General features: G+C 42.3%; 1 protein-coding gene across 3 annotated transcripts; it reads left to right on the top strand.

Annotated features, from left to right (window-relative positions):
• Positions 1-56499: 56499 nt before the first annotated feature.
• On the top strand, positions 56500-115926 carry LOC308291392 (neural cell adhesion molecule L1-like protein). 3 transcript variants are annotated; one of them, XM_080733397.1, is made up of 25 exons: positions 56500-56673; positions 59560-59668; positions 59927-60114; positions 61475-61597; positions 64214-64384; positions 65175-65286; positions 65401-65582; positions 65944-66078; positions 67856-67996; positions 75655-75766; positions 79740-79894; positions 82935-83100; positions 83977-84101; positions 84332-84433; positions 85719-85916; positions 86348-86418; positions 86511-86733; positions 88249-88364; positions 89063-89267; positions 91682-91804; positions 98007-98192; positions 102336-102515; positions 105583-105655; positions 105910-105970; positions 115316-115441. In XM_080733397.1, the coding sequence occupies exons 1-24, from the start codon at positions 56598-56600 to the stop codon at positions 105968-105970; spliced, it is 3333 nt and encodes a 1110-aa protein (XP_080589523.1). In that variant the 5' UTR covers positions 56500-56597; the 3' UTR covers positions 115316-115441. The 3 variants fall into 3 exon arrangements, with proteins under 3 accessions (XP_080589523.1, XP_080589522.1, XP_080589521.1); XM_080733396.1 differs by lacking the exon at positions 105910-105970 and having other exon boundaries at positions 102336-102467; positions 115316-115926; XM_080733395.1 differs by lacking the exon at positions 105910-105970 and having other exon boundaries at positions 115316-115926.
• The last annotated feature ends 5940 nt before the right edge of the window (positions 115927-121866 follow it).

Genomic DNA, 121866 nt, shown 5'->3' with positions numbered 1-121866 from the left:
TCATTGGCTGAAGGCCACTGAGGCCGGAAACAGACGTCAGATACAGACGGCACAGAACGCAGTACTTGCATGCTCTGCTGGCGCATGTAATGATGACCTCTATTGGTTTTTGCTTAGAGGAAGTCATGACAATGACCTTTCGATAGGAATATTCCGCCAGGGAGAAGGGGTGGGGGGATCTGTCTGTCTGCATATTGTATCTGGGCTTATCTCGCATACTTCTGATCCAGCAAGAAGTTCCAAACGTATTATTATTATTTGCCTTCATATTGATTCCCTAATTTTGCTGAATCGTTTTTATTTGTAGGATTACCATTCTTCTTCATTTTATTTCTTGTTACTTAGGGGATGCCATGAGGTGGCTGTCATTACCATTTACCAAGTGCAATTGCAAAGTAGGATATCCTATGCTTTTCTGTAGAATTTACTATACAGGTATATTACGCATTTCCACATGACTTCCTACCCTTTGGCCTTATAGGCCTAATAGAAACCCCCTAATCCCACCCTCCCCACAAACCCAATTGTGATGAAATATATTTACGTAATAAATAAATAAATAAAATATTTATAAATGTACGGACAGTTTGTTCTGCATGTCACTATGCTGGAAAGCGTCGCCAGCCTCACAAAAACCCTATCCAATCACCTACAGCCCACAGCTTTGGAGTTGGCATCTGCCAATGGTCTGGTCTGTTCAGTTAACCATACCCTAAAGCGAGAGAATCTTGTTTGTTTCAAATTCATTAGCCCCTACTGACTCTAAGAAAAACAGCACTTGTACCATTCACCCACCATAGCCCCCCCTAGTCAGTCTCTGGAGCTGTCCCTGGGCCTGGTGGTGTAGAACAGTGGTTCTCAACCTTTTCAGGCCGCTACCCCCAAAATAATCATGTTTTAACTGGGGACCCCCCCACCCTGACGAGCACTAAGAGTTGAGGCATTACATGTTGTATAACAAAACGCCTCGCGTTGCGAGGCATTGTGAGCATGTAGATCGTCACAATCTCTGCCCCTAATATTTGACAGTTTGGTCAATGTTTAATTCGTCATTTTAGAAGTATTAAAAAGTCCTTAAATTGTCACTTTAGAAATGAGCATATACTCTCTGCTCTGTACACTTAAACTTTATGTTGGTTTGTTTACTGTTTATTGTACTGAAAACAATGTTGCACGTTAAGTTAATCATCTGGGGACTCCCCAAAATAATTGGGGTCCCGACCCACAGATTGAGAAACACTGGTGTAGAAGACAGCTACAAAATCCTCATTTAAACATAGTGAGTGAAACAGTTGCTATGTACCTTGGTGCTGGGAAGTCCCTCCCCTGTCCAAAGTGCCCCACAGGACACCCCACTGTATACACTCAGGGGCTTGCTTTCCCCAACAACCCATGCACCCAACACAATGTCCCTGAGCCGGTGCTATAGGCCAGGGCATATGCCTCCTTCTCCTATCCTAGCTTGAGGGCTCTGGTGTCCCAGGATGAAGAACATCCAATTTGAACTTCCAATCTGTCCTCTTCCACTCGGCTGAGAAGGCCAGTAAGGTGCACTGGTGCAGTCACTCACGATGGAGAACCGTCTTGCGCCCCCCTTCCACCTGCAGTCCTGCACCCATGGTAGACCACATCAGACAGCTTCCCAGTACAGCACATAAAATGTTATACTGTATGTAGGCAGTATTCTATATACCTCTGTCTGATTGTAATTGAGTGTTTTGTTATATATATATATATATATATATATATATATATATATATATATATATATATATATATATTTACCTGTATGTACATTAAAGGTCGTTGCCGAATATATAGGAGCGAATTTTGGAGCACGTAAATAAAGACCTCACGTAAATAAAAACCTCACGTTATGTCAACCACGTCTGCACACTGCCACCTGTTTCGTATTTATTTTCGGACCACTGGGTCCCTTGCTCTCTCTATCTCTCTCTCTCTCTCTCCTTGCCCCGAAGAATGCATTTCGCAACGAAAAAACAGCTTTAAAGCGTATGCAATACATAAATCATGTAGTGTTCATTAATGTGCTCTGTCCCGTCCAAATAAATGAAGTAAAGTAAACTCTTTTCCATGATGACTGTAGACTTCTGTAAGCAACTGCCAAGGACACCCCATCACAACGATCAACAGGTAGAGCGTGAGCAGTTTCAAGTCTCAGAAAGCACATACCGGTAACTGAGGACTTTTCATGGACATTTCCTATGACACTGTGGTAAGGAAGGCTAGGCAGCCCGTTTACCTCCTCAGACACTTGAGAAAATTCAAAGTCTCACAAAACGTCCTGAAATCCTTCTACTCAGCTACCACTCAGCATCCTGACAGGGGCCATCACCGTCTGGTACAGGAATAGCTCCTCACAGGACCAGCGAGCCCTGCAAAGGGTGGTGTGTTGGCTGAACAGACCCCTCCCCTCCGTGTAGGTCGCATGCACTGTCTGAGGAACAAACACCACTCCAATGGACTGCTTGTGCCACTATGGTCAGGCAAGCACCCAGAGCCAGCAAAGAACAGTGCTACAAAGTTGAAAGAAGTTAAACCTTTCCACTGCCACTGTGCGGTGAGACAAAGCGCCAGGCAACCAGAAGGGCAATGCGGTCTGAACAGAAGGGCAATGCGGTCTGAATTAAGCATGGCCTTATACATTATACACACAAATCTGACGTGGCTGTTTCAGACGTTTTGTACACAGACTACACACCCATTTAGCGAAAACGGTTTGAGTAAAATTGCTTCGGCTGCTAGTGGGAATTCGGCGTGAGCGTTGTTCCCTCAGGCTATCAGGGCCATGAACAAGGACCTACGGTAGCTGCCAGGGAAAATGTTCAACCTTCATCTCTTGCTCACAATTAAGAGCACAAACAGCTTTTTTCTCTGTCTTTTTGGGGTCAAACCTGCACATACATTACTGGACTTTGCACATTATACATAATAACATTGCAATACAGAATGTTATTTATATAACATGTTGTTATGTTACACCAGCCTGTCACTCTCAGGATGTGGGGATGGTGGGGCAGGAGATACTCTCTGTGGGTCACAGTGTTGAGCTGCAGAATGATATATTATTGTTGTACCAATTCTACTTTACTGTATGGCATAAAGTGAAATGCGGGATAGGCAGGCCAAAACGGAGGTGACCATAGGTGACCACCCCCAATTTGGCCTCATCAGGGAGCGATTTATTTATTTTTATATAGAGGAACTAACTATGGAAGTGACTTGAAGAGACATGGTGGTTCATTACAGAGTGAGTACTGGGAAGGGTTTTTTATAAGCTCCCTCACAGCTCTGGTTCATATAGTGAAAAGACAACTAGGACAGGACATTCCCAAGACAACACTATGCAGCCCATGGCTGTAGGCTTGTCTCTCTCTCTCTGTCTCTATGCATAGACTCTATGCTGGTGCAAATCCCCATAGTGACATTGCCCTCAGTACATCAACCCCTCTCCCCCCACCCCACACACACACAACTATCCACCCAGTCATACACATACTCTGACACACAGGTCAATATCTATGTGGTATCCAGGTAAAACCCAGGTCTACCATCGGTGCTGTAGTCCTTCAGTCTACCCAGCACCCTATTAATCCCACATTGATCATCCTCACTTCAGGCCCAGGATCCTCTAACATGGCTGGAGCGTCGTTAATAATGCTCCATACAGAAGCCATTTGACATTTCCTTTAATTATGCCCTTCATTTATTCATGCACTTGATCCCAGGAGCTTGTTGTGAAAAGCTGCCTTCAGGAATATTTTATTCCACCCCTTGGGGCCTACGGATTAACCATCTTAATAGCAAGCCCCGGAAGGTATTACATCCTCTGGTGTGTGTGTGTGTGTGTGTGTGTGTGTGTGTGTGTGTGTGTGTGTGTGTGTGTGTGTGTGTGTGTGTGTGTGTGTGTGTGTGTGTGTGTGTGTGTGTGTGTGTGTGTGTGTGTGTGTGTGTGCATATGGCGTGTGCATGAGAGTGACTGCATTGGCATTGTGCCGTGTCTATGTATGTGTTAAGCTGTAGAAGCCATTAGGTCTTATTTCTCAAGCATCCGCAGGACTATAGTGTATTATGAATTCTCCTGTATGACTGGCTTGTCTCATTGGAGGGATGCACAAAGAAAAGTGCAAATGGTTGCAAGATCTGCGCTTATCGCACAAAGCAGCGACCCCCATATTTAACCCAGTTTTTACAGAGGAAAACATCCCTGCTTAATTTGCTCACTCTGCATGTCGTTTCCAAGCCAGACAGCAAAACAGCACTTTTTACACAACATATAAGAAATAACATCTGTGCACACTTGAAAAGGGATTTGAGATCTTAATTATGATGATGGTTGATCATGGGATACAACTCAAAATCCTGGCTTCCCATCTCAAAGAATTTCTACAGGTTATGTGAAGAAAGATGCATCAATTCAAAGATTGGGATCAGGAAGCTTAGGTAAAAACTGGGACAGACAGACACACACACACTCACGCAGGCACACACGCACAAACGCACGCACAAACGCACGCACACACACACACACACACACACACACACACACACACACACACACACACACACACACACACACACACACACACACACACACACACACACACACACACACACAGAGGTAGGTATGGGGGCAAGGTAATTCATCATTTGTATAAATGGAAAGTCATTTGTCAATTTGTCAATTTGACAGAACTGGAGGAAGCAATATAGTCTACCATATTATTTCATAAAAAATTAAACATGAATTGCAGTGCACATGTAAAGCCACAACATTTTCCTTCATTATAATCACATTCAACAAACACAATAAATCCCTGGCAAATGTTCCATAACCTTTTGCCCTGTTATATAATACAGTGAAGCGCACCAACATGGTTTTTAATCTAAAAAGCTCCTGGTGTTGTTTGCAGTTTGCTCATTTAAGAATAATACAGAGACTATACTCTTGGGGGTATGCAGGCTCACCCTCTCCTCTTCCTCTCTCTCTCTCTCTCTTTCTTCTGTTGTTTCTTAAGCTGACTTTATACTTGGTTGCATGTGGGTGTCACGCACTGACAATAACAGATCTACAAGCTCGCAACGCATCACACTGCAACAGACTGTGAGCTTGTAGATCTGCTATTTTAGGTGCAACGACACCCGTGTGCAAGCAAATATAACTCAGGCTTCAGTAGCTTTAGTTCATTAGCCAGACTGCTTTCAACATCTTGCATGGAAGACTAATGGGCCAGCATACCTTTTATTGCACACTGCAGCTCCATGGCTGTGGAGCTCCATTTGGAGAATGTAGAATTTACTCTCTTGCTGATAGCAAGTCCATGGTAGGGGCTAATGAATGTAGAGATCCAGTTTGAGATAAATCCTCCTGTAGGTCAATAAAAATTCACTTGGCGAAAAAAAAGGGAAGACCTGCAATTAGAAACCTGCTTGTGAGGGCTGGCCTGGGGCGAGTCCAGTAAATTCTGTCGAGAGATGTATTCAATCAAGCCTGGCAGCCCATGTGTCCTGGGACTGTCAGTCGAGAATTGATAACGTCCATTAACAGCGGTCTGTTGGTGCTGATAAATGTGTGATATCTATATACTGTATGTAAGAGAGGTAAATGCATGTGACAATAATGGTCTTTTAGGCAATCTCGCATAAGCTTACAGATTCATTATGGTTGATAATATCTGCCTTCTTAACAATTTCATAATTTAATTCAAATGAGCTCGGTAAGCATGTGTGATATCAGATAATCTCATGCTGTGCCTTGCACAGGTTTAATTGTTTAAAGCATTAAGGTTACTTTCTTTTTTTATGTTCCACAAAATGGATTTTTCTGCATATGCCCCTTAGATACACACATGCATTTAAGTCTGCACAATATTTCTGCAGACGTCAGAGCATCCCTGGAGCAATTTTGTGTTTAGTGCCTTTTTTGACTTCAGCTCAATCTCACAGGTGGAACACTCTGATATGTCTTTGCCAGCGATTGAACCCAGGAACTTAAAGCTAGTCTCCCTAGGGTAGAGGTGTGAGAAACCTTAAAATTGATATTCATTTTCTCCATTTCATCCACTTCCTATCCTGTTAGAAAAGGTTCCTCACTACTAAACCAAATGAGATTGTCTGTACCTTCTGCTCTTGAGCAGAGAACAGGTGGCCACGAGCACCACTGCCCACGTCCTCATGCCAATCAGAACTGACATTTTCAGCACTATTCTTTTGGATGCTATAAATTCTGCTAATGGAGTTGCATAAAGCAATAATTAAATAAGAAACGTGTCTCCATTTCAGCTATAAGGAGACAAAGGAAGGATGTCAATATTGTTGGGTAGAGGATATTGATAAATGTTATGTGGAACAACCCAATGTGGGTCAAGGCTTTTGAGACAAACATTTTAATATTTAAACAACATTGGTGATAGGAAATTGCACTTTCAAATAAAATGTCAGTGTGATATGATGTGGGACATTATTTGTCAGAACACACTAAAATGTTAATTTAACAGTCATGATTTTCCAGTGTATCAATCTATCAGACGTAGAGAAAAACAATAATCACAAGTGCAGAATGATGAGTCTGGAAGCAGACCTGAGACCATCTCTGACCTGAATGAGTGAGGAATATTGTTGCACCCATACAAACCTCCATCATCTTTTCAGTCCAGTTAGATTCTCTACAAAGATATAAGACACCTGACGTAAACCCCATGCAGGGTTCGCACCCACGACCTTCCACATGAATCTAACCGCTACAATAGGCCAGCCCTATTTCTTCCTACATTCTCAGCTAACAACCAATTATGTTCCTAAGACAAGTGCAATTGAAACTGCAATTTATATTGCCTCGGGAGGCGACTATGTTCTGATGTCTTATTGTAAAGTTCACGTTACCCAACCAGACATCCCTGGTGGTTAAGGTGCGATGCTTTTTCCATATATTTAAGCTGTGATAAATATTTAAACTGCAAAAGTGTTGCGGAAGATGATACAAAAGCACCGTCTACTGAATATGCATCACTTATAAATATTTTAACTCTCATTTCGCCAGTAGCCTTCTATTGGCTTGCCAAGTGTGTGTGTGTGTGTGTGTGTGTGTGTGTGTGTGTGTGTGTGTGTGTGTGTGTGTGTGTGTGTGTGTGTGTGTGTGTGTGTGTGTGTGTGTGTGTGTTTGCTTGCCCCTGATGTTCAATTTTACTGCCCAGTATTAGGTACTCAGACATCTGCGATCAATAAAGCCAGTGAACAGCGAAGGTCAGCCTATACTTTATGTGGGATAGAGCACTTTTGCTCTGGTTCTAAAAAGCAGAATGAAAGTGTAGTACATGATCTTATATTGGTTATAGGACCATGTTATTTTCACATTTATCATTTCAGACTCCAGCACTTAAGAGAATTCTTCAATATCTGCCCATGACACCGCTAATACCTCTCATGATCAAATGAAATTGGAAATATCTGAGCCACCTTCTTTGGTGTTTGGATTGTATTTGTTTTCCTCAACAGCTGACAGAAATAAACCATAATCCTAACTTTATGACCAAATTTCAATAGAAATGCATTCATGACTGCAATCGATGGGACAATAAAATTGAATCTGAATCTGGTTGAATAGACTCCATTAACTAATTTGGTAGAAAAGGCATATTAAAAGCATAGAACCTCTGTAAGTACCCCAACAATTTTATTCACCAGGTTTAACTGAATAAGTCTTGGTCTTTTAGTATCCATCTTTAAATTAAATGTTTACCTCCTCCTCCATGAGAAAACGATGCAGCATGGGTTTGTGTTTACTTTCATTTTGAGAGCATTAGAGTTCTATTCTTGAGGGCACTCGTGGCATTATGGAACAAACAATGATGATATCATCCAAGTTGGTTCTCTGCCATATTTTTCTTCTCCAAAGAAACACATTCTGCAAAAAACACATAAGTTATATGTTTGATATAGGGGTTTTAACACATTCTTCTCAAAAGGCTCAGTGAAAAAGATCTATCCCTCTATCTAGCTTGATAGTGTTTATGTGCAAAGTGCAGACCATTGTATAGATTATCAATAGGCTTGTCCTAATGATTGTTTTCACTTTCCAGTTGTCAATGAGATCCCATTGCTCTTTGCATATATTAAAAGCTGCGGTCAACTTATGTTCAGCACCGAGTGGTTTGCAAGCAGATGTTGGCTGGGTGAATCTATAAGAATACTGGTTCAAATTAGCCAACAATAACAACAAGCAGTAGGCCTGAGTAGCAACATAAACCCGCTCAGCAGCATACATTGCTAAATGCAATCATGCGAGGCTCGTCCTCAGCAGATGATTTGCACAGTTCTTTGTGGACAAATGATGCAGGAATAATGTTGAAAAAAGCAGGCTTTTCTCATTAAGGTCACCAAGGTCTGTGGCAGACCTCCGATTCCATGAATGATGATCAGCTAGTTAAGGGCTTACACATCTGTTTCCAAACGCCTCTGTGACTAGCCTAGCATTTGTGGTGTGGAAATCATGAATTATTCACTGTTTTTAATTAACATAAAGTGTGCCGTATTGGTCGACTCGACATGGTGACTTTTGATTGCACATGAAACAGAAAATACATACAGAAGATACAACTTTGCTGGTACACTGCAGAGAAGCTTTAATGGACGCTGGGATGTTATAGTTTCCATGCAAGTACAAAGTAGTTATTGTAAAACTCATTCTCATTTTCATAAGAGAATACATTTAGAGCATTAACCATACTAATGCACATTATAGGATACCGGTATATAGTACTCTAGTTCAGCCTTCACTTGAACCTAATGTTCGTAAGATATTTTGCAAAGCTGGATGATGAGATTTCAAACCAACAATTCCAGCTGTCTGCTATGGGAATATCTTGTAATTAAAAGTGAATGAAAGCTTTACAATTTTAACATAACTCTTAACTGGAATGAGAACGTGAAAGCAATTCCAGCTGATGTAGACACACCTTCACTGCCTGAGTGTCACATTGGTCAGCTATCACGTTCAATTTGCTTCTCCAGCACAAAGATTTCCATTTGCTTTTGGTTTTCTGTTAACACTGTGGAGCAAGAGCTGTCGAGACTCACACAAACTCATGCATATGCAGGCAGAAAGTAAATGTGGACTCAGATTCTGTGTGCATGCAGATATGCACGGGCGCGCGCACACATGCACAGGCACACACACACACACACACACACACACACACACACACACACACACACACACACACACACACACACACACACACACACACACACACACACACACACACACACACACACATGCATGCATATGTACAAACACATGCTGCAAGAGTCAGACAGAACACACATGTATTCTGAAACTGGTTGTGTATTAAGGACATTTAACATTTTGAACTTTGTAATCTTTCCCATGGGCACTGCAAGTCTTGTGAGACGCTTGTAATACCGTTAAGTGGTGATGATGTAACCATCTGTACTACACTGCAACAGTGATATTACACACACATGCACTCACACATTCACACCCCATAGGTCTTGAGAGACGAAATCAAGACCACTAGCTTTGATTGCTCTCATCGGTCAAGGTTTACTCCCAATCCATCTCCATTTACTGCCAATAGAAATGTTGACATCTCTCTTGGGCAGCAGATATGAGATAATCAATAGATCCTGGCCATAGATGCTTTGCATGGGGGGTTTCATAGTCAAAGAGTAATATTTATGTGATCGGCCTACCCTCCCATCATTGAAAAAACAACCTACACATAGATCTACCTGTCCTCCTTGCATGAGGTAGTGATACTGTATTCTCAAAGGATTTCATCTGCGGGAAGGGGTGTACATTGGACAGGATTGACTCCTTTCGTCCCTCCTCCTTTTCCCATTCCAGCGTTCTTTTATGGCTCTGGCACTTAAAGGTAGACCTGGACAAATCAAACATTGCAAGGCAACACCTGGGTACTTCAATTATTCTGCCTGGAAGGGAGATATTGGAGATTTGACAAAGGGAATGGATGCAGGGAAAGAGCTCCGACAGGATCAGGTCAATGTGTCAACACCCTCGGCTTCAATACAAAGAAACTCATAATTGGATGAACCCGTACAAGCAAGGAATGGCTCATTGTAGAGCTAGGATTAATATTAACAGTCCCCAAAATAGCCCCTGTACTGACGAGTACACAATGTGTGGCACTGCTGTCAAAACTCAAAACAAGGCATTGATGTCTCCCAATTAATATTGCTTGTTTGGCTTTATTAAAGATCCGGCGATATCTTTATAATCTATATTTATAATCTATATTAGGCTGTAATATTCTGTGGAAACTACGTTTTGCTTTTCAGCGATAACATCTAGTGTTATTATCCCCCTTATTATCCCCCTTTCAAATTCCTGTAATGTTTCCTGAAGAAGGTTGAAATTTATACAGACAATTATTTTAATAATGTGGAAGACCAGTATACAGTATTTTGGCCTTGAAGGTTGCAAATAATAAGTCAGCTGAAAGACACCAACTAAAAATGTCAAATGGGATGGTACAGTAGGTACTGAATCTACAGTATATTGTGTACAGTATAGTGAAATGATATAATCCTTCAGGATACCTTAACACATGTTGCTCTCTGTTGCTTTAGAGAAAATGTATTGAGGTCTGTAACACATCCAGACCTTATTAAAAACATAAAACATGAATTGTGATGATTTATGTCCATGAGTTAAGGCATGGACTAAAGGAATTTTCTTTGCACATTCAAACTGATGTTAGGAGATATCTTCAGGGACATTTAAGTATGAGTAGGGCACAGAATAATTTGCAGTGAAACGATATTAGGCAGGGAAGCACCATCTAGTGGTAATATTTCAAATGAGTTGTTCTCAAATTAGACCACAACACATATTACATAATGGAAACAAAAACATATTTACATAGCTCATCACCTTGAAAAAACTAAATACACATCCTAATTAAAAAAGTCAAATGGAAGTAGATTTCCGTGTAGTGATTTTTATAGTAGAATTAAAAGACATGCTCGTAGGAGAAATTAGTCAGTCTATATATTAATAAAGTGAATGAATCCAAAATGAAAACTGAAAATCAGCTAGTAGAGAATCAACTAGACAAGATAGGCCTGGATTCTCTGAGGGGTCGCTAAGGATCCAGAGGCACACATTTCTCAAGATCTCCTCCTGTAGGCCTACTGACAAAATCAAACCTGTCAAATGTCCAAGCCTTTCTGAGAACATCTCAAAACATGACTCAAATGACTTATTTCAAACTATCACAGACTCAGTCAAAATCAGGGTTCGGTGTGCTGTGATTTAAGCAGGGATTTAGAGTAATAATTGTAAGATTATATATATAATTTTGTAAGGAATCAGATGGTACGCTGTTTACTTGCAAACCTTGCAATGAAATAGTAAATCACAAATAACTTTTTTTCTGAAACCTTGAGCATATGCAAGAGCAGGCAGTTTATGTACTGTAGACTGTAGTTTTGTAGGTTTATACAGAGCACTAGTCTTCAAGGGATGTCACTAGGGGGCATAGTTATACCACTAGAGAACTGGCCTCTGCAGGAAAAGGTAATAATGCATGCATGTTTCCATTACCATGGCAACCCTATATTCTATACTTTCTCTTGTGCCAATAGGAAATACTTCATTATATATAGGATAGGTCAGAGGTCAAATTAAAATATGACTTGCACTGTTCATGTGACAGAAGAAATTGCAAGAAAGTATTTGGCTCAACACTTCAATTGAGTTTTCCATTTGGATTAAAAATACATTTTCTATACCACCATCTTCTTCTATCAACAAGGAATGTGTTACCTGACCCCATCTATTGCTTGTAACCCTGAAGTGTTTCATTCCACAAAGAAAAGCATAACCCAAGGTCAAGATTACAGGTCACTGCAGAGCTATGCCTTGTAAAGGTATGACAATGAGCTTTCTCCTATTAGAGTTCCAGCCTGTCTCAGATTGAATGGTTTTTGGTCCAGTGTTCACAGCTGGTTCTTGAGATGCTGCTTACCATGTGTATCCATTCTACTAAAAAACTTGCCAATTATTTTTCTTAGAATCTAATGTGAATCCTGTGAACAAGGAAGGCAATTTGAGTGTGAAAAGCATTGCATTTATAATACTGAGTAACATTACTTGCACACAGCCATGTGTCCTTGGTATGTTAAATAGTATATGAAATACAAAACAAGTAATAATAATAATAGTAACTAGAAATGCACTCTGTCGAGGTGCCAACTTGCCAAAGCAGAAGGAGGCCATGTGTATGGCCTGCTTGTGCGCAAGCAGAGCACGCCATGAGGTGCGTTCACCACTGGCATCGCCGCTTCCAAAGAAAAAATGTTAATGATGCCGTTGCCAGAGATCAATCAATGAAAAACAAACAACTCTAGTCGAGATTGTATTATTCACCCAAATTACCTTATGAAAGACACAATGCGGTATAAACTGGTCAGGATAGATATTGTATCAGGTCTAACCCAAAATATATAAATTATGATGAAACAAGAACAGTGGGGACTCCTAGATAAAATACATTTGAGACTGATGACAATCGCTGTGTATTACTCCACTTGATCAGGCAGGCGACCATATACCGTACAGCTGCATGTCAAATTAAATGACCGTGGCTCATGTCAAGTTGTTAAGCCAATGGTACTGAGCACTGTCCAGCTTAGGAGCACTGTCATCACCATTGCGATCTTGCACAACATTGTAGGCCAACCAGTCCAGGGGAAAGAGGGAAAGAGCAGAGCCAGCCAGCGTCCTTATTCTGTGTTCTTGAAACACTCTGATTGATGGCATCTCTGATGGCATCAGTTCTTGGTACTTATTTTAGAGTTGGTAGATTCATATAATTCAATTTCTCTTATCAGCTAGACAAAGTTTCATAGCTTCAAGCTTTATCAAACGGGGTAGTTTTAGTGACATGACCCCAGCAACCAGGAGGGGCTCCTACAGTGAAGAGGATGTCTGCTGGATTTTGCACAAACTGAGTGGCCATGACATAAATGGTGCATTTATATATTGCCTTTATCCATGGCGCTTTACAAGTGATTGTGCATTGCATTCACCCATTCACACTCACATTCATATACCAATGGCGGAGGAAACCATGCAAGTCACCAACCTGCTCGTCTGGAACAATTAGGGGTTCAGTGTCTTGCTCAAGGACACTATTACTGTGGGGGAGCCACTGATCAAGCTCTACCTCCTGCCGGCATGAGTCCTGTGGCAACCTGTGGAGATCACAAGATCAACATGATCACCCCAACTGTGTAGTCCAAATACTGTTGGACCCTTCCATACTCATTTAGATTCTTAACCAGCTCTGCTTATGATACTAATTACAATATATAAATACATTTTGTTTTAGTGCTATTTTTTTAATTTATAGTTGCGGTGCTAGCTGCTCCTATATGTGGCTTTTGGGAAGGAAATACATTTGTTTACTCCACTGCACCCTCTACAGGTCTCTTCAATATAAATTAGAGGGAGTAAATCAAACTATTTCCATCTTGCTCTGTAAGCCAACACTTATAGGCAGGACAAAACGTGTAAAAACGTGTAAAAGCCTATTAGGCATTGCCACATAGGCATGGATGCCTGGCGGTGTCACCGGTGTCGCTCCCCATCTCTCCCCCATTTTCTGTCAGTCTACTGTCCTATCAAATAAAGGCATAAAAGCCCAAAAACAAATCTTAAAAAAGAGTACATCTTCATGATGTCACTGATCACATGAGCCCACATCATCCAGTTCTAGGCAACACAGAAGGGGGGGGACTTTTCTTTTCTTTCTCTAGGACCGCAATCACATATTAAGAGCATTTGCAATTTGCATGATCTGTGCTCTTTCAAAGTTGGATCAAAGTCTCTTCCAAAAAAGAATCCATTTCCCACAATGCTTTGTGGGAAGTGGGCAGTTCCACTAGAGAGGAAGTGGATGTGGATTTTGGCCATGTAGTTCTTTTGGAGTTGTCATCAGGTGAAGGCAGAGTAGTGCTGCTTTTTGGTGACACATAAAATGGATCTACAAGCTCACAGCATGCCGCCATGCAACACTTTGTGAGCTTGTAGATCTGCTATTTTAAAAATTACTTTAGGTACTTGAAGTACATTCTGATGCCAACACAATACTTTTACTCAAGTACATTTTGAATTCCAGGCTTTTACTTATAACAAAGTATTTCTATGTTGCAGTATTGATACTTTTACTTAAGCAACAAATGTGAGTATTTTTTTATTATTTTTTTCCACCACTGTACACTGTACACTTACTTAAAATAATTTTCATTCTGAAATGGAGGTTTCATGTCACTGCAGACTGGCTCTGCTGCTGTAGAGTACAGAGTGACTAACCTCGCCTACCAGGCTACAAGTGACTACAAGTGAACACAGCTGTGTGGGATCACATCACAGCCTTTCTGTCCTATTGGTTGGCAGTTGAACCCTGCCCTCCTGTCTCATCAAGGCTCCCCGTTGCAGCTTGGGTGCTCTGCCTACAACTTGCTCTGTGCTTGCACTATGCAAGTCCTTTGGTGCTCGAAGCATGCTCTGTGCAACCAAGAAGCAAGCTTGCTTCTTCAAACCATGTGACTTCCATCGGGAATGAATAGAGGGTATGCACATCCACTGGGACCCGCCCCCCTAATCTAGACTGAGTGGCAAAACATTGAGCAGCATGCAGCATTGGAGCATTGTGCCCTGCATACCACCTGTTTCTAAATTGCACATAATGCGGGAGGCAGCAGGATGTTGTGTTGTAGAAAAAAAGTGCTTCCAAACTCTGACACTTGGAAAAATAAAAACCTGCACAGAATGTCTTGACAGAAAGTAGCTCATAACATGCCTATGGTGGATTTTTATGAAACAAAAACTTTGCAGATAGAAAGAGGATAATTCAAGCTTTCAGTACAGCCGCAATGTTGGTGAGTTAACTTTGTTTAATACAATCAGATAGGACTTTTCTGTTTTAGCCGGGCAGATAACAGAAATAATCGTTCACTTGCGGATACAAGCACCAAAATTGGCACACATACTCCTTAGGGATTGCTCTTTTCATAAAACCATCTGGCCAAATCAAATTTCAAGATGGCGGCCATTTTTCAAGATGGCCGCCATAAAATACCATAGACCTGTCCTATTTGAATGATCTTGGTGTCAAATCATACATTTTTCACTATGTAGAATCCAAATTTGGACCCATGGACTTACTCACTGGCTTCCTTGTACCATATATCAGTCCCGGAATCCTAATATTCTGCTAAATTAGAGGTTTGTGTTATGTCTGACTCGGATAAAATGGGTGGTAGTGTATATCTTAGTATTGTTAGAGGTTTATAGTGTGTATGTGTGTGTGTGTGTGTGTGTGTGTGTGTGTGTGTGTGTGTGTGTGTGTGTGGGGGGGGGGGGGGGGGGGGGGGTAATGTAGTAATGTAGTAACTCAACAGAGCGGATTTCAATGCACAGCGGCTGACGCGGCTAAAATGCATGGTAGATATAATAGCGCCGTGGGATCACTCTTTGTCTAGTCTCTATTCTTCGACCTTTTCGACTTGGGTAACCCTGCCAGGAGTACAGGAGTACAAGACTCCTGCCGACATAGCTCTGGGGGTCATGGAGACACGCAAACTGCCTCACCACGATAAGGTGATGATCCCGTCGAGGCAGGAGGTAGTTTTTTTTTTTTTTTTTTCTAGGGCCTAGGCAGTATAGTACAATAGTATAGTAGGCCTATACTACAACGCTTCTAAACCTCGCACCTGCAGCTGCACAGTCATCACAAACATTCCAGGTTTGCCACGCAGACTTCTTCCCCTTTACGCGGAATGCTGAAACAACATCGCAGCCAGTGAAGGCATGGAAGAAGAGCATCCCTTTGCTCTTTTCTGCAAGAGTGCAACACAGGTCATGAACAGAATCCACTTTAAGTTCTGTCTTTGGCCAAAGGCAACCCACTGCCCAGCCCTGAGGCTCATAGGGCAGGAGTCTATGTCCTGTTTCTGTGAGGCTGCTTGATGTACATTAAGTACCCCTAGTGGACATGATAATAGTTTGTCACAGGGACATACCCCAATCCAGCCTTTGATGCTGAGGTCATAGATTCAAGATGTATGACAAGGTCCATATATGGAGTTCCCTGATGTCTTCAATATTAAGCCCATATCTAACAGGACTTCATATGGGAATGCCCATATATGGAGGACACATTGGCCACATACCACACTAACAGAATCCATATATGGCCAAGACAGATGGCCAAGACAGCCCATATCTGTGTGACTGGTTCTACAGACAGGGATCTCCATGTATGGGCATAAAAGGGTATGTTGTCAGTTGTCATGGACATCATAGTACTTTCACATAACAAATAACTGAGTAAGCATGTTTGGGCTCTCACAGCATATCTCCATATACAGTACATGGACCTCCATATATGGGTACCAGGGGGTCTCCATATATGGGTAAACAGCCGTTTGGATGGCCCCCTGTAGTAACGCTGAGGACACCTGGGGGTCCCGGACCCTGTGGAAGACCCCTGGTATTAGCTACAGAGCCCAGGTACAGGTACAAAAGCTTTTATGCTTCAAGTATGATCTAATTGTTCTGGAGCAGGAGCAGAGCAAGGACTGTACTGAGATAGGCTCAGGGGTCATTCCGGGGGTCCCAGGTGAGGAGAGACCCCCACCAAAAGTCATAAAGGTTATTCTGGCTGCTTCAAAAGTGCAATATATGAACTTAGAATGTTTTAAAACCTTCAAAACAACTCTAATATTATGAGAATTGGACATTAACTGGCTGACATACTGTTCTGCAAGGTCCTAACATAGATGACCCCCCAGAAAGGGGGCTGGGGTCAGGAAAATCTGACACCCATCATTTTCTGACAGTTTGGTCCCTATAAATGCCAAAGCAGTAAAAAAATACATTTTAGCAAAGAAATCCTTAGAAGTACACTTCTTATCACACTAGGTAGTAACTCCGAGGACCCCCAGGGGTCCCGAAGCCCCTGTGGAAGACCCCTGGTATTTGTTACTACTTTTTTTTTGTTTTCAGAAAAAAAGTTTATGCTTCAATTATGATCTAATATGACATTGTTCTGGAGCAGGAGCAGAGCGAGTACTGAGATAGGCTCAGGGGTCCATCTGGGGGGGTCCCAGGTGAGGAAAGACCCCAACCAAAAGTCAGAAAGCTTATTCTGGCTGCTTCAAAAGTGTAATAAATGAACTCAGAATGTTTTAAAACCTACAAAACAACCCTAATATTAAGAAAATTGGACATTAACTGGCTGGCGTACTGTTCTGGCATGCAGGTCCCAAACTAGATGACCCCCAGAAAGGGGGTGGGGGTCCGGAAAAGTTGACACCCATCATTTTCTCATAGTTTGGACTCTATAGAACCAGGATCTGCAAAAAGATCAATTTTAGCACAAAAATCCTACGGGAGCTGTTTTTTGGACGCATCGCACCACACTATTAGCAGAATATTAAGATTCCGGGACTGATATATGGTACAAGGAAGCCATTGAGTAAGTCCATGGGTCCAAATTTGGATTCTACATAGTGATAAATGTATGATTTGACACCAAAATTATTCAAATAGGACAAGTCTATGGGATTTTATTGCGGAATGGAAGATTACTGTATATTCAATGGCGGCCATCATGAAAATTGGCCGCCATCTTGATTTTTTTTTTGGCCAGATGGTTTTCTGAAAAGAGCAATGCCTAAGGAGTATGTGTGCCAATTTTGGTGCTTGTATCCGCAAGTGAACGATTCACCTGTAATATGCACTTTATCTGCCTCGCTATTTGGATGTATGGGCTGTCAATGGCAGAAATTAGTGTTTTGCCACTCAGTAGGCGTGTTCCCACATAACTTCCAGCAACAGTGATGTCACGCGCATACCCTCTATTGTGCTCTGCTCTGCCCCCCGCCTCCCCCAGAACTCTGAAAGAACAAATGTTCTTAATGTGTGTGGACAGCCTAAGGTATATTAAAGTTATACCATGTAACTTTTTTTATAAAACAAATCTTAAAATTGTCCTAACTGTTAAATCGCTAAAGTTTTAGAACCCCCACTCCGTTAATTTCAGCTTCTAAAGCCTTCTCTTTATATGTTTTCTATGAGCCGTGAGGGGGGGAGAATTTCGCGGCAAAATGACGTCATCTGCATCATGTGTATACGTTGGCCAATCATATCGCCGATCATAAACACATGGTACACTACCGGCCAATCATGGTCAGGTTCCGTACGGAACCCTTGTTTTCTAAGAGATGGAAGAAAATCTCCCACTTGGGTAATGTCGCCCCCTGGCGATCATTCAGAGAAATTACATCAGCTCCCGTACTAGCGATAGGTAGGAAGGGCTGTCAATCAAGTCCTGGAGGGACCCGCCCCACGGCTATAAAACCCCCGTGGGCGGAAACCATGTCCTCTACACCTCTCTGCCACATTCAGTGAAACAGAGGGGCATAGAAGTGGGAGATTTTCTTCCATCTCTAAGAAAACAAGGGTTCCGTACGGAACCTGACCGTTTTCTGTCAAGATTCCAGAAAATCTCCCACTTGGGACTCTTAAACTCCCCGATAAGCCACAAACCATACCACAAACCTTCACACACCCTCCAAAGAGAGGATCACGGCCCGAACGGGCGTGACCCATCTCCCACAGAGAGCCCCAGGCCCACCGGACCTGGGTGTAAAGGATTGAGAAATAGAGAGAGACCCTGACAGACCGAAGTCCGCCTCATTCAGCTAAATGAACGGACAAGTCCGCCTTATAAGTAAGACACTCATTATAAGGAAAAAACCAGGGTCCCCCCCAAAGCACCCCAGGTGGCTACATGCCCACCCATGGGAAGGGGAGAGCCACCCTTCTAAGACCTAGAAGAAGCAGCCGCACCCAGAACCGAATGCGCCAGCGAGGAGGATTCGATATCAAGGTGATAATAGGCAGCAAAGGTAGAAGGCGAAGACCAATTCGCCGCCACACAAATCTCCTGAATGGAGACACCCTTTGCAAGTGCCCAAGAAGTAGCCACACCCCTAGTACTATGGGCTTTTAGTGCCACCGGCACTTCAATGCCCGAACTAGAGTAGGCCAGCCTAATAGCGTCCACAATCCACCTCGACAGAGTGGGCCTGGACACCGGCTTCCGGACAAGAACATTGCCCATCTCCACAAAGAGCTGAGAAGAAGCTCTAGAACTAGCAGTCCTGTCACAATAAGCCTTCAAGGCCCTGACAGGGCACAGGCAATTCAACCGCCACAGGCCCTGCGCCGTACGCCCTTCGTGTGTGGCTCCCCAACCGCTGAGACTGGCGTCGGTGGTGATCACCTTGTGAGATATTATCATTATGAGATATTATTATTATTGTCCAGGCATTCCCGAAACTTGTCCACCCTCTCCTGCGAGAGGCGGGCCGACATGTCGGAGGAGTCCAACAAGACCCCTATAAAGGGAAGACGACGCATCGGTGTCAGCATGCTCTTGCCGTGGTTGACATTGAAACCCAAGGCTTTCAGGTGGTCCAAAACCACTTGTGTGTGCCGCGCCACTTGGTGGGCGGAGCCTGCTGAAATCAACCAATCGTCGATGTAGTTCGCCAACCTCACGCCCTGTTGCCTCAGCGGCGCGATGGCGGCTTCGGTCACTTTCACAAAAACCCTGGGGCTCAGTGACAGACCGAAGGGGAGCACTGTATATTCGTACAGGCGACCCTCGAAGGCGAACCGCAGGAACTTCCTGTGTGGGGGATAAATCTGAACGTGCTGATAAGCGTCCTTCAGATCCACTGAGCAGTGGAAATCCCCCTGTCTGACAGATCACAACAGCGTTGGTACTGTCAGCATTCTGAAATTGAACTTTTTTCGGTGTTTGTTCAAACCCTTTAAATCCCTTTTTTCTGTACCAGAAAATAACGGCTCCAAAACCCCATGCGAGACTGGCTCTCGTCCAACTCCACTATAGCCCCCTTGGCTAATAAGGAGCTGATCTCCTCTCTCAATAAGTCTGCTTTCATCCCGCGAGCGTGGGTGTAAATAACCCTGCTTGACAACGGGGGTTTGTTTGCAAACTGCAATCTGTAGCCGCGTGTTATCGTACGAAACACCCAATGGCTCGGATTGCACGTTTTCCACTGGTCCGCGCAGCGGGCTAGTGTATTTTGAGAGAGAGAAACCACACGGCTGTGCCGCCGTGCCGGCGGAGCCTTTAGGCGATGGGACCGGATGCGGGGGACCAACGTTTCCGTATCCGGCTCGGCCGGATGCGGGGAGCGAGGTCTCATAGTGCCGCTCGGCGAGGGAGAGGGAAACACCCTTCGCTTGTACCGCTTGGCCGGCGGAGCGGAAAGGTGGTGGGACCGGAAGTGGGGAGCTATCGTTTCCGTATCCGGTGCCGCCGGATGCGGCGAGCGTAGCGTCATGGCACCATTTAAAGAAAGAACAGGAGGAACACAGCGGGCCGTCTGATAAGCAGAAACGACCGCACCTAACGCATTCTCCCTGGACAGAGGAGGAATATTTACGTTTAACACCTTTCTTAAGGCCTTTATAACTGTCTCTTGACAAGGGACAATAGGCCGATAACCCCTGCGACTCACCGTTGTTGGCTCCAACACTAAACCCTGACTCAAACCCGGCATGACACTGCCGTTCATTGTGGGAGGAGGAGAAACCAAAATATCGTTGCACGCTAAAATTACGGTTGCTGAGTAACCCTGTGATTGACTAGAGAATCCTGACGGGACCTCGTTAGATTTACAGGATGCATGCAATATGGAGTCGTCTGGGTTAATGCAAGAGAGTCGGACAGAAACAGACTTTGTTTGTTCAACACACTCTTTATATGAGACACTGGGGGTGGTAACACAGACATTATCATTCTCTTTTCCCCAACGTGGGGTACAGATATCAAACGTCCGCATTTGGGGGGAGGGGGACCGGGTGACGCCTCGGACCCCCGCCCCTGAGGAAACCCCCTCTTCAAAGTGTCATTTACGCTGTCCCCTGCCACGGCCCCTGTGGTAGGAGGACGGCTGTCTAGCGTCCTTGGACTGGCGGCGCGCTTGGGGGCGCTCGGGAACAACTATCTTGCTGCGGGGCTTGTCAGGCGCCCTAGCAGAGGAGGCACCCCGAGATGCAGAAGGATGCTTTTTGTGGGAAGCAGAACGGCCCCTCTCCCTGACACGGGAGGAGCGAGGTTCCTTCCTGGCAGACTGCTGTTCCTCTTGGGGAACTGTAGTGGACTCCACTATCTCCTTGGCCGTTTTAATGAACGCCACCCTGCCCTGCAGCAGCTCCAAGCCCCCGCCCATGAGGGTGGTGGGGCTGCTCTCCAGATCTATAAGGGTCTTGTAAGTCTCCGCCTTAGGACCCTGGGACTTGGAGCTCGGATCCTCGCCATCCAGAGCGACATAGTCCAGCCAGCGAGCCCGCTCCGCCTGCAGGCAGTAATCCATGGCTCTGCCCATCCATTTCACAGCATGACAGTTGACTTTCAGCATGATGTCGAAAAGAGAGTTTAGCTCCGCGGTGTGCTCTCCAGTGGGCAGACCCTTAACCAGGTCCTTAGTGGAGGCGATTAGGAGTTGGTTCAAATTAATGTCCTTTGCAGCCAGAGCAGCAGACCGGTAGGCGTTCCGGGTCCTGTCTGACTGCAGCCTGTCCTCGGTGACGCTGAACCCCGGAGGATTCCTGCCCACGGCACCGACGAAAGGGCCATTCTTGCCCGTGCCCACATCTCTGTACTGGGGTCTGACAGAGCCCATGAAAGATTGAGCCAGAAGATTGTCCATGTTAGGACACGTGGACATACCCGCTTCCGCTCCACCGACAACGTCAAGCAGCGAGTAGTTCAGCTTCTTGGGGTCTTTGTGATGTTTCCAGGAGGAATGAAGTGCCTTAGTAAATCCTTTCACCAGCGGCAGCCTGGTGAGGACATACGGGGCAGGACTAGAGGGCTCCTGCCCGGGCATCTCATCGTCCTCCTCAGCTTCCTCAGAGGGGAGAGGAGGTGGCAGCTCCTCGCCCACTCTGGCAATGGCACGTTGGTAAACCGTGAGGTAATCCAGCATTTCAACAGCAGCAGGATCACCATCCGCCGCCACCGCTCCAGCCGCCTGCTTGGCGGGAGGAGGGGGGGGGGGTTCGGGGGGAAGTAACGGTGGTCCCCGCAGAGCCCAGTTGACGTTCTGGACTCGCGGGGGCTTTACCTCTTATAACAGCTGGATCTTGGGAAGGATCCTCATCGTAGGATTCTTCCTCCATATCCTCGTCACCGTCCTCCCTCTCGGAGTCCTCATACGAGCTCTCGCTGGGACTGTAGTTGGGGTCCGATTCGTACCGGAAGGACCGGACCGTCTTGTTGATGTTTACGTCGAGGGGGACGTCCCCAACCGTGGCATCACAACGTTTCTTAGAAGGCACCGAGCCCGTAGGTGAAATAGTTACCGGAGGGACAGGTGAAGACTTCTTTGTCTGCTTCCTTCCAGTAGTAGTGCCAGACCCGCTCGCTCCAGTGACAGTGGAGCTAGCTGCGGTCGGCTGGGCAGCAGGGGTTGCCTCTGGGCGCTTGGCGCCACCGTGACGTTCGGTGGCGCGCGCCTGAGTGTGCGGCGCCTCGCTGTGCGACGCGGCACCGTGACGTTCGGTGTCGCGCGCTTGGGAGGGAACCGTCTTAACAGGTGGTGCACATGCTCCAAGTGCAGCCCTGGCCAGGTGGAAACGGTGCTCCAACTCGCTGGGGCTGTAGCCGGCGCAGTCCTCGCAGAATACCCCGGCCCTTCCCGGGGGACTGATGGCTCCAACCGCGTGGCCGACTCCCATGCAGCCAACACAGAAGCGGTGGCGGTCCTGGCCGTCCACCAGTCCCAGGCACCCGGGATACTCACACTGCCTCGGCAGAAGAGCACGTAGATCCATAGCGATGAAGGCAGCTAACGTTAGCAAAGCGAAGCAAACGAGCTAGCGAGCTAACGGCTAACGCTACCAAACACTCGAGCCGGGCAGCAGGCCTAACCGAGTGAGACGAAAAGTTTTCAAAGTTCTAAAACGGGTAAACCGTCAAACTGAGATGAAAAACAACAAACTGAATCGCTTAAGTACGGATAATAATCTAAACTCACCGGTGGGCGACTTCCGAAGCCGCCGCCTTAGGCTAAAGAGTAAAGATTACATATAAATTGGCTGAGTTTCACTGAATGCGATACGCAGAGAGGTGAAAAGAGAGGACATGGTTTCCGCCCACGGGGGTTTTATAGCCGTGGGGCGGGTCCCTCCGGGACTTGATTGACAGCCCTTCCTACCTATCGCTAGTACGGGAGCTGATGTAATTTCTCTGAATGATCGCCAGGGGGCGACATTACCCAAGTGGGAGATTTTCTGGAATCTTGACAGAAAACAGGCGCATCTTGCTGACTTCTCAGGAAGTAGCTTGCCTCAACATAACAACAACATACTCGGGTGAAGGAGACCGTTTCTCCGGAATGCCTGAACGCACAGGAACCAGGGACCCCTTTAAAGATAGATCTCGGCGAGCTGCAGGCAGACGCGGTGGCGAGAGGCCCGGTCCGCGGCGAAAAACGGACGAAAGACACGGACGCGACCGCGGTTTGCTATACAGCTGTGACCACTAGTTGAGCAACTTACACAGTATAGCTTTAATATAGTTGACATAGTTCAATGTTGAAAATGAGTGGTATTCCCCTTTAAGCAAACAAACACACAGCTATACTAGCCAGCAAGGTCTATCAAATAGAAACGTATATGTGGGGAAAAAATATCAAGTACTAGAATTTGTCCACGAATGACGGTACCGATAATATTACATTTTGGGTCTTGGCCCAAGGACTTACTCCTTTTTCCTTATTGTTTCATATTGTGTTTATTTGGTGCTACATGTCTGAGGAACCAGGCTATGCAACATGAACAAGAAACCTGCGAGAATAACCCCTCTGGCTCTGTATAAAAGAAAGAATTGCAGGTTGAAATAGCCTTCAGCACTGAGCTCAGCAATATTTGCACTTGGCTTTCCGATAACAACTGTCAATACACCATTCTTTTTGGGTCCAATTAACCTCAGTAGGTCACTGAGCTGAGCTGGTGAAAATTGGCATCAAAAGTGATCACTAAAGTCAATCAAAGAAAGAAAGATTTTTAGGCAGGAGCTTCTCGTTTATCAACAGGAGTGTACAAGGACCCTAAATTGTGAAATTCATTAACACCCCCTAGTCACTACAAACAAAACTACATACCTACTCAAAACAAACTGCTAGTAAGACTATACACAACTTCCACCCCAGGACCCACCTATAACCCCATCTCTCAAAATATATTTGGACTTAGATAAATTGATCCCCTGCTATTAGAGATACAAACAACAACATACTCCCTCACCAAGGGATGTATTGCTTTTAGTGATGTAGACTAGCCGGAAACCTAAGAACACTGGACACCATCCAGTTGATTATTAGATTGAAGCTCACAAGCCTACACTGGGCTACGCTGTAGCCTAGTATGCACGCTCATATGCACACACACACAAATGTGAAGGGAAGTAAAGATGGGGATTTTACGCACCGAAGTATTGTATTGTCTGTAGCCTATAAAGGACTACCACATGTGCAATGTCCCAGAATTTAATACATTCACAGTAGCCTATACGAGTATACGTAGGCCTACTTTCCTTTCCTTTGAAACAGGCCATGGATCACCGCTGCAATGTAGCTGTGAGCACTAGCGGGCACAATCTCTAGATGTGAGCAGCCCAAAGGGCTGCAAACTTATACTACAATTTTATTTTATTTTATTTATTTACATTTTTCAACAATTAGACTCTACAACAGACTCAGACTAAGACAAAATTCATACAGGGAATCATACATAGTACATACACATGACATAACTAGTCCTTGTGCCCGGGGGTGTGCACAGTATTTGAGGGATTGAATGTAGGAGTCTCAGAAGTAATGTTGGAGTGCTTGTTGGGCAGATCTTTATGCCCAAATATGGTGTTCCATGTTGGAGCGCCGTTGGGCAGATCTTTATGCCCATATATGGTGTTCTGTGATCTCCAAATGTGGGCATTGTTTCAGCATGTGGCTGTTATCATGGCAGAGACGCATGCACAGTACAGGCGCATCAGTGAGGTGAGTTATCTCCAAATTTGGGCACTGTTTATTTTGGCATTGTTTCAGCATGCGGCTGTATGTAACCATGGCGGCGACACTATTTAGTATCTGTGATGTCAGGATGCTCATCTCCAAATTTGGGCATTGTTTCAGCATGCGGCTGTTACTCATCTCCAAATTTGGGCATGCGGCTGTTAGGTGGCGACACTGTTTAGTATTAGTGATGTCAGCATGCAGACAGACATTCTGTAAATTAATAGTTAGATAATATAACTGTAAAACAAACAAAAAGAGTAACAAAAAAAGTATAATCAAGTGGTAAAAGCTTCAGCAAAGGGGGAGGGGGGGGGACTCCGCTAAATCCATAGCCAAATGTACTTTCAATCCTTCAATCCCCCCTAGATTAAATGATGAATCTGTAGTTGAATGAACATGGTCCCACTTAGAATCGTATTCAAGTTCAAAGTCGTTGCACTTTGTTTGACCTGTTGACAGCTTCTAAATACAGGGACGAACCCTCTCGAGACAATTGACTTGCCACAGTTGTTGACGTGCAGACGGTGCAGAATTGCTGTCAGTCAAAATTGTTTCAGGAATTTCTGTAGAGGCGCCGAGACAGAGACACATGCCAGACACATGAGTATCCTACGTATAGGCTACACCTTCATCAAGATGCCATAGGGCCCATGCTCAATTTAAATGACGCATCATAATTCACAAATCAATAGTTTACTTTGTGCAATAACTTTAATTTAATTTAATTTCCACACGGCGAACATCATGTGAGAAAAGACAACTTGCATTTTGAGGAGACCTTTTACGCCAACGGCTCTACTACATCTGATGGGTAAGATTTTTTTTTAAACATACATAAAATTTAAATTGTTGGCTAGCTATAAGCAGACAACTACAGAAGAAAAAAACGATACCATAGTCCATGAGATGTTGGGACCTCATAGAAACTTGGATAAATACTGCGCAGTCGGGAGGCTATTTATAGTAGGCTAGCCAAGGTGTTTTTCATCTCAAGATTAGGGCAATTAAGCTAAAAGTCGACAGTGCATGCGTTTAGGCTTTTTTTTTTCAAGCTTTCTTTTTTTCCCACTAGCGATTTTAGTTACAATGTTGACTAAATTTGTAGATATCTGATTCTTATTCTGACTGGTGACTCCTAAAGAGGTTGCTGTTTTCAACACCCACTCATCTATATTTAAGAGTAGGCCTGGCTACACCACGTCAATAAAACATTTACTCAAATCAGTGATTTAATCTTGAACATTTTTTAATAGGCCTATTAAATTAATTAATAATACGTCGATTTATATTAGGTGTAGGCCTAGGCCTATTTCAGAGTGTATTTCTAATATGATGTTTGAGTGTATCATAGTCCATCATTTCCTTAATTTTTTAATAGGCTACTTTATGACGTTTGGTTTCTTCAGACAGTAATGGGCTAATGGCTACAAATAGGCATAGGCTACCTTTTCACATTTCTGCTATGATATATTGCTTGCAGCCTATTATTCCCCATGTAGCCTTGCTTGTATCATGCAATTATTCTGTCTTTGATCTTTGAAATGATGAGATCCATTGTGCCATGTAAATAAAACAAATTCCTTATTCTCCCCCACATCTAAATCCCATAATCAATGATGCCGTATGTCAAATTAATTTACTTAAACTTAAAAAGCAAATTTAATGAGCCTTTGAAAGGTCCACTAAAGCGAACAAGGCTAGCTGGACAATGAATCTGCATTGTGCAAAACCTTTGGCAATTTCCTAGAGGGAATGTTTTTAGTGTTTGTGGTTAGTGTTAATATGAATTCCTGATGGAAATATTAATCTTCATTTATAGTAATATTTGTTGTTAAAATGCAGTCTGCTACTAAGGGAGCAACACACATGACATGATCAAGCTATGTTTGAATAGTTGCCTGGATGAAATACTGTGATAGGCTATTAGTCCATTGTCAGGCCAACTGGCCAACCAGTGATGTTACTTCACCATGAGAGAGTGAAACTCAAAAGACGTTTCTTTGGAGACTAGTACCAGTACATTGCTGGATAAGAAATATACATACTGTAGGCCTACAATGCCAGCATATCGGCAGTGGACTGTCATACCCTCATTGCACTCTGTTCCCACAAAAGATGAATGAAACGGTTACTGTACTCAATGCTCATGCAAGAGGTGTCTAAGCATTTGGGAGTGATAAAATATGTATTTGGGACGAACAGATTAACTATCCGCAGGCTGACGTACCGGCTAATTTAACTCTGACACTTGTCATTCACACTCATGAGGCGAGAGGACATTGCAGGTCATTTGACATGGTAAGGAGATGTGAAATTGATGGTATAAATATACCTGCCTTTTAAATCGCCACCTATTTCCACAGGATGCAAAATGGAAAATATGTGCGAGTGGGAAAGGGGTTTCAGTCATGCAGTCAAGTCTGTCAGTCAATAATCAAGAAAGTTTTATTTGTCACTAGACAAGTACAATGAGCGAAATGTTGTGGGGTCAGTCAAAAACATGCTCTTCTGCCTGCTGATTTATCTAGCATGCTCTCTCTCTCTCTCTCTCTCTCTCTCTCTCTCTCTCTCTCTCTCTCTCTCTCTCTCTCTCTCTCTCTCTCTCTCTGTTTCTCTGTCTTCCCCTCTCTCCCTTGGTATACCCACCCCCCCTTCTTTATCCCTGGCCACTCAGAGTGGGAGGGAATGGGGTGTTGCTGGTTGAGTAGCCCAGAGCAATTGGCTACGGTTGGTTCTTTATTCTAGCCTCTACAGTGTTATAACAGGGAAAGGGGTCGAACCTCTACAACTCAGCTTGACTGAGATGTAGTAACTGGTGGATCCAGGGATACTCACTCCCCGTTGTGATGTTTCAGCCAAATACTCATTAAGCATTCATTGACAGCACGCAACTTACATGGAATAGAACAGGTTTGTCTTTGCTCCCTTCTGAAATAAATTAGGGATAAAATCAAAATCATTTGGAATGTGAGCATGCAACAGCAAGCCGTGATAAGCCGGGACCAGGTCTTGATTTAATTTTAGACTTGAAAATGTTGGACCCGCAGACCGACTGAGTGGCTTATGGGGCTTTTAAGCTGTGACATCATTTTGTAGGCAGAGGAGAACTCTGCCCCCAGAGCATTTTCTGTCCCTCGCTATTTCAACAGATCCGAGACAAAAATAACGACTAAAGTATAATTCTAACACTTTCCTTTCAACAACAAAGAGAAGAAAAATGTGAAAATAGTAAAAAGATTCACGGAAACTGGGGGCAGAAATTCTCCTCTGCCTACAAAATGATGTCATACTTAACAGCCCCATACTATAGCTCTGTGTTCATAGCTAAAATGGACTGTCACTTTTATTCAAATTAGCACTCCAGATTTTACTGTGTATGAATGAATGCATTAACTTGTGCTTTTGCACCATTTACCCATTTCATCTCACCGATGATTGGTGCATCTGTGCCAGCACGAGCACACGACTCCACCCCCAAATACTAACAACACATCCACATGAGCACACACATTAACGGTAACACACAACACACTTCTCTTTTTTCCCCTCCCTCCAAAATATTGTGCCGCTCATTTAGATGAGAGCACTCTCTTCACATGCGAATTTAACTTTTCACACCCACTGCTGCTCGCTGGCATTTGAGTTTATTACAGGTTTATTACAGATAAACACTGAATGCCAGATGGTGAGTGGTTTGTCTGAGTATACAGCTCTTATGAAAAGAGCCTGAATACAACCCATTAGTGGGTTTCGCCATTGAAATGTCATAATGCCATTGCTTTGACACCGGCGGCATGAGATGCACTTTTCAAGGAAAATGACTCCAGATGAGAGACTATCCCCAATCCGCACCTCTTTTGTCAAAGTAGTGCAATAAACATGCCATCATCCATGCATGGGGCAGGTATTACCAGATTTGTAGTTACAACATGCCAAGTATTCTGTCTCCACCCATCGCTCATCTGGAGCGTTGTCCCTGTAATTGTCTAATTAGAGCTTGGTGTAAGGGTTTTGGTGCCCTCACCCTTAAATGCTTGGCAAACCATAATCAGGTGTATGTGTTACATTTAGGACCCCTAAAGTATATTTATATTACAGTACGTATACGTTCCAACACAATTTAAATTTTGGTGAATATGAGCGCAACTAAAACATTTCAAACAAATGACTGCACTGTACTAAGGTGATACCAGTATACCAGCAATACATCTAAAAACAGATCCAGGAGAAATTCCGACTAGTACACCATTGACAGGCCCAAAAATGTATTAGTGCGAATTTTACCAGTAGATGCTTAAATAACAACCTAACTTTTATAGAGTGTGTGTGACTGTTGATACAGAGACTAGTGATTGGTGAAATTAATTTGGTAATTTAAAATACATAAAGATGTGTAGACTGTTTGCCAGTAAACTGTAATGCTACTGCTGCTGCTATATGTCATTGTGTATGTGTATAGGGCACGGGCTGCCCCGTGATAATCACAATGGAAATAATCCTTAGGGCTTTATTGTGTTTTTATCCTTGGTGTTGTGATGTCACACTAACGGAATCCCTTTATGCCCATATATGGAGTTCCCTGATGTCATCAATATTAACGATGCCCTGTTAGAGAGATCCCTGTGATGCCAGGGGGAACAATCACTTTTATGCCCATACTGTATATGGATATATGGAGATCCCTGTGATGCCAGGGGGAACAAATCCCTTTTATGCCCATATATGGAGATATGGAGATCCCTGTGATGCCAGGGGAGTGTGACATGCGTGGAGGTTCATGCTATATTCCCCAGTTCCCCTCCCTGCCGAACAGGCGCTCTGACCAACCAGGAGTTGTTGCTGGTACAGCGATAAGGATACTTTGGGACATACTGACTGTACAGTAGTTATCTTTTTCTTTCACTGTTGAGGAAAGCTCAAGGTGCAAGCATTTAATTACCAGCAATGACTTCTACTCTCTGTATTGTTGTGCTTTTGATAGGCTTAGCAGCCCCACAAAAGGGCCTCTCTTTATCGGTCAGACAGAAACTACCTTGGCATACAGACTAGCCTATATTTCACTGATCTGGACCTTTGTCGGCCTGACATTCAGACAATTCAGTTAGACATCTTAAAATCTGTAAGTACACACTGTATACACTAGGGTGACCATATTTCCAGCCACTCAAACCGGGACGCAAAACACTGTTGCCTAAAACTGGGACCCTAAAAGCAATGCGCACGTTACCACGCACGCGCCTTCCCATTCTGTAACGTTCGTGCACGCGCACACACGCACCGCAGGGTTGCAAACAGGCAGTGAGTGATAAAGTGATTGACAAACAGCCTCAGCGTTGAATTCAGACACGCAATGAATTTGTTCCTTTTTTCTGATTGGTTAGGTGAGCATGTTTTCATGAAAAGAACATGATAAATGTCTATGCAACCACTGAAAACAGCTACTATTATTTTAATTCTGGCGAAAACCGGGACAATTTTGCAGTGAATGTTGAAAACCGGGACATATTAGTGTTTTAGAGATATTTGTCGGGACACTGGGACACGCAGCTTGAAAACGGGACGTCCCGGGTAAAACGGGACGTCTGGTCACCCAAGTATACACACATCCCTTACACAAATGATTAACCGATTAAATGTGTTCCACAACTTGGAATTCAAGGCCATAAATAATGTCCATGCAATACATAACTAATCAATCATTGAGATAATTTGAAATTGTGCCAAACGTGTAGTGACACAGAGTTAGTGAATGCATTTTGCTGCTGTCAGCACCTGAAACGTTCTACTGTTAACCACCAGGAACAGCCAGTACTGTACCTTATAATAGCCTGTTGTTTGGGGGTTGACTATGAATCAACCTGGGGATAACTGTTGTGTGGGGATATGATGGGCTAAGGTTTTATTTTCAGAAACAGAGTCATGTAATGTTCTGGGTCCAACCTTTCCCTGTATTTGTCAGGTATGCCAGTGTGGGAAAAAAACACTTTCACAGTGATAGGCCTACGCACTTGCAAAATGTGCAAAAAACGTCATTGCCTTTACTGTAAACTCTGGGCATTCTGCCTGACAACTGATCCAGAACTTCACAATGGGATGTCATTCATACATGAGCCTATCTTCACAGAGTCTGTGGATCTTAATGAGCTCATCCTTTTCTGTGTTAGTTGAACCTTTGGAATTGAAGCATTGAAGCACAAGGTACCACCAAGTAAATTACTTGGGGAAACCACGCAAATCAGGAATAATGCCAGTAGGGACAGTTGGGAATGCACCCACTTGCTGAGTGCCCGTTGTTATACCCAGTGCAGTACCCATTACCGCCTTACTTACAATCAACACTGAAACAGTTTCGGTGTCTGGGAGTTTTTAAGTGCTAAACTCATTATCAGCCATGTTTATTTTCAGCTGCTTCTGGCATCAAATATCCAAATGCATCGGGTGCATTCGAGAAAACATTAGAGAAACCACAATTTCTGAGAATTCCTCTTGTAAAGTAATTCATTTATATTTCTAAAAAAGAAGCTCACCCAAAATGTATTTTCTTTCCCAGAGTAGTCCAACAATCACAGGTTTTACATATCAATAGATTTAATAGTCTCAGAGAAAGCATTGAAGCATATCAGCTATTCAGAAGTACTGTTTAAGCAGATAATCTACAGATAATGCATAAATGCATAAATTAGGCAATCTCCATGGTGAGCATTGATGAATTTGCTCTTGAAGGCCCATGTTAGAGCTGGACAAAATGAGAAATAATGGGCAGGGGCAGTCTAGAGTTGTCAATTTTAAACATCAATGTGTTCTCAAGTTCTAATGCAAACTTACATTGGCCTAAGAGCTACTCTTTACATATTGACATCACTCCAGTGTGGCACAATAAGTTCCATTCATTGCACCCTTGCCCAGCATAAACAAACACACATCAAGGAGACCAATTTTACAGTTCATTAATTGAAATTGTTCTACTAAGCTGTTTCAACACCCTGCTGTGTGTGTGTGTGTGTGTGTGTGTGTGTGTGTGTGTGTGTGTGTGTGTGTGTGTGTGTGTGTGTGTGCGTGCGTGCGTGCGTGCGTGCGTGCGTGCGTGCGTGTGTGTGTAGTTCAAGTTCAAGCAATGCTTTTGGGTTTTTCCTGTTTGGAAAATGCATAGAAGAGTGAATCTGAACTGGTTATGTCTGTGTGTGTGTGTGTGTGTGTGTGTGTGTGTGTGTGTGTGTGTGTGTGTGTGTGTGTGTGTGTGTGTGTGTGTGTGTGTGTGTGTGTGTTTGTGTGTGTGTGTGTGTGTGTGTGTGTGTGTGCGTGCTGGCGTGTGTGCGTGTGTGTGAGAGAGAGAGAGCGTGCACAGTGCACACGCATGCATGTGTGTGTGCGAGCATGGAGCGGTAGCTAGTTGTTGTTGACGGTTGCTGGGCTTTTCTTGGAAGGCCCCTTTTCCTCTTGTGAAATTCTTAAATTCTATCTCCGTCATAATCCGACAGAGAAGGATCATTGTCAGAATTCCACTGACCGTGTGGCATATTTGCTGATGTGAAGCATCATGAATAATAAAACGGCATGTCGACAGTAGAGTAAACCATCCTGTAGTGTCCACCAAACTTTCACCTGCCATTACGTACATCAGGAAGGAGGAGGCTTCAATATTGCTAAAAATGTCTCCATAGGCATCCTTGGTCTAACCTCTTGCACAGGCACCAGTATTCCAGTTGCCATGGATTCGGGCTCTCTGCCTCTGAACCCTGCCAGCTCCTAGAAAACAAAGAGCAAAGGTCGTGACTGCTCCAGCCGACAACTGTTTGGTGAAATCACCCCTTCACACAGGGCGCACAAATAACTTCGCAACCCCTCTGAATAGGGGCAACCATATTCTCTCCCACGACCACCTAGAGTGAATCAGGAACTGTGGTAATCTGGGAGTAAGGACACACACACACACACACACATACTGTCCTCAAACTCCTTACTGCCACTTTCCTTGAAAGCCCCATGCTGCACGTCCAGGGGTGTTAACACAAGCTTGATGGACAAAAGGGTGCATTCCTATATGCGCGCAAGGAGCATGGTTTGCTGGCACTTGAAATCCTCTTCACTCCTTTCAGACTGGACTCTTTGCTTTTGAACAGTGCCCTCTCTGTTAGGAGCCACTCTTTTGGAGACAACTCCCATTTTGAGACAGAAATACTCTGTGGCATACATACACAACCCTGTTGACAACAAAGGACAATGTGTCATATAGTCGTCAGACTAGGAAGTACAGTAAACATGCCCTCTACTTGTGGCCCACTCCAGCACATTTATTAATGAGTCATCATCGTCGGAAAATCTCTCACAGTTTGGTCCCAGAGAGCCTGAATAGATGGTTACAAACCCCAGACTGACTGTCTAGAAATAAGGCTGGGCGATATGGACAAAATCAGATATTACAAATACCTCAATATCAATCGATTGTGAGGGGATGACTATTGGGGCTTTTTTTTCACACGGACATACAAAATAAGTGGTCAATAATAATAATAATAATAATAATATTTACTTACTTACTAAAACCAGAAAAAGACAACACTTATACCATATTACAATATTATGATCCCAGACAATACCTAGTATCATATCACGATATAGATATATTGCCCAGCCCTTGTTAGAAATTACAGCATTCACACTTTTTTATACTGTGTCTATTATGTTTTTTCACTTGTCTTGTCATGTAGTCTATATTTTATCTGCTGAGTGTTGCTGTTTTCACTGACGATACACATGTAAATGAAAAACTTTAATAAACAGATGTTTAAAACATTTAAAATACTACTGCATACTACACAATCCAAAGCACAATTTAACAACAACACATCAAACAAATATCAGACTGAGATGATGCCACACTCCTTTCTTTGGTGGTTGCATGGACTTTGACGAATTATAACAGGTCCTCACCACTGCTCAGAAATGTCACTTGTTGTGGCATGTAATTCTCATGCTGTCGATCAGCTTATTTTACATGACTTGAGTATCTCTTCATGCTCCATATGAGACATTATGCCAGGCTTAGTTTGTGAATGCTCGAGTTGCGGAGGATTAAAAGATTTGAGGTCACAGAGTAGTATTAAAGTATTGGCAGGTAAAGTGTTATTATTTTTACATAGCCATTGCTAGAACAGCCATCAGACAACGTCATTTACATAGTCATTGCTTCGTAACAGTCATCAGACAACGTGAGCCCATTGTAGCGGTTATTTTGAATTCATGCGTTCCGCTATTGTTTGATCCATATTTCCCTCCGTGGGCCTGTGAAATCACTTTTGGAACACACCATGGGAGGATTAACTTTGACCCCTGCACACAGCTCAATGATTTTGCTCATCTACCACTGGCATTCGTAACAACAGGCCCTGCAGTGAATGTCTGTCTTTTTCCTGCTGCTGGAATCTGATTCAAATGTTAATGAGCTCCATTCCCATGGTTCTCTCTCCTGTGCTGTAGATATCACCCCCCCCCCCCATAACTCATCCTTCCCCCTAACGTTGTCTAGAAACCTTGTATCTCCAAGTTTCAGATTTGTATGTTTTTTCGTAAAGTAAAGCCCTGCTTCATCATACAAGACTGTCGCACAAAACTAGTGAAAAAGCAGATCTACAAGCACACAACGCCTCACATGCGAGGTGTCGTGTGCTTGTAGATCAGCTATTTTCACTATTTTAAATCATTTTTCAAATGATAAATACAAAATGAACGGTTTTGGACGGTTTCCACCCGACAACAACGATAAAATAAATGCACAGTTGCGCACCCAAATACATAAGCGTGCAACCACTGCAACACATCAGGCACACACACACACGCACGCACGACACGCACGCACGACACGCACGCACGCACGCACGCACGCACGCACACACACACACACACACACACACACACACACACACACACACACACACACACACACACACACGTGTGCAGCACACGTGCATACATACACAAGTAGCCATACACTCTAAAACAAACATGCATATGTATGTACGTATATTTGTATGTACTGTGTGTGCCTTATGTATGTGCAAAAATAAACTCATTTATACACACACAACACACGCTGCTCAGGGGAATCTTTCACAAGATTCACAGCCACATTCTTTGAGGCCGTGTTTGTGGTTATGGATGGTATCCTTTGCACAGATGAAATCTGTCTAAGTACCTTTGGGAGCACCTTTTCTTTAAAGGTCTTCCTCAACGATATGGGAATAAAACCAATGAGGGTGCACGTACAATATGATGTAATCTACTTTACCATGAACACCTCATTCCCATGAAGAGATTGATTTCAGGCAGATAGAAAATGCCCTCAGCTAAATGTACCTTGTGTTTTGCCAGGGTTTTAACTGTCATGTTTGTTCACCTCAATACTTAGCAAAAAACAAACAAACTCTGGGCTTGTTCAGACTTGGCAGTACAATCTGCTAAGGTGCAGCGCCAATAATTTGTTGTTGTTGTTGTAGATACTGTTTGGGTAGCTCAGCTCTGGTCCATAGCATTAGGAGTTCTCCTTAACGTTATGTCAGTAACCATCCGCTGCGCCTGCAGAAAGCCTGTGCACCCTCTTGTCTGGTCCAAAAATAACAAATACAGTTTAGCTACTCACCAAAACAAAGAAGGCTTTTGGGAGTTGAAAGCCTACTTTCCTTAGTGGAAGCACTCGGAGACCCCCACCTCACATCTAAAATATCCTTTTTTGGACAGAAAAGAAAATATTTCACCGGAAGGGGAAAATCTGGTCAATGGACATTTCTATTGACAAGATTTGTAGGGCGCTGTGGAGTAGCTAAAAAGATCCGGTGAAATATTTTATTTTTCGACCAAAACGTATTTTAGACATGAGGTGGGGGGCCCAGAGTGCGTCCACTAAGGAAAGTAGGCTTTCAACTCCCAAAAGCCGTCTTTGTTTTGGTGAGTAGCTACTGTTAGGGTATTTGTCAAGTGCATTTGCACATACCGGTAACTGGGATTTTATTTGCATTCTGCATTTAACCCATCGTAACTGTAGGAGAATTCAATGTGACTTTATTATATTATTTTTCATTTTCTGTCTGGTGGTTATGTGGTTATTGCTCTATAATTTACACGTCTGTAAACTTAAAGGATGACTTCACCCATTTTCAACCTATCTTCATATAATTGGTCCTCACTTACAGTATGCTCATTATGATAGCATCATTTTTGTCTACCCCGTCTGTGTCTCAGAGGAGGGCTGTGGACAGTTCAGAAACCAGTGACATCATTGATGTGGAATCCAAGCTAATAAAAACTGCACTACTGCAGGCTTTCTATTCCTGGAAAGTTAGCATGCTATAATGGATGCCATTATTATTACTTTAATAACATTTTAAATAAACCAATTTAAATCATGTTAGACGGGGGAAAAAAGCCTAAAGATGATGTCACTGGTAAGTGGGTTTCTGAAGTATCCACAGCCGATGAGACACAGACCAAGTAGAATGTTTTTCTTTTTTACAATTTTATCATGGGCATTAGTGAGGACCAATTAGCCAGTAGCTATGCCCCTCCCAAAAAGCTTTTGTCCAATGTTAGCTTAGAATAACTTCCTGCTTGCCAAGGTTTGCCTTTCAACAGCCTTGGCAAGCTGCCGGTTGCTAAGCTAGCATTGGACAAAAGCTTTTAGGGGAGGGGCATAGCTACTGGCTAATTATATGAAGATAGGTTGAAAATGGGCGTATTCGTTAATGTGCTGTATAGTCTCACCAAGGCCCATTCTGTCTATATGAGGATAGGGACATCGGGAACACATTTGTCCCTACAGTGCATCCAACAGTTTATCGCCGTTCCAAATCTGGTGCTGCAGCTGACCATACATTTGTAATATTACATAAATATGTGCATGTGAACTGTACATGCACTGCCTGCCAATTATGGGATTGCACAATAGTGCACTTTTCAAACACTTCTATTAATGATGATGGATTTACAACAGGTGTTGATGGTCTAGTGGGTAAGGCACATACCACATAGGCTGTTTGATTCCCGAGCCGGATGGCCTTTTCTGTGTGTCACTCCCTATCTCTCTCTCCCTGTTTCCTGTCACACTGCTTTGTAGGGCTGTCTTCGACACAGGATTTATGAAGTCGATTCGAGTCGCGGGGGTTAATCCGACGCGTCGACGAATCGTTTTATAGTCTACTTTGTGTAAAAAAAAAAAAAAAAAGTGTTGCTTTAAACCACGTCAACATAATAGAATATTAAGAGATGAATTGAATACACAGTGTTTTCGGTGATATCGGTGCGCGAGCACAAATGTTATCTGCATAGCAGTGTACAACCATAGAGTTATAACACACCATTAAAACAAATAAAACATCTCCGCTGTTTCAACTCTGCCCCGTCTCTCTGCAGCGTGCAGTAGAGATGAGACATTCGCGAACGATTCCGCTCTCTTGAACGGCTCTTTTAAATGAACGATGGGATCCAGTCCGCAGTCGCGGGACACAGAGCACTGACAGAGTAATGAGTCGGTGTCGAGAACGGATTCATTTCAGAAACGGATCATAAAAAGGTGGAGGCACAGCTCCCAGCTAGAGCCCTCAGTGTGGACATGTCATGGACGCAAACACAGCGAAACACAATCATTCATCATGGATTACAACACTGGAACAATTCAGAAGCACTTTAATTAGAAAATGTAACTTGTAGCCTACACTTGTGTATGTTAATTTGACTTTAGAAGATTGTTTACTACTTCGTGGACGCGCGTTTGTGCTGTGGCAGGTTATTTAATATGGGATTTTGACAGCGTGCTTCCTCCTCTTAACGGAACACTGTCCCGGCTCTGAATGTTTTAACGAAGCGGCGGTCTGAACCGTTCTGGCCGTTCCGTCTCACTTTCAAGTTGTACTATCTAATAATGGCAGAGAAGCCCCCAAAATACATTTTAATAAAAGGTCGCGTCTCAACAACAATGCTGGCATGACATTTAGTTCAAAGATGTGGTTAATATATGAAGATCCACCAGAGGTGAAATGGTACACAAATCCAACAAATGGTCTCCTAAAGCCTCTTTTCGACTGCAGCTTTAGCACCACACCACACCACACTACACCACACCACACCACACCGCACCACATAAAGATATCTACATTTTCCATTACAAAAAAGTACCCCTATCGGTAAGAAACAAATTGACCCTTTTAACTGTGATTATAATACAATATAATTTTGTATTACAACTATCCTAAATTATAATAGGGCCTACACTATAATGGATTATAACTGTGATTATAATACGCTATATAAAGTATTAATGTATTAGAGATTATAATAGTGGTTATAACACAATAGAATCTATTATCATTCAACTATATCCTGGTGGTCTAAATGAAAAGTCAGTGACTGATCAGTCATTATGAAGTGTTTGGCCCAGCTTAGCCTAGCTCAGACCTACTCTAGATTGGATACTTTTTAGTACCACGTTTAGTACCACTTTCACACCACTCTACCCAGGTCCTTGTAGTGGAAAACCTGGCACAAGTGGGCGGTGTGGAGTGGAGTGGTGTGGTGTGGTGTTGGGCCTGTAGAAAAGGGGCTTAAGTGGGCAAATCTTGCAAACGTCCTATGTTTACTGGTGCTAGATCTGGCAAGAGTTTGTTGGAAGAGACTCCAACCTGCTTCCGGTCTCGTGTTTTGCACCTTGTCTGTCCGTGCCAGAGCAGAACTTCTGTTCCCAATTTTTCGGCCTGTTATAGCGCCACCAGCAGGCAGATCTTTCTTCTTCTTTTTTTTTTTTTTTTGCTTTTCTGCCTTTATTGATATCTGATTTTTGCTTAACAATGTTTTTGATATTACTCCTACAAATACAGATCACGGCAGATCTGTTCGAGTTTTCATATTCCATTTGGAAATGGCTAAGATTGGCTAAGATTGTCATCTAAACTTTGCAGGAGTGGTTTGCTTTGAACAAAATGCCTTAAATCATGGAGGCAGCGATTCCACTCACCTTCTATAATAATTCCGAACAGTGCTGGCCCACAATTAACTACCTGGCCTGGTGGAGACCTGTGCTCTGAGGAGCACTTGTTCTAGTTACAGTACCGTATATCCTGTTTTGTTTTCATTATACAGTAATTGTTAGCCCAATAAGTGAAGCATGGCACACCAGCATTTCACTGCACATACTTGTGGTACAAATAAACCTTCTTGAATGTCACAGCAGTTGAAACCGCAACCCGCAATTTAGCATAGTAGCAACTTGAATGTACCGGTAGGTGTGTCTGTTGATTTACAGAATTATCTTTATGAATGCCTCATGGCCTTCTGTTGGCAGCCTTCTATTTATTGCACAAACATGGGAAGTCTCTCCATTCATAACCTCGCCTCACCAGGCTTTCCCCTGAGAGAAAGCCTGGTCTTCGTTTACTAAACGGGCCGTTTGATCCGGTCGGGAGCGGAAGAGCTCTTACGTTTTTCTGTAGTCCAAAACGGACTACACTTGGCCGGAAACAACGACCGGAAACAGTTTCAACCCAGTTTAGCGCATGCGCAAGTAGTTAGCGCATGCGCAAGTACGGGTTAAAACTGTTTCCGGTCGTTGTTTCCGGCCAAAGTGTAGTCCGTTTTGGACTACAGAAAAACGTAGGAGCTCTTCCGCTCCCGACCGGATCAAAAGCCCGAAATTGGAAGCCAGCCCAGGCTACTCCATTCACAATAACATGCTTTGTGTTAATATAATTCTTATAAAGTGTAAGAATTGACCCAAATGAACGTACCAGACTTAACACTGAGGATTTCACTGTTCTTAGTAAGACCAGTTCTTAGTAATGACAGCAATTACTTTTTTTCCCCCAACATGTTGTCACTTGAACAGATAAGCTTGTAACTATTCCTATGTACCCCATAATTACTATAATATGCCTAGTACCCACCCATACGAATGTCCTTAGGGTAGTGGTTCTCAACCTGTGCAATCTGGGAACCCATCGTCAAAGAAGAAAGGGCGACACCTATCGGTCGGCCTCTCTTCCTTTGACTCTGGGACCAACATAGAAAGGGGCGGGGATACATGGAATTCCCCGGTTGAGAACGAATTTTAAAACTAGTTCCGCTTTGAAGCCTGGTCCGCCCCTTGGTTTGGTTCCCTCCCGAAACTACTATAGCGGAACTGCTACTCTACACACGGAACACAAGTTACACAACAGACAACCACAACAACGACGACGCAACATAGATGCTACTGTGGACGAGGAACTGTTTTCTAGCGTGCTTACAAGTGTTTCTCAGTTACACAATATTGAACAATTAAAACCTCTTCAGCCCATTTGTTTTAAGTAGGCTACTTGATAGATCGGCGACGACGGCGAGATGTTTGGCCGCCTGGATCCTGTTATCCTGCTTTCCCAGAGAGAAGGAACAAGGACCCCATCGTTTTTACCCCATATGCTGCGCTGAATGAAGCTGGATGATCTGCTGATGATCTGCTGCAGACCAGTGACCAAGACACAACGAATTTACCCACAATAAGCAAACGTTTATATAGCCTCGGATGTCATGGTGTGTTGCAATACAGTGGATTGATGTTTTAAATCAATATGGGATGTTATGATAATGTATAACTGCTTTAACCTCGCCTACCAGGCTTTCTCCCGGCTGGCTAACTGCAGTAAGCTAGCGTGTTAGCATACGGCCGTCATGTTTTCAGCTCGTCTTTTTAAACATTTACAGTTGCCTTATATTACTCTATAAATCTATCTGTGATGTGTGCTTTTACTAATACTGGCGTGCTTAGGCAATGTAGTGGGAAAAGTACTCGCATTCTTTACTTAAGTATCATGCAATACGGGCACAAGTCTTGTATTCAAAATGTAGCCCTTGAGTAAAAAAGTATAAAAGCATTGGTATCAAAATGTACCAAAAGCAGAAAGTAGTACTCAAAGTACCCATTGTGCAGAATGTAACCAAGGTGTTTAAATAAGTGTAGATTGTATGCTATTTCAATATCTTGTCCTGTCTCACAAAAGATGATGTTATGCTATGAAACAGTTCGTTTTTATTTATAGAATAATCTCTCAATAACAGACTATTTTTTCCCTTTTATTTGATGATTGTTAGCCGTATTGTTTATAGAATAAACCCTAAAGTTATGTTGCATTTATGTAGGCCTACTGTATACTACGTTTACAATGTGTATGATTATCTGTATAATAAACATTTGGTTTGATTAACAAATGTATCGTTCTATGCACAGATAATGTTGCTTAATGTGTATGCCTATGGTACTGTTAATATTTAATGTTAATGTTAGTATGAAGCTAATTATAAAGCTTACATGAATGATGATGGACTGAAAAGCTAATGAGAAGTTGTGACTCTATTAGCATACAAGCAATCTGCATTTAAATAAGCTGTGTTGGAATGTGTCAAACTGTCAACAATGGCTTGTGAAATCAAAGAATGCCACTTTCAATATGAAACCCATTTAGATTGAAATGGTTCACTTATTTATATGAATGATGGATCTGCTGCAGACCAGTGACCAAGACACAACGAATTTACCCACAATAAGCAAACGTTTATATAGCCTCGGATGTCATGGTGTGTTGCAATACAGTGGATTGATGTTTTAAATCAATATGGGATGTTATGATAATGTATAACTGCTTTAACCTCGCCTACCAGGCTTTCTCCCGGCTGGCTAACTGCAGTAAGCTAGCGTGTTAGCATACGGCCGTCAGGTTTTCACTTTTCAGGTCGTCTTTTTAAACATTTACAGTTGCCTTATATTACTCTATAAATCTATCTGTGATGTGTGCTTTTACTAATACTGGCGTGCTTAGGCAATGTAGTGGGAAAAGTACTCGCATTCTTTACTTAAGTATCATGCACAAGTCTTGTATTAAAAATGTAGCCCTTGAGTAAAAGTATAAAAGTATTGCAAAAGCAGAAAGTAGTACTCAATGTAACCACAATGCGACGTTGTTGTGAGCTTGTAGATCAGCTATTTTTAAATAGCCTGTCTAGGAATAAAATAGGGCTAGTTGATTAATGTATGTTTTATAATATAATAATTTAATACATGAGTCTTTTAGACTAGAAGTTGCAACGTTTACATTTACTCTATACTAATAATAATACACTAAAATCTAAATTCATATAGGCATATTGCTGCACTTTACTGTGTAGACTAACAAATGTAGTTCGTTATTGTAATGTAGGCCATTCTTCCTTCCATTTAATTCTATTGTTATGCACAACGATTTCCAAAAGCATTCTTTGATTGTGCAAATAGTGGCAATGTGAAACCCATACATTGTGTGGAAAACCGTGTGGGTCAATGAATATTTAAATGGAGCAATTCGCTTGTCTATATAGACTACAGAGGGATTTATTTAGCTGCACAAAGAATATGTACAGTTGAAAGATGGTTTGTTTCCACCCGTGAGGGGGAATGCATAGTCAACGCACACATTAGATACCGCCCACTATGTTTGATTGGTCAAAAGCGCTGCCTGTCACCAGACTTGGGTACCGCCCAAAATCCCTTCCGTGAGTTTGGTGTGTGACAGACTCAGTAGCGTAGCGTTCTCTGAGGCTGTTCTTGAGAGACTACAACCTGTGGGTCAGGACCCCCAGGGGTGATTTGCTCAATGTGCAACATTGTTTTCTCACTTAAACAGTAAACACACCAACATATCTGCACATTCCTAAAGTTACGATTTAAGGACCTTTAAGACTTTTTTTTTTTTTAGATTTGTTTTTTGGGCTTTTTATGCCTTTATTCGATAGGACAGTAGACTGACAGGAAATGGGGAGAGAGATGGGGAATGACACACGGCAAAGGCCGTCCGGACCGGGAACCGAACCGGCAACGCCAGCAGGCATCATAGCCTAGTATATGGTATTGACCACAAGGCCAGCGGGCGCCCCGACCTTTAAGACTTTTGATAATACTGCATTTATTGCCTCAACTCCTACAATTCCAAGTGCTTGTCAGGTTGGGGGCTCCCCAGTTCAAATATGATTATTTTGAGGGATTGCAGCTTGAAAAGGTTGAGAACCACTGCTTTAGGGTAGTGGAAGTTTGGTAGCATCTTGAAAGGCCATTGTTACATTTTAAAAGTAATAGTGCAAAAACAATCTTCACAACTGGTGGTCTTCAGGAAAGAGTAAACAAGGTGTTTGAGTGATAATTGGCAGTCAGCAAAGTCGCCATAGGCGATGTATTAATCTCACCGAGGGTAAACAGGCTGGGAGTTAATACTTGGCTCTGAATACGGAACCAGCCTATGGCAGTTTAAACACAACCTGCCACGTTGTTTCATGTCTCTGTTATAACATTCATTAACCCCTGTTTTACCTTGTCACATTTAATTTGATGCACCTGCTCGCAGGTTGAAAAGCACAGAGTAGGGTGACGGCTGTATATCAGAGTGATGATATGGGACGGAGGCGTTCTTTACAACCACTTTCTTTGCAGTGTCACTGCCTCACCCATCAACTCCCCCAAACTTCCGACTCCACACTATAGTACCCGTAAAACACTCCTTAATGGACTCTTTGAACTGGGCACGCAGAACAAACACGTTCATTCATGGTGTTCCAAAAATGCTAATGCAGCAAGCCTCTGACACTTTTTAAAGGGGAACTCTTGTCATGGGTGTAAGACACCAGGGAGGCCATAATTTGTAAAGGACACACAAATAATTGTCCCAAGATCTAGAGGCCCTCCACGCCCTTAGGTGCCGTCTCCTCAATTGTTATTGGCACCGACCTGCTCCATCGCATTAATGTTAATGCAGTATGTGATAAGGGCACACCGGGTTAAGGTGACCTGATAAGTGAAAGGAAAATATAGTCAATTTATAAGACTGGAGGAAAAAACTGACCTGATAAAGTGCCAAGCTGCCTTTAGCAATGCCACGTCATACCTCATTCACCATCAGTCACCTTGTTTCAGGAGGAAGGCAATTTTCTAAGGAATATCAATTGTTGACTTTTTTATGATAGCCTATTGTGATAGACTGACTCACCAAAGTGACTGTTACGCCTTGCGTGTCAAGAGTTGCTTGATTGTGTTGCATATCACAGTCACGAAGGCCAGCGGAGGCCGTGTTTGTTTTAGTGCAAGTTTGTCGGGCAGCCCTTGTCACAGCTTGCATGAGATGTAATGATATTTGAGGAATGTGTGTGAGGTACACTCTAAAGTGGGGATGATGACTCATAAGCTCAGGTTGTTACAGCAGATGGTTTGAAACTCAGCGCCTCTCAGCTTCTTATGGGGAGGGGAAGGTGTCATCCATTTCTGATGAATTCCAAATGAGTTATAGGACCGGTGGGCAATTTGTAACAATTTTACAGGGGGACCATGGCTGCCAGGTAACTTGTTTTCCCTCACTTTCTTTCCGCCTAAAATCTCTATTAATGTTGGAGTACCATTGGGAGGAGAGTATAATGTTGACCATTTATTTGTATTGTGTGTAAAACACTCGGTACAGTATTATCCCCTTGGGATAATAAAGGTATCTAAAGGTATCTATCTAAGATCTTTCATTGCTGTCCCATATGTCAACCATTTAACCACTTAAGATATACTTTGTCAAGTGACAAATAGTGAAAATAGACCGTCTATCAAGCTATTTAGTACCATAACATGTAGTGAGCTTGTAGAGGAAAGTGGTTATTGCGATTACAAATTATGTATGATAGTGCTTTATGTCAAAAACATTTATGGGATTATGGCTTTTGGCTGAGGCTATTTTCAGGGAACAATAATTGTTAAAGTTGCAAGAATACTCTTTGCGAAGTATAATTTATGTCATGTTTGAGAAGAAAGCAAGGCACCAGGTGTGTCGCTTTTGAAAAAGGTAACCAGCGTGTCTTTTCAGAATGACAGGAAGATCCCTCCATTCTTTTCCCTTTTTTCTTTAAGTCTGCCTTAACTTTGATGAATGTCAACTCCAGAGCAAGACACTGCCGTGTAAACAGAGGGGTGGAGCGAACACGTGGAGGGGTTAGAGTGAAAGCACAGTGTTTGTGTATGCCACAAGACTGGACAAGTCTCACGCCGGGCTTGTCTTTTAAAATGCCTAATTTATGTTATGTTGTGCAACAAGTGTCACGCACAGAAAATAGCCGATCTACCACAAGCTAAGTAACGCCAGGTCGCTTCCATGAGCCTTTAGTGATTAATTTGAATCCACACGATAAGGGTAGGTAGATGCTGATTCTATACCTGATGTGGTCTGCCACAACTTGTCACAAATATGCATGGACTTCTCTGGAACATTGCAGTGGATATCTCTTATCATCTCTTTCTTTCCCACCCACACAAGCTAGATGAGAGCAGATGAAAGCAGGTGTGTCAACAGGTGTATTCATGTTCATACATTCATGTATTCATATTCGTCTCGCAGTGCCGGCATTTAGGTGTTTGGAAATTTGCTGGTGTGTGTAGTTTGTTTGGTTTACATTAGAGTGGTAGGCTCACAGAAAGAAAACTACAAGTAAAAGCCAGACAAGTAGGGTCAACTTTACGCACTTCTTTCCTATTGGTTGTTGCCCGGTCAAAGTTCTCTAATGTTGAACTCCAGGTGATGAACGTGACGCATCAATGCACTGCAACCGGACACGCTCATACGATAGAAGCGAATGGGACACATCGGTTTCAGACGCGTACCGGTATGTTTGATCATGCCCTATCGCTGTCTCACAGTGACAAAGCATCAGGCCACAAGTCATTTTCTATGGAAAGCTGTTGCCTGTCACTTGTCACGCTGCGTGAGTTGAGCTGACTTCACCTTTTTTAGCTCAACAATGACGCAGTGAAGCAGAAAGAAATCATGTTTTTGACTCACCATTTCCACTCAACTTGCCTCTCCCCACAAATCATGTTCCATGTAAATGGAAGAAAAACTAATTATTGCCGTTAACCAGTTCCCTGTACTATTTAACCCTACCCTTTTCAATTACGCAGTGTGGCTTGAGCAACATGTTAACAGCGACTTGGCATCAATGTAGTTGGTCAAACTTTGTAGTGTGAATGACGCCTGTCTGCCACTTGTTGCAGCGTCACAGGTGTTACATGCTACAAAAATACATAGTGCTTCAATGACGCAGTGATGCGTCAATCAATCAGATGTTTTTGTTTCACCATTTCCACTCCCTTCTCTTTTTCCACAATCCCTGCTCCGTTCTGGAGCAGGAATGAGAAAAACTCAGTCCGTGTTTAGTAACCCTATACCCATTTCATTTAGTGTGGCTTGAGCAAGACTTCAATGGCCACTCAGCACTGCTGGCCACGCTTGGTTGTTTTATAGCTTTGGTCGACACTAAAATAGGCCTATCAGATAAGAATCAAACCTAGCATCTGTCTAAACTAAACATGCTATCTAAAAATATAAAAGCAACTAAACTAACTAAATAATATATATATAAAAAAAAAAGAAAATGAACAAGGAACCAACACAGTGGTATAGGCTCTCAAAATTAGAGCTCATTTAGGCCAATTAACTTATTAGTCAAAAATAACTAAATTAATATATAAAGTAAATAGATAAATAAATATGACATCACATTAAACCATAATCACAAATGTATCTGACAAGAACTTTGGTTGACTAAACTGTGACATTTTATTAAAGACATTACTAAGCTAATACCACTTTAGATATTCAAGCTCATCCCATAATATAATTAATTACTGCAGTATCGCTGCTGAATGTCACAGACACAGTGACAACCGTATCTGTCTCTTTCTGCAACACCAACGATGAAGTATGTGTCAGGGTCAACCAAGGCGTGAAGACTAGGCCGGTCTGGTGGCCTCCACACTTGATGAGAGGAAGCTGGGAGTTGTCTGTCTCCCTCCATGATGTCCCTTTGCTAAGCTGTGCCACACTGATTTAGCTGCTGAATGCCAGTCATTGTCCCTCGTAAGACAAAAGGTCTTCGTCAGGCCTGACGAAGACCTTTTGTGGTCGAAACGTTGCAATAAAGTTTATGCCTTTGGGAGCTATAGACGGTGTGCGAGCCTCCTTCTTTTCTACTCTGTATGTTTTTTAGCTCTGCACCCGGAAAGTTTTTATAAGATGTGCGTGCTTTTTTGACTTCTCATACTGAAGTCAGTGCCACGTTTCTTTGAAAAGGAAACATATATTGAGAGGTTAATGAGCGCTTGGTGATGGATATTCCCTTTGCCCAGGAAATACTGTACCTAATCCTCAGGGACTGTGTTTTAGTATAGTAGGGAATTTGAGGTAGTAAAATGTAATGGCGTGCCAACTGTTTTGCGTGCCAGACTTGCTCTTATTTAGAGGCCTGTTTCTTCACGGGTCCTCATACAGCGTGTGTGCCAAGGCTCTAACCACTTAACCCTTGACTGAGCAAGCTTGCCTGCACTCTAATGAATGACACTCCACTGCAAAATAGATTCTGCGTACGCGCTGTCGACAACAATAACATTTATGTCGAGGGTCAGATTAAAATTCAGCCAATTCCCACTATGGCATTAGTTTTCAGCATAGTATATAGGGAATCGGGTGAACAGTCACAGGGTTTTGATCTTTCACGCTGTGGTGCATTCTGATCGAGTTGCCAAAACCAATCAGCTGTGAGGAATGGCCATATGCACCAACTTCAAGCGAATCAATACTTTCAGCAACCGCAGGTCATGTCAACCCCTGGAGCCTGGCCAAATGCATGGGGAAATGAATAGTTTGAATATCTTTAGCCATGACTTCCCTTGCAACTACTTTGCAATGCTTTTGCTGGAGCCCTTCAATGGTCTTTGAAAAATGCTTCGTTCTTCGAACTTGCAGCCAAGTCACCTACGTCTTTTTTTTTTACATAATACTGGAAGTACAGGTTTGAAGGGTGATGCCTTCAACGTGTGGGCTGGCTGTTTGTGTGGATTCCTGCCTCAGATGATTACTAGGTTCTGAAGGGTGCTCACTGCTCAAGCAGCCTCATACACAACAACAAGTGACATGTTACAGCTGTGACTGACGAGCCATGAAACACTGTCCTGAAGGTAAGCAGCGGAAGCTTGTTTTATGACCTTACCTTTATGACCTGGGCTTGATTCTGAAACTGCAGGGAGTCAGCACAACTGCTGGACATTAAGGATGCTTGGGCTTCTGCCATTTCCTCACTTTCTGATAACTAATACATTAAATATAGGGATTGAACTACCGCACAACTTGGCATGCTACTTGTTAAGGTGAAGGAGGTGTTCCCACCCAGGAATTCAAAAAAAGGAAAAAAAGAAAAAAAGAAAAAAATCTATTTAGTATTTGAATAGGGATTTTGTAATATAATAAAGGCCACAGGAATTTGGCATGCTAAACTACAAAATATAGGGATGGAATTTGCAGTTCAAAAGGCAATCAGTTAACATATCTACATTGCATACAGTCAGATCAGTCATGATACTGATCTTTTTCCTTAAACATTAATTTATGTTTACTTTGAGATACTCATCTACATTTACAGGCAACAAAAACGTGTATGCAGACAGACATTCATGCACATACAGACACATACACATACTCACACCTAACTGTATTCATGAGAAACATGGGTGCTGTCCTTGCTTATTTTAAATCGCTCTGGATTGAGAGCGTCTGCTAAATTGTAAGTTGTTATGGGGTGCAACACTTAATTGAACTATTTGATTTAATGTAGTATATGGTAAATGATTTGATCATCATATTTCTAATATATATATATTTTTTAAATGTACTCTATTATAACAAATACATTGTGTGTGTGTGTGTGTGTGTGTGTGTGTGTGTGTGTGTGTGTGTGTGTGTGTGTGTGTGTGTGTGTGTGTGTGTATATATATATATATAGTTTAAATAAAAATAATCTTGATTATTTGATTATCTAAAAATAAATCAATAGTATTCAATCAGTCATAGAGACAGAGTCATGCAATATTATATATTTTACATTGTGAAATCAAAATACCGGTATTCATTTAACTACAGTAGTACTGTCTGCTGGCCATGTATGCATATGGCCTACATTTTTACCAGTTATGGGGGGGTCACTGACTAAATATAGACACGCGCACGTTGCATCACACACACACACACACACACACACACACACACACACACACACACACACACACACACACACACACACACACACACACACACACTCACACACACACACACACACACACACACACACGAGAGAGAGAGAGCAAGACACACAATAGAAGGAGCACTACTCATCCTCGACTGGTTTTGATGAGCTCTTCTTCACCTGACTCAGTCGACCAAACTAAAACCCTTTGAAATTCATGGCGGTCGGATTAGGAACTAGTTGTGAAAACCTGCCCAACATATCTCAGCAGGATGGAACTAATGCTTAAGAGCTTTTCTAGAACCAAGAATTGGCTTAATTATACATTCCTCCTCATTACATGTTCCTTTAAGTTTACAGAATGATTTAAGTAGTTGAACTTATTTGACACGGTGACATGGCTTGTGTACTTCTTACAAAGAAACCTAGGAAGGAGAAAGTGTTTGAGAAGATCCAGTGATAGTGATGTTTGTTCAAGATTGGATTGTGTTTGTTGGCTGTCTTCATCTCTGTCTGCAGTGACATGTTGGAGGAACTATGAAACCTCATCCTCCCATCATTGTTGCATTAACTATGTTGACAATGTACTATTTTCCCCTCTGAAAACATTTAGTAAATCATCCCTGTCATAGCTCTACAAATAGTTGACAATAGCCATCATAGATGTACCGTAAGTTGCCTTGGTGTCGCTCTTGCCTTTCTTTTGTTACATTTATTGTCTACAATGAGGTGCTTTTTAATCTCTGTGATTGTACGTTGTTGTATACCAAGTTTGTTAACAGGTTTGATCTGATGGATGAATGCATTTTGTAATTGTGTAGTGCATGACCTGTGCTCAAAGTCAAAGGTAACAGCCTAGTAATTACCAGAAAATGCCAAAGGCAACAACTGTGGTTATGGAGGAAATGCATCATAGCAAAGGCATAGGGAAGGGACGAGGGTTGTTATTTAGTTATTACAGCGTGTAAAGATGTTGATGAGGCATCAAACAGGAATTCCTGATGAACGGCCCTGGCTCCGGAGACAAGGATCATGTCCCGGCCGGGTCATGAGCTCTCTGAATTCATTTTGTGAGTTTCTTGCTGGCATAATGATGCATGGTAAACAGTTATCATAAGTATAGAATAGAATTGCAATTACAATTTACAAGGCATTATCCAGAGTGGCTTGCAGGTGTGAGATCCAAGTAAATGTTATTAACCCTAGTCAACAAACAGGGTAAAAGGTAGCGTGGGAACCAGACGAATCTGCCGTTGCGAAAGAAAATAATTGCCTGTGGTGATATTTGTTTGGCCATGCCAGGGTAAAAGGGTCACATAAGTGCAAAAAAAACAATTTAGCACTTCAAAGAAACTAGCTTACCCAGGTAAACATCAAATCTAACATCTATCTGAACAACATGATATTTAAAAAAAAGATTTTAACATTTGTGGTCAAGCAAGAAAATAACTAAACAGAACTTACAGGAGTGTAAACATAATCCCTCGCCTCTGGCCGTTCCGGCCTCCAGGCAGGGATAAACATAATTATGTGAACAGGTAACCTAATCATCTGCATAGTATAACAAGAACGGTATACAAGGACAGTGTTGAGGTGGAGTCTGAAGAGGTGAGTTTTCAGACTGTGATGGAAATGGTGATGGAGTCAGGGGGTTATTCCATAGCTTGGAAGCCAGGGATACCAGCTCAGTGGCCTTGCGGTTAGAGTGTCCGCCCTGAGTCTGTGAGGTCAAGGCTCAATCCCTGGCCTTGTCATACCAAAGACTCTGAAAAATGCTTCCTAATGCCTCGCTGCTTGGCTCTCACCATAAAGGGTTCGGTTGGGGGTAAGTCCCTGCGACACACAAGCGTCATGTCCAGCACGTGTACTTGTACATCAAGCTGCCTCATGCTAAAGAAGATAGGCTCCTGAACTATTGGTCACAAGGCCTTGGGAATCGTTGGTTCACAAGGCTGATTTATTGACAGTGCTTACTGCTTACTTGGAAGCCAGGAGGGAGAAGAGCCAAAATGCTGTGGTAAAGGTGTGTGGGGTTGGTTGATTGATTGATTGTATACTTTATTAGCAGTTCGCATAGGAAAAGCACAGGACAGTATAGTTCAGAAACAAGGTCTACTAATAGGATTTAAACTCAAGAAAGCACTATGGCTTGTTCACATTGGGGTCATTTGTACTCAATTCATTGAGACATTAAATGACAGAAAATATAAAACAATACTATGCAAAGCATCATGTCGGATCATGTCCTGAAGGGGATGTCTTGCCTTTGACTGCTTTGCAGGCCATCCACAGTGTTTTGTACTTGGTGTGACAGGAAATGGAAGCTAGTGAAGGGAATGCAAAGGAGGGGAGAAATGTGAAAATTCTGAGAGCTTGAAGACCAGGTGTGTTGCAGCATGCATGTCAGCAACTTCTCTTAAAGATTATGACGTATTCTGTTCTATTACTGTTTCATTTCTTTATTTCAGTTAAACAAAAAACAAACACGCACGCACGCACGCACGCATTGTCTGAGAGTCTATACTCTTTACATACTGTATGCAATGCACCATATACTGTATACTGTACTGTATTGTGAGTGGCTAAAAAGATATTGGCTAAAAAGACTTTCATATCCAATTACAAATCATTTACCTAATTTGTAATTGGAACTTAGCAATGGCTTCTATTGGTAACAAATTAGCATGTGTTGCCTTTGCTTTCTAAACATTAATAATGAAACTGTGATATTAGAAACATTATACTTGGGCAATAATATACTATACATAAATGACTTCGCTTTTCCCAACACCCACAACAATACATGCATAGGTGACATCATGTATGTATTTACTCTAGACTAGACAACGTATGTTATACAATACTGATTCAGAACACTGTTGATTAAAAATGACTACGGTTATAAAGCACTGAAATAATGCACTGTAATACCAAAAAAACATTTCTGAACTTCTGCTGTGAACCATCTAGACATCACAGGTTATATTGGGACGGGTCTGCTTTCTGTCCTCAGGCTCAAAACTAAACATGGAGAAGCAGTCTTCAGTTTTTATGCACCACACATCTGGGTCAAAATCCCATCAAATTGCAGGTGTGCTACAACACTTTTAAATCAAGGCTGTCGGATTTTCTGTTTTCCGTTGTCTTTATTAAATCATATTTGAGACTTTTATTCTCATATTCATACTCGATTTTATATTATATTATATTTCAATTATATTTAAATGTTCTTATAATGTGTTTACTTTGTCTTGATGCTTCTAAATGGTTTTCTTTGTAAAGCACTATGAATGATCTTGTTGTTGAAATGTGGCTTACAGCTGTCATCCTTTTGTGTTTACTTTTAGTTTTGTGTACATATGGTCTACACAGCCTGTCGTGTGAATATATAAGTGCTCATTTGCTTAGGCGTGTGTGTGTAGACTTCACCTTTGAGCCTCTTTGCGTGGGTTTTTGAATGTGACACTTCCTTAGCCATGGACACGATCCATTTGGAGTGATGACAGATGCCCTCTCTTAAATAGACGCCCTAATTAAGTTTAGTCTTCTAGGATGACAGTGCTGCTTAGGCCTGAAGGCAAACACTGAAATGTTTCCAAACACATCTCAGTGTTTGGAACAAAATAGCAGAAAAATAAATAATATGTGACCTAAGTATTATTCACTTACGGAGATCATGGCTATTTTCAGGCATCTGCTTCTCCATTCTTACACTGCACAGTGAAATCCAGGGTGTTAACTTAACCCTCAACATTTATCAGTACCCTCAAGCACCGTACATTATGGTGGGGGAGAGGGTGGGCAGTGACATTGTACCACCATGGTCTTGTGAAAGAGTGATGACTCCCTTCCGTTTTCAATGGGGCCAACAGACATTGCATTGAAGTCATTCAGATGGAACAGGGCGTAAATGGGTGTGCATATATTTAGTGGAGGAGGGGAAGGATGGAGGGATGGTGGAAAAAGTGGGAGATAGAGTGGAAAAAAAAGTAAGAGGGAGAAAGGCAAGCCTGTACTTCCTCCCTTTTTCTAATGTTCCGTGAATAGCCCCACGGCGTGGTGAAGGCTTTGTCCCTGGACATTGTCACAAGCTTAGAGGACCCTCCTCTTCCAGGGGAGAATCTATGCCGACATATGTCACTTCAGTGAATCTCCCGTCGCTCCGTTAGCCACTTGAGTGGAGGGGCGGTCGGAGAGGCGTTTCCATGTACCAGAGGAGAGGCGCAATGTGAGCTCTCTGGGGGTTGAAAGACAGTCCCAAGAAGTCAGGGATGTCGGTCAGAGATAGTTTGTTGGAATGTTGCCCAGCCACTTCTGTCCTGTGTGTATTATCTTTTATGGATTTACAGTGTGGCTGCTTGCTTGTGCTAGAGGTGGACTAAAGATTTAGAATGACTCAGATGCCAGTAAGTATAATTCATAGATAAGTGTTCTTGTTTGCCCCAAGGGAGCTGTGTGTGTGTGTGTGTGTGTGTGTGTGTGTGTGTGTGTGTGTGTGTGTGTGTGTGTGTGTGTGTGTGTGTGTGCGTGTGCGTGTGCGTGTGTGTGTGTGTGTGTGTGTGTGTGTGTGTGTGTGTACAAGTGACTGTGTGTGCATGTACTATCAGCATGACTTGCGTGCCAAACACACGCAGATGTCACACCGTACACGTGTGGGACATTTGGGTGTATTTCAGTGCATTTCATCTGCACTCGTGCAGTCACACATGGCTGTGGGAGGCGAGCTGTAATGTATACAGTGCGTCCTGGCAAGGATTAGTGGTGTAGTTAGTAGACAGACATGGCCTGGCCAACTATCGGCTCAGCAGACACAATCCCTTGGGATTTATGGCTATGCCCTACAGTACCATGTGTTCAGGTAATACATCCTTTGGTCTCCCCAAACAAGTGTTTTCTGTTTACACTGGCAATACACCCAGTTTTACACTCAAAGGACTTTACTTTCCAGGTATAATCTGAATGATTTATGTTTTGTCAACTGTGATTGTTTGAAGTAACATAAAAGCCACAGGTTGCATGTCTTGTCAACACACACGTGTAAGGCAATAAGTTGCCTAATCCACAAGGTTCTTTGGGGGCGTGCACCCATCCGATTTTTGTAGGTTTCAATCCGGCCATATGTTGTTTCCCACTTGTCAGGATCAACTCAGATCTGGATAATAGGCCCAGCTTCTGTCAGCAGTCGAGTACACTCCCTCCTGCTTGATTTTGTTGGCTTTTCTGGGTTAAAGTGGTTTTCTGCATTCAGAGAATGTTGATTTAAATCATGGCACTTTTCTATCATTAGCCCTCTTTTGTTACATGGTAGAATTATTGTCCAAAGTGCTCTGTAGTGTCTCTTTCTGTGTGTGTGTGTGTGTGTGTGTGTGTGTGTGTGTGTGTGTGTGTGTGTGTGTGTGTGTGTGTGTGTGTGTGTGTGTGTGTGTGTGTGTGTGTGTGTGTGTGTGTGTATGTGTGTGCATGTGTGTGCGCGCGCGTGTGTGTGTGTGTGTGTGTGTGTGTGTGTGTGTGTGTGTGTGTGTGTGTGTGTGTGTGTACACGTGTGTGCGTGCGTGTGTCACCAACCATATTTTGAGTAGTTGAGATTACACAGTGCCACTTTGTATTTGTTTGTGGCCACTTTGTATTTGTTTGTGTGTTTGTCTGTGTGTGTGTGTGTGTGTGTGTGTGTGTGTGTGTGTGTGTGTGTGTGTGTGTGTGTGTGTGTGTGTGTGTGTGTGTGCGTGTGTGTGTGTGTGTCAGTGTGTGTGTGTGTGTGTGTGTGTGTGTGTGTGTGTGTGTGTGTGTGTGTGTGTGTGTGTGTGTGTGTGTGTGTGTGTGTGTGTGTGTGTGTGTGTGTGTGTGTGAAATCGTGCTACAGTATGACTTAAATATATAGACCATCACAGCAGTGATTAGAGTTAAAGCAGCTCTGTGATTCATGAATACAATGTGTAATCTATAAACATACTTCTGTTTGGACTCAGTCCGCTATCTAACCAGCTTGGCTGGAGATTCAGACCACCAAAAGATAATCACATAAATCCTCATTGAGAAGAAAAAAAAGAAAAGAAAAGAAAAAAACTCTCCTGAATTTGTTTTCATTGACTCTGATTTCGAGTAGCTTAATCCTAAATCTAGTGTAAGACAATGACCATATTAACCTCTATTACTATGGTGGGACAACACAGTGCCTTATTACGTCCTCAGAGGAACCCTGTATAGTAGCATGTCATTGTGATGGTGGCATGTGATTGGTTTAGCAGCACCCCCATTCTCTTGGTAGCAGGATTAGAATGGAGGGGCAAGCCCATTTGGCACTGCTGGCCCTCTACTGCCTCAGTATGGGCAAGCTTGGAGAACTAAGCTGTGGAATACCAACGTGGCTTACCACCGCAGACCAACCATCACAGCGCTAGAAATCACCACCGCCAGCAGCTTAGCTGCTGTGCCAACGAGGGTTTATACTGCAAGCATGCCATTTGATGGCAGCAACGGCCAACCTATACTGTTCACAAGGAAATCCCCAGACAGGGTCTCTGCTGTGTTGTAATACAAGCCCAGAACAATGAGTGGACAGCCACCGCCAGAGGATGGATTGGCTTGTCTGAATGAGGGCTTTTCTACCGTCTAAGGACACAGTCTCCATACAAAGGGGAAAAAAGGGACTAAACAAAAGCCAAAAAGCTATTACATTCAAAGTTGACATCGTAAACCAAGCTCAAATGAAAAGGCACAAAGGCCCATACACGCGTAAACATTATGACAGACTTCAAGGGTTCAAGGATTCGGCAATTCTCGTCCTTTCAGACATGTAGGTACATGACTGGGACGACATTTGGTACTCGGCTCCTGGTGCATGAAATCAGATCTAAAAAAGCAAGAGAGAAAACACCAAATCTGTCTATTCTCTATAGTGTGTTTTCTTTTCTTTTTTCTTTTAGATCAGATATAGTTGTAATAGAGGTGTAAGATTTCGGCAAAGATACTATATCTGTAAGCTGACAACACATGCCGTGTTGTGAGCGAGCTTGTAGAATGGCTATTTTCAGCAAAATTATTTGGTGTGTAGACTGAGGGAAGAAAGGAGGGGGCCAAGTACAGACCCCTGGGGGATGATGTACGTATATATACTGTATATGGGGTATTAACTGGTTAAAATGTGATAAAAATCAATTTTGCTTTTCTGTTTCAAGATGAATGACTCTTGTATTTGTCTTTCTCAGATGCTCTGTGCCTTGAAAGGCCTACGTGACACAAGCTGATCAGAAGCACCTATAAGCCCCAAGCCCACCAGGACAGTATTATTATCTCTACTGTCTCCGTCCACCAGAGGGAGGGTCATCATGATGTCATTGTGGACACTAGGCCTCGCCCTCATGTTGACATCAGGAGCCTCAACCCTGGACATTCCCTTGGAAGGTATGACCAAGTTTATCATAAAATGAAGAGATACCACGGATGTGTCCGTGATGTCAAATTTCACAATTGTCCAAAATAGCACATACAAACTCACATGTTGTGAGCTTGTATCTGCTATTTTGGACAATTGTGAAATATTGAATTTGAAAAAGGGTGTTTTGAAAATGCAAGCCCTTTTCCCTATTCATGGTACAAAAGTGTACAGTAGTATAGTATAGGACTGAAGTGATAAAGTCACATTTATACTTAGCTGTATGACCATTTAGCTTTGCTCTAGGGCCATTTTCCACTGAAAAAGTTGTCAGTGTGAGTCACCTTGGCAGTGGCACCACTGTTGAAAATGCACAAGTGACATACAGTATGATGAACAACTAGAAAAATATTGTTCCTTCGAAACAATTGTGGGCTCGCTTCAAGCCGGAAAACAATGGCTATAAAAGTACAAAATGTCAAGATCGCAGGCAGTGCTCTCTTTGACGTTACTGACGTCAAAGATTGGTCCATTTTGTTCGAAAAATGTGTTGTGCAAAAGTTGACCCGCTGGTGGCGCTATAACAGGCCAATGTAAGAAGGGTGGTATCTGTTCCTTGACCTATTGGGAATGTGCTTGCAAGATTTCACACCCATTGCAGGCTGTGTTCATGATTTGAGGTGTTTTTGGCTTTGGCCACTTTATCGCTGCTTGCAGCTATATTCATTATTATTTTTTATTTTTTTGTGTGTGTGCACTTCATAGGCATATTAGATAAAGGTCCTTAGATTGTGTGTAGAATGTTTCATGCAAATTGCAAAAAAAAAAATCCTAATGGGTTTAAGCGTTTCACAAACTGCTCAAAATGATATAGCGCCCCCCTTTGGCCAATTGGGGTAAGATTGGTTTTAGTGATATTTGGACTAACACTCTACATCTTTGCCAAATGCCATGAACATGTTACTTTGCATGTATGATTTAGAGGCAGAAGAATAATTTGCATAAAACTGCAATATTCATTGAATTTATTTAAAAAAGCATGTTTCAATTTTAAAGAAATCCGATCTGACAGATCTTTAGATATCGGTCCAAAGTTCACGTAAAAAAGAGTTTTGTGCACGTGGAGCGAAAATTCCAGAATAAAAGCGGGTTTACGCGTTTTACAAACTGCTCAAAATGGCGGAAAATCGAAGGGCGGAGCTTACTTAACAACGACACAGATGTCTTCCGCTCGAGTCAAAGCACGCGTATAACAAGTTGCATGTCTTCAAACGAAACGAGTCATGACTTATGCCCGTTTGAAGTTTGAATTTTCAAACGCTTCGTATAGCGCCCCCCTTTGGCCGATTGGAATAAAATTGGTTTCAGTGATACTTTGACTAACCCTCCACATCTTTGCCAAATGCCATGAACGTGTACCTTTGCATGTATGATTTAGAGGCCGAAGAATAATTTGCATAAAACCGCAATATTGATTAAATTATAAAAAAATTATATTTCACTTTAAAAAAAATCTGGTTGATCAATCTGACCGTATTGGTCCAAAGTTCATGTGAAAAAAGTTTTGTGCACTTGACGCGAAAATCCCAGGAGGAGATAGATTTTTACTGTTTTTCATATAATTCCGAATTGTGGGAGACCTAAAGGTCAGAGGTCAAAAGTTAGAGGGAAAAAGTTGTTCGGCATGAGGAGACGCATAAGTGTATACAGGTTTCATGGCTGTATGTATAACACAGCATGAGCTATACCTGTTCAAAGATCGCACTTTCGAAGGCTTCCTACAGCGCCACCATTTGGCCGATTGCTATAAAAAATAATAGCACACTTCGCCACTGTAAACTGAACACATTGATGTTTTTATTTTCATTTTCTCACTAAGTATGTAGGAGTAGAAAGGAACCGAAGATCCCGTCTACTGATTGCCTGATAGATAAATAAATAATGACAATATCTAAAGTGTGCTCGCCTTATAGGCGAGCCCACAATAAATGAAGGCCCTGTGAAAATACAGGTTCCGACTGTTTGTGACATCACTGTCCTATCCTTGGTATCTTAATTCTAGAATGAGTAGTGTGAACTAAGTCCACTTCCATTTATCCACTTTGTATTCTCCACGCAGTGGCAGCTATGTGCTATGTTAGCTGTGAGGATGAATTTGTACGGCGATGAAGATAATCCATACATTTAAAAAAAAAAAAATTATCGGCACTGTCGGGCAGAAACCTTGTATCTCCAAGTTTCAAATTTGTATATTTTAGTAGTAGTTTTAAGTAAAGCCCCCTCATTTTTAAAGCGATGAATACGAAACGAATGGTTGTTGTCTGGTTTTTCCACCCAACAACAACGTTATGTTCTTGTTCATCAACAAAAATGCCCTTTGCCCTTTCCCTCCCTTTGTGGAGAGACAAGAGACATTTGTCCTTGGATCTTACCACCTCCAGGCTCTGGATGACTTAGAAGTGAAGGGTGAACTGCCAACCAAAGCCAAAGCCACAGCCGCAGTGTACAGTAGTGCACGTGGTTGCTTTGCTCAGGTTTTTGGTCTATGAGACAAAGTCCTAGTATGTCTTGTGTTATTGTGCTTTACTATCAAGTCTATTCTAAAGCATGCCATTTGTTATGACATTGCCGTCTGCAATTTTGCCATGTTGCTGACATGGCCATCATCCAAGACATTAGAGGAGAGAAATTCAAGGCGGTTGTGTCTTCTCCTGTTTCGCTTACCATGGCTGAAGCTGTCAGGTTGTTTGAAGTGTGATGCTGAGGTGCTGTGGTAATGGTTTTAGTTGTTTGAAGACAACGTGCTGTATAGGTCGTTCTGCATGTGACCGCTAGGCTTATCTGTGACCTAACGCAACGCTTTTGTTGTTGTTGTGTGTAACATTTGCATGTGCATGTGTGTGTTCATCATACAGTGGAGCAGCCTCCCACCATACTGTCTCACACATCCAGTCCTGTTATCGCCCTCCCCCTTGATGACAGCATTACTATGCAGTGTAAAGCCAAAGGCAACCCTCCTCCAGTGTAAGTGAAATCCATCCACGGTACTCTATCCACCTAGCACTGTTCTGTCTCTGTTACTCTATCCACCTAGCACTGTTCTGTCTCTGTTACTCTCCTCACTGATTTTCAGAGAAATCCTGGCCGACATTGATTTACAAATTTGAAATATACCAAAGAATATCAGTGACTCGTTACTGTATGTCAGCCTTCCTATATAGGATCTATAGCTTCATCATGGATTGATATAAATGCTGATTGATGAATAATTTCTTCCAACAGATATAGGTGGACAAGGGATGGCAAAGACTTTATCATTCCCCACAGCTCGGCGATGAAGGCCGAGCACAACGAGGGCAGTTTTAGGCTGAACAACAGCCGCCTTTCTGAATTTCAGGGGAAATATCGATGCTACGCCTCAAACAAACTCGGAACAGCAATGACACAGGAGATTGCAGTTATTGTTCCCAGTAAGTAATAGTTTATTGAGTTCACCGTGTTTTCAGTTGAAGTTAGATTTTAAGCTTGATCTGTGATGAGATTCGTCCTCTTTGGCCCCAACTAGGCCACTGAGCAGTGCACAGGGAACAGCCTTAGCCCTTAAGGACAGTGCTTGGCAGGAGAATGTCCCTAACATGAATGTATTTTGATGAGGGAAGAACCCAGTGCAAATGTAAACACAGGGACTACATGCAAACTCAACTCGGAGCGGTCGCAATTGGGCTCGAACCCAAGATAGAAGCCTATAGACATTTTTGGACATACAGTAATCTATAGTCTATAATTGATTGATTTACTTTATTACTCAGAAATGTAAACAGCCCAAAGTACAGTCAGTCATTTAGGCTAAAAGGATAAAAAAAAAGGCCACACAAGGACTTGTTTCTATTGTGGTCTTATTCAATTCATCAACATAGCATGAAAATAACACAATAATAAATATCAACAAATACAAAACAATATATTTACAAAGGAGAAAATGGAAATGTCAGCAGGGAATGTCACCTCCTTTCTATAGGAAAATTGCGTTTACCTCCCCTTGTGGTCTCCTTATAGACGTATTTTCAGGCCTGCTTTGAAAGAAGCCAGTGATCTACAAAGGATGGTGTCAGGGCATTCCAAATTTTGGTGTCAGAGTAGTAGAATGAGAATTTCCCTATGTTTGTTCTAAGTCATGGTTAAACAGATCGTTGTCGACATCCCTGAAGTCATGAGTACCTTCTTTATTTTCTTGGGTGGTGCAAACCGCTCCTACATTTCACTTTGTGTGTATTAGTACGGCTCTGTATGGATAGCCAAAATATTAGTACCTCCATGTATGAAGATCCATGCTCATACACATAAAGTAACTGACGTCACGGACAGAACGGCCCATACAAGAAGATACGCACATGTGTCGTGTTTGCACCGCTCACTTCGCACTGGTGTGATTTTTACAGAATGGGTTTCCAGATTGCCCATGCTCACACACTGTCCCTCTGCAGCAGCTCTCTCAGTATGCTTGCATATACTGCACGGTCATATATTTATGGACATATCAGTCGGATATTGGCGGTTCTGAACTCCATAGATGCCCAAATATGGGCATATCGGGTGGATTGGCAGTCCTAGACAACTGCCTTTGCGGCCGACTCGGCGATGCCAGTTGACTGGCCTACATCTTGGCACAAAGCGCTCAAAGTTTGTTGTACGCCCAGGGTCACATTGGCCAGATGTCTGTCATCAACTTAGCAGGTGATGACGCAATGGTATTTTTTCTTTCCTATGCTTTACTTAATAGGGAAGAAAAAAGTCTATTAGACTATATAATAATATGTACTTTTTTCACAGGGGTCCCCAAGTTTCCAAAGGAGAAGTCTAAGCCTATTGTTGTTGACGAGGGCCAACCAATCATATTACGCTGTAATCCACCAGAGGGTGTGCCCCCACGCCTGATCTACTGGATGAATATTGGTAAGTCCACTGAGACTCTTTACTGAGAATCATAATCAAGTTTGCACCATCAATGTTGGGGGCCTTTTTTTCTTGGCGTTCTTGTAAATATACAAATACAAACACTTGATGGTTTGGCCAAGTGTATCAAGTGGGAGTATTATCTCCACATTTTTGTCTCTGTGTTTCCTGCCACCAGCGGACAAATCGTCTGTCTGAAGTGACATTTCAATAGGAATTGAGACCTCTCGCTGGGCCCTCGGGAGTTTTGCTTCCAGCCTAAACGCGCTGGTGATACCTCAAGGACACTGGCTTCTTTCAAGCATAAGCAGTGTGTATAGCAGTTCAGTTCTGGGAGTTATTCCTACATAAAAAGCATTGAGTAGAATATCACTTGTGCCCAATTGTTTTAGTTTTTTTTTTATATATATATTTTGGGCCTTTTTCTGCCTTTATTGATAGTCCACAGTGAAGAGAGACAGGAAACAGGGAGAGAGAACCGGGGAGTGAAGAATCTTACTCGCTGTCAGGTATCAGAGCCTATGTGGTATGCCTCTTAACCACCCAGCTATCAGCATCCATGATTATTATTCCATTTATTTTTTATTTTTTAGTAAGAACATTGGCAGACATCTAGACATCTAGATTCCTAGAGGGGTTTTGAAGATTGCCACTCAGATGTAATATTTAATAGACAATCTTCCCAGTAAAATTAGAATCACTCACAACATCATTAAAGATGTATGTAGGACTCGTCCCAAGGTACCGCTTGAGTTGTTTTCATTCTAATTTTACCCAAAATACATTTCTACCTCACAAGACCTTTACAAATTCTATTTTAAGAGTTGCTTTCGCAGTCATATTATTGGCATCCATCTCATGGCTTGGCATAGTTGAACTATCCCCCTTGTTTGAATGGCATGTAATTAGCTTCAATTGCAGACCTTTGATTCCAGACAGTCAATGAAAGTGCAACGGCATGCAACAACATGTTAACATGCTCATTCAGGCCACCTCCGTGCTTGTGATCGTTTGTGCATCCTCATGCACGTTTTAGAAACACAACTACTGCTCGGACCTGGTCTAGAGGTTCGGGCACCTATAGGCTCGTAAGCAGCCTGATAGCGTACCGCGGGTTCGAGTCCTGTTCCCGACAGTCTTTGCTGCATGTCTCTCCCCATCTCTCTCCCCCTATTTCCTGTCCATCCTGTCCCCCTACTTACTATGGGGGTGGCATAGCTCAGGGGTAGAGAAACCGTTATTAGAACACAAAGGGTTCCCGAAGGGTTCCCAGTTCGAATCCGGGCTCCCCCTGAGTTAATGCCGAAGAGTTCTTGGGCAAGACTCTGAACCCCTAGTTGCTCCCGGTGAGTAGGATGGTGCCTTGCATGGTTTCCTCCGCCACCGGTGTATGAATGTGTGCGTGAATGGGTGAATGTAATGCACAATCTATGTAAAAGTGCTTTGGATAAAAGCGCTATATAAATGCACCATTTACCATTTACTATATGAAACTATAACAATAAAGGCAGAAAAGATATATTATAAACAAAACAAAAGAATAAAATAAACACAACTACTTAAGTTTGCTTAGAAACAAATATTACTGCCCAAAATAACTATGTGTTTTCCCAAGGTGTTACCCAACTATATAGCCGATCTACAAGCTCACAGTGCGTCATGATGATTACAAAGTTATAGATGTGCTACTGTATTTACAGTATTTAAAAAATGAAAGAAAGAAATGACTCAAAATAGGGACGGCAGGTTGAAAGTGGTTAAATCTGTTTTATCCGTATTTAATTTAACCAATGAAAAGTATTAACAAGACCTTGTGATTAAATAATAACTACACTGGATCCATTGGACATTTTGGAACACAGCTTATTTTTTCCATTTCCTGAAAAGTAACATTTTTAGACATACAGAACAAGGTTTCTGCCCCACAGTGATGATATTTAACACAATTCAGGATTCTCCCTTGAAAGCAAGGGAAACAACCGATGAGTAAAACACCATTTTCTAAAAACAGGATGTTAAATACTGGCAATGGTTTGTCCAATGAATGGCACAGTCAGTGACCCGAGACTTGCATAATAGGTCTATCCAACTGAATATGGCTCTATACAGCTGAATACACTGCCATGGTGTGCTCATGAGACCAGTGGATCTATAAAGGAAAACTCTCAAGGGCACATCCATTTGTGTCCTCTCTATATGAAGCAGCTGAATTGGACTACTGGTGTCATGTAAATTGACCCGAGTGGCACCCACTTCCTGACCGTCAACTGTCATTGAAATACAATGAATGTCTTTGTGTGTTTTGTCATGTTGGCGTATCAGGTGGGCTTTCATTTGGTGTCATATACAATCAATTCATCACAGAGAAGCTATCGATTTTACCCTCAAAGAGCAAGCGACTCCTTTGAGTGTATTTTAAAGGTCCAGAGGTCACAATAGGGATTAGATTCCATACCGTCAAACATTGTACCCTAATGAGAAATCAAACAGTATGTAGTCATTGTTTCTCTGTTGCTTCTGTACAACTATACTTGTGGGACAAGAGTTATTTTCCTCAGCTTCCTTACTCTGTTTACATTTTTATGTATTCTGTGACTGATGTCCTCTATATTCTAGGCCTTGAGCACATTGAGCAGGATGAGAGGGTATCCATGGGCAACGACGGCAACCTCTACTTTTCCAATGCCTTAGAGATGGACAGTCGTCAAGACTATTGCTGCTTCGCCCATTTCGCCAAGATACGAACCATCGTCCAGAAGAGCCCCATGGCTGTGGTGGTCAACAACTGTAGGTTCACAGAAATAGTGCACGTTGCTTTATCTAATAAATGTGCTCGAATTAAAAAAGAAAAAAGAAGATCTCAACAGAGACTACCCTTAATAAACACGAGAGTGATTCATAGTAAATGGGCTGGAGCCCAACCTTTCTCCTTACTAGGAGCTCATCGTGACTCCTTGCATTTTACCACTTCTTCATGATGACTCAGTGAAAACTACCGTACCCTGTAACAGTGTAATAGCCTACCTATGTAGTTGTACTGTATGTTTTCAATACTGTAGCTGCTTTAACAAAAAGATAATCTATAAGTGAGTAGACCGCAGGTGATTTGTTTGAGCCACATACTCTTTTATCAAAGTAGCAGATCAAGAAGATATTGCTATGTTTTGACATAGACTGACAGGCTTAAAACGTCTCTTACAAATACCACATACCAAGAAGTGAGGCATGCCTTGTCATGCTTAAGTTTATTTTCATGTACAGTCAGTCTGTTATGGCAGTGGTTTGGGGCATAGAGTACATGGCAATGAACACAAGCCCTTGTTAGAACTGTGTTAATCCTGTTTAACTTGGCTTCTGTTTTACAGAAACCTAATAGCAAAGTGAATAACGTCAAATATGAATGTTCAGATTTCATCCAAGCCTTCATAACAGAGATTACAGACCAAGCTTTTTGATATTTGATCAAAAGCTATCACAGTCTGTGCACGTTTAAACCAATTTAACAGTCACACACTGTGTTGATGAAATATGCATTGATTAAGAAATGCATCCAACTGATCAAGCTTTTCTGTTGCAGCCAGTGTCACCCCGGAGAGAACACCTAGCCTCTTGGTGCCCTCTGGTGTTCAAACAGAGGTAGTGCTGGTGAAGGGAGAGGAACTGAAGCTTGAATGCATAGCAGAGGGATTGTACGTTTCTAATTATCATCTGAGCATCAATAATATTCCCATTGTACTATGATCTATCATTAGTCAGTATTTACCAGCAACCGTGGCTTAATACTTTGTCGTTATGTTATGCAGCCCGACTCCTCAGTTGGACTGGATGAAAATGGGAGAGAAACTCCCTGGACGCACGAACATAAAGAATTTTGGGAAGCTGCTCACCATATCTAATGTAAGCGAGAGGGACCATGGAAAGTACATGTGTAAGGCCAAGAACTCTGTTGGAGAAGATGTCCACTACTTTGATGTAATAGTTGAAGGTAAGTCAACACAAATGATTGGGATACAACAGATATTATACATCAATTAATAGATTGTGTTATGAAAATACAATTACCTTTATTTATTCAGGAATGTCAGTTGAGAGCCAGCTCTTATTTTCCAATAACACCCTGATTACAGTAAGATAGCATACAATTTAAACTCAAATTATTACAAGATAATAGTCATCAGAATATACAAGTACATTTAGATCTCAGAGTATTCCTCACAAGTATTTAAGGTGTCATGTTTGGTCCCTGCATTTTGACTTATCTTTTCAAACAGGAGTCAATTGCTGAAGTACAGCATTCACAGCTGCCTAACATCACACAAACACGTTTTCTCATCAACACGTTTTAGAGCCCCCAAAATGGTTGACAGAGCCTCCTCAGGACCAGCTGGCTCTGATCAAGACAGATGTTCACATCAAGTGTGCAGTTGTCGGGAAACCACGGGTGGAGATCACATGGAGGAGGAATGGACTGATTTTAAATGGTGAGTGAGTCAATGCCCCCTCACCCCACTCATTCTGTCTTTTCCCCCAAAATAGAGATTGTTTTTGCGTGCGTAATTTACTTGGAAACCCCCTTCAGCTTTTGTTTTCTTTTGGGTGCAGTTATTGTACTGTTATCAGACAATTTGCCTCAAAGTCTGCTTGCCTGCAAAAATATTCCCATGTTGATGTTCTTTGCCAATAGGTTGGGGTGGATCTCTTCCCAGATAGCACAGTTGATATACTGTGGTACACTACTCACTAAAAGGTTTCTAAATGGAACTGAAAACGTTTAGCCAACTTCATTTATGACCCCATAAAACCACATTAGGCCTACTGGTTAAATGCGGCAGTAATCATGGGGACAAGGCTTCTGGGTTGCTCAGGGTTTAGCAGGCTAAAGTGAATAGATCAGGTAGGCAATGGGGTAGGCAATATAAGCTTCGGCTTCAGCCTACACCTTTTCGGACCATCTTTAAAGTGCTTATTACTGACTACTACTGTATGTACTGTAATATACTGTTTGTCTAAAATGGGACCGAAATAAACGAAACTAAACTAAAACCTTGTTCTTAGGTACATACTGTAGTCATAGCAGGTTTGAATCTAACCATTAACCTTTGTTGCATGTACAGTAAGACCTATATATATCACCTATTGCTTACTATTTGATTAAACAGAAAAGCACTCTGTGGCTCCGAAAATGAAAGTCTCTCCCTCAGGGCGAGTCCTAAGTTTTAAATAAAGGTGGATGGCAGTAGGAATTACCCAGTCCACAGAGATGTGACCTGGGAACTGGAGTACAGTATGGAGTGTGGACTGGTAGCTGAAGAGGTGTCAGTTCACCTCCTGGGTACTGCTCCCCAGTGCCGCTATGTGGCAGACAATCACTCCTCCATTTCTCCACAATCCACGTGCATGTCCTGCATGAGCATGACTATAGGCCCGGTGTGCGTATATCTGTATTTCAGGCTTATTTGTGTGTGTAAAACTGAGTAGAGCAGGGGTCTTCAACATTTTCAGGTCAAGGACCCCTTAATTGAGAGAGAGATGAAGCAGGGATCTCCTTTGCATATTATATAAATGCGTTATGCAGATTTTCATCGACTTGTTTGACAGCACTGTCATCAGTCTATGTTGGATTCAGTCTGTACTTGGTCTGGTCTTTTTGACCTCTACACCAAACCTTTGCTGAAAATAGCCGATTAAGCTCTCAACGCCTTGTAGATCAGCTATTTTCGGCTAAAGTTCTCCTCACAATAGGGATGTGAGGGTTCAAAGTTTTTAATTGAAAATAATTATCCTATCACACAAGGATTTGGTGGCCCCCCTGTAGTAACTCTGAGGACCCCCTAGGGGTCAAGGACCCCCTGTTGAAGACCCCTGGAGTAGAGGAAATAAAATTACTGAAGGTAATCTTTTTAAAAGAACAACATGGGGCTGGTGGAAGCGTCATGTGGCCCTCTGGTGGCTGCCTTTATAGTTCGGGGAGAAAGGCTTGATGCCATATAAAACAGTGCAACTTCACTGGCTTTTGTGTAATAACTGTAGTCAGCAGTTGAGAAATAGAAAGTGAGTTGTGAACGGCAAAATTCTAAAATGTTATTAATTTTAAAAGAACTCTTTAATAAAATTCTGTTCTGGTTGAGTTTGGGAGAAAGAAAAAACATACTTTAGAATCAGCATGTGTGCATTCTCAGCAGTATCTGACCACAATATGATCCCCATGGTTCAGTGCACTCTGCATAATTTCGTGTTTATTTTTATTTTATCTTCCAGATGACACTTCAAGTGACCTGCGTGTCTTTGACGACACCCTGGTGCTGCACAACGCCAGGCCTGAGGACAGCGCTGTCTATCAATGTGAAGCTTCCAACAGACATGGCAGCCTCCTGGCCAATGTTATGATCATGATCATGAGTCAGTACCATAGCTTTTACATTACATACCCCCACATTCACTGGAAGTAGGAAGTAGTTGAATGTTGTTTGATGTGTGACAGACAATGCAAAAAGGAAACTGTCTGTCTTCATAGCTGTGTTATCTTGAGAGTTTGTTTCGCACGCACGCACGCACGCACGCACGCACGCACGCACGCACGCACGCACACACGTACGCACGCACGCACGCACGCACACACACACACACACACACACACACACACACACACGCACACACACACACACACACACACACACACACACTACTCTTCGAGCTAGAAGACTAGGGTCTTTCATGTAGTAAGACAGTTCACAGCATTTCCTATGCATTTTCCCCTGCCATTCTCCTCACTGACAGTTGGTACATATTCCATGTCCGGCAGCTGTTCTTGGACTAACTTCAAGCAAACACTACCTTGTGCATGACATACTGTAACTCATGGAAGTGAAGCTGGTTTACAAAACACCACCTGTTTTATGACGGCAGTTTGTGTCTTTTCTCACAGAGTGTTCTGTGTGCTTTACCAGCTAAGAAAACAACCCTGTGAATTCCTTGCTAGATACAGCATGCACATATTGTACCTTGTTGACCAGATTGCTGCACCCCGATTAGCCCAATAGACAAGGCAGAATTTCTGAAAATGTGCTTGTATAAAGTCCCGAAGGCATTTTGCGAATATTTATTTTATACAACTGTTCTAGGGGTATTAAGGGATGCTGAATCCAAATTTGCCGTATAAAATGCAAAAAAAAGTTCCTAAATGGCTCAAAATTGAGAAATCCAACATGGCCGCCACTGCAAGGCTGAAATCTATTTAAGTGCAAATCTTTTTGACTAAACAAGGTAGAAATTTAACTAAATGTGTTTTTCTAGGTTAGCCTACATGGGGAATTTGAAATTCTATCCTGATTTTAGATCAGACGTGAATAAATGGCTTGAAACTCAAACATGTATAGCAGAAAAGGTTTGTTATTGTTGCATAATTCGTCAAACAGAAACAAAAGCAGGATGAACCATAGTTTTATTTATCAAAACTCTTTGATTTAGATTTTGCTATCATCCATCCATCCATCCATCCATCCATCTTCAACCGCTTATCCGGAATCGGGTTGCAGGGGTAACAGTTCCAACTGAGACTTCCAGATTTCCTTATCCGGAGCAACTTCCCAGGCCAGTTTGGAGATATAATCCTTCCATCTGGGCGCTCGGGGGGCATCTATCAACAATGCAAATTATATATAGTCAATCAATCAATATTTCGAGCAGATGTCATAGGTATCTTGCAGCTGCATGCATCCAATTCCACTTTTCCTGAATAGAATGGATTATAATATAATATAATAGTATTTTACCATATCAATAAAAGTAAATGTACATGGGAATACTTCTTACTGTAATCCTTACTGTGGCAGCTTATTCACAGTCTTCCTCAGTGTTCCGGCAAGTGTTGAATTTGTTGCAGTTGCATGCTTCCATACATGCCATATGACTCTTTCTGGATAGAATAGAAGAGAAGGGGATACAACGTTTATAGCCAGCACAAGTACATCAGGGTAGGGTTCATCAATCTGTCATCATCTAAGAGTCTAGAATATGCAGTCTAGTAGGCTGATATTCTCTAAAATTACCAAATCCCATTAGTACAATCTATTATACATACATACATACCTGCAGCTGCAGCGTTGGCTGAGGCACTCCTTTTTACACCCACACGAAGTGAACTCCCTGCAGGCTTTGGGCATAGGTGGCAGAGAGAGTAGCTGTGGCACTAACTGGCCTTCCTTTATTAACCATCCCATTTCCTTCACTGGAGGAAGATCGGGGTGTGGCAGGTGAGCTTGATTCCATATAGCTGCTTGATGGTGTGCACGCATGATATGGAACCTCACAGCATCTGTGGTTGGTGGCAGAGTCTCTTGGGGACGACCTTTGCAGAATAACTTCACTCGTGCTTTGTTGCATGAGTCAACATCAGGCACACCATAGAGCTTACAAATGAATCTTTCTGATGCTGTCATGATAGTTTCTGTGAAAGGGCCCTTCCCAAGGCCAGCAAGATCACTGTGATGTTGTTCGAACACCTGCCAGGCTGTCTTCTTTCCGTGGCCGCTGAACTGAGACACACTGTCACATCCAGTAAGGGCATGGAAGGCAAGGAGTGTGTCCAGTTGATCCTTAGACAGTATCCTGTGAATTTCATGCACTGGGAAAAACTTTGGGTCCTTTGATGTCCCAGCTTTCATGTAGACATAGGTACATCTGATTTTGTCAAAGTGAGCAAGCAGTAGTAGAAGCACGTCTGTGTCACGTGCTGACACGACTACTGTTTCCATCGGTGCATGGATACAGTGAAGGATCAGTCGTGTATCAGCTTCCTCGTGGTCAGCACTCAGGGAGGAGACTTCAAGATCCGGATCTGTTGACTTGACAGTCGTCGCTTCGGCAAACCCACCTGATACTACCACCACAGGTTCACTTTCCAGACTGTGTTCTATCAGATGGTTTGAGAGTAATCGAGCAAGATCTGCCTTGTTCTCCTCCAGTGCCATGAAGCTTGACCAGTCTGCTGGAATTGGAACGGACTCATTGGCTATTTCACGGCGTACTGGTCTGTGTCGCTGTTTGCGCTTTGTCCTTGTACCTGTTTTGATGGATTCTTTATGGTACCTGTCGAAGACCACGTCAACCCTCTGGTACTTCTCTCCCATCTTCAACACTGTGTCAGTGAACTTGTTGGCATAGTCACCGAATGTTGCACTGTCAGGTGGCTTTCCAAGGGCCATTACCAGAGCTTGGCCATCAATGACTAGGCAACTGGGTCCCTGAAGGGTAATATCTGCAGGGGTTTGCACTTGTTTGGTTAGAATATTTGCTAACACAGACTTATTGGTGGAATGTAGAGTTCCGTTAGTTGCAGCCAGAGATGGTGGGATGGGCATGAGTTCATGCTGGAGGATATGGTCCAGGTCTACCTTACGACCTGCTCTGTAAGCTGTGTTGAGCCTTTGCAGAATCTGCCTGTCCACTTTGATGGTGTTTTGCTTGTTCTTGGCAAGTTGCACAACTTCATACAAAGAAGAAAATGTCTTGGCTTTGTTCTTTCGAATGGGTGATTTTAGGTTCAGGTGCTGGTCACTCTCTGGAGGTTCACACAGACGTTTGTCCACAAACGTTTTCAGTTGTGCCTGTCCAAGGTGTTCTGCACCAAGCAGAGATTCTTGAATCTCAGGTGTGACTACATCCTTGTTGATTATGTTTCTTAGCGTGTCACCACCATCTTGAAACACTCCATGCTCTTTCATAGACACACATAGTCTACTTTCATCAACGTTGTCTCTCTCCATTCTACTCGTTGTGCACTCAGTGTGTGTGTACACATCGTCTTCTTCGTCAGTTGTCAGTCTCAGCATTGCTTTTGTCCGAGTAGCTATCTCTGTTCTCATATTATATGACAGTGTCCACCTACTGAGGGATGTTTCTATCCTGGTGATTCCTACTAGGCCTCCACTCTTTTTTCCTGTAGCATTGAGCCACTCTGTACTTTGATCCGCTGAAACCTGATTGAAGAGGCGATCACTGCGTTTTACAACAAAGTTGCCTTTCTGAAATTCAAGGAGGACTTCTGGTGGGAGAGCAGACATCTCAGCCAGGTACACAGTACCCCATCTGGCGTAGTTGATATGGTCATACCTAAAGAAGAAGGGCACCATACGTTTGAAAGCAAACAGGTGGAGATCCCACAGACCATCCCGTTGAGCTCTTGTGAAGTCGAGTAGGATGCTGACCATAGTCATGTAGTCCCACCAGAATGCAGCATTCGGGTCATCAACTGCAAGTGATGAAGCAAACTCTTTCATTGGCTGCTGGAATCTCTCTGTAGACAGTTTGTTGATCATCTGTGCGATGTTGTCAGCATCTAAGGACTGGCAGAGATCTGTGAGTTCTGCTCTCAGGGTAACATCAACTCCATCCAGATAGGTGTAAAGCCGTGGGAGTAGTAATTGCCAAAGAGCCTGCAGGGTAAGTTTGTGGGTCCTTATGGCACGTGCATACCCCTTTCCTGCCATGACATGCTGAGCAGCATTTGCTCCGAGAAGATCGCACTTGACCCATAGTTCGCTCAGGCCAGAATCAGCCATGTGTTGTCCGATCACACCCAGGAAGTTCATGGCAATGTGAAGGCCTCCAAGGCAAGGGATAAGAACATCCTTGTACTCTTCCACTGACCACTTCAGTTCGAGCAACTTTGGATAAAGTGCCTCGTCCACTGTCAGAATGACATGTTGTTGTTCCATTGATTTGGCAACATGGAGAACTCGCTTGACAACTGTGTTCAGTGTATCAAGTTCAGATGCAGGAGCCTGGATGATTGGTAGATACCCTACTGTAGTTTTCTCTGGGCTGACTGTACTTGCCTTTTGATTGTACATTGTCCAGGAAGGCATTGGTTTTTGAGATGTCCTGGACACAAAGAATGCCATGTCAGTAGCGTGTGCTTTCTTTGCTGCGGGACATTGCTCAGATGACTGTATGAAACAGTCTGCTCCTATTACACCACTGAATGGGCGCTCTGTGATTCCTCTCTTTGGTGCAGGTATGATATCAGTCATAGCCTTTGGGATGTTTAGGGTTTCTGACTTGGAATAAAGATTGATCCCTTCAAGGAGATCACCTTCAGGAGGACCACGTTGCCAGGCAGCCAGCTGAGTGGCATGGAAAGTCCCTTTTCCATCCAGAGTGTATTCGTTGATGTCGACATTGTCAGTTGAGAAATGAACAAAGCGATCCTTTACTAGATTTGGTGGAACAACAGCACCACATTCATCCATGGTCTCCAAGGTCTTCTTAGCCAATGCAGTATCAAGTTTGAGTACCTCACGGTAACTCATAACATGACCTGCCTGGTGAAACATGTTTACCAACTCCTTCGATCGTGTTGCTTGATGAAGGGTACTGGCCAGTCCTATGTGCTTCGGAGTGAGGAACTTGTCTCCACTAGCTGTGTACATGAGATCCTGTGCAATACTGAGGATTCTAAGCTGTTGTCTGTCTGTGGTCTTATCATCATCATTATTGTCATCCTCCAGCAAGCGCTGACCGCCTAGTAACAAGTTGAGGAACATGTACAGGCTGTTGGGTATGCTGTCTATTGCTCTGTCTTCACTGATGTCTATCCCTTCTTGTCTTGGATGTGAGAGCATGGCACTTCGGATCTGCAATGCCACGTGGACCATGTTCAGGAACATATCTTGATTCTGATGTTTGAATGTAGGAATGACTCTATGAATATCTGAGGTGTCGTCTTCCACCATTGCTGATACTGGAACATGCCGGTATTTGGATGGAACCAAGACAGTACGAGGTTCATTTTGAGGCTGATCATGCAGAACAACAAAGTCATATATTCCCTCCAGACGATCAGCTATTTGTTCCTTGAAGGTGTTCCTTCTGCTTAGAAATCTAGATGGTATATCTAGTTGAGCGTCATTAGCTAGAGTACAGTACCGGTCCCACACATGTACAAGATCTAGAATATCCGCTTGCTTTGCTGATTGTTCAAGTTCTTGACAGATCCACTCAAACGGCATATCCGTGCTTGGAAGTGACATATTTTCCATGCGTTCGGTCCTACGTTCAAACCTGTTCTTGCAAGTTGTGTGATATTGTCCTTCTGCAGCTACAAGATCATTAACACAAGCTAATCGCACTCTTAAGAACGAGTCATACATTGCTGTTTGTAGTATTCTTTTGCTGACTCTCAATTCTTGTATGGAATGTAATCTTTCTTTCGTCGCATGCTGGCAAAAGATACACTGTTTCCAATCTATTGGAGGTATGTTGCTCCGCAGACTAACATTTCGCGTAGTTGTTGTGGATGCAGATGAACCTTGTTTCGTATTTTTTTTCGATTCTGCCATCAATTTCCTTTCAATTTCACTTTTAGACATGTATTTTGCTCGGCAGTCCCTATGCCATGAGAATAGCTGAGGTGAGTCTCCTTGAAGTACCTTAGTAAGTCGATTGGTTGCAATCCGAAGATTGTCAGCATGTAATTTCAACCGGAGTTGTCTTATAGTGTCAACTGACTGGAGGCCACCTTCACTAACTCTCATGAGCTGTTGCCAATTGTCTTCCTGGCATATGATGCATAACTCTGGTTCAGATGACATTACGCTTTCTTGGGTATAGTCTATTGCTTCAGCCATGATTTCGGTCACCAATTGACTAATCCAGACCTAGAGGAAAGTGTGAATTTTCATACAAAATACAAAACCGTTACAATGCGGCACAACGTACTGTATACAGTCATCAAAAAGCATTCAAGTATTTGTAACCAAAGAATCTAAATACATTCACAATATTGCTGTTTACATCGAAATAATGTCATACAGTATTCTCATAAAGTTGAAATAAACATAACACTTACGATCAATGCCTCCTCTCTCTGTCACAGCAAACATTACACTGCCAGTCTGCCACTCTACCTCTCACAGGTTCAGACTAATTGGAACTCAATTACAACTACAAAGTAAAGATGTCAGAGTGACATCACACAGGTGATTGTAATGAAGCAGGGTAGAGACACACAAATTACAAATAAAATACAATATAGCCTGGAAGGCAACATACACACCATATACCATATACCATATACCATATGCCATACCATACCATACCATACCATACCATACCATACCATACCACACCACATCACATATTATAAGTATTTAAACAACATAAAACATATCACATTATCACATACTGGCGAAAGCCGAAATGCGCGTGCGCGGGGGATTGGGAGGGGTTCGTAATTCGTATAGGTGAGGGGTGGGGGGCTCACAGTGGGGATGACAGGGGTTCCATCACAGCATGTGACAAATTTGACTTGATTATTTGACTTGAAATTTGACTGATTATAATAACACTAGCTATTCATATTTAGAATGAAAAGGTATGCAATATATGTGAGATCTAAGCAGTTTCTTCACAATACATATCAAATCTGAATGTGGCATCAGATTGCCCATGTAAAAAAACATACACAAGCATATTTGATCCAAGTTTGTACCTGTTTACACATAGTTATACTTATAAATTGAGTTTAGCCTGGCGTCCTGGCCGCCATGTTGGATTTCTCCATTTTGAGGCATTTAGGAACATTTTTTTGCATTTTATACGGCAGATTTGGATTCAGCACCCCTTAATACTCCTAAAAATGTTGTGTATAATAAATATTCGCAAAATGCCTTCGGGGTTCTGATTATCTGAAGATTGATCCTGTCTACAAATACAAAATACACCCATAGCGATTTGCAAATGCTTATTGAAGATAAGAGGATAGAGTATACTATGTTTGGAACTAAGAAAGGGTAGATAGCCCCTATAATGGTTCTATATTGAACCACTTAATATGGTTTATGTGGCTCCATGTCAGGGGCCATATAGAACCGTTTTAGATTCTTTATTGGACCGCTCAGTTCTCTTAAAGAGTGCCACGTTGGGTTGTTTTTTTACAGAACCATATTAGGATTTAGTGTCCTTAGATAAAGCCAGCTATAAAACCTTGTTACAGTTACATACTGAATCCTTTTAAGAACGAGTGTAAGTCGCTGATTCTTCCTTCTCTCGCTCATTAGATATGGCTCCTCTGATGCTGACCAGGGACAACCACGTGTATTCTGTGGTGCAGGGACAAGCTGTGATGATGAACTGTAGTGCCTTCAGCTCTCCACCACCACACTTCAAATGGTGAGGTCTTTAAGCACTTTAACTACTTGGAAACCTAGCTCCCCTCTTCTGGGGCAAACATTCAGCCAACAAGCCCGCAATGCATTGTGTTGCGTCAACTATGTAGGGTTTAAGTGTTTAAAATGTACACTATGTACAGGTATATTGTATGCGTTTCTGAGTTTGGTGCACAGAAAATAACCATATATACCATACAATACACCATACATAGCACAGGGAGAGCAAAAACAAGAGCTTTTAGCCTCATATTATCTGATATTTTTTTCCTGCATCTTGCATCTTACTTCTCATAGTTTACACCTGAGGCCATACATGAACGTTCTAGTAGGTCTAGTAGAACAAAAATTAAAAGAGAGTGGGAGAAATTGGCTTCTGCAATAAATATATTCATGCTACAGCATCGGTTCAGAGCAGTGCATTGTGGAAGAAATAACAAGTGGTGGGACTTCAAAGAAAGACTAAAAGCAAACTGGCATGGCTGGTGTGCTGGACCAAATAACTGTCAGTGACAATTTCCACCCATGTCCAGGGACACGGCGATGCCCAGACTTTTGAGCACACTCCATGAGCACACAAATGTTGATGTTGCGATGAAACATTATTGGACTCATAATACAGACTATTACACCAAGTTTAAGAGGAGCAAAACATCTCCAGTGGTGCCAAAACAATCTCTGAAAATCTGCGTACAGGACCTGCAGAGTATATGTGGAGTGGTACGCACCTTCTCACATTTGCTTTTCATGAATTCCAATCTTTGCATAGATTTGGGGTCAGCATCATTTTTACCCATACACAAATTGCACACCCTTCGTAGATATAGCCCTGTAGTACAGTGGTTCTCAACCTGTGGGTTGGGACCCCCAGGGGGTCCCCAAATTATTTTGGGGGGTCCCCAGATGATTAACCTAATGTGCAACATTGTTTTCTCTCTCAACAGTAAACAAACCAATATAAAGTTTAAGTGTATAGAGGGTATCTGCACATTTCTAAAGTGACAATTTAAGGACTTTTTAATACCTCTAAAATGACAAATTAAACATTGGCTAAATTGTCAAATATTAGAGGCCTTGCGTTGCGAGGCGTTGTGAGCATGTTAGATGTGTTATACAAAATGTAATTCCTCAACTCTTAGTGCTCGTCAGAGTGTGAGGGGTCCCCAGTTAAAATATGATTCTTTTGGGGGTCACGGCCTGAAAAGGTTGAGAACCACTGCTGACCACATCTGAATTTTCACTCGATTCACATCTTCTAGTTCAGGGGTCTTCAACGTTTTCAGGCCAAGGACCTGAAAGTTGAGAGAGAGATGAAGCAACCTTATCATAGATTCCATATAGTTTCATTGTTTGACAGCACAATCAGTGTATTTTGGATTCATGTCAATTTGTGTTTTCAGATATTTAACCACTTGAACCGTCAATACTTAATAAACTTGACCTTTCACTCTGTACTTAGTCTGCTCTTTTTCCCACCAAACCTCTTTGCCAAAAATAGCCGATCTACAAGCTCATGTTTTGAGCTCGTAGATCTGCTATTTTTGGCTAAAGTTCTCAGAATAAGGACACCAGGGTTCAAGTGGTTAATATAAAAAAGGAGAAAAAAGCTTCTATCACACAAAGATTTGGAGGACCCCCTATAATAACTCTGAGGACCCCCTAGGGCTCCCGGACCCCCTGTTGAAGACCCTTGATCTAGTTCAGTCCTGTTTTTCACCACCCTGTTGTCTGTGGTACTGTAAAGTAAAATGTGCAGCAGTGCACAGAATTGCTTTCAGCCCACACAATCAGACTCTCATCTAGTCATTCTATTAATTTTAAACCTATTCATCATGTTTGCGTGCCGTGGTGTTATGTTGACACTGGTCTTTGAAGAGATAATCATCTTCTTTTGGAGCAGAACTGCCCTTATTTAATCCCAGCCACAGCTCCAAAAAGCAGAGATGAGATTTGCTACTCAGACATTTGCTATTCAACGTTTCTCAAGCTCTGCCCCAGACATGTATGGATACTAGCTCTCTTATCTGCTAGATCTTGTTAAGTTCTAATATTATCATGATAGCGTTGCCTTTGTCAGATATGTTTTGAACCAATGTACTTATGACTTACCTTTTATCATTTCCCCTTTCTTAAGGGTTGGGATAACATCTCTTTAATTAAAGTTCTAATGTGTTAAGTTCCAAGTAAAGCAAGTTTCTTATCATGGATTCATCATTTCATCAGAGCAATTAACTCAATAATCAGATAGGAAAACCATGTTATTTTAGCAATACATTTTATTCTCAAATATTGCAGAAAATCTACTACTACGGAATTGATTGAACTGGAAATGAAATAACTATAAACAAGTCTATCTTACACAGATTTTCAAGTTAAGTAAAATGTGACTAACGTGACATTTTCAGTGAGCCACAGAGTCCTACAGTCTAATGTAAATTAGGCCTAAACCTGATTTGACACAAACGTTCATCCCAATGCAGTCTGACCTTGAATGTGCATTGAAGCATATTATGGATGACTAACACCTGATGTGACACCAACAATTTTTCCTGCACAAACTACAAAATTCTCTTGGCCTAAACACTGCTGATCAGAAATTCTAAGCATCCGAACACATATAGGTGATTTATGATAGCACCAGGACGTGTGTGTTTTGAGTAGACCCACTATCTACTTTATTATGGCTCAGGAGGAACAGCGGCCGCCTTGGAATCGGAAGGTTCCTGGTTTGATCCCCGGCTCCTCCTGGCTGCCTGTCAAAGTGTCCTTGAGCAAGACACTGAACCTCTAACTGCTCCCGATGAGCAGGTTGGTGCCTTGCTTTGTTTCCTCTGCTGTCGGAGTGTGAATATGTGTTTGAAAAATTGAAATTAAATGCACACAATGAATCAGGGACATGCTGGGCCCCTGATTCAGCCCGGGAAAAAGAGTTGGAGAGGCCCTCATTGCGCGCTATAGAGAGAGAGAGATCTCTCTCTATAGCGCTGCTGCTACTCAAAGATTTGCCATTTCAGATCATGACAAGTGACAAGCCAGTGGGCCAATCACATGAGTTATATTTCGTCGTTGTCGGGTGGAAATCTTGTATGTCCAAAACCGTTTGTTTTGTATTTATCATTTTAAAAATGATTTAAACTAGTGAAAATAGATGATCTACAAGCACACAACGTTGTGTGCTTGTAGATCTGCTGTTTTCACTACTTTTGTGCAACGGCCTTGTATGATGAAGCAGGGCTTTGCTTTGCGAAAAAATCTACACATTTGAAACTTGGAGATACGAGGTTTCTGCCCGACAGTGACGATTTACTTTGTTGTCCAGCCCCCAAAATGGAACGACATTTTATTTTTAATTTTTTCCTAATGGCCGGCCTGGACCGGCCGGGAATGAACCGGCCGTTCGGGAGTTGTCCCGTGTTTCCCAATGCCCAGCACGTCCCTGCAATGAATGCACATTGTAAAGCGCTTTGGAAAAGGGCGTTATGCACCCTTTTTCTTTTTACCAGTGGTGGAAAAAGTACTCAAACGTTTTACTCAAGGAAAAGTATCAATACTGCAATATAGAAATGTTAAAAGTGAAAGTCCAGAATTCAGAATGTACTTGATTAAAAGTATGAAAGTGTTGGTATCAAAATGTACTTAAAGTACCAAAAGTAAAAGTGCAAAATGTTTTATAATAGCAGATCTAGCTTGTAGATCGTCTATTTTCAAATAGCCTAGGTATAAAATAGGGCTAAAGTGGTTTATGTATGTTTTATAATATTATAATTTATACCTGCAAAGTAACTAGTAACTAAAGTTTTCAAATAAATGTAGTATCTGAGATGTAGTAGAAGTAAAAGTATTGGAAATTGGAAATACTCAAATAAAGTTGTACTTTACTACCTCAAAATTGTACTTAAGTAAATGTATTTAGTTACTTTAAACCACTGCTTTTATCTCTTTTTCTTTTAACAACGTTTTGCTCTTTTTCACCCTAGGTCCCAAAAAACTGTTGAGGGGGAAAGATTCACCCATTACCCGAATGGTTCGCTACAAATATCTGGAGTAGCAAGAGAGGACAGTGGGGAGTACGTCTGTTTAGTCAAGAACTCAGAAGGAGAGTCACGAATCACAGCTGTGCTAGACGTGAAAGGTATTTCAGCAACATGGATAGCTTTTGTATTAAAACCGCCAATACAGTATGATAATAATACATAATATCTCCATCTAGGGTACTTTATTGTTATTTGCTGTCTGTTGTTTTTTGAGCGGTGGTCACAACGCTCCTATACGTGGCCGTGTGTGTGGGTCTGTCTGTCTGTCTGTTTGTCTGTTTGTCTGTCTGTTTGTCTCCGTGTCCGTAGCCTGCACTCCTGCAGTAACCTTTTCTGACAACACATGTTAAGGGAGGGGCGCTGTTGCACACACACACACACACACACACACACACACACACACACACACACACACACACACACACACACACACACACACACACACACACACACACACACACACACACACACACACACACACACACACACACCACCGCTCAGTTCACACGAGTGTGATTTTTTGGTAATAAGTGGAAGACAACAGCGACAGTTATATTACAATAGCACGGTAACTGTTTATCACATCTATATAACTTAAGGTAGGGTAAGTGATGTTTTTTGTTAAAATAACTTTTAGCTCTATATTCTGAGAGCACTCATTACTATAGGGTGTTTGTTCGTGAACAGGAGTCTCCCTGCCTCTCCATCTCTTTGATAAACAGAAAATGCATTTACAGGTCAGGATGCCAATTTTTATCCAAGCAGAAGAGAGAACTCATACACGATTCAGGATAAACAAGTGCAATATGAAGTGATGACACAAAGGACTGAGCAGACAAAATTGGAACTGCAACACACACTATAAAATTGAAGCTGATAAAAAGGTACTCTCTCCTGATTGGCTGAAATTGGCAAACCACCTGAAAATGTAGATAAAGGGAATGAGGCACTGGAGCATCACTGACTGCTAAATGTCCTTTTTATTTACAAGGTGCTATATCAAGATGATCTGTTTATTAAAGAGGTGCAGAGACAGGGAGACTTCTGTTACGGAAAAAAAACACTCTATCAATGATTACTATCAGAATATAAAGATTTCACTTGCACTACCTTTAACCATGCAGAGTTAATAGCGTTTTAATGTATTCATAGATAATTGTGGTGGCCCTGGTTTAAAAATCTGTTGAAATATACAGTAGTCATGGAGGGGCGCATGGAGGTGGCGCAGTCGGTAGCACAGCTAGAAGGTCCTAGGTTCAATTCCCGCTGGGGGCGGGTTCTCTCCTCCGCAGCATCAGTGCAAAAAGGCCTTTGTGTTTGGAGTGTGTATGTTCTCCCTGTGTCCCCTAGGGACAAAAACATGCAGTAATCCTGGACTCTATATTGCCCCAACCTGGCCAGCTGGGGTGCCTCAGGCTCAGGGGAAAGGAACTGGTTGGAATAAAGTGTTCCTTCCAAGTGTTACATCCAACTGGGGAAACTCCCCCTGTCTGGTGAAAAGACTCGTCATGCATAGAAGGAAGCATGAGGTCAATGTTGCTCTCCCCAGGTTGGCAGAGGGAGTGTAGCGCCCAGGATTTCATTAGACAATTGACACTAGGTGGAAAAAACGTGTTACAAAAATAGTTGGAATTTCTTTTAGAAAAAAAGAAAAGAACTAGAAGCAGTGCTCTTCCGAGCACAGGTCTCCACGAGGCCAGGTACGTAGGTCCTGGCAGCGACCGGGCCAGAGATGCACGGACGGAGGCGAAAACATAGTCTCTCCCATGCCTTTCGGCTGGTGGAGACAAATATAGACACAGTGATTCAGGGTTTCAAGCCAACACGGACTGCGAAATGTTGAAAGCTGCAAAGGGTCTATAGTCAGACCTTTGACAGTTTCCCACACCTATATTAAAGATAACCAACAGGTTTTATGACAATCAAACAGACAGTCATATTATTTATGGCCATATCTGTGCCAGGCCACATCCTTGTTTTTGGCAATGCTGTCGTCCTCAATTCTAAAACATTTTGGGGACATGTTTCAACAGATCCACCTAGTTTGGTGTTTGGACAAACTGTCTTTGATGAAAAGATTTCCCAGAATAAGTTTACACACAACTCCTGCAGTATTTTGAAACCAGTTTTGTGATGATTGGCCCAACAGTTGTTAACTTGGGGCTATTTGTCTGCTGAGCCATGTACTTTTGAAGTTCTACTGTATAGTCAATATCTTCGAGAGATCTAGTCATCCAGAGTAGTAGTTTTTGAGGCCAATGTTCTTTCGCAAAGTTAAGCCATGCTTCATCATACAAGGTGAAAGGTAGTGAAAACAGCAGATCTACAAGCACACAACGCCTCGCGGTGCGAGGCGTTGTGTGCTTGTAGATCGGCTGTTTTCACTAGTTTAAATCATTTTTAAAATGATAAATGCAAAACGAAGGGTTTTGGACATACAAGGTTTTCATCGGACAACGACGATATAATACAGTAGTATATAATAATATATTGACACAAATTTTGACCCGAAGTTAAAAAATCTATTTCTCCCCAGAGCAAGCAGGCAGGCTCTAGGCTCTATTACTGTAGCTCATTGGTAGTCATTGTCATTGATGCACTTGCGCAGGAGACCCAGTTTCAAATACAGGGTTTCATTATTATACCCCCTTCAGGCTGATTGAGGTCATCTGTGTTGTGTCAACTTCTAATCATTGTGAAAAGTGTATGTCTCTAAAATGTACCTACCTTCTCACAGGAGATGCAAAACTGCAGCAGGAGAACAAGAACATTTTGAATAGAAATGGGGGGTTCAGACCTTTGGACTTGAACCCCTAAATAGGCAATAGCCGGAGCTTGTATTGCATCTAATCTCTACATTATGAATCTAGTCTTTTCAAATCTAATCTTATGAAAAGCAATTATAATATATTAGTATCTTGCATAATAAGAGCAAATTATCCTTAAAATTGTATTCATCGAGGAACCTATTTTTAATTATTTTGTAAACTAGGAAGGTTATAGAAACTTGCTTCACCAAAAAACAATTTAGACAAACAAATTAGAAAAAAGCATATAGAAACTCCTCATAATTATGCTCCAGTCAAAGAAAATGTTGTATTAATCTGCTTTCTTGCCTGTTGGTTGTTTTGTTTACAGATCCCACTAGAATCGTGGATCCACCCCAGGACCTGCGTGTTGTCAGTGGAACCACAGCCCAGATGAAATGCAGTGCTGATTATGACAAGACCCTGGGGACCAGCTTTCAGGTTTTATGGACTAAGGACGGCGATGACATCCCTCTAGCCTCCCCAGATCACACCAGGTGCAGTCTGCCTCACATATTCTGTCCAGTTTTTATGTAAAATAATATTATTATGAATAGAATAGTAATAATAACTAGAACTGCACTCTGTTGAGGTGCCAACTTGCGTCTCACGCTCAAGGAGGCCACGCATGGCCTACTTGTGCGCAAGCAGAGCGTGCCACAAGGTGTGCACTGCTGGCCTCATGTCCCTAATGTCTTCGCCCGTTAATGAAGACATTACCAAGAGCGCTGTTATATACCAAACTCTACTGACATCATCACCAGGAATGCTGGTCCCTCATTGGCTGTAGGTGTCACCTACATACATACATTCCCAGCCGTTTCAGCTACGGTCGTCAAAAATCCCAATCCAGCCGATTACAGTACTTGCACGCTCTGCTTGAGCAAGTAATAATACAAATTATTATACACACACACACACACACACACGCACGCACGCACGCACGCACGCACGCACGCACGCACGCACGCACGCACGCACACACATACACACACACACACACACACACACACACACACACACACATTGCACCGCTGTTCTGACTGATATGCCCATATGAAGATCTCTGTATCTGTCAGTCCTTTTCCTTTTTATGCTTTTTATTTTAACTAGCCCTTACCCGTTCAAAGATATGAGCTCCAAAATGATGTGCAGTGTGTGGGTTATGGGATGTGCACTGTGCACACAGTATATGAGGGATGGAAAGTAACTTTAACTGGTGCTTGCATGATAATATGTAGGAGCATCAATATAAGAAATACCCGTTTCGTTTAATGGCTACAGAGATACTGTCCCCCCGCCCGCCCGCCTCAACAATGTGTAAGTTGTATAATAACTTGACTGAGTGTGCTTTTATCTGTTTTCATATGTAGACACTTTGCGAATGACGTCATGCTGCAGATCATGGATGTCAACCAAAGCGACCAGGGAATATACACATGTTTTGCCAGGACTAACCTAGATGAAGACACTGCCTCAGCAGTGCTCACAGTGCTCGGTAAGAGGGGCCACTACATAATGCATGATATTCATGTCATATTGTTAACACATCCTTGGAATGGAGTACAATATATGCAATAACATTGATAATTCAAAGGCCTCCCTCTTGCTTAAATCTGTGTTGAATTTTTTGTTCAACTCCATGTTTAGATTCTCCCCAGATGTTACATCTAATTGACTGATAGCAACTTACGATATTCATATTTTGCTCTGTATTGTGTGCCTCAGATGTGCCCGATGCACCAAGGAATTTGAAGTTGTCTGAACAGCAGTGGCGCAGCGTTCGTTTGTCCTGGGCACCTGGCAGAGACCACAACAGTTCTGTAACAGGTAAAGAGCGAGAAGTATCAGTTGCACCTCTCAGAGAAGTTGAATTAGATATATTTGCTGTCGGGCCGAAACCAAAATGTTAAATTTCAGGAAAATTAGCTCAAGTGGAGTTAGGAGGTTTTGACCGAAGGGCTTTTTACTACTTTTCATTGGTTCAATATTATTTTAACCAACACACAGACGTAAAGGGTGTTCAATAGCACATATTTATGAAAAAAGAGAGGGCCAATCAGGTGGAGTTAGGAGGTTTTGTCCCAAGCACTTTTTACTACTTTCCATTGGTTCAATGTTATTTTAACCAACACTCAGATGTAAAGGGTGTTCAATAACCCTGATTTATGCCAAAAAATCGAAAACCTCAAAAATGGAGTCAAGAGGTTTTGGCCAGACTGTGACGATATGCTCAAAACAAAATAATACAACCCACATAATCTGATGTAACTTTCCCTTGTGTTGTTTAAGGTAAATACCAACGTTGAAGCCAATTTGGATGTTACAGGAAGTCATAGTGACAACATTAAAACCTTTTTCTATATTCATGTTCAAGTTCAACATGACTTTACTTTGAAATTTTCAAAAACATGAAACTTTTTGGGGGTCCCACTTGGAGAGACAGAATGCCTATTAATGGTGTGCTGGTAATAGTACTTGCTTTAATTATACTGTTTTGTTATTTTCAATGATTTATTATGGAAGGGTGGCTGAGCAGAAACTGTACAAAATATAACAGGCATATTAAACCATAGTAAACCTAAGTTGTTTTAGATATAGCGGAACGTATTGTCAGATCATTCAAATCTGTCAAACCTGTCACATTTCCTCCCTAATAAACCTATTGAATTTATAATAACTTGTGGCGAGAATATAAAATATATTTCCAAGCTCCTTTGAGTATTGCAAGTGTTGGTTAACTGTTGGTGCCTTGGTCTAATTTAATGTGTGTATATATATATATATATATATATATTCTAACTAAGTGCAAATACCATTATGATTCTCTGAAGTATCTCTTCATATTCAATTATTCTTAAGCTTCCGCCACCTGATTGCGTCTCTGAAATATCCCCTCTTAACTCTGTGAAAACGATGAGCGCTGTTTTGATGAGCGCAGATGCACGCCATTTGTAACTCTGGGCATGTATAAATGTAACCAAATGGACCCTTCCGGGTCTGTTGTTCACGCTCAAGAGTTCAATTATTTGACTGTGTGTGTGTGTGTGTGTGTGTGTGTGTGTGTGTGTGTGTGCGTGTGCGTGTGCGTGTGTGTGCGTGTGTGTGTGTGTAGACTTCGTAGTGGAGTATGAAGAGGACCAGTGGGAGCCCGGCAGGTGGAGGGAGCTGAAGACAGTGCCTGGTAACCAGGCAACAGCAGAGCTGCTCCTGCATGGACATCTCAACTACCAGTTCAGAGTCTATGCCATCAACGGCGTTGGATCGGGGCCCCCCAGCGAGCCTACAGAGAGATATACCACCATCCCTGCAGGTGGGACTCATCCCCTGTTATCATTCCCCTTTTTGTCCATTGTGGTCAGCTGTTGTGAGCGCATATAACATGTTCATGTTACTTTTTGAAATGGTTGTTGCACAATTGATATGTTATACAGTTATACATGGTTGAAGATTTGCAGCAGGGAGAAATGTCAGTGGGGTGTTAGCTTGCGAAGCCATTGGTAGTAATAGTACCAATTATTAGTTGCATGACTTAAATGAGTTAAATATTTGTCAACTCCCAGCCCAGAAGTCGAACAGGGGACTCACTGTGAGGTATCAAAGCCCATGAGCTATGCGCCCTAACCAGTTTATAGCTTATTTTATCTGAGAAATAAAACTATGTACTGAACCTTTTAATGCCATGTTAGAATTTATGATTGCCAGGAGAAAATCATTAAACATTTACAACAAATTTCTTCAAAGCTCCGGATAGGAACCCAGACAACATCAAAATCCAGGGCCATCTTCCTCATCAAATGGACATTAGCTGGGAGGTGAGGAGGAAAAATATGTTTCAACCTGATCAAAGCAATCGATCATACAGTCTAAAATAATTTATGTTACATGTCTGCACTTCCTGTTTTAGCCTCTGTTGCCAATTGAGCACAATGGCCCCGGCTTGGAGTACAAGCTGAGCTATAGGATACTGGGTATTGAAGACGACTGGAAAGAGCACCTGGTAAAAAGACACTCCTTTGTGGTGAAGAACACGCCTACGTTTGTCCCCTATGAGATAAAGATCCAGAGTAGGAACAGCCATGGTTGGGGACCAGAGCCCAAAGTTGTCACGGGCTACTCTGGGGAAGATGGTGAGTCCTGGACCTTAAACCGCAATGAGTTCTAATGCTTTAATAACATCTATAAACGTATTCACTGATCATCAACAATGAACTGAAATGCACTTTAACATTCAGCATTTCCTCTTAAGAACGCCTGTTAATTTATTTGTATGCCCAATCAAGCATAAAGTTGTGCCATGTTTGATAAGATACATTTAACCTGAATTAAAACATTCACTGTGAAGTATGTACTATAAGCTCTGTTTCCACTGTAAATCACTGACTATATTTTATATTTTGCCTGCCTACAGTTATCATTTCGCATTGTCTGTGGGAAAATGTGTCAGGTTAAGTTTGTTCTTGTTTTCTTCCTTTTCTCCCATTGAGTCACCCATGTGTACTGTTGTCGGTGTACGATATGGAGTTGTACCCTGTGCACAGTAGGTGCGCTACAGAGAGTTAACCCCTGAGTAGGTGTACTTCACGTGTATGTGTACTTCATGGAGTTAACCCATGTGTAGGAGTACTAATGTTATATATGTGCGTGTGCAGTAGTGACGTTGTTGGACACTCCTCTGAGGGAAGCAGGTGGCAGATAACCTTTGTGGTGAGGAGGGAGAACAAATCTCCACTTCTGTCTCAGAACCAGTGGGAAGTTTGACAGATTGTGACACACTGCATGCGCACTGTAGGCCTTCTGAAACATATTGTTTCTGTTTCACCGTAGCGTTGCCTGTGCCTCGCTTCTACCTCTCCCACCACTAGTAGTACCACTAGAAAGTCATGTGCAAAGGAGAGAAAGTGAGGATGTTGTTGTCTTTTTTCCTATTCCTTCATCGGCAACCTTTTCAGAATGTAACATGCTGACGGGTGATAAATGAAAGGAAAGACCTGCCTAAACAAATGGAGAAACATAACGACTTCAGACGCTTCCTTGCAGGTGGTACTGCATGATATACAGTAATGGAGCAATTAACGTCCTATTATGCTCTGTGGCAGCATGTATAACACATCTAAGTACTAATAGTGCAGTGATCCTTCCCCTTAGAGGGAGGCATCACTGCAAATCAATTCTTAATTGTGAATGATCACCATTATCCTGAAGAAACATTTCTATCCTGATGGCAGCAGTCATCTCTTCCAGGATGACATTTCTACCATCCGAAAGGTTCAGTGAATGATTTGATAATAAGTATGAAAATGTTATGAATCATTTGATATGACCTTCACAGTTACCAGAACTCAACCCAGTTGAACACATTTTAAGCACCAAATGAGGGTATATCTACGAGTCCCAGAGACAGTTTATGTTGGTTTTGCCTTTAATTTGTCACCCGTGTGCATGTGTGTGTGTGTGTGTGTGTGTGTGTGTGTGTGTGTGTGTGTGTGTGTGTGTGTGTGTGTGTGTGTGTGTGTGCGTGTGCGTGTGTGCCTGCGTGCGTGTGCCTGCGTGCGTGTGTGCGCGCGTGCGCGCGCGTGTGCATGCGCTGCGCGCATGGTGAATATGTGTGTGATTCTTGTACTAACCCCCCACCTCATCTTCAGTTCCTACTGCAGCCCCAAGTGATGTAGCAGTGGAGGCGATGAACACCACCCTTCTGAGGGTCAACTGGACTCTGGTCCCCCCAGCCACTGTACGTGGCCATTTGGGAGGCTACAAAGTAAGTTGAGTTGACGCAGCTCTTGATCAATCTTAATTCAAATGTATACTTTGTTGTATGATCATGTTGTCGCTCGACAAAAATAACCGATTATCAAGTGAAAAGCTTGAATTATTGCTAAGCAATGTGGTCGCATTTCAGCGAAACAATCAAACTTGAAATTTTATTTGTATACTGCTGCCCGGTGCCTGTCAAACAGATGAGTACTTTGGGGTGCTGGAGCAGTTGCCAGATGCACACACTTACTGACACACGTATGCAAGCATGCGCGCACACTATTTGTGGTATTTTCAAACTGTTCCCTTGCACGTCTCTTTTTTGTGTTCAATTTCAACTAGGGCTGCAGCTATTGATTATTCTTTTAACGATTATTCATATTACTTTATAATCGAATTATCTTGAAGCACTTCTTTTTTTGATAGATCAGTGAATCAACGCAAAACAATTCATTTTTTTTTTATAAATGACTACATCGATTATTCTGATAAACCACTTAAGCCCTATTTTATACTTTGCCATTGGTGTCATACAAAAATAGCGGAAAATAGACAAGTACTGTACAAGGTAATAATGTGTTGCATTGCAATGCTATTTTAGACATTTTGGGGGAAATCAATCAAATCTATTAAATTGGTTATTTCAATTAACTGTTACACCCCATACCCCACCCTCTCACCCCAACCCATGTCTCAAATCAGGTGCACTGGTTGCGGAATCGCAGTTTATTAACTCATAACAAGGTGAAGGATATACGCCAGTCCATGTCATTCCCTGGCAACAGAAGCTACGCCATGGTGCCCGGCCTCAAACCCTACACAGAGTACACGCTCTATGTCAACGTCTACAACAGGAAGGGCAATGGACCCAACAGCGACCCTGTCACCGTTCAAACACCCGAGGGAGGTGAGTGGAGAATGTTTTATACACTGTAAAATACTAACCTCGCGTCACCAGACTTTCCACCTAGGAGGAAAGCCTGTTTTTTGTTCTAAAATGGCCCATGTGATCCCTTCTAGGCATGGCCTAAACCGAAAACAACGAAGAAGAAGCAGCAGCATGGCTTTGTTTTGTTTCCCCCTGTTTGTTCCCCAATCCCTATTTAAATGCTCAAGTATTGTAGTCTTGCCAGTCGTTAGGAGCAGTGGCGGGCAGTGGGTTTTATACCCAGGCCTTGACCATGGCTGTTGCGCACGTAGCCACGATCTGCCAATATTGCACCGTACAGAGCACTGGCGGAACCAGCCCCCCCGATGCCCCCACGTGAGATTTTCACCAAGTGCAAGCAGAGAAGGCTTTGCTAGCCCTGACAGCCCACCACTGGCTAGGAGTTGGACTAAGAGATGGATATACCAAACAAACTATTCCAAAATAAGCAAAATTACGTCGCATCAATTAGGGTTTTATCGGGTAGGCCCTAAAATGATGCCCTTAAACGCAGGGAATTATGTTGGGTTAATACTGTTTACGGACCGGTAGTTCCAGCCAAAGTGCAGTCTGTCTGATGATTACAAAATGACGTAGGTTGTTTTCCGACCGGATCAGAAACCCGAAAATGCTACTGATCCCAGGCTAGTAAAATCCTGACTCAGAGGGTTTGCAAATGTATAGAGTTACAAATGGATAAATGGACATAAAATGAACTCTGGCGTCTGGTATTTTATTTTAAAATACAAAATATGGTTGGTATGACCGACTCCAGCTAGGATTAAAGTTAAGTTAAAGGTCTAAAGCTAATTCGTTAGTAATCATTGCTATAGTATAGAGTTTGTTCAGTAACCGGGATATCCACGTTGTTACAGTTTTTTTTAGAAGAAAGTCAATTTTCAGGTGGGTCACCAATTTCACTTGTATGAGTTCTCTCTCCTGACTGGATCAAATTGGAAAACCTGACGTGAAAATGTATTTTCACGTCAGGTTTTCAAGAGCTGGAGTGTTGGGGAGAGTCCTGTTATTGAACATTCTGTATGACTACTATCAAAATATAGAGCTATTTAACACTTATTTAAAAAAAGAAAAACACAACAAACCTGTCCATTGCAGCACCTCTTGCTATGCAACACCTTGGTTGATTTTTGACTGATCTTTTTTTCTTTTTTTTTTGTCCCTGAGACATGATCGATTATGTCACTTTGATGTTATATTTGAGTTATGGCCTTTAGAATGGCAGGTTGACATTTATATTGAAAACTTTTACTTTTTGACGTCATTTGACGGCACACTGTGACATGATGGATGACACAGGATTACAGGATTACATTATGTAATCTTGAGCGTGACCTTGATTGTGACCCTGACCTTTTCCATCTAAAAAAGAATTTTCTTGTCAGGGCAGCCTACTGATCATTCCCACCAAGTTTCATTAAAATCCACTGTGTTCCTAATAGTGTTCTCACTCAATTTAGTTCACAGGCAGACAGTTTAAAGATGAACAATATATAACAGGGCATTAATTTATGAAAAACATGAAGACTGAATGACATACCCTCTGGCCAATGGGATTTTCCATGGGGAGTTTATGTGGCTTCTGTGCATTGCCAGAAGGCGCTGTGTCCCATAGTGAGTAGATTTAGGAGCAAAGGGCCACAGAACAGGGCATTTATTTATGAAAAACATAAAGAGATTGGGTATACAATGTTTCTGCACAACAATGACATTGTGAAGTTCGCAACTGAATGATTGATTGACTGCTCAACAGTTCTAGCACATGACATTAAACTTAAAACGAAACCTCCAACACAGCATAGCCTGTTCATTGAAAACTAAAGCAAATGATTACACCCCTCATATTGATATGTATGTGTTTGTTTATGTGGTCAAATCATATTTCCTTCTACAGGACCAAATTAAAGTCAGTACTTTCTCTTTATCCACAGTCACGACACGCACTATACACATGCATGCCCCCCACACGTTCTCTCTCCCTCTCTGTCTCTCTGTCTCTCTGTCTCTCTCTCTCTCTCTCCCTTCAAAATACACTTCCACAAGTACACTCTACTCTCCCACAATTGAGACCAAGGATAAGAAAGTACATGAGGCCTCTAGAGTTGTTGCTGCAAGAACATACAGTAACCAATCAACTGTCTGTCTGTATCTGACTGACTGACTGACTGACTGACTGACTGACTGTCTGAATGACTGACCTTGTCTATGCCTTCAATTATCAGCACTCCTCAGACTTGGGCTTTTCTATCTATTCTCACTGAATCAATGTGGCTGTGTACTGTAAACTCTCCATTTACCCTTGAATGAAGTACAAGTTGAAAGACGACACTCAGTCTGTATCCAGTAATGCACTAAAGAGGATGTTGTTTTCACAGTTCCTGAACAAGTCCCCATCCTGACTGCATCCAATGCACAGAAAGACTCCATTTCACTTGTATGGGGCCCTCCGCTGGAAGCCAACGGCATCCTCACTGGATATCTTCTTCAATACCAAATAAGTACGCACGCACGCACGCACGCACGCACGGTCGCACGCACGCACGCACGCACGCACGCACGCAGTGTGAATGACACAGCTGGTAATGTTACATAGCCTGATTTCAGACTCTGCACTGAATCAGTCCGCTCAGAGAGTGGGCGGGTCTATGGGCTGGAGCCAGGCAATGTCATCAATGTACATTCGTGACTTCCAATTAAAAGTAATAACTTGGGTTAAAATATAGCTGTAAATAAACCCCTTAAGCACTATTTTATACTTCCCGAAAAAAGAGAAAACTATATTCAAAGATCTGCTATTTTTGCTATTACATTTTCTTTTTAGGTGTTAATTATCAATGCATTTTTCGCCGATAATGACATGCCCAAAACAGGGATGCCATGGGTTGATGTGGTTAGTAATTTAGGTAGACGTCTGTAGTGTTCCTAAGGGCCCTCCTGATGACTTCACCTTCATCTTCCAGTTTATTATCACACGATGTAAAAGAGCGGGTTAAATTCTTTTCCACCGGTCATTGAGTTGAAGACTTGAAGTGTACTTCAGTACGCAAGCATGAGTGCAGAGAACAAGATGACAACAGCTATTGTCAAACGCTGTGTTCTGAAGTTTATTTAACATGGAAATAGAATAATTTGCAGAGGTCATATACAAGATATGAGTCATGATGAGTGATGGAGGTAAGCAGAGGGATATGAATAAACATTATGTTCTAAGTCTAACACGCAGATGAGTTGTACTCCAACATTAACATGCCATATGCAAAATGGGGAACATCACAGAAACATCTCTATGCCTACGCAGCATTAAGAGTGATTAAGTAAAGTTATAAGATATTGTACAGATACTGGGGTTTGAGTCAAGCCTTACAGAAAATATGACTTTATATGCCAAGTAATGTGTTATGTTATATTATTGTATGATCGTTCAAATGAAGTGCAAACTATAAAAATGTAACTTGTGAACGTTATTTTGTAATTTGTTACTTATGTTATGCCTTAACCACAACAATGATCCTCATCTTGAGTGATACATACTGAAGTTGTATAAACCAGTACCATTTTGTACACTCTGAGTTACAAATGGATAAACTAACTCTGAGGCTTTTACTGTGCAGCACATGTTATACCAAACTGTACATTTGAATATTGAAACCCTGAAGAACTGCTTTCACATTCATAAAACATCCTCATTCATGTTTTTGTAACCCACCAAGAAATGGATAATAACGATTCCTAAGGCCATGTTTGGGTGTTTAAGCATGTACTGTACACATGCAATCCTATTTTACAACCTGCACATGCAAGGCTCTCACTTATGCACACATAATGCACGTGCTTGGTGTAGCATGTACGGTATAGGCACCGCGTGCCCACAGCTGGATCTTTCCAGATGTTGTAAAATATTTTGTGAAATTCATGCATTCCCAATGTAGCCCTGGGGTTAGAGTCTCACTCTGCTGTCTTGTGAGTGAGATGTTGTGGGTTAAGAGTAAAGCATGTCAGTGTAGCGTGGGTGGAGTGTAGGTGAGTACAAGTCTGTCAACCGCTGACAGAGGAGGCTGTGTGTGGGGGAGGAGGGTTCTGGGACACCAGAACTTACTGTCAACACCTTTGGGAGGTGATTGGAGTCACATCACATCTGCGACGAGAGTTGAGTTATTATAGTTTTGTATACTTCATTCATGCTTAACTTTTGTTTCAATTCGGTGTAGTTTCAGTTACTGTAGTTTCCAGTGTTATTGTTTACCCACTAGCATCCCTGTTCTGGGGAGAACATTCAGTGACAATAGCAGATTTACAAGCTCACAACACGTCGTAATTCTTTGAGCTTGTACCGTAGAACAGCTATTTTCCATGATTGTTTTTAGTGTAGAGAAAATCGTTGTTGTCGGGTGGAAACCTTGTATGTCCAAAACCTTCCTTTTTTGTTATTATTTTAAAAATGATTTAAAATAGTGAAAATAGCCCATCTACAAATTGTGAGGCGTTGTGTGCTATTTTCACTACTTTGTGTTTTGTATGATGAAATAGGGCTTTAATTTACGAATAAACATACTCATTTGAAACTTTCAAGGTTTCAAATGAGTCAGGCACTGCCTGACGAAATACTGGAGGAGGCCTGCAGTATAACACCCTGGGGGACTCCGGTCAACTAAATATGGGGTTAAAATGTAAAATATATTTATTGATTTTATTCAGTTTTTTCTTTCAGTATTAAACTAATACTGAAACAATACGGGACAATATTTGAGAAGTTCAGAATAGATTTTACAACACACTTTGCGAAGGCTTGTTGCGTTGAAGATTCAACGATATTATGCATATTTTCTTTTTATTGTTCGTTTTGTACTTTAATAAAGTACACAATATAGTGTTCAGTTCATTTAGAACTCTCACACCCAAGGATAGGTTTTAGTTTACCGAATAACCTTGGATGAGAGTTGCCGACTGGATAATTGGAGTGACCCTCTGACCTACACCCCTTCTCAACAGACAAAGGCGAGGTCACTCTATCAACACATGCAACAGTTACATCAGCTTCTACTTTCTGTCAGTATCTAGACTACAGTTACTATAGAGACACACATTAAATGTGTACATATAGAATTGTACACATTGCACACATCCATTACTTATTCAACGTGCCAATGAGCCAATACTCATTGCTTATTTCGGAATAGTTGAACAACATTATTTCTGATGTCTCAGAACACATTTTGCATGTAGGCACTAGGTGGCACTGTGCAATTCTGAAAGCCTCTGCATGATCCACTGTAGTCTGTGTTGCACTGTAGACCAGCGGTTTGATAGCAACCAGCATTAGGAGTCTTATCTTCTGGCCTCTTGGATGAGTCCTCTTGCAAACAAAAAGATAACACACGCTGTTCTGTTTGTACCTACACTTGACAAAATCCTTTTTGGCAGCATTTCTATTCTTCTCAGTGGAAACCTCTTTTATGCAGAGAACAGTTAGGTTAAAAGAGTGAGTGAGTGTGAGAGAGAGAGAGAGGAGGCTTTCATTACGTTTACTACAATTTTCATAGCGTCTGCTCTTTATGGGTGACATTTCTGAAGTCTTTTGTATGAAATGTGAAATGTTAAGGGAAAGACACTCCCCGCCGTGTTCACAAGCACGCACTGAGCTGAGTCTGCCCAGCTCTATAAAGCCTATTTTTCCCCTGCCCCTTCCTCTCTCTTGCTTTTTCATACCTCACATGTAAGCCCTATTCATTGATATTACTGCACTATTCAACTGTGGATGGAGCCGCGAGAGGATTATGACAACGTCTCGTGGGTTTAATGTGACCTGCTAGAGAAATATTTAATATATAATAATTAAATTAATATTACAGATAATTCCTAATATGAATTTGGCAAAGTCCACATCACACCATGTTGTTGTAAAAAAAGCTGCCTTTGTTGTGGAATTACTGTAGAATTGGAGTTCTCAGATACTTCTCACCTGCATGGAACACTATGTGCTACGCCATGAAACAAATAACACCTCATTATAACCAGTTCTGTGATTTGACGCAATTGGTATTACACGTATTCTGCCACCTTGTACTAACCACGGCCTTTGCAATGACACCTCCAGGGATGGAATGCTTAAAAGAAAGAAAGAAAGAAAGACAGAAAGAAAGAAAGGAAAGAAAGAAAGAAAGAAAGAAAGAAAGAAAGAAAGAAAGAAAGAAAGAAAGAAAGAAAGAAAGAAAGGAAAGAAAGAAAGAAAGAAAGAAAGAAAGAAAGAAAGAAAGAAAGAAAGAGTTGCTTTGAGCAGACTGCTCTCATGCTGGGATAGATAATGCAATGTGGTGTGTTGCATTACGCAGGATGTTGTTTTTTATTTCCTCCATCCATGCCTCTTTTCCTTCTTGTTTCACCTCACTCTTCTCTCCCCTTTTCCCATCCTTTCAATTTCTCCTCCTCATCTCTCTTCCCTTGGTTCTTCATCATCATATTCTTCCCCTCCCTTCTTCCTCTTCTTCCTTTTCCTCTTCCTCCTCTTCTTCTTCTTGCTCCTGACTCACCTCCTGCTCTTGATCTTTTGCCCTTCCTCTTCCTTTGGGACTCTGTCGCTCATTCTGCTTGCTTATAATGGCGTCCTCCTCCACTTACCTGTCACGATTAGGTGTCCATGGCATTCATGCGCTGCGCGAGCAGCATGACATCTCAACACCTACGTACCTCTATTCCTCCACTGTCGGTCGGCATGTTCACTTGCCATTAACATGCCACCAATGACGGGAAGAAAGAAATTCTCACCCTGCACCTCCGGTCCTTATTATCACAAGCAGTATTGTATTGGCCATGTCAAACTTCTGTAGAGTTATATATATCTCACGACATACTACACTGACTACAACAGTGAGGAAAAGCATCTTTGCACTCACACTTCAAGGAACAATCAGCCTTTGTCTCCATATTAGTCCTCACTAATGCTCATTATGGGACAGTGCCATTTCTGTCTACACGCTCTGTTAGAGGTGCACTGTCGATCTTTTGAACAGGTAATTTCAAACAAGATTTTTGATTTTATTTATTTATATACCGTAGATGCAAGAACGGTGGTTTCTATTTCAGCATGCTTACTTTCCAGGAAGAGAAAGGCTGTAGTTTCTAATTAGCTTGGAATTCAAACCGATGATGTTTTTTGATTGATAATTTATTTTATTCGACAAAAATGGAGAACAGTACGTATAGTCAATACAATTGAAATGTAGTAAAGTACAAGTACAGTTAAACCCCCTGCCTAAAAGGAACATCCCAAATAAGACCTTTTACGGTCTTTTTTACGTTGGAAGCCCTCAGTATTAAATTCATGGACAATTACATTAAAATGACAATTAATATGTCATTGGTTGGCAGGTTTCTGAACTGTTCACAGCCCACCTCTAAGCGAGTCGATTGTACATTTATCAGCATTAGGGAAGACCAATTACACGAAGATAAGGTTGAAAAGTGTTCCTTTAATGAGCATGCCAGACTTGCCGGTGAGACTTGACGTACATTACTTTGAGACCGTAGAGTAGCCTTGCCTAGCACTGCTTTGTGATGTTTTCTTTCCCAGAATGAAGCCCTCCATCTATCACCTGTCATGACATGTGTCCACCATATTGATTGTCTGCGTGACATGACCTCTCTCCATCTTCCTCCACTCTCCTCGGCCTTCAGGACACTTTCCTGCCGTTAGTGCTGTACTCCAAGTCACTGTCTGGTTCCCAAACACTGGGTTGGGATGCATTTTTGGGTCGTGGACACATTTACATGGGTCTCTTAATTTTTGGTTTCCTACTTTTTGTTTTTAATTAATAGTATTTCAAAACATTTTCAAGAAACATTCCCAAAAAAGCAAACATTTTCATGAATTCAATGATTCTTCTAAGTAATTTCAGGAATAAATAAAAGAAAATCTAAGACATTTGCCCCCATTTTTGGGCCAAAAACGGGTTAAGTGAGATCAGTGGGGCTCCTTCTGGTGTCGTGCCTGTGTGTCTTTTATGCCATTTACTGTAATCAGTGAATCAGAATCCCTGCTGTAGTCTAACACCAAGGATATACGAATATGGATCTTTTTTCTAAACACACATTTCTTTGTGTGATTGCATGGGCTTGCAGCCACCCGCAAATGGAGATTACGACCACTAAACAGGATCTTTTTGAAAACGGGTAAATAAGTGAAGATTTACCAAAATATCCGGTTCAGTGTATCTGTGTGGACTGGAAAAACAGCCGCTGTGTAAACGATGACGTTGAGTGCGTGCGTGAGTGCATAGCTCCATGCATGTGTGAAAGAGAGAGTCACAACACACACACACACACACACACACACACACGCACACGCACACGCGCGCGCGCACACACACACACACGCTCATCACACTGACACACACACACAGACACACACACGCTCACACACTGACCACACGCACAACCAAGCATGCTTGTTCTTCTATGGTATTACTAGCCTGGGATTGCTTCCAATGTGAGTTTAGAAAAATATCCATACTAGTGTAGCCAGGGCAGTAACATGGGCCAAAAAAGATGAACGCCTCCACCTCCTGCTCTCTCCCTCGCGCCTCTATGCCACTGACCTGCGTGGCATCACCCTCCCCTGATCCATATCAACTCTCATTCCAGCGTGCCACCGCGTTGCTCCGAGCTAAACTGACATGACATCTTTTACTCCCTTGCTCCATACAGTAGTTAATGAGACCTCCAAGGAGGTGGGCGATCCCCGAGAGGTGAACATCAGCGGGGCCGATACCACCCAGTGGCTGCTGCAGGGCCTCGGGGAGGGCAGCCTCTACCGCTTCCACCTCAGCGCCTGCACCGGGGCGGGCTGCGGACCCCCACGGGTACAAGAGGGCAGCACCGAGGGCAACCCACGTAAGTGGAAGACACGTGGGGTAACCACAACCTTTGGGTTGTGGCTTGTGTGGTGTGTGTGTGTGTGGGGGGGGGGGGGGCTAATTACTTTATGGAAAGTGTTGATTTGAGTTTGCAATTGGAATGAAACCTTTAATTGTGTTTTAGCATTGGACATTGGAAAGCAAGCCTTTTGGCACACCTACACCTGTGTGGACATTTAACATTGGAAAATATAAAGTTACATTTCTGTTAGCCTTTTAGGCTTTGTAGACAGATATTAGGGCAGATGAGACAAAGAAATTACAAAGAAATTACTTGCAATGACCGGCGCCAATAATCCACAATAAATAATCTACCTTGGCAAACATATAGGCCATATTTAATAATTTTATACTTGTACTGTATAATATTTTTCAACATAGAAAGTAAACAATTATGACAAGATAATTGCGATTATCTCAAATAATTGGGATTAGGTAGTTATGTAATAATTGTGACAGGCCTATTTGCGGTATTAGATGTGGCCTGGCTTTATTGCAGGTATTAATATTTGAGTAGTAATTCATACTACAGTAAGTAGACTTGCGTTAATGATTTACAATACACAACACATGGAATGTAGTGATTGATTGTCATGGTTGTAGATCAACTATGCAGTTGGCATGAAAACATCTATAAAGATTTTTTCCCCTACTGCGAAACAAAACATTTAACAGCACAGATTCCTTCATCGATTGAGGAAGTGAAGACCCATCTCGTGAGCATCTTAATAAAATCTATGCCTTGAGTCCTTTATATTTCCTCTGGGAAACTCTACATCTTGTAGATGGTTCTTGTATGGCCATTAAAACTATTGTTAGTGAACGTGGTTGAGTACAAGGCTTGGTGTAGAGATAAAATGGACCTATTATGAAGCTATGCCTGCGAGGCATGTAGTCACAATGCTGCCTATTGGATTTATCGCAGCCATGAATCCAAATAACAGGCAACTGGAACGCCATGGGTATGGAGACATTAATGTGGACTGATGGAGTGACAATGGAAGAAGAAAAGCTAAATGCATATGCAGGTCACAGGTTCAGATCAGCCGGAAGATAGAGATGGCGGTGTAAAAAGTGGTGCTACTTTTAGATGTTAAGCACTTTCAAGCTACTATAGCATCCCTATTTTGAGCATGTCATTACGGGAGAAATGTTCAGAAATGTCAAAACGTATTTTTAGTGAATATAGAACAAGCTGCAGCACGTCGCAGTGTGGCCCGTTGTGAGCTTATAGATTGGCAATCTTTGCTGTTAGTGTATGACTTACAATAATAAGTAGTTAATTGAAAGGGCTAAGTGGTTAATTGAATGTAATTCATTCAGCCTTTCAAAGCTCAGGTAATTTGGAATGTTGATGCTTCATCAGCCTAACTTCTAAGTTAGATTGATAAATAATGATTCCATTGGCTCTATTGGAAATTGGCTTTGACAAATTCCTCTGACTGAAAGGCAATGACAAATGCCTGCCATAGGTTTGTCAGCAGACAGTAAACTGTGTGCGTGTCCAGGGTGTGCGCGCATGCTTGGATAGATAGTAAAGCAAAGGCAGCGGGTGTGGAGTGAGGAGACAGAGACAGAAAAAGAGAGAGAGAGAAAGGGAACATCAGTTAGAGAGAGAGAGGGAGAAGGGAAAAAACTAGCAACAGCCATGGCAGAACAATGTGCCAGGCACAGAAAAACCATCTATTTTTCTCCAGCAGGTCTCAGGAGATAACAAAGCAGCGGAGATAAAGCGCGCTGCAAACTAGACAAAAAAGCATAAAGGAACATATCCCGCCAAAAAGTCACACAGAAAAATAACCAGCTCCTCCAGAGATTAAATTATTGACTCTCTTCAGCGTTCAACGCTGTGAACACCCAAGTTGTTACTCCCAACTTATTTCTTAATGGCTTAAACTGTATGAAAAAGGCCAATTTAAGCCAACGCCATTAATAAACAATTAATCATTATGAATAATTGTTTACGCATGCATCCCTATATGTGGCAGCATGGCTGATGATGTCAGGTGTGTGTGTGTGTGTGTGTGTGTGTATGTGTGTGTGTGTGTGTGTGTGTGTGTTCGTGCGTGCGTGCGTGCGTGTGTGCGTGCGTGCGTGCGTGCGTGCGTGCGTGCGTGCGTGCGTGCGTGCGTGCGTGTGCATGTGTGCATTGCAGTAGGCTTTCCTTATATCTGTAATCTTCTGCTTTATTTCAATTCCTTTTTTTCCCCTTGCAAATCTGTCCCCAACTCCAGCAATATGTATCACCACACTTAAAGCAGCCCTTAGAACCTGAAAGCACACAACTATAGAGGTAGTGATACTAGTACTATACTGGTCTATAATTGTTGTAACTGTGCCATTGTAGTACAATAGGTCCCATTATGCAGAGTTAGGGAAATGCTTGTATTCATTTATAATTATTCCTCGATATTCCTGGATTCATTCATATTGGCCACAGCGTAAGAGGATGTTTTGGTTACAACACACCACCTGCGCAGTCAGAGTTGTTGTTGGTCTAACAGCATCACTTTCAGTGCTAACAAGGTCAAAACAAAGCAGATGGTCAGTAGTAGTGAGATTTTGCAAACACAGAGCAGACAATAGTGAGTCCAACATCGTAGGCTCGTTCATTTAGGTCCAGCGCACGCTCACACACACACACACACACACACACACACACACACACACACGCGCTCGCTCACACACACACACACACACACACACACACACAAACACACACACACACACGCATGCATACCGTAGTAGATGAGAGCCATGCCATCTTATCTCCATGCATCCGTTCCAAAGACTCAGAGAACAATTGGATTCCAGACGCGTGGCTCAATCTATTTCTGATTTCCACGCGTGGTGGGTGTCATAAAATACCAGATTTAGTTTAGAAGAAGGGAAGCTTGGATGTGACTCCCACCCACCATATTTTTTATCTATCTACTATCCTCTGCGTAATCCAAATCCAACTTCACTCAATTAAGGCTCGGCCCTGGCGCTGGCTTTTGAACTGTCTTCTTGAAGGGTGTCTGCAAGCTGCGCTCTTCTCTTGGGCTGCGGGGAGATCCTATTTGCCTGTGCTAATCCTCTTTTCTTGCCATTTCCCACTCCCTTTTCCCCCTCTCTGCCTGTCTGTCTTTCCTGTCCTCGCTCCTCCCTCCTTCCCCTTTCTTCTTTCTTTATCAGTTCCGGCCCTGTTGAACATAAGCTCTTATGTGAGTGACACCTTTGCCAAAATCAGCTGGGCTGCCAGAGAGGAGCAACAAGATTCACAGCTTTATGTGGCTTATATGAATAACCGTAAGCTACTTCACCCTTCCCCTGCCTTGCTTAGCATTGATAAGAATTTAAAAAGTGGTGGCATCATGCTTAAGTGCCGGTGGGAAGGTTTTATGATAATGTTGAAATTCATGATAAACCCACATAGACATAAAAGTCTGAATGGATATTTCCATCATAGTTACGGTTGCTCCACATTTAAATGTCAGTCTGTAGAAATGTAAACAACATCCGTAGCGACAAACAGGGACACAATTTACATTTATGTCACAATTTACAAAGTAGGCCAACGTTTTAAGCTTCTCTGTTAGCATGGATTTTAACATTCAAGGTGCACGTCCTCTTGTGCTGTGCTGTATAGGCGAGGGTAACTGGAGGATTTCAGAAGCTGTAAACACTTCACAAAGTTTCCACATCATTGACGGGCTTGAACCTGGATCGGTGTACACAGTTCGCCTCATGGCCAAGGGGTTGCTCACTAACACTAGCATTTTTGAAGATGTTATCCAGACCAAAGTCAAAGGTGAGAGGAGAGCACGCCGTTGTGGTCATTAGTGTGGTAGTAATCCATCAACGTCTGCCTCCCACTGCAGTACTAGTACAGTACTATTGATGAACTGTCAATGTCTACCATCTGTGCTTTTGTTTGTGTTTCTTCCATCGTCTATGTTTGCTTCTTTACCATCCGACCATTTGAAGACAGGATTTGAAGAAATACTAATAACATGGGACTAACATTTAAATCCTGATTCTTGTGATGATCCGTTTTCTGTCAAAGATGAATTTACTGTACTGTATATGAGTGCTTTGGGGTAAAATCTCAAACTGAGTCTGGTTATGTGATTCATAGGTGTGGCCGGTTTGCAAAGCAGTTTATCGACTCAGGGCTGGTTCATCGGAACCATGTGCACTGTGGTGCTCCTCACCCTCCTCGTGCTCATCGCCTGCTTCGTGCGGAGAAACAAAGGTGGTAAATACGCAGGTACGCCACCGCCAACCCAGCGACCAGACATGTCTTCCATCGATCAAGGTCAGTCAGCTTTTGACCAGGGTTGGGACGCCTCCATATACCATTTCACCGCAGAAAGTGAACCACTGTTCAGTTCATGAATTGTAGATGTAGGTCCATATGGATTTTAGATGGAGATAATCACAGTGTGGTCCAGTCGTGACCATGCTGAGGTGCAATATGCATAGTGCATTGATTAACGTATGATCAATTGACTGTGGCGTATTCATGACACTTTGGTTCACTTCCAGAATGAGTGAAACTGGGATGGACCCCAACCCAGCACAAGCAGCACCCGCTTGGAAATGCACTGTGCATGCATATGTGGAATGCGCCTGCATGCCAACCCGTCATACCCAAATTAATTTGCCCAAAATTCACTGTCACGACCTATACATTTTGGCCTAGTTTTACTCCTCGTGACTCTCATTACTCTCTGTGGCCCTTCTGTGTTCCGCTCTGTTCCTCTGATTACATGGCTTGTCAAGCCAGACGAGCAGGAATCAGATGGCTTTGTTCCACACACCTCTCTGTCCCTCATGTGCATGGGGCGCTGGTTCCCCCCCCCTGCATCGCCCTGGTGTGCACGGGGCCCTGGTGCCTTTGTGCTCGCTACCTCGTATCAGAGCCTGTCTCAGGGCTCACAAAGGTGCCTAGCTTCCTCGTGTCTCCTCACTTGCTTTTCTTTCTCTTGCACTGCTCCTTTCTTCTCATCCCCGCCGCTTCACTTCTTCGCCTGCAGTAGCTTTTGACATGAAGCACTGAATATTTCATCAGCCCCTTCTGAGAACCCCGCCCTCCCCCCTCCCTGCCCATCCGACGCTTTTCATGAAACCCCTCTTTTGTCTCCCACGCAAGCCAACTGTTATTTTATTTAAAGCATATTTACACAAGGAGCTGTTGGGTAGCACTTTGTGCAGACAAACAAAAGGGAGGCCTACACTATGGACAAGCTCAGATGTTAGTGTTTGTTAAGTAGAGTTCAGATACTATTATGGCTGCAACTTTTGGTTTCAACTGTGACACACACAAACACAGAGGTGCCGTAAAAGTTTTAATCTAATGTTTACCACACACCCACTCAGAATAAGACTCGCTTTTGTTCTGATTTTCCAAAGGAAACACCTGTTTCAGTGAGGAAGTAGAACACAACATTTTGATTTAGCTCCTTAGAGGGAGATGCTGTAATAGTTCTACCAGCGACAGCAATACAGATCCTAAGGAATAAAGGGTGTATGACTCTGGTATAGGGGGTGAAAGTGATTTTTTTCTTCTTTTTAAAAAGTTAAAGCTCTATCCTGATAGTAATATTGCTATAGTATAGAGTGTTTGTTCATTGACAGGGGCCTCCCTCCCTCCCGAAAATGTATTTCCTGAAGATCATTAATCAGCTTCAATTCGGTTATTTATTCATTTTTGTCATCACTTCCAAGTTCACTTTTTAAAATAAATCCTGTATCCTGTATGAGTTCTCTCTTTTGATATGATAAAATTGGTATCCGAACTTGAACACGACACAGCACGTTGTGAGCTTTTTTCACCATGCGTAAACTTGCAGGATGTGGGACGTTTTGAAACTTTTGTATTCACAATAAAAGCTTATCAGCTTTATGACAAGACACAAGCAACGTGGGAAAGGATTAGGTGGCATTTCACATTGCAAAGGGGTGCAGGAAGAGTGGGCACCTCAATGTTAAATTGGATTAAATAATTGCTGTGTGGTTCTATATGAGCTGTGTCAATAATTTTGACAAATAACTTGCAGCAATGTATTGAATTTTATATATATATCCACCTCTTTCTGCGGGAATTTACTGGAGAATGTTTTGCACCACACTGCACCACACTTCCGGTTAACAGCAGACATACAAGCTCGCGTCGCGTCGCAGATGCAGCCGTTGTGAGCTTGTAGATCACACTCGGCTGCGGCGCCGGAAGCTCCGTCCAATTTCTGCGCAATGCACGATGGGATGTTGGAAACTTGTGGATATATATATATATACTATAAACTAGTTCATTTTTGGAAACATGAACTTTAGTTAAAAATGATGAACTATAGACTGAACTAGTTCATTTTAAAATGTGTGAACTGAACTTTGAACTAGTTCATGTAGAAAGTGAACTTTCCCAACACTGCCTATAGCAATGATTATCATAGAGGTAATTAACGCTTATTATCACTTTTACCCCCATTAATGTTCATCCATGGGGGTTAAAAGTTCATGGAGATTGTTATGTTTGGGTCACATTCAAGTCAATCATTTGAGTCATCATCACATTTTTGGATCAGGAATGCGACAAAATCAAGGAAATCTCTATGAATTCAAGGCTTCATGGGGTGTGTAATTGATAGAAAATAATCATTTTTTGGTTGAATTACTCCTTTAAGATTTTTCATATAATAGATAATAATAATTTATCTATAATAATTTCAAATAGGACTTTAGAAAAGATTTCCAAATGTACACTAATGGTAAAATTACTAATATATCTAAAAAATGTCTACTTTGAAGATCGTACAAAGTAAGAGTAGGTGGCTGTTCGTTATAATGATCATTTGAAGCGGAAATGTTAATTGCGACCGTAGGTCGCAGTAACAGTTTAGTATGTGAACGGTCACAGCTTGTCCGTATGTGTGTATCTCTGTCTATCTGTCACGCCTGACACTATGATTCTATGGGTTTGTTGCTCTGACATCATGCTCTGACGTCACTGTGATGTCAGGGGAACCACTCTTAACAGAATGGGTTTGCCGCTCTGACATCACACTCTGGTTCACTGTGATGTCACACTAACAGAATCCCTTTTATGCCCATATATGGAGTTCGCTGATGTCGTCAATATCAAGCCCATATCTAACAGGACTTCATATGGGAATGCCCATATATGGAGTCCACATCGGCCACAGACAGGGATTTCCATGTATATGGGCATAAAAGGGTATGATGTCAGATGCCATAGGGAGAGGTCGCATATGAGTTGTCTTCTTATAGTAATTGGTGTCCATGTGGCACGACAAAGTAATATAACAATTGTGCGTTGAAGTACTGGCACTTTAATACCTGTGTACGCTCTATCTCCTCTGCAGTGAAGGAGAAGGAGGACCTGCACCCTGACCAGGAGTCTCAGGCTATGAATGATGACACCTTCTGTGAATACAGGTGAGACATTCTGTACCCTTGCTCCTCAAGGACAAGCTGGCACGCCAAAGTGTGATAGAAATCACATCGTAGGGTTTGGTTGATAGTTGGCTTTCCGGAGATGAATTATAGCGTAGCTTCTAAGCATAGCTTTAAGCAATATTTTTGACATAACTAAATTAAGTTTAACAACCATATGTTAAATGTTTCACGGTGTATAGAATCATTTGTCATAGTAATGCAGTTCATTCACGTATTTGTTTTTGTTCCAAAAGCATGCATGCACTTTGCCAGGATGAGCCCAGAAGCCAGTGTTCTGAACTCTTAATGGGCTAGGTAAACATGCAATCACCTTAACAGTGCTTTGTTCCTCCTTAGCAGTGTGTTTGATTCTTGTAATGTATTTACCTTAGATTAGATTATGGCTGCGTGAAAGTGTGTGTATTCAAACGAGAGTCTGTCAGCTCAGCTCCTGCCTGCCTGCAAGCATGTGTGCGTACACATGCCCAGGAGCCTTTAAACATAGCCATGTCTATGTCTAAAGAAAAAGCCTTGACTTTTGTTTTTGCAGCTTGTCTGTGTATGTGATGTGATTTTACTAGACAGATGTAGGCCAAAAGACTCCCTAAAAGACACAGACACATCTAAACTGCTATAGTCACCCTTGCTTATGAAGGGTGAATGTAGCTTATCTTGATGTAACATTCATGCCGGTGTGACGTGGAATCGTGGGTGGAACATAATTCCAATAATATGTTCACCATAACTAATGAATTGGTCCAATAACCAAATTCCATTATCTTTGTACAAATAAAGAGCCAACTATTTAAAAAATAGCAAAATATTAACATAAAATACTTTTAGAGTCATCTACGACAGTATATTGTAATTATACAAAAATACCAATTGAGCCTAGTGATTCTAATTTCTAAATATACAGTATAATATATAGCTATTGGCTCTGCAGGAGGCTAGCCATAAATAAAAGGGTTGTTTGTGTGTCTGTGATTCCAGAACTAATCTCGCAAAGCGCTGGACCGACCACATTCCTTGTACTATACCTCCACTCATTTTTTGAAACTTTTTTGAAATATATAAATTTTGTTTTATATTGGAAATCAATGGGGTTTTGCTCAGGCTGAAACATTGTCCAAATATCTTTTGAGCTTGGGGGAATATTGATTTTTAGGTCTTTTTTTGTGGTTGTTTGCCGTGTTTACAGAATTATAGAATGTAACGTATATGTTTTATTTATATGTAGGACAGTCAAGATACAAATATGTGTACACATGAAGTAAGAAATGCATCACAGGTTCTGAGACAGATTTGAAATCAGGCAGATGTTAACTTAAAATGAATGGTCACACATTCACTTTTTGAGTCACTATGGTTGTCACTATGGTGCTCCAAGTGTTCTTATTGTAATACAAATGTTTGTAAATATCACTACAGTATATAGCTTTTATCACTTGTATCTAAGCCCAGCTAGCAGCCCCTAGAGGCCGGCCTGCTTCTTTCATTGGTTCTCCTGCCCATTTAGTCAGTGAGAGTGGGGTCACATCTGCATGCTGCTCCTTATACCCAACCTAAATATAGTTTGAAAAGACAGGTAAAGCCAATACTTAGAGCAGTAGCACTGGCACAAACCAAGACAGGTGGACCACTTGTTTAAATAAGATAACACAAAATGTGCTTTTAAAACAATTGGAAATGTTGGCCTGAGGATGGCATTAAGAAACGGTCCTGGGGTCACTTAAATGAGGGTTCTGTCTGAATGAGAGCAGGCAGGACTAAAATGCTGATGACAGAAGCATGAGGGACTCGCTACCAAATATACAAGATCTACAAGTTTTAAATGCAATGCAAACCTTTGTAAGAATGTAGATCTGTTCATTTTGACAAGCGGCACAGTTGTACTATAGAGTGCTTTCATTGCAGTGAATTTGGCTTCACGTTGGATATTCATCCGGTTGCCTTTTATGGTGTTAAATGGGGTGTGGAACAATGCAAATGATGCAGACATGAATGCACATTTGATTTAATGACAGGTGGAATTCATCATCGGATACACCTGAGATGTGCAAACTACATACTACACCCTTTCATAAATTTGATGTTTGTGGCTGAACGCCACTTGTCCCTCTAAGAAGTTAGTCGCCGACCACACAGGGCCACAAAACTAGTTAACAAGCCGGAGTCTCGCTCGTTATCAGAATCAACCAGACAAATCACTCCTCCAAGACCTTTGTGAATTGTGGTTTTGAGGTTCAACCTATACAAATTGGAACTGTGGAGAAACTACAGTACTTGCTGGGCTAAACAATGATACATCAGCCGGTATGGATAATCTGGATGGACGTTAATTAAAGTTGTTTCAAATATAATTTCAATATATTATATTTTCAATGAGTCGGAAGGAGGAGTTATTCCCCCAGGTTTGGAAATGTGTCAAGGTTGTAATAATTCCCGAAAAGAAATTAGAGATTTTCTCAGCCGCCAATAACAGATCCATTAGTATTCTTCCAGTGTTGAGCAAGCTAATGGAAAAAGTTGTTCTTGAACAGATACTAAACTATTTTTCACTTCATGAATTAAACAGCATGCCTATAAGGCAGATCACTCTACATGCACAGCACTGACAGAGATGATTGACAAATGGTTATCTTATACTAACAGTAAAAAGATGGTTGGTACTAGTCTGTACTACTTAACTTTGGTGCAGTATTTGATTGTGTGGAGTGGACTGTAGCTATGTTATTAACAAAACTACAGTACCTGCATAAGGAAGTGTGGACGAATAATTACATATCAGGATGCAGTTGATGTTTTTGATGGTAATTTTTCCATCCCAAAATGCTTACAGTGTGCCGTTCCCCAGAGGTGCTGCCTTGGGCTACTACTCTTATAACATGCCTTGTATATTTTGGATAAGTTAGAGTGCTGCTGCTCTGTTTGCAGATGATACAACTATATATTTTGCATCAAATAACATAACTTACTCAAAGTAAACTAACATACTTCAATCTGAACTGCAACGAGAATAGACCAAATGTGTGATGTTCAGAGCCAAACGTGTTGTTAAGAAAACAGGTAGAGGAATATCATGCATCAGAAGATGTTCCTATTTTTTATCCCTTCCTCTAGAGTGCTAGTGTCACAGACAATAGTTTTATCTCACCTTGATTACTGCTCAGCAGTCTGGTCGGGTGCAGCCAAAAAAGATCTGTCTAAGCTCCAAATAGCTCACAATAAAGCTGCAAGGCTCTCACTGCCATGTCCGTTAGGTGTGAGCCTGTGAGGTAGAGAACAGAGAATGCATGCCAGTCTCTCATTGCTCAGAGTAGAGAAGTGGGTTTCCTTAGGAATATCTGGTATAGTGAACAACCAAATGATTATTATTATTATTAGAAATAAATTATGTGAGAGATCAACATTGTCACACTACCAGGAAGGCTACTAGGGGACAGGTTGTATAAGTAATTAACCACTTACAGTAAACCCTACAGTAGTGTGTGTGTGTGTGTGTGTGTGTGTGTGTGTGTGTGTGTGTGTGTGTGTGTGTGTGTGTGTGTGTGTGTGTGTGTGTGTGTGTGTGTGTGTATATATATATGTTACAGCATGTTTGGGTAACTCAGGACGTTCATTGTAAGAGCGCTTGTTTCGTTCACCACACACTAATCACCACCAGATGGCGACGACAGCCCATAGACAGCCATTCACTAGTGCAGGCGCTGACGTCACTCGTTTGCGACTCCCTTTCTTTATTTACTAGCCTAGCTGGGCGGTGTTTAGCCATTAGCTTAGCCATTAGCTTAGCCATTAGCTTACTATGAGCGTTTATCTTGGGCTTGCCCAGGCCTTACGGCCTGGGCATAAATATAACGATTGCATTCACCACGGCTTCGTAACTCGCGCGGCGCTCCGCCGGCCGCGCGGCCCTGGCCCGCTCTTCGCGGCCACTCGCGCCTGCGGCGCTCGGGGGCGAAGAGCAGGACCAAGGTCCGCTGGCCTTCGCGCCGCTTGCAATGTCGTGGACAATCGATGGGCTCCGCCTGGAGGACGTTGTTGTGGGCGACCGCTTGTTCCGCCCCGTGCGGCACCGCGAGTGCTCCGTTTCTCGGCCGTCCTGTTTCTCTAATATCCGGTGACATATATACTGTATATACACTTCATTGTACTGTATGTCAAAAGTTAAAACCACACATCAAGATCACACAATGCATCATAGCGAGCTTGTAGATATGCTGTTTCCGCCAAATGTTTGCATATTTTAGCCAAACGTTTGCCTATTTTTGGAGCTGTGTGAAACACAGGCTCCCTATACGTGGCTGTGTGGGTCTGTGTGTGTGTGTGTGTGTGTGTGTGTGTCTGTCTGTGTGTATGTAGCCTGAACTTCCTAAACTTCGGCACGCCACTAGTCCCACAGTTTTGCCACCACACACTCGCGCCATATGTCAAATCGACCGGCTTACTCGGGAATCGTGGGCTATTACTTTTCTAAGAGAAAGGTTCTATAGTTTAATTGATATTAATTTATTAGTGAATTAATTTTCCCCATTGACTTATAATGGGAATCGCAAAAACTCACATTCAATTATTTGTCTCTCGCAAACCATAGGGGCTAGAGTTTCAAGACTTGGAGAGGAGGTTCATAATGATTTCAAGGATTAAATAAAAAATAATTGTGTCATTTGGCCGCATGGTGGCGCCATAACACCCCACTTTACGTTTTGGCCTGTAACTCTTGAACCGTAGGTCGGAAAATTAAAATCACACCCGTGTGAACTGAGCGGTGGTTCTCCCCCCCCCCCCCGTGTGTGCCCCCCCCCCCCGTGTGTGTGTGTGTGTGTGTGTGTGTGTGTGTGTGTGTGTGTGTGTGTGTGGCCTGGACAACAGCGCCCCTCCCTTAACATGTGTGGCCAGAAAAGGTACTACACAGGCTTGAGGCTACATACAGACCCACCCACATACAAACAAACTAACACACAAACATACATACCTACACACACGGCCACGCTATGGAGACGGTGTGACCACCGCTCAAAAATATTTTTTCCCTGGATTCCTTGGGCCATGACGCATCTCCCCATATAGGCCACGCCCATTTGCGCCATGATAGATTTTCCGCCATCTTGAATTTTCTCCAAAACACACTTTTTGCTCCTTTTCCTACATATTTTCTTCAAATGTCACAAAAATCGGTACACATGATCCACACACACACACACACACACACACACACACACACACACACACACACACACACACACACACAGCTCCACTTCACACGGGTGTGATTTTTAAAAAGATGTTCACCTGTCATGACAGAAACGGAAACCCAGCATCACAGAACAGGCATGCTAGGGTTAATGGAGTTAAAACAAATCCAGAAGAAATGCGGTGTGCAGATAAGTCACTAACTATGATCATTGAAGCACCCAGCAAGTCAAGTAAAAGAAAATAAATACCCAAAAATGTTACACACTAATAATACAACCACAAATGCAATTTGATTTGTTGTAAGTTTTTTTTTTTTTTCTTTCTTTTTTCTAGATTTGACTTTGTGTTTTGAGGCTTGTTTATATGTCTTGTTACAGTGTTATGTTTTTGTTTTGTATGGAGTACAGGAAGAGTAGCTGCTGGTTGTAGTGGCAGCTAATGAGTATCCAAATAAAGAACAATAATAAGAATTAATTTGCATGGCAAGCTTCCCATTACATTTTGAGATGGCTTGTGTGCAATTGTAGAGTTTAACCTAAGGGTGACCAATAGAGGAAAAGGAATAGGGTCACCAATATCATCAGGGTTCATTGTCTGGGAACACGTCAAATACCATGGCAATACAGCCAGTAGTTTTTAGATGATGCTTTGTGAGCTTTTAGTTTGACTATTTTCACTACTTTTGTGCAACACTCATGTATGATGAAGCAGGGGATTCATTTACTACATTTAACTTACGGAGATACAAGGTTTCATACTAATAATGATCAAAATGAGGGGTAACAAAATTCCACAACAACTGAAACTGTACTCCTAAGCCAAAAGTAGATTGATCTCATGTACTAGAAGTAACAGCCTTCCATTGTTTGCATTGTTAAGCAGCTCTGGTGACAGTTTAGATAAATTGAGTGAATCCTCTTTAACATTACACTTCCATAGCAACTGCCTAACAATGAAGCACTTGTTTGTCCAGACATGCAGCTAAAATTACCCTAAAATAGCCCATTCTGTCTGCTTTCCCATCATCCTCTTATTCGGAGCATTAATATTAATCCAATTTCTTGGGTTGTTACCAAGGCTATAACTGGAAAATGTGTTGTGGTTGGAACATCCACCAGCCATTGTAATCAAAAGTGAGTAATAATACTAACACTGGCAATAATAGTAAACTTAATATACATTATAGTGAAAAAAATCTATCTAGAAAGTGCTCCACAAGTAATCGACTGTAAATAGATTGATAGACCCAAATAGATTGGGTTTGTGCATGACGTGTGTGTCGGGTTCTGCATGAATGCAGGGATTGCAGGATTTTGTGTGAACAGTATTTACGTAAATGTGAGCTTTTGTTGCTGTCAGGTGGAAACCTTGTACGGTACGTCCAAAAAAAATATTATTAATATTATTATTATTATTATTAAAAATAGTGAAAATAGCTCAATGCGTCACAATGCATTTTGTGCGACAATCACATGATTGGGGTATTCATTTCCGAAAAAAACATACACAAATGTATTATTATGCAAATACTAGGTCTATGCCCAACAGCAACGATTTGCTGCATGACACTTCGCATTGTGAGCTTGTAGATTTTGGGTGAAGAGATTTGGTGTCGAAAAAAAGGAGGGGGGACCAATATAGCGCCCTGGGGAACCCCGGTTCAACGAAGAAGAATACAAGCTGTGTCTCTGTGGGGCTTACCATGGATGTAGAAGACACGTAGCACCATATGTTAATTTTCAGAGCACAGTCTTCACATAGACCAGATTGTGGCACACTGGCACTACACTGCTAGTCATTGTAGAGGTGCCCTTTCATACATTTATCCTGCAATTACATGAATATTAATCCGGCAACTACACTATCTTGCACTAGCACCGCACACAGAATTATTACACTTTAAATCTCAGCTCTGTCTCTGTCTTACATTAGTAATTCAGTTTATTTTCGGATGTTTTAGTGTACTGTAAATCAAATAAAGAATTATAAGTTTAAACCGTGGATTTTCAGACTGTTGCAGTGGCTGAAACAGGAAGAGAAGAGCTCTTCTTTGAAAATGACCAAAATAGGGATGCCGGGTTGAAAGTCATTAAACTTGCACAATAATGTTATGAATTGAAATGAGATGTATCAGTGGTTCTCAAAGTGGATTCCAGGGACTCTGTGGGTTCTGAGGGGTCTAACTCTGACAGTGTACACATGGAACCAAATGAACCCTGATGGGTTCATTTGGTTCCATTTGTACACTGTCAAAGTTAAGGGGAGACCTTGAAATTTTAATGTTTGAGAAACACTGAGATAGATTACCTTCTGCTATCCTGCTCCGACTGTCTACTCTGAGGAGAACAGCAAATGTGCCAGCTTGGCTCTTGGCAAGTGGTGCAACTTTGTTCAACTCCGTAAACCTCATATCGCTATTGCCCCGCAGAGAATGTGGTGTGCTGACAGTGTCTATGATAGAAACATAACAAATCACCACACTTGATACCATGCAGGTAAACAAAAAGATGAAAAGGAATGAAAGGTAGTTGAAGAAAGTTTCTCATCAGTGCAATATACAAAGTTCTCATACACGCATGAGCTACTACATCATTTCTTGTGCAAGTTAAGCAATCTAACTGCAGTGCAGATAAATGGGCCCTTGGCTTTTTTTTACTGTTGAGTTCAGGCACTGTAAAATGATGCCCAGAGGGCATTGTCTCAAACGGCCCTCTAAGGCGAGGACCATGACACTGAGGGATATTCTCAATTAATTTTCCTGCTTTACTTTTATTTTATTTCCCCCTAACTTTTTAATTTATTTTAGTGGGATTTAGAGAGGTGGCAGGGCGGATGGGACACCCGTTGAATCTTCTCTGGGACACTTAAAATAATAAAATAAAATTCCAGGTGGTGCTGGTAGTAAAAAAATAACTCTTTTCCTCTTTAGCTGGCCATTTTCCGTGCAGCAGTCCCAAAATGGAGCCAGCACGGGTCAAAGCCAAGACAAATGTAATTACCTCCTGCCCAGTGATGCGTCTCCCTCACTCGCATCCTTCGCTCAACTGAGGGAGAGGAGAGCCCAGCCCTCTGCACCGCCTTAGAGCCAGAGCAGTTGTGGCTGAGGCTGAGACACACTGGGTTCTGATGGAGGCCTCACATACCGTACGCCGGATCTCTAGTCTAAAAGCACTCAGCCTCCATTTTATCACCGCATTCCAAGTCACACACAGTAGAGGAGTCTTGGGGGGGCGGGGGCCGGCGCAGTCATTGTGGCATTCAGCTGCACTAAGATAAGGGCCACTTATCTCTGGCGCTCTAGGGTCGTCACTCGTCGGAGAGAAAAGAGTTTGATAACGCTTGAAATGGGGACCTTATGTGGCTTGCATGGCAACGAGGGTCTATGCAATGGGGACGATAATATCGGTTATTAAAAGGAAATCCACGAAGAGCAAGATGCCGTGATCTATGAGTTCTAACCGTATCGCTGCGCTGGGAATCCTACCTAAAAATGTGGCAGTCGTTATGTGACGCATCGATCACCTATGCTACGCTACCTATGCATCCCCCCACACAGACTCTGTACTGTATGTTTTGAATATTAAACTTAGAGGGGAAAGAAGCATATATTGTCAAACATAGTCAAGGTTGGCTATTAGAAAAGGAGGACGAAGGGGGAGGGGTCCGTGGTGTTTTTGAGGTGACCCTGCGTCTTGTACCGAGACGACACCTGTGCGCTGGCCGGGTGCCCAGTCTTAAATTGGCATCTAATCTCCCTGGCCCCGTGTGTGGGGCCTCTTGGGAATACTGGTAACGACAGGCTGTTTGTCTGGGATTGCATACGGCTCCCCTCTCTCTCTCTCTCTCTCTCTCTCTCTCTCTCTCTCTCTCTCTCTCCCAGGCTCTCAGCGCCCCCACCTCCAACACCCCCTCTTCTCTCACGGTTCGGAATGAGCTGCACTCAGGCAATTTCCATCGCTAGCTCTAAAGAGATTTGAAATTGCCTTCAGTCCTGAAGCCTTGGCAATTAGCAATTAGTGAAGTGATTGTAGCAGGACACCCCCGCCTCCCTTTTGCTCCTGTCCCCTGCTGTGAGGCCACTGCATCCATTCCCAGCCACCCCTCATAGTGATGTATTAGAGCCACGCAGGCTCATTTTTGCGTGTGTATGGGTATCTGTAGGTTCAGCCGAGCATTTAATAGTATGTGTCTGGGAGTACATGCATTTAAGTGTTTGTGTGCAAGTGTATTTCTGTGTGCATTTCTGTGCGTCTATTGACATGTCGATTTGTGTGTGTGTGTGTGTGTGTGTGTGCGTGCGTGCGTGCGTGCGTGTGGCCCCTCGTGTACAGTATGTATAGTTTGCCTGCTGGTATGTGCTTGTGGACATCTGCCTGCTTCGCTGTTCAATATGGTTGTGTTTGCCTCTGCATCACTCAGCACTCATCCTTCCCCAATCCCTCTCTTGTTGTTGCATGGCAGTGACAGTGACGAGAAGCCACTGAAGGGGGGCAGTTTGTGTTCCCTGAACAACGTGGGAGGGGACAGCATCAGTAGAGACAGCCTGGTGGACTACACCGACGGGGGAGGAGAATTCAATGAGGACGGCTCATTTATCGGAGAATATTCCGGATGCAAGCACCGAGGCTCTTTGGTCGAGCCCAATGGACCCGGCCCAGTGACTGCATAAGAAAGCAGCGAGACTGAGGGCTGGAAAATGTACTTAACAGACATTATTAATTACCCGATATTGGAGTTGGGTGAATGAAATTGTCTCAAATAATGCAGAAGCCTGCCCTGCCGGTGTGTCAAGAGGCACGCAAAGCAAATAATTAAATTTGATTTCAGGTTCCATTTGGCCCAAGGGCATGCATACATGGACTAATGCACCCACAATGGACTTCACTGAGAGAGCAGTGGGAGGCAGTGTGTATGAGAGAATGAATGGTATCATTTGAGAGATGCATGATTCTAATAAGTAGTGTTTTCTACCGATCAGTCACAGGTCCCCACAAAGCATATTGATTTTGTACCTCGACACAATGTGATGGATTTAATAATGATCTTTACTACTACTACTTCTACTACTACTACTACAAAAAAGAAAAGAACTTGCCACCATTCCAGTAGTTACCAGTATACTTTTTACCGTGGCGGAAAGACAAATACACTTTGTATACGTGCACTGCACAGCATTAGACTATCTTTGCACCCTTTCTGATATATAAAGATTATAAATCATTGCAATTAAGCAGCATTTCATTAACACATGTATATTAAAGTTGTATATCAATCTCATGACAAGGATCCATTTTTAGGCATAATCATCATAAGTGTGTGCCTACTTTTGTATAATTTCTGTATATACTGTAGAGAATTGTTTTGATGTATGTATGGACCAGTGTGAATGTTGTCCTGTTTTATGATGAGTGCTAATGTCTAATGTGATTTTGTATCACAATGTCCAAGATATTAAACGCAAATGGATGTATTGAAAGTGTTTATATCACAAACTCTCTGGCAGTGATGTTATTATGGGATTGTTGAAGCAAAAAGTTATATTTCCAATTACAAAGGGGAAAAATAATTCCCTTGAAATTCCCGGTAACCCCGCAAAAACACAAAATAATTGAGTAAGGTATGAGGCTGCTTTAGTGGGATGCGAAGAGTCTTTAACCATATTGAGAACGTCGATTATCTCCCATCTTTGTTTGCTGGGATTTCTGCCTCATCAAAGGTGCTATATTTTCCCCTCAGTAAGTGTAGGGGAGAGGGAGGACTGCTTTGGTTGGGATAATTGGAGCCAGGGGACTAGTACAGTAAAGAGATTGAGCGCAATGTTGACTATATTCCATTCCAAAACATTGACTATATTCCATTCCAAAACTTTCTACCATACCATTTCTGTTCTTTTTGTTTTGAAGTGGAATTATTTATTATTATTTTTTGGTCATCTTTTTTTTTTTTCTTCTTTTTTCTTTTTTTTTTTTCTTCTTGTGTACTATGTGTGGCAAGTTTTTGTCTTATACTTACTTCAAACAAGCCTTTATGTATGCATTATACAGTTTAGTTAGTTTCTGTATTCTGGGACCTTGTACAGTATAGATAGTAGACCACATACTGTCCTCTTATTTCTTCAGAATACTGCAATGTGTTGACTAAAATTGGTTCTCTTTGGTTTCCAAGGTTACTCTCCTTTTTAAAGTGGACATTGGTACACAGAGCAGCCTTTAACATTTAAAAAAAATCCGTGACCAATAAAAAATTATGTTCTTCCCACTAGAACCCATCCAATATGCAGTTTTATTACCTCGGTTGTCGGTTTAAGTAGAATTGTTGAATAGGTCAAATCTGAACTTTATTTGCGTTTTTATCCCAGATGAATATTTTAGCACTATGCATTATGCATGCATGACTTTGCTGCATGTGTAGCAGAGATAACAGCAAAATATTTGGAGGCTTCACAATATGTTTGACCTTTGTGAATATTGGGCTTAATTCTGCCATGTTTATAGCATCTGAGCATATCGGAGCATATAGCTTTGTGCCTAATTCACCAGCAAAATATGCTGTGGAAACGGTAGTTAAGAGCCTGCATAGGAATTTTGCTTACACGGCATTCCTACCTGCATATCCTTTGAGTTGAAGGATGCCTTGACTTTGCTTGCGCTGAACTAAGCTTGCCATTTGACTACACTGTAAAATCCTGAGTATTCGTTTATCAGAGTGTGCACATGCAACCAAATTGACTTGTAAGAGTTCATTTGGTTCCATTTGTTCACGCTCATCATAGTTGCATGAACACTAAGGATTTTACTGTGTGTGTAATAATGGTTTAATTTTGCTTTATTATATTGTAAAAAATAAAATAATCATAAAAATACACTGAAAATGAATTAACGAGCGTTAACAATTTCAAGATAACAAATGACCGAATCCTTCCGGAAATCTCACAGGGACGTGATTCACTCCCCTGTTCCCACTGTCCATATTTTTTACGGTTTATGTTCACTCCCAAGATACTCAGCAGGGAGCTGGGCAAATGGCAAGTATGGTAAAAAAAAACGAAATAAAAAACAAGTCAAACAGCTTATAAATAGGACTATGACAAATTGCTTTAGTTTCCCACTTAAAAGCCAAGCAGGCCCTGAGGTGAAAGCTTCACCAGTCAGGCTTTTGACAAGTTCCTTTTAATATATTAATTCACAGATACACTTTGCTGTTAAATGCTCACATACACTTAACACTTTCTCCCTCTTCCCAAATAACATACTGCGGATTTACATTTAGGCATCTTCAATTAAAACGAGAAAGGACAACCGCCTATAGGTATGGTTACACTGTAACCGGTTCACAGTCACTAAGAAGAACCTTAAAACAAAACAAAAAACAGCCAGCTAACTTTCATAAGCCTTGCCGCCTTGCTTACATCCTAACATCTACTGCACTGGCTCTCTGGCATATCTCTGCTACTAGTGTTGTTTTTGACAGCAAATTTTGATTTAGTTTTAGTCATAGTCTTTTGAATAAAATCATGTAATTTAGTTTTAGTCATAATTTAGTCACCTGAAAAGTATTAGTTTTAGTCTAATTTTAGGCGACTAAATCTACAGTTGATTTAGTCAACTGTAGATTGCATCATAATGACTGATTTTACACTTGGTTTGCGTACTGAAAATAGCCGATCTACAAGCTCACAGCGCGTCGCAGCGTGACGAGTTGTGAGCTTGTAGATCTGCTATTTTCAGCACGCAACACCTGAGAGCAACCAAACATAAAATTACTTTTCTTCTCCACTAGTCCCTCACTAACGTTTTAGTCTAGTTTTTATTTTGTTGACGAAATTGTCAATATATTTAGTCTTAGTTTTAGTCATCACAGCTTAGTTTTTATTTCGTATTTATTTCGTTCTCGTCATTGAAAAAAAACACAGTCGAGAAAATGTTTTCGTCATAGTTTTAGTCGACGAAATCAACACTGTCTGCTACACAATGTGGCTTCTTATCTCTGGTCCTGAATACACAGCATCCAATTCTGGTTGCATGGCCTACCCCATAGCCTGGTGCTTTCAAACATGCATTGTAGCCATAATAAAACAAGACTTGGGATAGTGCAGTCGGAAAGCACTCCATGCCTTGTGGCTAGATAAAGGTCATTTAAAGAGATAATCCGCACATTGTAGGGGATTACGCCCTTATCCCTTTTAGAATTGCTTTCTTGCTGGAACGCTGAAACCACTAAACAACAACAAAAGATTATTCTAGTCAAAGCGCCTTGCAACAGCCGAGGCTACAGTGTCACACAGGAGGCTTTTCTTTGCGCCACTAAATCCATTTTGACATGTACTAGTGACCCTTTCAAAAGCCGTAATAGCCCTATTTTGTAAGGAGTACAGGTTTGAACATTAGCATTCCAACGCACGGCAGTATGACCTGGATCCATACGCTACAATATAAAGTGAGGGGCGCTGACACTGGTCATCATGGAGTTTTGCCCTTGATATGGCGTGCACACACACACACACATGCACATGCAGTGGGATCTGAGCTCAAAGGGGATCACTGGCTTTCAGTCGATTTGATGAGAACTGATATTTAGGCTAAGTACCCTGGAAATTGCCTTGTGGGAGGAAATCGATAGCATGCTCACACATGCTGAGGGGCCTGCCCAACGCCTGTGGGCTATAGCTGCTAATCGTTGCATCATTTCTTAAAGCGGCCCGAGGTGTTTCGAGGACAGGACACTGTACAACTACAAACGCAGGCTGCAAGAACCGTGTTTGAGGTATATATTTCCCGCATGGCCTGCCGTGGTGCTATTGTTTAGTCCAGGCAGTAGGTGGCATACTGGAATGTGAGTGGAGAACTGGGCCATATATGTGTGAACTATTTATATACACCTGTGATTAAGCACTGTGTATATGTACTTTTTTAAAAATGTATTATAACTGATTCCCACCCTATCAGAATGCAACTTGCACCGCTAAGCTCTTGCTCAAACGTCACCTCGCTCAGGCACCTCACAACTGGGTTCAAGCCCGCCTCTCCCTCCCGGTGCGCCTGCCATGTTTTTCTCCCACTGACACCCAGGCCCAGTTCTGGTGATACCCCAAAGCTGTCTGCGAACACTTCATCAATAATGAATAACCTGTGTTGGGTTCACTGAGAGGGGAAATATGACAGGTGTTTCAGGGGATGCACTTAAGGAGAACCATCTTCAGCTGCAGCAACACCGACAGAAGCCTCCACACTGGCAGAGTCAAACCTATAGCAACAACAGGTCGGCCTTTTTTAGAAAAGGCAGTCGCGTCAGGGCCCACACCGTTTTCATCAGGATGCACACAAAAACGCTTTCAAGGATAAGTTGTGAGCACTTTTGTGGAGAATGGGGTTAAGGGGGGAGCAGGGTTGAAGGTTATCCCACTGCATGTTTTATTGAAAGCTGCTTCAGCAACATTCTAGATAAAGAAGAGGAGCTAAGAAAGGCATGGACCATGACCTCAATACGTAATAGATGTGGTTTGGTTTCCAATACACCTCTCCAGGCCCATACTAACCCATTCATTCTTTTTCCTCAATATGTCCCAGGCAGTGGGGAGCCTACAGTACATGTACTGTATATGGTATGCGCCTTAACTCGGCCATCTGCCGCCTAAATAGAGAAAATTAAAGCAATCCAGCAAGCATTGTCCCCAGGTTTTATGCAAGATTCAATAGATCTTTATTTGTGTACATGTTAAATACCGGGACACAAGCTAAGAGTAAAAAATGTATTGGTTTCGGCTCCTTGACAATTTAAATAAAAGTAGCAAAACAAAGTAACAAGATAAAAATGGCTAAATATAGACAATAATCCCACCACACTCTGAGGTGCATGGTGCTACAGGATGGGTCCTACTTCTAATAAAAACAAATAAATACACGCACGCACGAACGCACGCACGCACGCACGCACGCACGCACGCACGCACGCACGCACACACACACACACACACACACACACACACACACACACACACACACACACACACACACACACACACACACACACACACACACACACACACACACACACACACACACACACAAGCAGCAAACGTCACGCGGTGAATGCATTATCAGCCTGCCCTGCATGTTCAGCGATCAGCATGTGCTGCGTGGTTGAAATAGGCTCTCTCTTCGTGTCTCACTCTCTCCCTCTCTCTCATCTCACTCTCCCATCTCACTCTATCTCTTCGGGTCTCACTCTCTCCCTCTCTCTCATCTCACTCTCCCATCTCACTCTCTCTCCCTCCCCCTTGCTTTCTTTCTCTCATTCTCTCTCTCACTGATCAAGCTCTGGTCTTACTTCACACACAACCTCCGTCCTGCTCTACCTCTCCCGCCCTCCCCCTCTCACTCCTGTTGCATGCCGATTTGCACTGACAAAGTGCTTGGATATGTTCATATATTTGAGCACATTCCGCCCACCTGCCTGCCAGCTACTTGAACTTTATATAGTACAAGCAGCAGTAACCTATGCGCTTCACTCAGTGTTATCAGCTTGCCGGAATTGCTGGGGTTATTGTGCTGACAACACGTTGCGGATGACGTGTCTGACATCACTGTGATGTCAGGGAAACCACACTAAGAGAATCCCTTTTTTGCCCATATATGGAGATCCCTGATGCCATCAATTTTAAGCCCATAGCTAACAGGACTTCATATGGGAATGCCCATGGAGGCCACATGGGCCACATTCCACACTAAGAGAGTCCATATATGGCCAAGACAGATGGCCAAGACAGCCCATATCTGTGTGGCTGGTTCTACAGACAGGGATCTCCATATATATGGGCATAAAAGGTAATTGTATGTATGATGTATGTCAGATGTCATAGACGTCTCAGGACTTTCACATAACGAATAAGGTAGCTTTTCGCCACCTTAGGTGTCTTACTGGCAGTAATAGTAATAGTAATAGTAATAGTAATAGTAATAGTAATAGTAATAGAAATAATAATAGTAATAATATAGTAATAGTAGCAGTAGCGG

This window comes from Nannobrachium achirus, assembly GCF_963921795.1.
Source record: "Nannobrachium achirus genome assembly, chromosome: 9".
NCBI lineage: Eukaryota > Metazoa > Chordata > Actinopteri > Myctophiformes > Myctophidae > Nannobrachium > Nannobrachium achirus.
This window is presented reverse-complemented; position numbering and strand designations above follow the sequence as displayed.

Bases quoted from the DNA above. Each gene is read 5' to 3' on its own strand.
- LOC308291392 (XM_080733395.1), top strand. From the start codon at position 56,598: ATGATGTCATTGTGGACACTAGGCCTCGCCCTCATGTTGACATCAGGA. The intron at 60,115-61,474 runs GTAAGTAATAGT...CTTTTTTCACAG, and splicing joins GATTGCAGTTATTGTTCCCA to GGGTCCCCAAGTTTCCAAAG. The intron at 84,434-85,718 runs GTAAAGAGCGAG...GTGTGTGTGTAG, and splicing joins CCACAACAGTTCTGTAACAG to ACTTCGTAGTGGAGTATGAA.